Genomic DNA, 144,179 nt, shown 5'->3' with positions numbered 1-144,179 from the left:
AAGCAGCAGAGGATGGTCCAAGTGTGCGGGACCCCTATGCCCATGTGAGAGACCCCGATGAAACTCCTGCCTCCAGTCTGACCCAGTCCCAGGCCATCTGGGAAGTGAACCGCTGTTGGAAAATTCTGTCTCTTCCTGCCATTCTGCCTTTCAAGTAAATAAATCATTCTTTAAAAAAAAAAAAAAAAGGCAGCAAAAAAGGGGGGGAGTGTCAAATTAATGTTCCTGTGTCTTTAGAATTCTAACATGAGATTTAATGAGCTTTTCACAGGCTGGTTAAACAGGGGCAAGATTTTGTACCAAATTACAGCTGAAGCATCCCTTTCCTGGTCAAGAGGAACGGAAGTTGTGTGTCTGGCAGGGAAGATAAGCGTTTCCCGAAACACTTATATTTGAAAAGAAACTCAGACCCAAGGGCAAGCAGCCAGTTAAAATCTGGAAAGCGATGACAATGGAAAATCTTGCACTTCCTTTCAAAAGAAGCACCTGACTGTACAGTCCCGGTCCCAAACACTAACCCTTCCCCAGCTGTAGGTCCTCGGTCCTGTATCCCAGTGGTCACCGGAGCTGCTGTGCTTCCGGGGCAGGAATGCCAGGGACCTGAACAAGCACCCTCGGGGACCTGACACGAGGCTGAGCCACAGACTCCTTGTTCCCAGCATGAGGCTATCACAGTTGGAGGCAAGAAATAAACAAAAAGAAATAAATGAAAAGCAGCCTCTTGGACCCCCAAGGAAAGAAGAAGTGAGGGTTTCGTTCCCCAGCTCTGCGTGTGGCATCGCCAGGGCCCAACCGGACACTCCTTGCCGCAGCTCTTCCCACACTGCACTTGTCAGGGCCGGCAAGCCTCCCCTCCCGCCAGGATCAGGGGGTGTGAGGCCTCGTTTTGGGGAAGGGGAGCTATGCTGCCCATCACTCATTAGCAGGGGCACCCTCTGCCAGTAGGGTCTTCTGTCCTCTCCCTGCTCCAGTGCTAGTACCCAGCACTCAGCAACCACTGAAAGGTTGCTGAGTGAGGCTTCTGTCCTCAGAAAGCGGTTGTTGAATGAATGAGTGACCTCAGGACACTGTTTTCCAGGAAGATGTCGGAAACACACAGGAAAGCAATTAAGACATCATCAGACCACTCCAGCCCGAGGTGAGGGGTCCTCAGTGGGCCACATCCTTGAGGACCGAGCAGGCCCTCCTGGATCTGGTTTGGAGACTCAGGCTCAACCAAGGCTCACGGAGAGAGTCAGCAGAGGACGGCCAACCAGCGAAAGAGGCAGCGAGAACAGCGAACAGATGGAATCCTAGCTTGCAAAATGCCTTGTCTTTCAAACAAGGGAAGTGATATGGATTTATAAGCACTGTCTTAGATATAAAAATGCAACCAACATTAAGAGCTGATTTTTAAAATTAAGAAATAACTCATGCATCACAAAGTTCACCCTCTGAATGCAATTTGGTGATTTTCTGCGTGCTCACTGGGTTGTGCCACCCTCACCACTATGAAAACCCACATTTTTATCATCCCCAAAAGAAACCCTGTATACACCGTTGTCCGTGTTAAACGTCCCCCCACGCCCCGGGCCCTGGCAGCTCCTGCGGTGCTTTGCGGATCCGTTCACGGGTGGCATCTGGTTTGAAAGCAGCCAGAAATGCCTGACCTTTGACATCTGGCTTCGTGCATTTGGTGCCATGCTTTTGAGGCTCACCCTCGCTGTGACACTGATCGGGACAGTGTTCCATTTGACAACAGGGTAATATTCCACAGTACAGAAGTACTGTCTCCACTTTCTGGCTGTCATGCATAATGTTACTGTGCGTGCAAGTTTTTGAGTGGTTGTCTGGGTTTATGTCTCTTGGGTATGCACCCTAGGTGTGAAGTGGCTGCTCATATAATCGTAGGAAACTTTCACTGGGGAATATGGATAGAACTGGTTTCCATTCACCTTGGCTACAGAAGGCAAGATTCCGAAAAGGAACAAAACTTCAGGATCATAAAAAAAGGGGGCACCTTCAACAATAAGATAGCACTGTTGGCTCCTTTTCTCAAGAACTTTGCATTCATTAATCTTTATAACAAAAGCTTCCAAGTCCCCACCTTGCTGTGTGTGTGTGAGCTCTTCAAAATTGGGGTTTTTCAGAACCCACTGTTGGAATCATATTGTGGCACAGCAGGTAAAGCTACCATCCGTAATGCCAGCATCCTTTATGGGCGCGGGTTCGAGTCTTAGCTGCTACATTTTGAACCAGCTCCCTGCTAGTGGGAAAGTAGGTGGAGGACAGCCGTGTGTTTGGACATCTGACACCCGTGTGGGAGACCTGGAAGGAGCTTCTGGGTCCTAGCTTTGACTCTGCCTAGTCCGGACCATTGCAGCCACCTAGGGAGTGAACCCCAGAGCAAGATCTGTGTCTTCCTCCGTGATGCTTTCAAAGAAACTTATCTTTTTTTTTTTAAGTGTTATGTTTGTTGGTTTTCTTCTTTTTAAAGTTATTTTTACCATTGCTCACAAAGAAGGATGCATGCCCATGTGGGCCTCCGATCAGGGAGGGGAGGGTCAGATATGGAGGAGGGTGGTTAGGACACATTTTCCAGGATTTTCCCCCTCCTATGTCTGCAGGGGCCACTACTTGCTGTCAAACTACATCAGCATCCAGGGATGGGGACACCTCAATGTGGGGAGGAATGTTCCAGGCCGTGTTACGCAAGTGATTATGCTAGCTCTGAGACTTTATCAGCTTCCTTGCACCAGGTCTACTGGTTGACCAAGTTCACCTTAGAGCATCCACAGCCCCAGGAACATGCTGCAAAGCTTGGCCAGGAGAGTTGTCCAACCTGTTCTGCTTTCCACCCTCTGATAAGGCAGTTGATGTTCCCACTGGCCTAGATGAGTTGGTCTTCACGTCCCCCGTGTGCATCTGGGCATGCTGTCCACTGCACAGGCTTCAGTCCCAAGACATGCACTAAGTTTGGACCACACATCCTGTGACTTTCCCTGTGGCCGGGGTCTGAGTCCAATGGTCTAGTGTGGGAGTTCCCCAAGAAACCTTGCCTGGAATGACTTCATACTTGACCTTGTGCGCACAAGCCAGTGCAGGATCAAATGCAATCTATGACCCGCACCAGCCAATGCACACACTGCTGGATGCAGCTGCCTGGTCAGTTTTGTGCCAGCCCATGTTTTACATGAACCGACAGGTGCTACTCCCCAGTCCAGCCAGCCCACAGACCTGGTTGTAGGTGGCATAGCCTAGTTGGAGCAACCCACAATAACCCCCACCAGGCCTGCCCCCAGCACCTGCTGCCATCTAGTCTGATCCAGCTCAAATCTTATCTGGCTCTGGTGCTCACCAGTGACCTGGTCCTAGGGTATGCTGCCTGGGTTCTACTGCCTTGTTTAGCCTGCTTCTCCCACCTCCAGCCCTGGCTCTCAGCAATAGGTACAGCCCAGCTGGAGAGGGCCCACAGTTCTCCCCACCAGGCATGGTCCCAGTCCAGGATCTTGCACCTGTCGGGGAGTATTGTGGTCCCAGCATTTGCCAGCTGGTGCTGCAACTTGTCCTGGCTGGCCCGCACCCAGACCAGCCTGTTTTCGGTCCCCAGTGAGGCCAGGGGCAGTAGCCCAGCAAGGGAGACCCCTCACATCCTCCCCCAGGCCTGCTCCCAGCCCTGGGTCTTTGCATACTTGCAGGTGCTGCAGCCCAGTCTGAGATGGTCTTCACCACACACCCCACCAAGTTGGCATTCACCAGCAGGTGCTTCAAATAAATTAACATTAAAAAACATCAAAATCCAAACATTAGGTGGAGTAGGAAAAAAGTTTGCTTTTGAGTGGCATCATAGTGCCCTCTTGTGGCACAACGTAGTACCTGTGTGACCACTTTAAAAACGTGCTTCTCTAATACATCAAAACCTGTACTGATTGGAAGTACTCAAAGAATCCATCTCACTAGGAACCTAAATAGTTTGGTATACATACGTCATGTTGTGTTGGTGGAAATGACAACTATTTGTCACAGGACTATGCAATATAGTCATTAAGACCTAGCCACTCCACCAGCTGGGCGATCGCTCAGCCCTTCTCGCCCTCAAGGCACTCTCTTCCCCTCTGCTGGGTGATGCCATGTCGCCGTCCCCAGCGTGTCCGCTAGCCCTGGCGTCAGGCCGAAGCCCAGAGCCGAGGTGGAAGGCAGGCGGACCTGGGTCCATGTGGAGCTCTAAGGGCCGAGGCGAGAGTCTGGTTGCCAGGTGTTCTTCCGCGCCCCCAGGCTGCAGCTCGCACTTGCTGCCGTTCCAGGGCAATGCAGCTTTATAGGTGCGACGAGTGGGTTCTGCGCAAAGGGCGTTCACTTGGTCTCCATCAGAGCTGCTGTGATCATATGGAAGTTTCAAGACCCAGCAAAAACGAAAGAAGGAAGAAGGAAAATAAGTTCACTGAATTCTGAATTTGAGGACCGACGTATGTGCGGGCTGGAAAAGCTGGAGGGCTGCTGGCTAACGTGTCCGCCCCCTCCCCACGTTCTGCCCCCTGCCCCAGCTTTCCCAGGCACAGGAGCCCCCCCACGAAGAGCACCCGGTAAGGGCAGGTGGGTGTTTCTTTCAATGCTGCCAGAGCCCTTATACCATGTGCCCAGTGATGTAATCCTTAAGTAATATCTAACTGCCTCGGCCCCAACATGGAAGGCCCCTTCTCCCCTTTCCCAGGTGAGAAGACTGAGGCTTGAAGAGTGCCTTGGCGGGGGTCAGAGCCCTGAATCACCTCCAGGGGAGCTTCAGGGCATCCCACAGTTGATTAAACTGAGCCCACCTCTTGGTGCGTTGAACAGTTCTCCCCGCCTTTCCAGCTCCCCCATGCCGTGTGGAATGCCGGGGAACCACGGACCCTAGAGCCAAGCCCGCCTTCCGTCCGTGTGCACTGTGACACTCGCGGTCCGTCTGAAGGATGCATGGTCTTTTTATGCGTCTCTTTGATGTCCTTCTTTCTTATTTATTTTTAGTTGAAAGGCAGAGACATCTTGCATCCGCTGGTTCACACCCCAAATGCGCATTACAGTCTGGGCTGGGCCAGACCAACGAGGCCCAGAGAGCAAGCCAGAGCTCGCAGGTGCGTGTGGCCAGGAGGGGTGAAGTCCTCGGACCACTGCTGCCTCCCGCGTGCCCCTCCGTGGGAAGCTAGGCTAGAACCGGCGCTCTGCCACCGCGGGGAGGCATCTGAGCTGCTGTGCCAGGTGCCCAGCGCCGAGGCCCTCGGTCGGTGGTCCTCAGCTCTCTACCTGGCACCTCCCCTCAGTCTGTGTTTTACTTTTTACTTGAAGGGGAAGTGTTGGGACGCCATGCCTCATCACTCCCTCTCCTTCCCTTGCCCTGATATTCATTCATGAGAGAAGCAACCATTTCTCCTTAGAGCAAAAAAGTGTGGAAATGCTGGGGTCCGTGTGATGGGTGTGGAAGACAGGAAGGTGTGAAGAGTATAGTTCCTCGCGGGCAAGGTCACAAGGAACTTCCCGCTGTGTGGCAAGGCCCGGTGGATGTCTCTACAACACCTGAATGCAGCTCTGCCTCCCTTTGCATGGACACCGGACAACCCCGCTGAGTATTCTGTAATCTATTTAGGCATTGTCTGCCTCTGCGGAGTTACTGTTAAATATCAATAGGAACTTAGAAGCTAATGTTGCTGGTGCCGTTTTTAGCCAAAGAGCTATTATCGCTGTTAGGGCTGCATCCTGTGGCGATATGCTAACCAAGGGTGCTAACTCCCCTTCTGATCCTATGCTAATGAAGGGTGTTCTGTCTTCAGGTGTAGTGGAATCTATTCTTTCCTTCTTTCTTTGATCTTTTAGGCCCCTTCCTTCCTTGACTATCTCAAGACCAATTGTGGTAGGAATGTGCTACTGACTGATATGCATCATCTGTTGAAAACCTTTTCCTAGCCAGGCGCCAGGTGCCAGATGAACAGCAACCTAGCCTTAGGTGAAACAAATGGCAGAGTTATCTTTAGAAACACCCACTTGACCATGACGTAAAAAGTCTGAGCCAGAGTTTGACTGATTTTGTATAAATAAAGCGGACAGCTTTTGTGCGTGGTCCATAATGATGATGAAGAGTTACTAGTGGTCCGTCTCTTTCTTTGCGCCTCATCCATGCACCCTTCGCGAGTTCCGAACTCAGCTGGAGCTGGACTCCGGCATGGAAAAACAATCCGATGATTATTTTGTTCTCAAGTAGGCGCTCTGAGTGGGAAAAACAAACTCAAAAGTGGCAGCATTCCTAAAGTGAAATTATTTTTTAAAGATTTATTTGAAAGGGAGTTACAGAGGAATGGGAGGGAGGAGAAAGAAGGAGACAAAAGTATTCACTTCTTAAAAACTTAAAAGCTTAAGCCCAGCGTGGTAGCCTAGTGGCTAAAGTCCTTGCCTTGCAGGCACTGGGATCTCACATGGGCACCGGTTCTAATCCTGGCAGCCTTGCTTCCCATCCAGCTCCCTGCTTGTGGCCTGGGAAAGCAGTCAAGGACGGCCCAAAGCCTTGGGACCCTGCACCCGTGTGGGAGACCCGGAAGGGGCTCCTGGCTCCTGGCTTCGGATCAGCTCAGCTCTGGCAGTTGCAGCCACTTGAGGAGTGAGTCAGTGGATGGAAGAGCTCTGTCTTCTCTGTATATCTGACTTTCCAATAAAAATAAATAAGTCTTAAAAAACTTAAGAACTTGAAAAAAAAAAGAAACCTTTTGAAAAGCAAAACCTAGAGAAGCAGTATATTAAAAGAAAGTGAGACGTGGGGGGCTTTTCCTTTGCTCTGGTGGGGTTCACCCTCCCCTGCCTGTTTTCTTAGACTCCTGCCAAGCTGTTAGCACTCAGACTCTAAGGAGACAGAAGTGGACTGTCCCTCCCCTTCCTGGCCACACTGTAACGACCCTGCTCGTGTCCCCTGTGGCCACAGGGCCCAGCGCCCGTCCCAGGCGTGTCGGCGTCATCGGCTGGTCACCTCCTTAGGACTTGCCCCTGTTGCTTTCTTGGGGCTGTGAAGTTTGTGGAGAAGATTCAACAAGTCAGCAGTTTGGGCATATTTCCCTTTTGTCTGATTTTTCTTCCCGGAAAAGCTCCATGTCTGCAGGAAACAAGGAACTCTAGCCTGTTCCGGCTTACTTTGGCAGAAAGGAAGGCGGTTGCCAAGCAGAGGGAACGTTTTTGGGGTCGGAGAGAATTCCAAGCACACTGCACCTTCCCCGGGGAACGCAGAGGGCTGGGCACTAAAGCATGCAAGAGCGGGCTTAGAGTTGGGCACGCAGGGAGGCGGAGGAAGCATGTGACCTAACCCGGGGACACAGGTCCTCATCCCGGACTTACAGCTCCGTGTATGGCCTCGGGCACATCCAGGTCCATTCCAGCACGGCGTTCCGTGTGCCAAGCACTGTGCCAAAAGTACATAGGGAACCCATGTTTTGTAAACAGCCACACGCTCACTCAGATACCTCGTAACAATGTTTCAGGCAACAGCCTGTCATAGGTGTGATGGTGGTCCTATAAAATTATAACGAAGTTGCAGAAATTCTGTTGATTGTGATAACGGAGTGCAATTCATTACCCATGAGTCGGCGGGGGTGTTGGTGTTGCCAGCCCCGTACAAGGAGAGTACTGTGCCTCTGTACAGTGCTGGAGACGCAACGACTCTGCGACTGGTTTTACTGGACTGGACTGTGTATTCTTGGTGGAAGGGCTTTAAGGCGGTGCTCTGTAGACCACCTTAAGGTATGCTAGGGTACTCCGGCAGCCGTCTTATCTACTCCTCTCATGTTTACCTCACCTCTTGATTGTATCAAGTGGCCACATGGAGGTGACTGGCCAGGACCACCTGTGTGTGTGTGTGTCACTTTGTGATGTGCACACGATGCTGCGTCTCTTAGCATCCTGCATGGGCTGTGACTGCAGTCACACACTGGGTAAAGCCAAAAACCTGAGCACCGCTGATGGGAGCCCAGATGGGAGCAGGTGCACCAGAGGCTCGCTGGGGGCTGTGAAGTGACACTAGCCTGAGGTGAGGTGAAGGAGGAACCAGAGGAGGTTCATTTAAGAGAAGGCAGGAAGCTGGTGGTTGTATGCCAATTCTCCCTTCTCCCTGTAGAACAGACTCTAAGAATGAGAAAACCCAGGCGCAGGAGAAACAGCCATTGTTAGCAGGTCTGTGGGACAAACTGGCCCCAAAATAAATGGGATGAACCCACCAACACCATTTGTTCTACAGATCAGGATAGGCAACAGGGTCTACCAGGGACAGTAAGTCAGAGGGTCGGGTCCTCAGCTGGAAGTTTCCAAGGCTTGGCTGGAGTGGTCTGAAGATACACACACGAAGGGGACTGGAGCTGAGTGCTTATTTTTCAGGGCCTCAGTGGACCCCACTTCTGCAGCTTGGCTGTTTCTTAGGGCCATGGCAAAAGTAGGTGGCAGGACCCAGCTGCTTTCCAGGGGCCTCGGTGAACCAAAGCATTTAGGGACAGGCTCTTGGGCTGTTTTCTAGGGTTGTGGGTGGGAGCGTAGGTACTGCCACTCTTTGGCTCCCCTGAGCATCAGCTGGCTGTTGGATGCTCCCGCAGGCTGCAGGTGCATGAACAAGGCACCAAGTTCATTCTGGAGCATTGCTGGGGTCCCTTGGCTGCTCCTGGAAAGTGGGGTAAGTGAATGGGGCGATCTGGGTATTTCTGAGAAATATGAACTCTGTACATTTTTACACAGCTTTACTATGCACCTAAAATCATTTTGAAAAAATCAAGTCTCATAAAATTAAAAAACAAATACCCAGTAGCTTTCAGAATTCCCAATGCCAAGATCAATGAAACCAGGATATACGAGGCATGACCCAGACGTCAGGCTTTAGTGCGCCCCAGGTAATCCCAAAGTATAGTCGAAGCTGAGAATGTCTGCCTGAGGAGTGCCGCTCAACAGCCTTCGATCTCAATTAGACTCAGAGGAGAATCACCAATTAAATCCACATTAGAGTTAAATTGGAATTGCCCATTATAACCACCTGGGTCCTGTTAAAAGTCTGTAAATGACCACTTGCTTAAATTAGCATTTGTTGCAAGGCCATGCCCAAGCACTGGTGTTTTTTAAAGCTCTTTGGGGGCAGCTGTTTGATACAGTGGTGAGGATGCCACTTGGGGGCCCGGCACAGTAGCCTAGTCCTCGCCTTCCAAACACCGGGATCCAATACAGACACCGTTTCTAATCCTGGCAGCCCCGCTTCCCATCCAGCTCCCTGCTCGTGGCCTGGGAAAGCAGTCAAGGATGGCCCCAAAAGCCTTGGAACCCTGCACCCACATGGGAGACCAAGAAGAAGCTCCTGGCTCCTGTCTTTAGATCAGTTCAGCTCCATCCTTTGTGACCACCTGGGGAGTAAACCAATGGATGGAAGATCTTCCTCTCTGTATATCTAACTTTCCAATACAAATTTTTAAAAAGATGCCACTTGGGGGCCCGCCTTCCGAATCGCAGTGCCTGGGTTGGGTCCTGGTTCTGCTCTTGATTCCTGTAATGCACGTAGCAGCAGGCTATGGCGCAAGCGAAATGGTCTCTGCCACCCACACCCAGGGGACCCCAACTGAGCCCTGTGCTTCCGGCTTCAGCTTGGCCCAGCCCTGGCTGTTGCAGACAGCTGGCAGGTAAACCAGTCATTGGAAGACCTGTCTTTGTTTTTTACTCTTTATGCTTTTAAATGAAATAAATGTAAAACTTAAAAAAAAAAAAAAAAGCTTTTCAGCTCATTCTGATATAAAGGTGCAAAACCTAAGCTTCAGCTCTCTACTCTGTGCCCACAGCAAACACCGCAAATCATTTCCAGAACGCTTTCCCAATGAGCCCAGACATGTCCGTTGGACCCTTCTCTGCTCAGGCAAGCATCGGTAACTAATGAGAGTTACCAAAGTCCCCTTTGGGCACCAGAACTCAATCGAGCTCCGTACGTGGCTGACGTGGACCCAGGCACGCAGGGCCATCCCCTCCCGCCTCCACTGTTTCAGCAGGCAGGTGGAATCAGGGGAGGAGCCAAGATGAAAACCCAGGAGCTGCAGCGTGGAGCGCGGGCTTCCCAAGAGCCGTCTCAGCCAGTGCGCCACAGCTTCACTGCTCCTGCACTGGACTCCCCCATCCGCTGGATTTGGAAGCTCTGACCTTGTCCCTGGAGAACTCCCCAAGGCTGTGGTGGAATGACAGCTGGCCAGGCCATTGGACAAAGCTGTGTGTGTTCAAGCCATGCCTGTAACCTTCAAGCCTCAAAGACTTTCTGTAAACATTAACTCATCTATTTGCAAATGTCTGGTGATGTGCGCACGAATGACATCATGTTTACAAACCGCTCTCTGTTCCCGACAGGAAAGACAGCATGCCGTCCACATAAAAGGCACATTTCAAGGCCCCTGAAAACTCTCGCTGTGAGCCTTCCCCGCTTTGCTGTGAGTCGCCTTTAAGGCCAGGGCAGGCCACAGACCGTGGACAGGACTCAGATGTGGGCCGGTGGCAGGGAGACCAGCCCGGTAGCACTTCAGCTTTCCTCACTTTCTAGTTTTATTACTGCAAGCAACTTTCTCGATGTTTCCAGCTTGCTCTTCCTTCATAGGGCCTGTGGGAGTGTTTGGCTCGGGGGATAAATGGGACAATGCTGGCTGCAGTGACAGCAACAGCAGCTCTCCTAAGAAACTGGGAGCTGATCTGGGCAGAATATTTGCACTTAATGAAGATAAACTAGAGAGCATAGGAACCCAGAATGGGGTCAGCATTGTGGTCCAGCGGATGAAACCGCTGCCTGCAATTCCAGCTTCCCAAACAGACATCTGTTCCAATTCAGGCTGTTCCAGTACCGTTCCTGCTGCCTGTTAACGCTCGTGGGAAAGCAGCAGAGGATGGCTCAAACTCTTGGGCTCCTGAACCGGGGCGGGAGACCAGGAAGAAGCACCTGACTCCTGGCTTCTGACTGGAGCAGATCCAGTCATTGTGGCCATTTCCTTATATTCTCTATTTCCTTGCAACTGTACCTTTCAAATAAAAACATCAATGCATCTTTTTAAAAAAAATCCATAATGAATTCTTCCTTCAGCTAGCATGAGAATTGGAAGAATTTGGTTTTGTTTTTTAATTTATTTATTGGAAAGGCATATCAGATTTACAGAGAGAAGGAAAGACAGAAATATTGACTGATTGGGGCTGATCTGGGGAGCCGGGCTTCAGTCCCTCACTGTGTCCGGTCAGTCGCACAGACTGGCCCTGGTGCAAGATGCAAGGCAGCCACATGAAGGATTCCCTCGGAATCAGCCTGGAGACAGATCGCCACCAGACCCGACACACTCAAGGATGAAAAGAAGATAATAAACGGGTTCCTTTTTCTCCTGTGCATAGCTCCCCCCCCCTTTCTTATTGACTATGGATGCGACAGGAAGAAACTGAGTGTGTGGCTGTGCCTGTACCAGCCTCAGCCCACGCCGCAGGCTGGCTGGAGGGGCAACTAGAATGAAGCCGGGCGGATGAAGACAGGAACACTGCGTTTCATTATCAGCATGGCAGGTGCCAGATGGAGAGCCTTCCGTCGTGCTGTGTGCAAGTTAGAATACTTCAGACCTCTCTGGTCCGTTTTTGCAAGGTGTGTCGGACACCAGGTTGGGTCCCTTTGGGCCCTTGCATTGCCTACCACGTGAGGATACAGCATTCGCTTGTGCCACGTTGAAACACAGCAGGGCAACTCTGAGCAGACACCTGGTACTACCAGCACAGATCACACACCTATTCCAGTGGGTAGCTGGGACAGGCCGCCACAACCAGCACACTCATGTGGCTCTCATTGCGTGCTAGAAGATAATTCTCTAAAGGAAAGGGGAATTGTAGGTAGCCAAGACACTATGCCATGGTTGCTATAAAGGGACGTGGAAGGAATTCCACAGGGGGATATTTTGCATGTGGAATGGAGTCAGAGACAGAGAAAACAGAGACTGGAGTGACACAGTTTCTCCTGCCGGATGGCGTTGAAACTCGGCTGACAAAGGCACGTGGGTTCTGTGACAGTATGCAGCAAACCACAGCAGATGCTGACAGCAACTGCCTTCACCACACCGCCCACTGCTTTCCAGGCCCCGCCGGTTGCCTGGCCACACCGCCCACTGCTTTCCAGGCCCATCCCCTTGCCTGGCCACACTGCCCACTACTTTCCAGGCACGCCCCCTTGCCTGGCCAGCCTGGCAGTGCCTCTGTCTATGCAGATGCAAGGCGAGGTTACAGACCGAGCAGGGACTCGGAGTCAAGGCTCTCGGGCCAGGTTTACGCCTGAATTGATCATCTCGACTCCCTTCCCGATCAACACTACATTAGACCAGCCATTGTTTGAGCAGGGTGTGGTCAGCACGTGAGCAGGACTTGGGGTAAGGAGAACCGAGAGGACAGAAAACCCCAAGGAGGTTGGCTGTTTCATATGATGGGTCTATCAGACCATCAGGAAATAAAAACGATGGAATGAACATGGTGCCATTTTATCCTGATCATGTAAGAGAAGATACTTTCACTGTTTAGGGAGAGAGAGGGAAGGAGCTTTGCTTTATATGCCAGAATGAGAACAGTTTTATATACTCCCCTCCCCCCAAACCAGGAATTCTTCCTTAGGAACAAAGACACCATTAAAACCACACACACACACACACAGAGGCAGCCAGAGGGTGATGGCCCAGGCTGCCCAAGAGGGGCGAGTTGGAGAAGTCCCGTATGTTTGGGAGCTGGTGGTGGAGACCATGTGCCAGCCCACCCCTGGCCATTCCTGAAGGAAAAGGATGTGAGCAGCTTATAGGTGATAAATTAGCAAGGTGCGGTACAGTCATAAAGTGAGGTGTCACTTGGCAATGAAGAGGAATGAGGCACGGATGTGTGCGGTAACAAAATGAACCATGAGTACAGTATGTTAAGGTAAAGATGCCTCTCGTGGAACAACATGTGCAGTATGATTCCATTCGCATAGTGTCCAGAAGAGGCAAGTCTAGAAAGACAGGCCGTAGATCAGTGGCTGTGTAGGGCAGAACGTGTGTCCCGGTATAGGGAGTGATGGTTAGCAGGCATCACTTTAGGATGCTGAGAATGTTCTCAAATTCAGTTGTGACAACTGTGCCATTCTATTTTTCTTACAGATTTATTTTTATTTTTATTGGAAAGACAGATACATAGGAAGATCTTCAAGCCGCTGATTCATTCCCCAAGTGACTGCAATGGCCGGGCAGAGATGGGCTTAAAGTGCTGGCACATGGGGGTCTCTCCCGGAGCTGAGGGTGGGAGAAGCCCACCACCCTCCCCGCAGCACTTCTGTGGTCCCTGCAGGGACAGGCACCCCATGGGGTTCTCTCAGCAACTGCTCTGCAACAGTGACCCCGTGTGGCCGAGAGGAGTGAGGCGCACAGCGCCCGCAGGGTCGCCCTGTGCACTGAGAACAGCCCTGCACCTCAAGGCCAGGAATTTGAGCAGGTGCACTTCACGAGAGGCAATGAGCCTCCAGGCACTAAGAAAGCTGGGGCCTACAGCAACGCTATATTAGCGTTTTGTAGAATATTGGCGTTTTGAAGTGGTCGAACAGTTCCTACCGGCTAGACGCATCATTCTATAAACAAGTAAACTTAACTTGCACTTCAGAACATTCGCAAGTACATCATGCTGACGTGAGCAGGAGGGATGCAGCCCTGGGCTTCACACTCCGGGCGACTTGAACACAAGCTTTGCCCATTGTCTGCTTACAGTGCGTGGCATGCCAGATTGGTTTTGGAAAAGGACAACGTGGGGAGAGTGTGAGGACCCAATTTTGGCCTTTCAGATAGGAATACACTAGGTCATTTTCCCTAAGATATCTTTCAGCTCTGTTGCCAATAATCTTTACATGGAATTGCTTTCAAGTATGTCCTGGGGAAGTTATTCATACTACTCCCCGTGAATTCCTAACCAAAGTAATGCTTCGTTTTACTTCTAGCTGAGTGTCAAAGTATCAGCGTCTAGAATCATGTGTTAGTACATAGGAATATGAGTGAGTGAATTAGTTATAATTCATGTGACTTGCTATGTGGATCCTGCTCAGAGTCAGGCATTATCCTGGGCATGGATGACACGTTGAGGACTGAAGCAGAGACTGGAGCAAGGCAGCTCAGGGCAGCTCCACGATTCCTGGCAACCAGGAAAGCCACAAGCCAGGCTTGGAACACACGTTGTCTCAGACCCAAGAAGGAGCTGGATAGGAAACTGGATAGGAACTGGCTCCAGGTGCTCTGACATGGCCCTGTGGGTGTCTCAGGGAGGAGGCACCGCCCGTGCGGGAACACCCAGGCTTGAGTGTTGGCGCAGCAGCCCTGGCCCTGTGGGTGCCTCAGGTAGGATGCGTGGCCCGTGCAGGAACACCCAGGCTTGAGTGATGGCACAGCAGCTCTGGCCCTGCCTCCTGTGGGAGGTCTGGATGGAGTTTCCAGTTCCAGACTTTGACTTGTCCCAGAGCAAGCTGCTACGGGACTTTGAGGAATGAACCAGAGGTTGGGCCTTCTCTCTCTCTCTCTCTTAAATAAATAAAAATAAAACATCTGGATAAAATTCATTTTGAAATATTATTGGTTTCTTGCTTTACAGACTTACAAAGTTTATGATTTTCACTAAATACAAGATTATTTCAAAAGTTTATTGAAACTGGAACTAACAGGGCCTGGCGCGGTGGCGCAAGTGGTTAAAAGGTCCTCGCCTTGCACGCCCGGGATCCCATATGGGCGCCGGTTCTAATCCCGGCAGCCCCGCTTCCTTTCCAGCTCCCTGCCTGTGGCCCGGGAAAGCAGTCGAGGACGGCCCAAAGCTTTGGGACCCTGCACCCACATGGGAGACCCGGAAGAGGCTCCTGGCTTCGGACCGGCATAATATCGGCCGTTGAGCTCACTTGGGGAGTGAATCATCGGACGGAAGATCTTCCTCTCTGTCTCTCCTCTCTGTATATCCGCCTTTCCAATGAAAAAATAATAAAAATAAATCTTTAAAAAAAAAAAAAGAAAGTGGAACTAACAGGCAAGTTTTGCTTTGGTGCAAAAAATGTTTGAAATCTATGTGCAAATACATTTCTGTTTGTCTCCTACAGGTCGCACAGCCCTTGCTCTTTCTCCAAAATGAACCCTGCCTGATCGTCTTTCACCATTTTGTCACAAATCAATACTGTGTGCTCATTTAAGTTGCCACCTCCCCTGCTCTCTCCAGAACATTCTAGCTGACAGCGCTGCTGGAATACGCTATCTCCCGAACTGCAATTCCTACGACCCCAAAGAAAGTTCTCTAACAGTTGCTGAGCATAGATTTATAAACAGCTCCCCAAAAGATCGTATCAGTAAGTTACTGGAAACAGCCACGACATCTGAATAACTCAGACCTTGGCAAGGCTACATGATGGAGTCCTAGGCCATACTAAGAAATATGGAAGATTTCTATAAACTAATGGGCAGTGATTGCAAGAATTTATTATTACACAAAATAAATGAGACACAAACACTATGCCAAAGCATTAAAAATAGAGGGAAAAAAATATGTGTATGCCTTTTAGTAAAAATGGACCAGGTAAAGGCAGAGACTGAGGGAAACGTCTCCTCTGGGGCGGTGGGGGAGCCGAGCGGAAGTCAAGGATGGAGGGATGCTTTCTGAAATAGGCGTTTTACAGTGCTGGTTTTTGCACCAGGTAAAACTGACTCACCAGGATAATGTCATGAGAAGACAAAGGCAAAGCCCGGAAGTGGAATGCGAAGGAAAGAAGCCTCTGTCAAACTGCTGTTAAGATTTCTTTGCAAATGAACCTGCAGGGAAGCTGGCGCAGTGGCCTAGCAGCTAAGTCCTCATCTTCAACACCCTGGCCCCCACATGGGCACTGGTTCTAACCCTGACAGCCCCACTTCCCATCCAGCTCACTGCTTGTAGCTTGGGAAAACATCGAGAAGGGCTGTGGGTCTTAGAAGATGCCCATGGAAACTTCAGGATGTCTAAAATTTTCTTTCAAATGATCAGAAGAAAAAAAAAAAACTATGAGAGAAACAAAGCAAAGAGGCGAAATACGAACAGGTGCAGCTGAGAGATAAGCAGTAATCATTATAACCCTTTCAACTTTTCTAAGGTCAAAAATCTTTCACAATTTTCAGAATAAGGCAATCCAGTTTGCAATTTTTGAAAGCACATCTTTTGCAGTGTAATCAGAATCACACTTCTTGTGGCAGTAAACGTATATGCTACGTTACGTTTAGGGCTCAGCCAGGCACCTGCCGCAGCATTAGACCACTCGGGCTGCCCGCATCCTTCGCTCCGGTGCCAGGGTCTCTCGGACCATAAGGACCCCAAGGACTGGAGTCCCCGCCTGCTGCCTCTGAACACAGCTTTGATCCAGCCATCCTGCCCGGGCGCACCTGACGCTGGAGAAGCAGCAGCCCGTGGACCAAGTCACCCTTACGTAAGGTGCAGTCCTGCCAGCTAGCCTTCTCAGTGCTGCACTGCGTGCCTGCCCTGCTTCTCTGACCTCAACATTTTTATTCAGTTTTGAGTATCTTGAGGACAAATGATGAGTGTCCATTTCAAGATTTAAGAACTGGATACAGCTCCTCATTCGCTCACAGTATAACGGCAGGAGCCAGGAGGCAGGGAGCAGACAGTGGCCTGAGCAGGAATTGCCAGCGCAGCTACCTGCTGGGAAACCAAAGCTGCAGCCTCCTCTTGCCTTCTCTGTACGCGAAAGGCTAGCTGTTTACCGAGAGTCCATAAAACCGGAGTCCATCGCACTTTGAGCCCGATAGTTCCAGAGAAAGGGCTGTAAACACACGACGCCCCGGGAAGACTGGACCTAAAGAATCCGTTTGTGTTTACACAGCTGTCCTGCTGCTGCTTCTCAAATTTGTTTTTAAGGAAATATCCACTCCCTGTGGACCTCCTACAATGAACCCAAACCGGGCCTATTTGCCGATGATCATAGAGGGAAATCACCCATCTTCTTATAACTCAGAGAACAAAACTCTCTTGAAATGTCAGCCTTTTGTGCTGCTCAGCTTTCCTGGCCTTAGCTCTGCAAATATGCTGCCTTCTTCCCTGGTCCCCATCCCCTGCGAGGCGGCCAGCTCCCACGTGGATTCTGACTCAGGCTGACTCGGAGCCTGGAGCCCAGGCCTGGGGTGAGGTGGGGTGCTTCCTCCCGAGTCACCAGGCCCCTGGAGCCTGCATCCTGCGGATTTCCTCCGCCCTGCTGCCAAAGCACAGGAAACCAAGGTCAGAAGCAGCCGGTGGGCCGCCACAGCAGCCCAGGAACTCGGCCCAGCTGCGGCGGGGGCACTAGGAAGATCCTGACTTAGTAAGAATTCCTTGGCAAGAAAATTAGGAATTTACTGGAGGCAAGTAACTTCAGGAATGTTATTTATAAATAACATTATAAGCACATATTTTTTTTTCAGAGACAAGTTAAAAAAAAAACTTTCTTAGGCATGAAATTGATTCATTTTTAAAAGTTATCTGGGGGAGATTTCATTAGATATTTCCACTAATGAGATAACCAGACAAGGAAATAGCTCAACTCCCCTTTTGATAAATGTATCAAAGTTTGCCAGTCATATCTACTGCATTCACTACGGTCTGTCTGTCTGAACAGTTTTCCAAAGGACAGTTGGCTCTGCTCCTCCTGCTGAGTCCCCACGACTGCCTGCGACATGGCACCATCATCAGCAACCAGGTTGAGGGCTTCAGCAAGAAAGAATACTAGCCATGCCCGTTGTCGCTCCACGACCCTGTTCCTCAGCACGTGGCACCCATCTACGTGGCCCGCCTGTCCCTTCCACTAAAACCTGTGAGCACTGAAAGGAGCATTGTCGGCCACTACCAGCATGGACTCAAAATCTACACACTCCGCAAACCAGCTCCCCCCTTTTCCACTGTCATCACACTCCTTCACATCTTTTTTTTTTTTTTAAGATTTACTTATTTTTATTGCAAAAGCAGATTTACAGAGAGAAGGAGAGACAGAAAGATCTCCATTCACTGCTTCACTCCTCAAGTGGCCACGACAGCCGGAGCCGAGCCAATTCAAAACCAGGAATCAGGAGCTTCTTCCGGGTCTCCTACACAGGTGCAGGGTCCCAAGGCTTTGGGCCGTCCTTGACTGCTTTCCCAGGTCACAAGCAGGGAGCTGCATGGGAAGTGGGGCAGCTGGGGTATGAACCAGCACCCATATGGGATCCTGTTACACAAGGTGAGGATTTAGCTGCTGAGCCATCACGCTGGGCCCACCCTCGCGTTTTTGCATCCCTCTTAGTGAACTCGATTCCACATGCCCTCATCATGACCACTCTTTCTCGTATATAATACATTTACTAAGGGATAGAATCCACAGACTCCAATTGAATCTCCCAATTGGGTTTTGGGGGAGGGAGGCTTAAAGGCAGACATCTTTTCCTGATTTGTTTAACCACATTTCCTCCACCTGATGTTATATACAAATGTGTAGCAATCAGTGCAAAAATTGTTGTTATACTCCTCTGTTGCAGAGTGCCAGCTTCACGAGGGTGGGGACTGTTTGGTTCACTAATCCCTTTGGTGCTCTGAGAATAGTGTCTGGCACACGAACAGTACTCCAAAAATACTCAACCTCAAATTGTGCTTCTGAAAAGACACATTCATGTCATTGGAAAAGATACTAACACCCAGACGGTGTCAATGGCACCGGCATAAAGATGCACATCCACTAGGGGGCACCAGACATGCCTTTGGCACCCATCACAGTAGTTTCTAGATTGGTTTGGTTTAAATCAAAAAGTGACCCAAATGCCTCCTGCTTGTGGCCTGGGAAAGCAGTCAAGGACCGCCCAAAGCCTTGGGACCCTGCACATACCTGTGTGAGAGACCCAGAAAAAGCTCCAGGCTCCTGACTTCAGCCCTGCCATTGCGGCCACATGGGGAGTGAATCATCAGACAGAGAATCTTCCTCTCTGTGTCTCCTCCTTTCTATATATCTGACTTTCCAATAAAAATGAATAAATATATTTTTAAAGCAACACTTTAAATACCTAGTCAACATTTCTGATGAATATACTGTAAGTTGCCTAACTTAAATGCACTTAGTTCAACAATATTTTTAAATATTTACTCATTCGAATTTACCCGAAATGCAGAGCCAGAATGGATGGAGAAAGACAGAGGAAGAGAGGGAGAGAGAGAGAAGGTTTTCCATCCACTTTTTACTCCCCAATTGGCCACAAAGCCCAGGTGGGGTAAGCACTCCATCAGGTCTCTCGAGTGGATTGTGGCATCCAAACACTCGATTCGTCATCTGCGGCCCCCGAGGCGTACCAGCAGGAATCGGATTGGAGTCAGAGCAGCAGGGATCCACTAGCACTCCCACATGAGAAGCAGGCATCCCAGGCAAGTTTAACCCACTGTGTCATAGCACCCGGCATCAACGGTTCCAAAAGGACAATAACATCTAATGTCACCTTTTGGATCAACATCTTACGATTTTATAATACAGAGAAAAGTAAGCACGTGACTTTCCTGCCGATCTCTGTGCTACTTGGAGATAGATGATGGCTCCCATCTGTTGCCACCTGTCTGCTTGCAGTTGACACTGCGCTGAACACGTAACCTTGCCGAATGCTCACATTATTGGGCGGGGGGGCGGGGAGACACTGTTGTTCATTCCCATTTCACAGCTGAATAAACTGAGACTCAACAAAATAATATAAAGCAAGTTCCCAGGGATACCAGGAAAGGGATAAAAACAAGGCCAAGCGATCTTTAAACTCTCTCCCACGACTGCCTCCATCCTCTTCAATGTGCAGAGTGTGGCTCCCCTCTAGGACGCACTGCTGAAGCCCTAAGCACTGGACATCTCTGACTCTAAACCAACAATTCAGATGGGAAAGATCCTAGTTCTTAATACAAACTCATTGTTAAGTCTTTACCAAATCACCAGCACTTTTTCTTGTTTGCCCTTTCCCTACCAGTGAGGAAGCTTGCACGGCTGCCTAGTGTATATTCACGGAGCGCATGGTGGATGGGAACCTGAGCGGGGTCGGCTGTGTTGCTGTTTGTTGTCCGTGAGTTCATGGATGGCCTTGTCTGGTCTTCCGCACCTGCCAGTCCTACCTAAGCACTTTTTGCTCTCTCTGTGCTTGGTAAATCATGAGTACAATCAAGAACACTGGGTGAAAGCCAGGTGTGTAAAAAGTTTAAAAATGCAGAATATTTGAGCAAAGATCCCACGCTCCAGGATAAGCCTGCTGGAGGTTTTGCCTTTAATCCTCTCTCCACCGTGGGGATGAAATTTGGCGCACTCCGGTCCGGCTCCCACCCCAACTTCCTTCTCAAAACATGCTTTGGGCTTGGTTGGTGGTGTGTTCATCCAGAGGAAAATGACTTATTTTAAAAAACAGTAAAAACACCGCATTCCTTTGGCACAGGATGAAGATCAGCTCAGCTCTTCAGCCCTGGCTCATTGTCTATTGTTCTCCCAACACTAGACCACTACTTCCCACCGAGACTGTCAAGGCTGCCGTTAGTGCCAAGCCCGGCTGCTCATGAATATGAAGTGAAGCGCTCTGACCCAGAAAGTGGCAGGTAATTTGAAAGCAGGGAGTGAGGCGCGGGGACAGCAGGTAGAAGGAATAAGCCATCTTTGTGTTGATTCTTACTCGGAGTTTCTGCAGGTTCTCCCCGAGGCAGCATGGGCTCCCGGCAGTGTGGAAGCTGCCTGAGTTGCCTGCTGATTCCACTCGCACTCTGGAGTATAATTGTGAATGTTTTATTGTATTTCCCAAATGGACAAACTTCCTATGCGTCCAGCAATAAGCTCGCCAGCTACGTGTGGTATTTTGAAGGCATCTGTTTCTCAGGTGTCATGGTAAGTGTGACTGGGAAAACTCCGGGTTGTAAAAGGTGGAGTTGTTATTGAGAATTGCCATGTATCTAGTAAAAATCACAGTAATGGAAAGAAAGCTCTAGTCATCTTGGGGATGGCATTTGGAAGATTTATGGGGCAAGAGGCAGGAAACCCTTGAGGGTGAGGTCAGCAGCTACGTTTCTGATGAACTGCTTAGCAGTAGAGGAGATTCAACCTAATGAAACTTTGTGGACATTGATCTGTAAAAACACCACAGCCTCATGAACGCCGTGTGTCAGTCCGCGCTGTTTGGTCTCGTGATTTCTCTAGCTTGGAGGGGCGTTAGGACCTTGTGGAAAAGCAGAAACTTGGAAAGTTAGACAAAGTTGCTTCCCGCTCTAAGTTCCTGGGTCCGGAGAGCTTCGGGATGCTGCTGGATCTCTTTGAGCTTCAGCGTCCTCATTTGACAAAGATGATTCATGACATTTGCCTTCCTGGTAAATGAGAATTAAATACTGTCACGTCTATAGAGCACCAGGACAGTGAGAGACACAAAGCTAGTAGTGACTACTGAAATTACAAATATCTGTTACCAGGATTTGCTATATGATCATTAAATATTATTCCATTAAACCTCTAACAACGGAGGACTCTCTGGACAATTATTAGTGGTGATTACCCATGAATGTTTTCCTGCGGTGTGTTTGCTAAAAATACACAAAATGATAGTAAATCAGGATGGCATCTCAGAGGAAAAGATATTTCTCCTGATTGCATCATTTCTAAAAACAATGTATTGTGCATGGTGCCCTTCCTAGACAACCAGGACTATACAAGGAAATCCATAGCAATGGGTGTGTGGAGTTTGTGGCTTGCCAGTCTCTTTGGATATCTATTATACTAATTGCATAGCTATGTTGGAAATCAGTTTGCATTTAGCTGTTCCGGTAGAATAAATGAGTAAATTTGAACATATTGGTAGCCATGCTGTGGAAGTTTCCTGCATTGTAGGAGGCATTACAGATAAAGACGAAGCTTTTGGAGAAGGGTTTGGGCTAACGTAGCAAGCTCCATGAAGAGCCTTAGGCTTCTCGACTGTGTCCTTAACTCTCCTCGCACGTCCTAGGGAAAAATCCAGAACATAGCTGCAGGCACAGGTGTCTGCAGTATTTATAGTACAAACTTTTTGGTGTAGGGAGGGGCAAGTGGGAAATTTCCCCATCAATATTTTATGGTCCATATCTGCTCTAGCCGTAAATCGTGACTGTCAAGAAATCCATATTGTTTCCAGAGCTTTTGCCCTTTGCCTAAGACACCAACAAAGAGAAATAGAGTGTGATTTTTCTCACTTTGTTGGCTTGATACAGACAAAATGTTGCAAAATTTTAGCCCGAGACAGCATGAATGCATGAAGAAGTTGAACTCACTTTAAAGACATGTAGCATCGGACAGGTGCCGCGGCATAACAGACTAAGCCTCTGCCTGAGATGCATCTCATATGGGCCAAAGTTTGAGTCCCGGTTGCTCCACTTTCAGTTCTGCTCCCTTCGAGTGTGGCTAGGAAAGCAGCAAAGGATGATGGGCCAAGTGCCGGAGCCCCAGCACCAAAGAGAGTTCCTGGTTCCTGGCTTCGAGGCCATTGTAGAGAGAACCAGTAGATGGACAATTCTCTCTCACTCCTTCTCTCTCAATCACTGCAACTGTGCCTTTTAAACAAAAATAGGCAACTTTTTTTTTTTTAAGAAAAAGATGTATTTTCAGAAAAGCCTCTCATTCCCAGAGGACAGTGAATGGAGCGACTGGCAAACCACTAACTCTACCGAGCAGTTTTGCTTTGGTCTTCGCAAGGAAGCCAGTGGGAAATGCAGGTTTTGCTGCCCAGGGTGGCGTAATGTGTCTACACCCTTTGCTCCTCTTTGATTGGCTGCTGGCGATCACCAATCACAGTCAATGTAGCTTACAGGGACCAATCACTCTGTATCAAGCAACATTATCAAAATGGTACATATTGGAGCCTAGCAACCCAGCGAATTGAGTTCTCAAGCTGTTTTATGGGGAAGGACTGTCTAGTTCACACAGGTAGCCGGTGCAGAGCCAGGCCTGACCCCAGTGGGCGTGACCACTTGGGCTCACTGTCCTCCGGTTATGGGCATGCGTGTAAACCAGCGCTCTGTGGCTGACCTCTCATCTCCGCCTCCTTACAGATGCTCGTAGTGGCAGTGATTCTTCTTGTGTTGGAGAACAAAAACAGCTGTAAGTGTTGCCAGAGTGAAAACTGCAGCAAGAAATACATGGTAAGCACACCAGTACTGTGGGGCTGGCAGAGCGGGATCCAGTTTGCTGTCCAACTGCCCCCTGAAAGATGGAAATATAGACCCTGTCGTTCCCTGCCAGTGATCCCATCAGCTCGGAAGCCGAGGTCACTCCAAAAACTGGCTTCCATCTTGCTTACCTCTTTACTCTGCTAATATTCTTCCAGAAATTCTGACCGATAAAGAACATAAAATTTAGAAACTGCTTTTTCCTCACTGGTGTTCCATGAGTCTGTTTTTTCCCTCATCAATTTTATTAAAGACTAGCTGACATATAATAAATGACAACCGCTAAAAGTGTACGATTGTATGAGTTTCGACCGTTGAATCCACCAGCACAGTCAAGATGCAGAACATTTCCATAACTCTGATTTGTTTATTTATTTAGAGAGACAGACAAGATACCGAGCTCCCATCCGCTAGTTCAGTCCTCAGATACCCCCAGTGTCTGGGGACGGGCCAGCCCGGAGCTCAGTCTAGGTTTCCCAGATAGGTAGCAGGACCCAATGACTTCAGCTGCTTTCGCTTCGCAAGATGAGCTTTAGCAGGGAGTTGGAGCGAGGAGCAGGACTGAGCCATGCACCCAGGCACTCTGATGGGGGCGGCAACATTCCGAGCAGCATCCTAACCACTAGGACAAACACCCAGCACACCAGGATGGACTACGGACAGTCTTGTTGCCATTACATGGAAGTGTGTCTTCTACTTGAAAGGAACCTCACAGTGTTTGTCTTTGCCATGTGGCTTCTTCCACTCGGTATCATGATTTTTTTTCTAGACTTAGTTATGTTATTGGGTATTTGCAAGGTGCATTTCTTTTTTAATTAAAGCTTTAAAATTACTCAATCTAAAACTACAGAAACTAACAGCTGAGTTTGCTAAGTCTGTGCTCAGCAAGCACGCCTGGCTTCCCATACTGCTACCACTCTGCTCTCCCTCCTGCAGATCCTCCTCCCACCGACAAAGCTGCTGCTAGTCTTTCCATATCTACCCACTGAATGAAGCCATCATTACTCTGTGATGTACTAACCAGGAGGACCTTAACCACAAGGTCTAGTGGGTCTAGTCCTACATGTTAGCTGCCCACTGCAAGCAGCTGGGAAGAGTCATGGCTGAGTCACACCTCTAGAGTCCATGCGTCAGCCGGGCTGAGGTGCCAACCGGATGCAGACATGTCAGTATCCCCAGGAGTCCCTTCATGCTTAGCAAAGTGGCATGACCAGCTTGCCTTGACTGATGCCACCGGGAAATTAAATTAGTTGCTTAATCCTGTATACCTGCTAGAAAATGATAGGAAAATTGAAACACACTAAAGTGTATGTGTTCGCACGCGTGTGTATGCCTAACCAATTGACTCAGAAATCCCCTAATAGCTACTTATTTAATACCTGTGAAGGCCTTTCAAAACTGCCCAGGTGAAGCAATGGATTAAGGTATATTTGTAACTACAGTATTCAAGGAGTTTCTCGGAAAGGAATATATTTCCCCCTAAGCATATGATAAAACTGAATGCAATCGTCTTGCCTTAACTCGCATCTCCAGCATTGAGTGAGATGGCTGACATCTCAATGAATCTTGCTTTTTCAGAGGAGATTCTAGAGTCGAGTTCCCAGCTGATTTGTTACCTGTAGCCAAAAGGGAAGAACTGAGTTTACCAGGCATAACAGCAACATTTGCACATAAGCAGAAAAGGGAGCACTGCTCGCGCCCGGGGAACTGTTCCCATCAAAACATGTCGCGATGACTCAGCTTTCAATAGAAAGGAGACATACCATTTTTTAATGCAAAACTTCTCAATGATTAAATATCTATTTCTAATTATAAAAGGTTGGCAATTAAGTCTCATTAAAATCAAATAAAACACATGTTGCTGGACAAATGAGAATCTGCCCCAGTTTATAACTTCTGAAACTCCAGAATTACAACTGAGGTTTTCCAAGATTCACTTCCTGGTTGATGTCTGTGGTGTGAATACATTCCTCCAAATTGGGCTCTGAATGTAATCCTCTTTGTGGTAGGATCACGAGGTGCACCCTTAGGAGTGTGGCAGAAGCGCAAGAGACCCTCCCTCCTGAGATGAAGTCCCCTTTTAGGAAGCACCAAGGCATTTCCTAACACCTACTGACACATGGCATGCCCTGACTGGACACCGAATCTGTTGACACGTGGGTCCTGAACTTCCCAGCCCCGAAGACTGTGAACAATAAAACCATGTTATTTATAAATTAGCCACTCTATTTTTGTTAACAGTAACAGGAACAGATCAAGGCGCTCTTTTTCCATGTCATCTTTTGCCAAATTATTAGGTGATTATACCTGGAAAACAAATATTGACTAGATAAAGGCACTTAAAATAATAGGTAATATTTTTATTATACGTTAACTTTTGAATCAGCCTGTTATGCAGGCACTATTATCACCTGCAGTTTACAGAAAATGAAACCATGACTCAGAGAGATTCATATTCTTCATCATTTTGAAGCCTACCCCAGGAACACAATGGAATCCACTTGCCAGATTACAATTTGTGGGTTATGTGCAGGGGAGAGCTTTCAAAAGCTCATGAAAATACATTCTGAGAAAACTAGGCATGGATTTCAAAAGCTTTTTGGTGCCAAAACAAATTTGTCATTTATAAATTTCTCAATTATAAATAAGTTATATTTTCTATGAAATTTCTCAAGCTTTCTTGTCTGTATGCATACAGTGTGCTTGCCAAGTTCGCCAAATGAAGAATTCTTCATGATCTTCCCAGTGACCAATTTAAGAGTCTGCTTGATAAACAAGGATCTCAATATTTTCAAAACATCCTTGTTCCTTTTTCAGACTTGGTGTGCAGCAGTAATCTACTGTTTATATCACACCACGGACCACCAGCATGAGAGCAGTTCTGCAGAGGCTCATCCTGGCCATGTCACTGGGGGTCTGGGGCAGGGCAAGTTCTGGTGATTCAGGCACTTTTGGTGCAGAAAGCAAAGTGTGCCAAGAATAATGGGAGTAGATCAAAGGGCACAGGAGTTCCCCTGGAGGGACTCTGCCCACCTACCAAATTCACATCTGAGCAATTAGAGGAAGAACAGCAGCTATGGGATGCAGCACATTGTAAACAGTCCATGAGTCAGAGGGAGACAGGAAAATGGGAATGAAAGCAAATGGGAAACACAAGCTCTTCCGAGCCATGACGTTAGCATGCAGGGAAGAGAGAATTGTTGAGAGCGGTACTTGGTAAACAGAACATGGCACGCCCTCAAAGCATTGCCTCACCAATGATTATTAATGGCATCTTGCCACAAAAGAGAGCTTGAAGGGCATCCTTAACCCTTTCCAGTAACAAATAAATCTTAAAAAAAAAAAAATAGCAGGTCTCTCATAACTATGTACAAGTTAGTGGGCCATAGTCTCTCTTTACTACATTTCTGTGAGAGGTAATCATTATTTTGATATCAACATTCTAGAAAAAAGGGAAAAACAATAACCAATGACCTAGTTGCTTTTATGTGATGCCAAACAAAATGTCACTCCAAAGCTTATTTTTTGAGACCAGATAGGTTTGGATTAAATGTTCTATTTGATGGTACATACAATAGGCACGGATAACTGGAGAACAGTACCTACTAGGTCATTTGTCCGTAAGATCTCCTCATTTCATTCTGAGTTATTTCTTCTGCATTTCATTTAGGCACTGCTGTCAATCATCTTCTCTGCCCTTGGAATTGCCTCCTCGGGATATTGCCTGGTCATATCTGCTTTGGGTCTTGTCCAGGGCCCATACTGCCGCACCATTGATGGTTGGGAGTATGCCTTTGAAAGCACCAGAGGACGGTAAGGAATAATGCTTCAGACCAATTCGCTCAGCGGGTGGGAGTCCCTGGCCCTAGGCTTAAGGTAGCTTTTCATTATCTCTGTGGGGCTCCAGGTAGCCCCCCTAAGTACACAATTTTCCCATTGGTTTCCTAATACCCAGATCAATTTGTCCCTGCAAATATTTTGCCTGGACAATTTTTTCCTCCATTTTTTTAATGCTATATCTATTGAATGTTTTGAAGTTGTCATAATGATGTTCAAAACAAAGTTTTTTTTATATATATATTGTAGATTAGGGCTTTCTAGTTAATATGGTCCGACAACTGTTGGAGCTTATCAGGAAGCAGGCTGCAGGGTGGGTCCCAGCAATTGTCTTTTTTCACGGCCAGACAAGACCTGTGCTCTGTTACAAGCCTGTGCAAGGCTGGGCTGGGAGGAGCCTCTGGTGGTCCCATTAGGGGATGCACAGCAAAGATACCAACACAGCACTACAAGCGGGCCAGGGTAGCAGGGAACTGTAGTGTGAGATGCAAGAATGTGACGAGGCGCAGGCATTTGTGAAAACAGCCAGGTGCTTACAGGTTCTTAGCTTGTGCTAAAGAAGGGTCTAGAGAGCCGTCCTTGCTCAAGATACTGCTAACTTAGTCAACCTGGCTTCCGGGGTGCCTCACACTGGGCTTTCTGGGCCTCCAGCGCTTGTAGAGGCAGCCCAGCCAGTAGCAGGGCCCAGAAGGAGATGCAGAAGAGGCCCACTGACTTGCTCCTTGCTCTACGGTATGCTCAGAACACAAAGGAAGTAAGCTTAGGGAAGATCTGTACCAGTCCCTGCAAATAACATTTTGTTCCCAGTACCTCGGTTAGTAGCTCTGTTGTGGAAAGCCCACATCTACCTGAGGTGTTAAGTTGTGTTTATCAATTATTCTTGTGAGCGTGTATCCATCACTTCCTATTAAGCACCTGCTACCTCGGTCCTGGGCTAGGTGCTGAAGAATCAGAGATGTGTAACACAAATTCCCTGTCCTTGAGCAATGCATGTGGACATGACAGAAAGTTCTACTGAGATGCTTATCTTGTGGGGATGTTACTTTTGGAGCACAGATCTTCGCTGCTTGGTGGTTCTGGACTTAAGTTCCCTCTTTCCTAATTGTAAGCTGTTTGACCTCGGACAAACACATGGATGTTTCTGGGAATAATGAGCATCTCTACCTCCCAGAATGGAGAACATACTGGAAGTATTACACCAACTAGATGGAATGAATCTTCGCAGCACCCCTGTTTGGTCATTAGCGTTATCACCCTACACACTCCCTTATACAACAGGACATTCTTCACCTGTCAGCTGACCAGAGGTGAGGGATCGGTGAGCATCCTGAGCCAGTTTCCCTCCACAAATATCTGTTGATCTTTAAAAAGCCTTAGAGGTGGCCACTCGCGGATGTCTATACCGCACTCAGAGCTGATAAGGATGTGTGAATACAAGTCGAATGGTACCTGGTGAGGTAGACCTATGGGAGACCTGTGGTTAAAGATGCGGGAGAATGGAGCGAGGCTGTATCAAGTTCCTTACTACTCTGCTGATGAACCGAAGAATACACAGGACCATCGCCTGGGAGAGCAAGAGAAACCGAGCCCAGTTGTTTCTGAGTCGGGGTGATGCGTACAGGGCTGGCACCTGCTCGCTTTGCTTGCCTAGTGGCCGAGGCCAAGTCCAGTGAGAAACTGCAAGAAACACCACTTCTGTGTTGTCCTTCATGGACCCAGAAGCACCAAACATGCTCTTCGGACAGTCACAGTGACCTTGTGGAAAGGCACTTTCATCCCAGTATGCAGGACAGGCTCTGGAGGCAGAAGCAGTTCAAGTCTCTCGCTCAAGACCCTCTGGACCCTGGGGGTTCTGACTCTAGACTTCAGGACCTTTACAACTCGACCACGAATCGGTCAGACTGATTCAGTGTGGCTTGAAGACTGTCTGGGAGGTGACTTACTCCCCACACTCCTGTGCAGAACTAGGCTGCTCGAGATGTTCCATCTGTCATACTCTCATCATCGAATCCGCCTCTTCTTCTCAGTGGTGGACCGTGAGGTTCTAAGCAGAGGTTCTCAGGATGTGGCCCAGAGAATGGCAGCAGTGTCACCTGGGAAGTTGGGATTGCCAAGGCTGGAGCCTCACCTGGGTTCCCTGAACTGAAAGTTCTCGGGTGAAGCCTTGCAAACCGCCCCAGAGTTAGACAACAGCTGCTCGGAGGGCTTTGGGATAGAGTCAAGGAATTTCTGGAGGAATTTCTCTTTGTTATTTTGCCGTGTGTGTGTGTGTGTGTGTGTGTGTGTGTGTGTGTGTGTGTGTTTCTGTACTAGCTCAGCTTCACTTCTGGTAGTCATGTCCCACTCTGGAATCCTGGAGAATGACCTCTCTGTGCCTCTTTAGCTTTTGTCACATGCTGCCTTTCATTGCTATGAAACTCCTGAATGGGAATCTTGCCTCCCAATTGAATTGGACTTGTCTCAAAGGCAGGTACAACATTTACACTGAATTAACTACCTAGCTCAGTGCTATCAATATAGTATCTGTTATTGTATATTGTTTAATAAATATATTAAACACAAGTTGATATTATATTATTAAATGATTACTAAGTATTAAATAAATTACTATAAAATAAATGGTTAAATCACCGTTAAGTGTATTATTGCTATAAATTAACTAAATAGTTACATATTAATGTGATTGAAATATATATTAAACACAGTTAATATTACCATATATTTTAAACATACGCTAAATTCCTGAACATAAAAATACGTATAAACTTGCTTGAAACAAGTATATTGACTTGGCCATGGGTCTTTTTTTTTTTTTTTTTTGAAGCTTCTTTTTCAAACTTACTTATTTTTTACTGATTTCAAAGGCAGAGAGAGACAGAAAAGGCGAGATCTTCTGATTCACTCCTCAGAAGCACGCACTAGCTTCGGCTGGGCCAGGCCAGAGCCAAGAGGCAGATCTCCCACATGGGTGTCAGGATGCACGTATATCAGCCATCACCTGCTGCGTTGCTTCCAGGATCCACACTAACAGAACCAGAGCCAGGCCTCAAACCCAGGCCCACTGGTATCACACCCCTGTACCCGACGTCCCTTTGTCACGGAGCTCAGACGTCTAGCCCTTTCTTGTGGGTCTCTTGAGCCATTTCCCTTCTCTCTTTCAGCTTCCTTATAGATCCCAGCGTGTGGATAGAGTGCCTGGAACCTGTACATGTGGTGGAATGGAACATCATTTTATTTTCCATCCTTATAGCCCTCAGTGGGCTGCAAGTGATCATCTGCCTCATCAGAGTGGTCATGCAGCTCTCTAAGATGCTGTGCAGCACTTACTCAGTCATCATTCAGGTAACAGAGCCCCGCTGGCACCTGGGCCTTCTCCACCTGAGCCGCAAAGCCCAGGATTCCATGGGTCTTGTTGGAAAGTCTCTAGGATGCCAGTCTCCCAACCCTACCGCCACTTCTGCTGCCCTCACTTGTATTCCGGTGCTGATAGCTCAGTTTCTTACCTCATGTTCCTATGTGTCTGTTGGCTTGCCTTAAGGACTGAGTCTACTCGATGACAGTAAAATCTACAACCCATGTTGAAAAGTAAAGATAGCTGTCTAGTGTTCCTTGGAGATATATTCCCCCAAACAGAGAAGCTTTACAATTTATTAAAAATTTTCCTGTCCGTAAGATAATCTAAGACTCAGAACCTTATCTCATTGAATTTCTCTTTTTGAATGTTGTTGCCTTGTGTAAATAAAACTTCTTTGGGCTAAATGTGTTAGTGAGTGCTTTTCAACAAGAGAGTTATGAGAGAGTTTCAGAAAGCTAATGCGTAAATCAAAGTAAAACATACACTTTTTTATTAGAAAAATTGAAATTCATGGATAGCTTCTTCATAATATACGTGTACTAAGAACTTTTGAAAGATGTTTCATGTCTTTATTTTGTTGAAAATACTTCTATTTCATTTGCTAAAAGCACATAATCTTCGTTTAATTATTGTTGAATTTGGTAAACCTATTTAACCAGTCCAGAGTGAAGAGAAATTATGAATGACACATCTTCTGATGTATCTACAGTACACAGTGTACGATGCCTTTCTGAGCAGCTTTAAATAGGTATTTTCTTGCTTTATATTGTTCTGACTAGGAAATACAAATGTAAGTCGTTAGATTATTATCAACCCAAACACATTTATCACTTAACTTATGGTGCTTTTCCTTTTTTCTACAGCCTAGAATTATCTAAATAAAGACAATTGTGTCTGCGATCAAGATATGGACATCAATCCAAGTCATACCCACTGCAGAGGCTCAAGGGAAATATTTGCATGATCGCTGTTTTTTGCATTTCATGTTTTTTATTCCCATTTGTGAACTTTACAGTCCTCGGTGCATGGGACAATGGTGCCACCCTTCCATTTAGAACTTTTTTCAAAGCAACATGTGTTAGAAGGCTTGGAAATACTTACATCCTTCAGGCAAAGAAATCTGTTTCCAAGAATCTATTCTATGGAAAGAAATAAGATTACAAGAGAACACTCAATGCAAATGTGTATTTTATAATAGTGTTTAACATTCTAGAAAATGAACAGTATCTGAAATTTTGAAAAATTTGGCAGAATGAAGTAAATTAACTTGTAAAATCATGCAGTCATTATAAATAATATTTTCAAGGTTATGAGGAATAGTACATCAAAAGCAGGTTACAAATGTATGTTTTTAGTACACACATGACTACTTATAATGAATAAATCACTAAATAATAAAAATTTAGGATAAAATCAAGGCAGAAATACACTGAAACATCAATTGTTGTTGGAATCTTGATTGACTTTCTTCCTACTTTTCTATGTTTTCCAAGTTTTCTTTTTTGAATATGTCTACTATAAATATTTAAGATGACACATTTATAATTCAAAAATTTACCATTTTCCCAATCTTGAATTTAATACTCTTTCCACATTTCCCGATGTTGAGTATGGGCAAACATCATGGATCTGTCCTCTGGTCAATGTTTAACACAGAAAGAAGTGAGACAGATAAGCCACTTGAATTGCTAGAATAAAGTAAATGTCATTTAAACACTAAGCATCTTCCAGTCCTGTTTGTGAAATTCCGTCTAGGCAGTTTAACACCACAGGAAAGGCGAGTCTGTGTGTGGTAGGATCCTGCCCTGCCCTTTCTGGAGACAGTCAGCCTCCCATTTCTCAGCGTGGTGTCGGTAATCTTGAGAAGGTATCAATGGGTTTTTCCTAGCTTTGTAAATTGAACGCCCACCTTATTCATTTCAGTCTTTCTTAAGCATTTCAGTGCCTTGCATTTTTCTTTTTTATCTATTTATTTGAAAATCAGAGTTCTAGAGAGTCCAGGAAAAAGAGAGAGATCTCCAATCTTCTGGGCCAGCTCGAAGCCAGGAGCTTCTGGCTCTGGACCATTTTCCACTGCTTTCCTAGGCACATTAGCAGGGAGCAGGATCAGAAGGGGAGCGGCCAGGATCCGACAGAGGATCCCAAAGGGGGTGTTGGCATCAAAGGCAACAGCTTGATGCATTACATCACAATGCCAGCCAGGGTCTTCTGTCACGTATTCTGCATACTTTGAAATATTTGATTTTCCATATTATTTTATTACATTTTCTGGTGTTAATTATGATTCTTTTTTGATCCATGAAATTTAAATGCGCTTTTTAAAAATCCCCTAACATATTTTTTTATTCCTTTCTAATTTGTGTTGTGATCATAGAAAATGGTCTTTATAGTTATGAGATCTTGAAAATTGTTAATGCTTGTTTTATAGTTAGTTTTTGGAAATGTTTTATGTGCTTTAAAAGCATGTGTTTTCTCCAAGTATTAGGTACAGGAGTGTGTTATGTTCATTAGGGAAAATTATGAACTTTGCTATTCAGATACTCAGTGTTTTTGCTTTGGGGTTGTTTGCTTGGTCTAGGCTGCTGCTAGGATTAAACAAGCAGTATGCACACATAGATGCATTAATATGCACACTAATTTGTGTGCGAATATGCTTCTATTATTATTTTGTTTATATATCAGAAAAGTCTTTGGCACATGTATATTAAAAATAGCCTTCAGCATAGTGGTATGAAGATGGATTCTAGTCAGGTTGCTCAGGTTAAATCCAGCTGTGTAACCTTGGTCAAGTTCAATTTTAACCTCTCTGTCCCAATAGGGTTAAGTGGGTTAGTACATGCAAAGCCTGCAGAACTGGGAGGATGTGAGTCGGGACCCAGCTGCTATGGAGTCAGAGGGCCACATAGCAACAAAAGGCGGTGGAGGAAGGTCTTGGGGTCAAAAGGCAGCCTAGGGCCAGAGGATCAGCCAGGGAAGGTGATGAAATAAGTGGTTGGGTCGGCTAGGCAAGGCAAAGAGCACCGGAGGCCAGCACTTCCCCACTGCCTCTCGTCAGGATTAAGCCTGCAAAGACTCAGAGACTTAACACCCAGGTTTCCAAAATCCCAGCCTATGCCTTCCCACCTCCGCTCCCCTAGCGAGCCCTAAGGAAGAGGAACAACTCAGGTTGCCTTAGGAAACACACAGAAATTCCCACCAGCTCTTGCTGCCTCCTGATCAGTGAGATGAAGTTGGGGATCAAGGGTGAGACTTCACTGCTGGGGGAACGGGGATAACTGGCGGGAAACTGACAAGGGGCCACAGTTCCGCGTGTTGTTACCAGCAAAGCTGGGCGGATTTCTTCCTCAGCTTAGTATAGAAAGTAAGAGCCAGGAATCAGTTGCAGGCACAGAAGTTTTACTTGCAGAGCGACCAGGTGAATGGGAAAGAAGGAACGGTTCCGCGAGGGAGCTGGAAGATGGAGCGCCTCTTCAAAGGAGAGATACTGAGGTTTTCAGAATCTCAGAGCTTTTAGCATTCCTTGACTCCTTGTCTGGGTGGGAACCTGTGAGAGATTCCTCACTGCTGATCTCTCTACCAATTAGAAAATGACTGAGCAGTTCCCGTACTGCCCACTTGAAAGTGTGGTTTCCTGGGTAAGGTTTTAGTGGGCGTGGATGGTCTTAGGTGTGATGTTAGATGGGCAGGGTGAGATGCACAAACCAGGCCACAAGCTTCTTTTTACTGAAGAAAGCAGTGGATGAGGTGCCTGGCCAGTGTCTGGTCAGTGTCTTAATACAGAAAACACAGAAAATACAAAAACACAGATGCTTTTCTGTATTAAGAAAACATTGACACACACACCTAATTGTTGGCTGTCCAAAATCACAGTAAACTTGCAGTAGAGTTATTTTTTTAAATATGCAGGACCATAAACATGATGAGATTTGGAGAGGAGATAATCATAGTAAAATTCGAAAAGCTCTCTTAGCAAGCAGTGGCTAATAACTGGCTCCAGTGCGTTGCCCAGGTGGGACACAAGGGCAGTTCTGGCTCATGCCTTCTGCCTGGCCCACTGCCAGGTTGTTGGGGTGTAACCAGCAGACACAATATCTCTCTCCCTTCTTGTTTCTCTCTCTCCCTTCCTCCCTAGCTCCCTCTGTCTCCCTTCGTCACCTTTGCTTTTCATACAGTTGAATATAAATATTATTTTTTTAACACAGGAAGCTGCAAACCACCATAGTGAAAGGTAACGGACAGAGCCAACTCAATAACCTGAAAACCCTGAGCTGAAAGAGTCCCAAGTCCACAGCGCCCAATCCCTCTGAGCTGACAATAAAGGAGGACCCTAGAACCAGGAGAGACTTGAGAGTCCCTGCACCCCTTCTTCTCTGAGAAGTGGCAGACTTGAGAAAGTTCATTTGCCATAGAGGACAACATTGAAGGTTTCTAGGTTTTGGAAAACTAGATTCACGAAAGGTGCAGGTGTTAGAAGCTGATCAGATGAAGCAACTGGGTGTCCCTGGAGGTGAAGGTCCCCTTAAGCCGCTCATATCTCAGAATGCTGGAGCACCCCCAGGCAGAACTGCAGCTTTCCAGCTGAGACTCATAGGAATGCATAGCGATTGATTGCAGTTGCTGAATACTGCTCCCAGCCTGGAGCCTCGCCTCCCCAAGCCACCATGTCCTAAAGTTTGGAAGCTGTGATTACATTATCATGAAACGGACTTTACCCAGTGTGGTCAAGTTATGGCTAAGGAAGTGGGGAGAGTGTCCTGGGTTACCCAAGGCGATTGTAAGTGAGGCAAGCGTGATTAGATCTGGGGAGAGAAGATGGGAGGACAAAGGCAGGAGTCAGAGATGTGACACTTCTGGCTTTGAAGCTGGTGGAAGGCACACATACCAAGGACTGTAGCTAGCTTTGGGAAGCTAAAAGGGGGAGGAAAGATTCATGAGCATCCCTAGAAGAAATATGGGCCTGCCCACACCTGTACTCCTTTAGAAATGTAGAAAAATGTGTGCTGGGGCCCGGCACAGTGGCCTAACAGCTAAAGCCTCACTTTGAACGTCCCGGGATCCCATATGGGCGCTGGTTCTAATCCCGGCAGCTCCACTTTCCATCCAGCTCCCTGCCTGTGGCCTGTGAAAGCAGTCGAGGATGGCCCAAAGCCTTGGGACCCTGCACCTACCTGTGTGAGAGACCCAGAAAAAGCTCCAGGTTCCTGGCTTTGGATGGGCACAGCACCGGCCATTGCGGTCACTTGGGGAGTGAACCATCAGATGGAAGATCTTCCTCTCTGTCTCTCCTCTCTGTATATCTGACTTTGCAATAAAAATAAGTAAATCTTAAAAAAAAAAAAGAAAGAAATTTGTGATGTTGTAGATCACTAGATTCATGGTGATTCATCACAGATGCCATAAAAAAAAGAAACTAAAATATTGACACTTGGGTTCCCTCAGGAAGTGGTTCACCCAATTTATACAACAGTGAAGTTCAGAGTTCATTGGCCCCACCTCACTCAGTTCCCAACCAGCCTTTTCCTCCATACATATTCATGAGCAGCCAGACAAGGTGCCAGAACTCTAACAGAAGTCTTTCAAGAAGAATATAAAATAAAAAACAGCTTTCAAAACTCTGTGTGATGAGAAAAGTCTTAAAGGCAAGAGAATCTAAACCGTAGTGAATCTAGAGAAATGAGCAGACAGTCTGTTTCTGAAATGAGCTGAGAAAGCTGTGGAAGAAAGGACATTCATGGAACAGCAACTGAAAAAATGATCAGGAATCTTATTAGATGTAACATTAGGATCTTATTAATACTAAGAGCATAAATGGAAAAGTCAACAGAAGATTTCAACAATGAAATGAATCACCTAGTGGCTACAGCCAAAAGAGATTAAAAAAAAAAATGAAACAAAATCTAAGAAAACTAAGGAACCAGTCAGTCCAGGTAACACAACCTCAAATAACAGAAATTTCTGGAACAGAAACAGCGGAGAATTAGAGGATGTGAATCATTGCTTCACCACTGTGGGGTGAAAGGAGTTAGTTGATAAGCTGATAAGTTAGTTGATAAGCTAGTTGATAAGCTTCCAGAAAACCAAAGAACAGATCACGTAGAAGGTGTGTGGTATCAGGTTGGCTTCCGGCTTCTGAAAAGCTATCCTGAACAGAGTGTAGACCACGCCTTTAAGCTCTGAAGGAGGTTATTTCCATGACGTGGACACTTTCTGATGAGCAGATGCTCAGAAGACCCCCTTACCCAGAAGCCGCTGAATGGAGGATATGTTCCACTAACATGAGACAATTGTTATTCCTCCAGAAGGAGAAAGAAATGGGGTTCAGAAAGCAGGAAATCAAACACTGGAGAGAGGGGAGGGAATACCCCAGAAAGGGAAACACTCGGGCATGGACTTGCAGCCAGCAGGCCAGGTGAGTGCAGTGACTCAAGACACACGTGCCAAGGGCAGACCTTATCAAGAGCCCTGAGCTCTTGCACCATCTTTACAAGCTTTGAACAGGCTTCTTGGGAGAGAGTCTGCGGGTGTGTTCTGCCATGATCACGCGCCACTGCTTTCCTCTCTGTGCTGTCTGGAGCAGCTAAGGATGCTGGTGTCGCTCATGTCCTCTCTGCCTATGCCTGACAGGGGCAGGTGGACCCTTGGAGCTTGAGAGTAGGGTAGATGGGGATGGGTATTTGGCAGGGTGATTGGGACACTCCCAATCTATATCAGATGCAAGACCCAGCTCCTCTTCTGACTCCAGCTTCCCGCTCAAGCTGCCCTCTGGAAGGCAGTTGGTGATGGCTTGAGCTTTTCAATCTCTACCAAATATATAGAAATCTGGTTTGAGTTACTAACTCTTGGCTTTGGCTTGGCCTGGCCCTGGCTGTTACAAGCATTTACAGAACCAGCAGATAATGTGTATATATGTAAGTGTCAATCTATTAGTCTTTCCACTATGTGTCTTTCTGCTTTACAAATCAAAGCAAATAAATATCAAAAACAGAGAAGACACAGTAGCTTAATGTTGCCTGGCAAATTCTTGCTGGACACTGGTACCAGGCCTGCTTGAAACAGCTGAAACTTGACCTGACATAGGTGAACCCTGGGCTTAGCAGGGGTCACCCCTGACTTTCTGAACCCGCTGGTTACTGGCGCTAGACTATGAGCTGCAGACAATCCACCTTATTTTGCCCCAGAAACCTTCATCAAACAGTAGCACTGTTTCCTTTTGCTCACACACGTAGGTTTATACCGCCTCCCCCCCACCCCCCATTCTCTGTTTCTTCAGAAATAAGCAGCACATTAATTAGGTTTGAAAATACTGGTGGTAAAAAAAAGGATACAGATGATAACAATTTACATTCCAGGCGATGATTCATGTTCACCAAGGTGGGGGCCAGCCTCATTCCATCAGTGCTTGGATGTTTAGCTATCACTTTGCGAAGTGTCTTGAGACACTCTAGCATCTGGATAGCCTCAAGCCCAACAGCCCAGAAACTGGCAAGAATACAAGATCTTGGGACCTCCTGCACTTTCTCCACAATTTGAAAGCATCCTTGTGTAACTCAGATCTGGTCCTATATGTCCCTTTGTCTGTCCTAAAATGTTTGCGTACCTGTGAGAACCCTCGTTGTGGTAGTTTGTAATCTATTATCTAGGCCCTAATGACGGTGAAGTTTGGCACTTCCATTTTTAAAATTAATTTATTTATTTGAAAGGCAGTTACAGAGCCCGAGAGATCTTCATCCACTAGTTCACTCCACAAATAGCCACAAACCAGGAACTGGGCGCTTCATCCAGTCATTTAGGTCATCTTCCACTGCTTTCCCAGCTGCATTAGCAAAGACCCGGATTGCAAGTGGAGCAGCTGGGACTCAAACCTGTGCCCTTACAGGATGTTGGCATCACATACTGTAGTTTAACACACTTTGCTACAACATGGTCCCATCAGTGACTCTAACCATGTTGGAAGGAACCACTTTGTTTCTCCAGACAAACTGGGGATCCTGACATTCTTAAGAACATTACATCTAACTCCTGAGCGCCCTGTTCTACTTGTCTTCAGCAGGATTCTGGATCTCTATTTTCCAGTACCATACCTTGTATGGATAAAACAGAAGCGTCCATGGCAGTTGAACGTATTTGGGCTTGTTTGCACAGGTTGCTTAGGTCTTCTTTGTAGACCGAAGACATTAACCCTTGTTGAACGAGCAGTATTGAGTGTCCACATGAAGCTCTTCTTAAAGAGCCTAGAAAAATGGACCATAGGGGTAACAGCCCATGGATTCAACCTCCTGTTCAGATGCTTGTACCCCTTTTCCCCTTATCCAAATACCTGGGCTCACTGCCCAGCTGCTGAGAACAGCTCCTAGACCCTGGGAGGCACTGGGAATGGTTCAAGTACTTGAACTCCTGCCAGCTCTGTAGGTGAACTACACTGGGTTTCCTGGCCTTGGCTCTGGCCTCAGCCCAGTTCAAACAATTGTGGACATCAAAGGGAGTAAACCAACACACAGGAGCTCTGTGTCTGTCTTACTTTGTCTCTGTCTCTTTCACAAATGCACAAGGCTTTTTTGAAAAAAGGTGATCCTAGAAATGAGGAGCCTGAAAAATTAACCCCATGGAAGCTTTATCCCAGGGGCAGGGTGGGACCCACATACTCCTACAGCTCGGGGGGTTCACCCCTTTCCTCACTCACGCCCCTACTCCCTCGCTGTCTTTCTGTGGTCCTGTCCCCCATAAACTGCTTGTGGCCACAGCCTTGTCTCAGAGACTGCTCTTTCAAAGGATCCAAGCTCAACACATCCCCAGGAGAGGCATGCACTGATTCTGTGTGCCTGCCGTGGGATGTGATGGGAAGGACACAACAGGATTAACTGCGCACTTTTTCCCCCTGAGGAATGTGGGTTTTCTAAGTGGGGTTCTTAAAGACTGTGCAAGTGTGGGCTCCACCTCCCAAGGCTGTGGCCTCAGGAGTTAACCACTGTCATGCTAGTCCACCCACAATCTCTTACAATTTATTAAAAGTCACTAGTTACATGGTCTTACCAATATAGGCTCCAGTGGCTTCTATGATGGATATGCCTACGTCTCGTAGGTTTGTAGAGATGATTATTAATTTAGATTTAAAGATGATACTTTGTCCTACAAACCCCATTCTCTGATGGGCCCAACTGACTGACAGTTTATCCAGTTTTTCTTGTAAGAATGGGCATGATAATGTCAAACTCTTTATGTGTAGCAGCTAAAATTGGATCTCTTAAGACTCAGGACTGTTTAGGCACCTTGAGTTTGCCCTGTTAGACTCTGGCTGCTCCAAGTGTGGTACATGGACCTGCACCCTTGGCATCCCTTGACAGCCAGTGCAGAAATGCAAAATTTCAGACCCCACCCAGAGCTACCAGAATCCAAATTAGCATTTTCAAAGAAACCCAGAGGGTTGGCATCATGGCACAGAGGGTTAAGCCATCATCTGACATGCCAGCAGCCCATGTGGGCACCGGTTGCAGAGCCAGCTGCTCTACGTCCAATCCAGCTTCCTGCTGAGGCCCTTAGCAAGTCAGCAGAAAATAGCCCAAGTGTTTGGATTCCTGAACCCACACAGGAGACCAGGATGGAGTTCCGGGTTCCTGGCTTCAGCCTGTTACAGCAATTTTGGGATTGAACCAGCAAAGAGAATCTCCATTCTCTCCCCCACTTTCTTTCTCTGTAACTGACATTTAGATAAATAGAAATAAATCTTTTAAAATATTTCAAACACTAAAAAAATAAAAAGTTCCCCAGATGACTGCGCATTAACATTGGAGAAGTGTTGTCTTTATCAACTAAGCGGGAATCTTGAATAAATCATATGCCATCCTGGAGTCTGGACATAGGAAGTGAGAGCCAAGCTGGAGACATACATTTCTGTTTTGTTTGAAACAGGTTTCCTAAGCCACATCGTGGACTTTAGTGTTTGTGTACTCCAACTAACCCACTCAGTTACTCGGACGGATGTCACTGTCTTTTGCATGGACAGAGAGCAAATGTGATGAAACACTTTAGCTGATCTCAGAAAGAGGGATTTAGGAGAGTCTTAGAGGGTCACCCCTTGTGTAAGGGGGCGTTGGGAGATGTTTAAGCAAGCCAGGCTTTGCTCAGAGTGGAATGCAGGGAGGGCGAGAGAGTGGATTCTACCACTCAGTACCGTAATGAACAGAATCTAAAGGCAAGAGAAACGAGGCAAAGCTAAAGCTGTAATTAGCGGAGAGGTGGCAGTCGATTAGAGCAGTGAGTTAGAGTATGCCTGGTCGGTTTTGAAGTCGGGATAATTAGATGAAACTAAATTTGTTCTGAGGATGCCTCTGTCCATGAATCATCACGGGACAAATCGCAACCTTAGAACTTACACCACCCTAAAGCTGAACTGAGTCTGACCCAATCAGAGCGGCTGCTCCTGCCCATTGCAGGATCCAGCTTCAAACCATGTCCAAATCAGACAACCCCAGAGCCAATCGAGCATTTTTGCACCTTATTTTCATTTTCTGTACTTAGTTTTTGCTTTCCATCTGTAAATGCTGTTCAGCGCCATTGCACACCAAAGCCCCCTGAATCTGTTCTGAGGTCTAAGCAATTCAGGAACGACTCTTTGCTCAATGAAACTCTGCTGAAATTATTTTATCTGAAGCGTTTCTTTTATTTATTTATTTTTTTAACCAGGACAGTAAATTTGCAGTCCATCATGGTCACACGGTGGGGCTCTCTGATGTTGATGCTCTGAGAATTGATGCCCAAGATAATACCAGCTGGCTCTTGGTTAGCAGCGGCTGCTGTTTTCCTGTCTCAGGATCTTCCCATCGGTCTCTTCTGTACTTACTTTTGTAGGCCTCTAGTCCCTCCTGAAGACAACCCATTAATGTGATGTATGTATCTTGCAATGTATGTATCTTTAACACGTGAAGGGCCCAGGGCTCTAGCCCAAGTGGGCCTAGCTGCCTCAGTTACTAGCTATTCTATTTAAATTCTTTCCATCTGGTTGATAGTTTTTTTATTGAGCTGCTTTGCCTACAAAGGCAATTGTAGGGCTTTGAGACCTGGGTTTAAATACTGACAATAGTAGTTTTAGCAAGCTCTTGAAGACCTCCTAGTCTTAGTTTCTTCACCTATGAAAACTGTTTAAAAACCTCCATTTCAGGGTTGATGACACAATTAAAGCCAACATTTAGGAAGTGGCTAGCAAAGAGCTAACATGCAATATACAATGGTTATTTGTGAAATATTAGAAAGAACAGAAATTGACCTCACAGTTTCTGATTTTTCTCATATAGTTTTCAAACTCCTCACCCTTCTACATCGCAGAGATCGCATAGTTCTGCCTTGTTGGGAGACACCATTAAAGCCGTCTATTCCAAGCAAAATTTAGTATTTGTTGATAACACAGCAATACACACATTTAAACACTGAAGCCAATTAGTAAGATAGTTGGGGGCACAATGGTTTAATTGGCTAATCCTCTGCCTGTAAGCACCAGCATTCCATACGGACTCAGGTATGTCCCCGCTGCTCTTCTCCCATCCAGTCCCTGCTTATGACGTAGGAAAGCAGACAAGGATGGCCCAAAGCCTTGGGATCCTGTACCCACATGGGAGACCCAGAGGAGGGTCCGGACTCCTGGCTTCAGCTGGGCTCAGCTTCAGCTGTTGTGGCTATCTTGGGAGTGAATTAGCAGATGGAACTTCTTCCTTTCCGTCTCTCTTCCTCTCTGTATATTCTACCTTCTGACAAAAATAAATGAATCTTTTTTTAAAAAATCCTTATTAAAAAAAAAAACAGTTCTAGGGGGTGGGGCAGAGTGAAGAAAAGATTATCTAGGGAGCTATTTTTCATTTACAAGGTATTTGAGATGTCCGACAACTTTTTACAAACACAAGATGTTATTCTCATTAGGGTCAGATGTGTGTTCTTATGTGCTGCATTTGTTTCTTTCTTACTCTTATTTACAGTCCTGGAATGGAAAAACCAGAAAGGGATCCAGATTTTCATCTAAGGTGTTGGTACTCACACTTGGAGGCCAAATTCAACAAAGCTTGGCTAAGTAAATTGCCTTATGTTCTCAGACTATGAAGCAATAGTGACCAACTTCAAATACCACTAGATCAAAGGATGGTTTCCTGGGAGCTGTGCAGGAATGAAAGCAAGGCATGGCACACACTGTTCTTAGTGTGACAGACACAAAATAAGCAATTCCCAATAAAAATGTGCTTGCCTTTGTCCAAGTAGAAAGAAAGAAGACTACCTTTTACATTATTCGTAGAAGAGCAAAGAAGAAATTTTACCAAAACCATTCTCATGTGCTGGCAGGAATAAACCAACTTTCTTGGAATGCCTACTCTATGTCAGATGAAAAGCTAGATCCACAAAGGAGCCCAGAACTTACAGGTAAGGGAATACCGCAGTTCAGAATGAGCGTTCAAGTTGCCCCAAATCATATTACTGCTGTCTTGTAGAGGCAAACCACAAACTAGTGGGGAAGTCTGTTTGATTTGAATATGCTGCGCTTCTTTACACCTGCTGGGTAGCTATTGCAAAATATGTATCAACTGAAGGATACTCTGTTCCCCGTGGTCCAGGGCAAAGGTAATGCTGCCGGGAGGATGAGGAAGGACAGGTGAGGTTCTTACCTGCTCAGAGCCCCCCTCCGTGATTCTTCCACCAGTCTTTCCAAGCTCATTAAGGAGGCAAAGCTGCGTCTAAGGCCTCTCGGTTGTGGCCCGTTCTGTCTGAGCAGAGTCATCTCCCCAGCTCTTCCAGCTGCTTCCCAGGACATAGAGATGTGAATCCCTCCCTCTTGGCTCTCCTCCGGGTGGCCTCTCCCCTTGCCGAGTCCCTCCAGCCCTAGCTTTTCTGAACCCCTTCCGACACCTGTCAGCGACACGAGACTCCACCCACACAGCGGGACGTGGACCCACGTCCTCTGAACGCTCACCAAGTGATTGACAAAATCAACCTCTAAGTTTTGGCTTGTGTAGAACCTGGCAACTGTTGTTTAAAAAGAAGAATTATAGACAAATTATTTTGACTGCACATAAAAAAAACCCTGCAATTTTTAAAATCAAGTAACATGTAAACACATTTCCTTGCAGAAAATTTTAAAAAGATTTTTTTTCCTCTCCCTCTTATGGTGATATTTAATTCATTACATATACTTTCAGGCATTTTCTCAAGTGCATATAGGTATCTACATATACACATAGGGAAAACACGTTTTGATTTTGTGTGTTTTAAGAAAGAAACCAGGCCTGAGCACTTGGCACAGTGGTTAAGACGCTGATCTTCAAGATCAGAGTCCCTGAATTTGAGACCTGGCTGTCCTTCTGACTCCAGCATCCTGTCTGTCACTTGCATGGAGACAGCAGCATGGATCGAATCCAGGTCCCGACCATTGCAGGCCTCTGGGGAGTGTACCAACGGATGCGAGATCTCTGTGTCTTTCTTTTTATCTCTCCATCTCCTTTCTGTCAAACAAAAAATTTAGAAATGTTACAGTGCATTGATAATAGGAAAAGCTATGTTGCAACTAAATAAGAAGGAGTAGATATTTACATATGAACTTACAAAGGTCCCTATGACAGGTGGTTGAGGAATAGAAGAGAGCCCAAGAATTTCATACACTGTATGATTGGCTGCGTTAGTATCATCAACTGTGTGTTTCTAAACCTTTATCAGGCTGCGAATCTAACAGTATTCTAACAGTCATCAATTCCTAACAGTTGCTAGTAATAAGCATCCCGGAATATGCAAATGCACAGAGCAGACTAGCAGCTTACACAAACTCCTGCTACTTTCCTTATTTATATGAAGTGCCAAAGCACTTCATTTATCTGTTCAAAAAATATTTAGTTTTTATTTAATATTCTTCAGAGATATCAAGTAGTCGCTCCTCCATAGACATTATAATCTACTGAGGTGAAGGAAAATCACAGAAACATTCCAACAACAACGCGAAGCAGGGTGGGTAATTTGCCAGACTCACATAGCTGGTGGGTCCAGGAGGGGGCGCTGTGGGCACGCTGGAGTAGCCTGGGAAGGCTTCGCTGAGGAAGTGAGCTTCAAAATGAGCCTTGAAGAATGGGGACAGTTTGGAAAAGCCAGGAGAGGAACTCTCGGGGCTGGGAAAGGAGTGTCAACAAGCTGGGGTGAAAGCAGATGGGGGGTGTGGGGTGAGCCTGAGAGAAAGCATGAGTCATATTCAAGAGTGTTCTTGGACTGATATTGCAACTGTGGTGCAGAATGTGTGTTCTAGATGCTGATCACCCTGCTACCTCCATCTGCAAAGGAAAGTGATTATGTGGAGTGGAGGAACAGTATACTCACAGGTGGAACATGGATGGAAACCCGCAGTGGGGGCCCAATGATAAGGACTTCCCACTTTCACATAGACATTGCAGCTTCAAGACTTACTGGACCGATTAAGACTTGTACAAGTATAGCTAACACATGTTTAAAGTTTTGTTGTGAAGATAAAGTCAACAAGAACATCTCTGGCTTTTTGCGGTGATGGGAGCTAAATTTTAGGAATGAGATCTTGCTATCTGGACTCTGAACACTGGATGGCGATCTTGAGTCCAACCCACAATCCAGTAAATAATGCGTTTAGTCGCTAGATGGAGGTCAAACACAGTAAGCTTTGTTTTAGCCACTGCCCTTTCAGGGTGGGGAAAAAATAGGAAATGAGAGGCCTATTGTTCCTTACAAGGTACGTTCTGTTGCAAGGTACATGATATTGCTCGTGTTTAGGTTTTAAGTTGAAGCTATTGGAATCATTAGCTTACTTTATAGAGAAAATGGGCGAGTTTTACTAATACACTTCCAACTTACAACGGAATATGCAGCTTTTATATTCTGATTGTATTCTTTATAAAACAAGATATTATTATATATAATATTATAATATATATTATATTCTTTATAAAACAAGATTGTATTCTTTATAAAACAAGGTGGGGTGACAGCACTAGATAAATTATGGAGTTTATAAAGTTAATGGACAAAGATATGCCTTCTGCCAAAGAAACATAGTCAGATCGTTTATTCGTTTTGCATGATTGAGCACACTTTCTATGGGGATCTTCTCTGTGTCAGACATATTCATAAACACTTGAGCAATTCCAAAATAGCTAAAACTCCTTGCCATCGGAGCCCATGGTTCAGGGCACTGTAGGGACAGGCAATTAGTATATTAAGTTGATTTGTAAGATGCTGCCAAGTGAGGAGTGGTACAAATTGATGAAAAAGGTAGAAGCCATGGGGCTTAAGGAACCTGTAAACGTGTCTGGGTGAAGGTGGAAGGGCTCGGTGAGTCACGTATTACAGGGCCGTCAGGACAGGTGCTGGTGGCAGGGGAACATCTGAGCAAAGACTTTTTTTTTTTTTTCTTAATTGATTACATTGCATTATGTGACACAGTTTTATAGGTACTGGGATTCCTCCCACTCCTCCCCAAACCCTCCCCCCCTCCCCATGGTGGATTCCTCCACCTTGTTGCGTTACCACAGTTCAAGTTCAGTTGAGATTCTTTCATTGCAAGCATCTACCAAGTATAGAGTCCAGCATCTTATTGTCCAGATAAGTTCAACGGTTTCTTGGGGAGACCATCTCTGGTCTGAAGGGAGAGCCGGCAGAGTATCATCCCGATCAATTAAAAGCCCCAACATAACATCAGCAACAATTTACAACATTATGGAATTAGTTGATATGGTACCAATATGTTAAAAGAGGAAAAAAAAATGCAAGTTCTGAACCACATTCTGTGACTTCTACATTGACATTTCAATTTTAGCTTATATACAACTGGGTTCTGTACACCTTAAAATGGCTATAGATTACTATTCAGCTGTCTCATGTCTATTTTAATTTTAGTATTTAGCAGTTTATAGTGTTGAAGCACGACTTTTGCTGAACCTGGCTTTTAAAAGCTGAAAAAAAAAATGCCAAACAATGGGCCTAATGGAAACAAACTCACACTGTCCCTCAGCACAACCCATCGTGACCCACTGCCTGCTGGCTTGTGCACATCTCATAGTCAGGGAGAAGTCTCAGTGACTGGATTAAGCCAAAGTTAAAATGCCTTCTATTAGTATAACTGAAGTTTTATGTTGTTAGTGACAAGACATATTTGCACGTACATGAAAAGATGCAAGTATAAAAATGTTAACTGCAATGTTGTTACTGTATCAAAAACACAGAAGTCATTCACGTGTCTGTCAGAACACAAATGGTTAAATAAACCAAAGTGCAACAGTTAAAAAAACTAGACGCATAATAAATACCACAAAAAGGGGCTAAAGATTTCTCTATCATAAAAGTTTAGAACCAAATATCACATGCAGTGGATCTGCTTATTAAAACAAAACATGAAACATAACTATGTGTTTTAATTGCACTAGTTCGAATGTATTGTGTGAAAGAGTTTGGGAACAGGCTTGCATTTACACCCAGCTGAGCACAATGGCTGCTTTCTTGGTGGGGAAACTGGGGTGATAGTAGGGTCCCATTAGACTGTGTTCTTAAATCAGCTCTCCAACAATAAATGCACACAGGATCTGATTTATGTGCCAATTGTAAACATCTCCACTGTTTCAATTTGATGCTCTCAGTGGTTTGTCAGGTGGCCTCTTGGGCTGCTATGAGCTGGCTTCCGTATATAGCATTCGGCTACTCTCACCAGCAGGAGAAAGCTGTTTACACCGCAGCTGAGGAAAGCGGATGGGGTTGTTCCCCACACAGGAAATGAGAGAACTGCACCACACTCAAGGCAGGAAGTACAGTACCAGCTCCAGTCCATCCCTGGCTGGCTCCATCCTGACACTTCCTCCATGTCCTTCCAGTCTGTCCTTCTTAGGAGGACAGGGAGGAGAGTAGGATGTCCCCAACTGTAAGTTACCTTAAGGTGTGTGTGTTCAGCACGTGTGACGTGCACGTGTGTGGTGTGTCCCTATTTATTTGTGCTTGAGATGGTATGTGGGTATGGTATGTGTGTGTTTAAAAAATACTTGCATTTATAAATAAAAATCTGTTTGTTTGTGTCACATTGGCAAACAACTTCGATCTTTCTGAGTGTCACATATCCTGTGAGCTCTGTCTCTTCCTGCCTCTTTTGACTTCTCACACACTTTTTTTTCTTTCTCACCGCAGGAATGATAAACACCACTCCCTCTAAAGTTAAACTTTGGAATCAGTCAGAATGTTCTTTTGTCTTCATCTGTCTCTATTTTTCTGGAAACTTCAAAATGAAGATGTTGATGTTTCTGTTTTTTTTTTTTTTAACAAAATTTAATGCCTTTCTCTGGTTTTGTTTCTGCTTGTGTATTTATGTGCGAAAACTGAAAGCACATCTTTAAATACAGAATGAATATGCAACCAGTTATCTGAATTAATCTTTTTTAAAAAAACAAAGAATGGCTCTTGAAAGGAAGAGTTTAAGTACAGCTCAAAAAGTGCTTTTATATGAAGAGTCTCATGACTCAACTAACTTCACCAACTAACTAAACCAAGCAGAAGGAAGCGATGATGAGAACATTTTGTATATAATATATACTGTATATTGTATATAATATCTACAGCTCCATGGGCAGAGGTCGAATCAGAGCCACCAGAGACCAAGGTGCAAAGGTGTGGCTAACTCACACCTTGATGAGAAATCCCAGCAGAGGAAAACGATTGGCTCACGTACTGTGCCCTGAAAAAATGAGAAGAAACTACCAAATCAATGTAGTCAGTTTCCCATGTCCTGGCTTCTTGCTCTCAGAATTCAAGAATTCTAGAGTTTAGAAATGATTGCTAGAGATTATGTCGGTGAAAAAGCTGGAGGGAAGTCCAGCACAGTGAGGAGAGATGTGTTTACACGAAGGAATTTTTTGATTACATGCTGTATCTTCCCTCATCTTCTAGCCAAAAGTCAAGAAAATTGCAACTTTTCCATCCACCTGAAATAGATGAGCTAGGATGCCTATAAGTCCTCCTAAGCACCTGCCTGTAACATTTCCAGAAGTCACATGGTCTTTCCTTAGCTTACATGACATCTCCATAAACCTGTAAACCAACTCCTCTTTGCTTCTTGCTCTCTGTGTCTGTTGGAGACCATTCCCTTGGGAAGGACCCAGAAATGAATTGACATGCCAGAGAGGAGAGCGCGTCACCGTTCTGGACTACGCATCAGACTTCAGAGCTTGCCCCTGGCGACTCTTGTACGAGTTCCCAGTACGAAAGAGAGAAGGAACAGGAATTCAATGTTTGCTTTCAATAGGATTCTAGCCAAATGCACAAGGACAAAATGCACAACAAGACCTTCTGGATTCAACTGTTACTTATGAAAAAGAAAAAAATTTTAAAGAGAACGTGAGCGCAGAATCTGGGAAGGAGAGATTGCCATGGAGGGCAAAGAAGCCCTGTTCCTGACATCCACCAGACGCCTTCCCATTTCTGGCATCCACCAGAGCCTCCAAGGTTCTGATCTGGGTCATCTCAAAATCATCCCTGTGTCAGAATTGTTAGAGCCACCAATTGTAGTAGACTTGAAATTGAAAGCAGGGTTCGAGGGAATGCTATGCCTACGGTTCTTGGCCTGGCATAGAAGGAAGGGGCTGAGTGAGGGATCTGCCATTTGCGAGCGAAACATATCCCAGAGGGCCCAATAACCAGACCTTAGTACAAACCCCCACCACGGGGAAGGGCAAGGAAACAGAAGGCTTAAAAGGGCAAAGAAGGTAAAAAGACAGAAAAAGGATTTCGTTCCTAAATTTTGTGTTTTTCTAGATGTTATCTCAAGGTCACTAAAGGAAGTTTTCAGAAAAAAAAAAGCAACTAAAAATTCTAAAGGATTTAAATTCCTTCAAGTGAACGGTACAATGGCTTAACTGGTTAATCCTCTGCTTGCAAGTGCCGGGCTCCCATGTGGACATGGGTTCGTGTCCCAGATGCTCCACTCCCCATTCAGCTCCCTTCTTGTGGCCCTGGGAAAGCAGAGAGGATGGCTCATGTATTTGGGACACTGCACCCGCGTGGGAGACCCGGAAGGGGCTCCTGGCTCTTGGCTTTAGATTGGTTCCACTCTGGCCATCGCAGCCATTTGGGGAGCAAATCAGCAGATGGAAGATTGTTCTCGCTCTGTCCCTCCTTCTCTCTGTGACTTTGCCTTTCCAACAAAAATAAAGAAGTCTTTTTTAAAATAACAAAAAACAGATTCCTTCAGGCAAAAAAAAAAAAAAACACTGTGTTTCCTAAATCAATAGTGATCTGCCTTTCAAATATGTTTTTGTTTCATTTTGGCTGCCAATGAATATGAATAAGATATTGGCTCAATACTTAAGAGGACAGATGACTCATGATTCAAAACAAATAACAACTGAACGCAATTTTCTGTCTTATATTTTCTAGAATCTCCAACTTCATCAAATGCTTAGAATTATCTTTAAAAAAACAAATCCTTGGGCCCAGCTCAATAGCCCAAAGTCCTCGCCTTAAAACCACTGGGATACCATATGGGTGCCGGTTTGCCAGAGGCCAGCTCCAGCCGAGTTTGGAGCTCGAGAAGGGTGTGTGGAGTTGGCGATAAGGAAAGACACGGATACTGTCACTTGGTGCCCTCCCTAACAGCTCAAAAAGCTGTCCTTTTTCATTTTCCCAGCCACATCACATGCTTCTGCATAAACATTCAATTGTTCTATTTTTACTTCAAGACTAAGAGGGCGTGCACAGACTTTTGGTCATTCTGTCTGTGCTTCAGGGCTAAGCATGAACCCTTAAAGATAATTCTGCAAAATACTGCATTCATATTCTTCAAAGCAAGCCATTGTTCATTCTTCAACAGTAGCCATGGAGCAACAGCCGGGACTCCAAGGCCAAGGCACATGCAATTACCTGCTAATCAGTAGTACATTTCTATTTCTATGTTTTACCCATCATTTAATGGGAAAATATGTCACAAGGAAAAAAATTAAGATCCAAGGCAAAAAATTTAAATATTAGATCCCGCTACAACTACAGACTCTACAACCACATAAACAATCAAACAATAATTAAAAGTATATTTTTTAAAAATAAAAGCATCCTTTATTCCTCTAGGCAAAAATCATAAAAATGGCTAAAACAGCTACATTTACATGTATACATCTACATTTATGCTCCAAAGAAATTGCAAATACAGGCTAGCCTTTAGGGGCATGGTAACTGCGTTTATCGCCATAGCAGTTTCAGCCCATACTCCCATCATTTTCATTAATATTTAGGATGTTTATCAAGCTCTTTCCCAGAAGATGTGCTGCATGTCTGGGCCAGATTCTGAGGCAATAGTTAGGCACACAATAAGGTGTTCAGAAATGGCATGGGCTTAATTGTGCTCCTGCCAAAACCATCTCACGGGGACAAACAACAATGTCCCCAATAGATCATAGAATTGTTAGCAGGGAGGTTGAGTGTCCATGCCAAAGGGGATGAGATTGTGTCAAGGTGGTTGGAGAGACATGTGCCAGGTCTTGCCAAACAGCTGGAAGCCCTGCCTTCAGACCAGAGATGGTCTCCCCAAGAAACTGTTGAATTTATCTGGACAATAAGATGCTGGACTCTATGCATGGTACATGCTTGCAATGAAAGAAGCATGACTGAATTTTTGAACTGTAATACTGTAATAAAGTGGAGTAATCCTCCATAGGGGGAGGGAACAGGGAGGAGTTGGGGGAACCTCAGAGCATATGAAATGATGTCATAAAATGAAATGCAATTTAAAAATTCCATATCAAGAAAAAAAATTAAAAATAAGTAAAAATGAAGCCTCAAAACACTATTTGATCTGTGCTCACAGAGTGAAAACAAATGAGTACACCACTCCAACTTGGCCTGGCAACTGCACTGGGAAAAAAAAAAATCCCCAAGGCTTTTAGGTTGAACTGTGGGGCTAATGATCTTTTTCAGAAATGGATACAGTTCCAGATGAGAGACCAGTGGACTATTGAAAGGAGCTGAAGAAATGGTCCAGGAAGTTCTTCTTACAAGTTGAGTTCGCTTCCAGTTCAGTACACCAAGAGCGAGCAAAGCTGTGAAATAAGAATGTGTTCTCCAGAAGCCCCCTCCCCAGGTACACACTTTGTCCTTCAGGGTTGCCTTTCCTCCCCTCTCTGCACCTGTCTGACATCCGAGTGTGTATCCAGTGCTGGGTTAACTCTCGCCACTTCAGGTGCTACAGTGGGAGTACAAGGCAGCGTGTACATGAGGAACAAGACACTGGACCACGAAAACGAGGTGATGAACCACATGGATGGGCATTTCCAGAGCATCCCCAGTGTATAGAATGCCGTTCAGCACGTTCTGCTCAGCAAAACAAACAAGAAGCAGAGTTTTTAAATAAAAACACCCATGGCAGATTTCTAAGGTGGGATTCAGGATCCACGTGCAGCCGGTGGTCTTGAAACCAATGAGAAGAAAAACCAGAGAAAGAAGTAGTATTGTCTGTCACCCATGCCCAAGCCGACGCTGGGAAAAGTTCTGACGTTAAATGACTGTCAGTAATCCCGAGCTGTGGGGAGAGCCTTGGCCTGTGTGCCATCACCTTGGTCCCTGGATGGAGGTTTATGCCCGGAGGTGCCCTTTAGCCAACGCTGCCTCTGAAGGAACCCAACATTTGCTACAGCTACTGGTCTCTCGTTCCTTCAGCGGGAGGATCTGCAAGGGGCACCAGAAAGACCACAGAAACAAGTCATTTGGGGAGTGATGTACATCAACAAAAGAGCCAAGTTCAGCAAGGAAAGGTGTGTGAAGCTAAGGGACCGCAAAGAGATGTTGATGATTGGCACCAAGGCCCCTTCTCTTTCCGTCAAGGGGATTTGCAAGTCAGCAGTCTGTTCTGATTAGTCAGGAAAGACGTTGCACAAAGTCTGAGTGCTGCTGTGTGCCAGGCATGCATGCTGTGCTGAAAGCAAGGGTTCTGGCGAGCTGGAGACTGGGACTGGGGCGGATTGGTGAATGGTGGAGAACTGTCGCAGTCTCTGCAAGTGGCAGCTGCAGGATTATGACCAGCGAGAAGAAGGGACCAAAACAATGCCACTAAAGGAGTACAGAATTAACACTTGATAGGACTTAGGCAAACAGCTTTGGGGACAGGCAGAAGGTACATGTGTGGCACAAATTAGAAAGCTCTGACCTGAAGAACTTGAGACTTTGTCATCTTTCACAGCCTAAATGAGTTTCACTGCAATAAACACACATTGAGTAATGCATTAGATATTTAATGGTTAACATTTCTTCAGTGGTAGAATCATTGTAAGATCTTGACCAAATAACCCTGGGAACATAATAGCCAGTGGTAAGCGTAAGTTGACCTCATTCTGTGGGGAAACTTCATGCTTGCAGGGCTCATATTTTGTAGAATGTTCCAGAATCTGCATTGATCTGATAGTTTTTGCATATCTGGAGCCATGTCAAACAGTTCTGATAAGAACACTAACCCAAATGATGCTGTGCCCACGCCATCCCGCACATCAAGAGCATATGTTGGCCCTGGGCCCCATGTTGGTGAGGCTGTTTGACAATTTCAGATGATTTGTGCAATTGTTTTTTGCTCTAAAAGCATCCCTTTCTCAGAGCGTTCCTTGAGCTGAAAATCCAGAACCGGAACTGTTTCAAACTCTGAAACTTTTTCAGCACCAGCATCTTGCCACAGGTAGAAAATTCTACACTATAAAATTATATTTTATGCATGAAATTATTAAAAACAGAACATAAAGCTACTTTCAGTCTATGTGTACAAGGTGTATATTAAGTATAAATGAATTTTGTTTTAGATTTGAGACATCTCATTACAAATATGTGGATATTCCAAGAACTCTAAATCACCTTGTGATCCCAAACATTTGTAATAAAATATATTCATCCTGTAATAAGTAATCTAGGAAGTATTTTTAAGCATATTTTATTCTGCAATAGTTTTATTCTCTCATAATTTTAAAAAACAGACATTGATGATGTTTGTCAGTCATTTTTTTATAAAGGGAGTTATAAAGTGCTAACTTTCTGTTCTCTTATTTTATTTTAAAATAAAAATCGTGGGACTAGGTATAATCTGGCTTTCTGGTGTCTTTTTATTATTTTTTGCCATGTTTTCAATTTGATGTTATTTGTGTTAGTCTCAATAAATTATGTCTGAATTATGTCCCCTCACCCTACCAACTACACTGCCTTATAATATCTTTTTAAAAAACATTTTTATTTATGTATTCATTTAAAAGTCAGAGTTACAGAGAAACCTTCTACTCACTGGTTCACTCCCCAGATGGCGTCCATGGGCGGGGCTGGGCCAAACGCAGGAGTAAGGAGATTCTTCCAGGTCTCCCACATGGCTGGTAGGAATCCAAACACTTGGACCGTCTTCCACGGCTTTCCCAGGCCATTCGCAGGATCCAGACTGGAAGTGAAGCAGTCAGGACATGCACTGGCACCCACATGGAATTCTGGTATAGCAGGCAGCAGCTTGCCCTGCTATACCACAACACTGGCCCTTATAATTGCTTTTGTGACAACTTTGGATTCATAATTTCTCTAGTTCCTTGTGAGTATTTTTTAATTTTTTAAGATTTTCACTCTCGGTCTCCAAGTCAGTATAATCTATTTACATAAGGAATATTTCCTTTATTTCTTCTCCCTAATCTCCTATGTAAACATCAATGTTTATAGGATCAAATCTGCTTGCATGTGAAACCTTAGAAATGCAATCCAACACTTGGCGTCAGTTCAATCCATCTTTCACATTGGTTGTCTGAATTCCAGATGCATCATGTTTATAGTCTTTAGTGCACAGTTTCTATTGTAGAGGCAAATTAAATGAGCGTGCATGCCTTGATTTGCAGAGCCTTCTTTCTTTAATGAACAAACTCGTCCCCCTTAAACTTTATTTTTGTCATAAGACTTTTTATCAGGCTTTCATTGTGGGTAATTTTACATAATACGATGGACATAGTAATGCAAGGGACCCTTCTTAACTCCAACTCTGACCTTGACCTTGCAACAATTCTATCTCTTTTCAAGCAGAAGCGTAGGCCCAGGGTTATCACTGAGTTTATAATTCATGGTAAAGTATTTAAAAACTGAGACAAGGAAAGATCTACAAATCTGGCTGTAATTTTTACAGCAATACTTAACATTGTCAAATGTAACAGTCCAGTTCAGCAAATGTGTCTGGAACCACTCTGAGACTTGCTGTTGTTAGGGAATGAAAGACAGGACCTTCTGAGGGCAGCTGGTAGAGGGTCTGGCCTCCCCTGCCTCCCTAAGCAGCCTGCCTTGAGAATGAGTCGATTTATGCCACAGAGCCTCGTCACATGCACACTGGACTCCAGTCCTTCTCTCTGCACCCACAGCAGGTGCCCTTTCCTGGCCCTCTGCCCACTTGGAGGCACAATTTAATTTCCCAAACATTGAGGCAGCCACCAGGCATTACATTATGCAACTCTCCCAGGTGCAGCCAGCTGGTCACCACTTGTTCCCTAAATCTAGGGCCTCCCTGGGTGCCAGAGCTTCAGGTACAAGCTTACCAGAGCTTTAGACATCATTGCCACACTAAATGGCAGAGAGAAGATTCTCCAGAGAGCAAGCAACTGTATCCGGGAATAGAAGAGCATTGCAGTGAAATAAGCATGCCACGGCAAACAAGAAGCAAATGCCAAAAAATGGCAAAGTTGAGGCAGATTACATAAATGATTTTTAAATAATAATAATCCTTGTCCACAAAGATGAATAACACAGGTGGCGCCAGTCAAACATTTGGTGGAAGTACGTTCAGGGCAAGGCTGTGGTTCTGGCAGGTTTCTATAACAATCACCATCAAGTAACCACGTGTGACACTACTTCCTTTACTAACTTGGAGCTTTGTGCATTTCTTTGTGCTAGGGCTGACAAGGGGGCAGCTTTTGATTCTGATGACTTTTACACTGTTTGTTCATATTTAAAATCTTTTTCAGACTGCTGGCCACACTCTCTGACATCCCAGTGAAGTGCCCTAAAGTCATTTGTAGAATTTGTTCCTTGGATGCCAAATTAATCTTCTTAAATAACAGTGGCCTGGGCTTTCATCCTGAACCAAGCAGGAGATGATGCAACCTTCCTTCGGGCTGCCTTCCAGCGTCTCCAGGGGGGCTTGAGAACCTGAACCTTTCCAGTCAGCCCGGCTCGGATTTCACCATCTCGTCATTTGTCTCCCACCTTCTCACCTCAACGAGCTGGCATTTTTTTCATCTCTCTTTGCAGGTCCAAACATGGAACCCACACCATTGCTTTTGATATTCTTAAGCAACCACAAAACCAAGCCGTTCTGAGTCACGAACTGTGAGTGAATGTAGGGGAGGAAGTGAGGATTTTCTTTTTGGCACTGCTGCTCACCGAGAACACTTGCCATCAGATGCCTCCTGTGACACGGAATGGGCACCAGAGGACCCTGTCCTTCGTGGCCTGTCCATCACACTCCTTGGAGGACTTCCGGCACTTCTACCCTGTACTCTCACTCTCCGGGCTTGCTTTTTCATATTCTTCCTGCAATCTCTCCCAAGATTTCTGCTATCCTCAAATTATCCTGGGCCCACCCCTAGTCTTCACCCTCCAATTCTTTCTGGGAAACTTGGAGAACAACTTTCTCTCTCTCTCTCCTGCCATGACGGGCCAGGTCCAGTGGCTTCATCTCTCAAACTCATGGTAACTTATGGAGTCAGTTTTCCAAGTATGAGGTTCAGTGCCTAGAAGAGATGTCATTTATGTCCCATCCTTGGCAGAGGCAACCTTGGCTGCAGGTGCCTGGGGGGAGCTCCTCTGTCCATCCCCAGGCCCCGAAATCCTGGTTCACAGCTGTGAAGTTTCCAGATTTGCTTCCTTTGGCGGAATGACAATACTTCATGTCATCAATATCCCTAGTTAGAATTCCTTGCATTAGAACCTCTGGGATTTGTAAGGCTGAGTGTTCTCCGTTATGACGCTGGCAAGGTGCTGGCCAAAGATGTTCTGGCGGAGTGAGATATTTCCTCTGTGATTTTCTCACACTGAAGTATCCTAGGACTTACCTTTCCACGCCTTCAACTATACTCAAAAGAGAGGGAAAAATACCTTGAGGGGTTAGTGCTTTGCAACGGGGTAGAAGACTTTCTTCTACTCTCCTAAAGGTGGTTTTTAAAAAGAGTAGAATTACAGAATAAGTTTGTTTTGGTGTAAAAAATATAAAACTCACATGTAGTATTATTTATTTATTTGTTTATTCATGTATTATTTACCATCGCTGGTTCATTCCCCAAATAACCACAATAACTAGAGTTGAGCTGATCCAAAGCCAGGAACCAACGTGCAGGGTCGCAAGGACTTGCACCATCCTCTGCTTCTTTCCCAGGCCACAAACAGGGAGCTGGATTGCAAGTGGAGCAGCCAGGACAGGGCTTATATGTGAGACTGGTGCTTGAAGGTGGAGAATTAGCCTGGTGAGCCACAGAGATGTCACCTCCCCCACTATGTAGTTTTAAAACAAGATTCCATGAATCTTATTATTTTTTTTTTTATTACAAAGTCAGACATACAGAGAAGAGGAGAGACAGAGACGGGAAGATCTTCCATCTGATGATTCACTCCCCAAGTGACCGCAATGGCCGGTGCTGTACTGATCCGGAGCCAGGAGCCAGGAGCTTCTTTCCGGGTCTCCCACATGGGTGCAGGGTCCCAGGCTTTGGGCAATCCTCTACTGCTTTCCCAGGCCACAAGCAGGAAGCTGAATGGGAAGTGCAGCTGCCAGGACTAGAGCCGGCGCCCATATGAGATCCCGGTGCGTTCAAGGTGAGTACTTTAGCCGCTAGGCCACGCCGCCGGGCCCAAATTCCATGAATCTTTTGAAAACCTTTTGTATTAGAATTAGAAAGTTACAGCAAGTTAATCTTTTTAAAAGGTGATCTTTAAAAATTAATGACAGGGCCTGGCGCGGTGGTCTAGCCACTGAAGTCCTCACCTTGAACACACTGGGATTCCATATGGGAGTCAGTTCGTATCCTGGCTGCCCCACTTCCCATCCAGCTCCCTGCTTGTGGCCTGGCAAAGCAGTAGAGGACGGCCCAAAGCCTTGGGACCCCGCACCTGTGTGGCTTCGGATCCGCACAGCACTGGCCATTAAGGTCCCTTGGGGAGTGAATCATTGGACGGAAGGTCTTCCTCTCTCTCCTCCTCTCTGTATATCTGACTTTGCAATAAATAAATCTTTAAAAAAAAAGTAAATGAAGGATTTATGCATTTGAAAATGTTAGTGAGGGTCATGGTAGAGACAGAGAGATCTTTTACCCATTAATTCATTTCCAGCAGTCATAATCTCAGGGCCAAGTTTTGTCTGGGACTCCCACAGGGATGCAGGGGACAAAACACATGGGCATCCCTTGCTGCTTTCCTGGGACGTTAGCCTTGAGCTTGAGTAGAAGTGGATCGAGGGACACAAATCAACACCTATATGAGATGCTGACTTTCCAAGCACTGACTTTACCCACTAAGACCAAGGGCTGGACCAAATGACTGATACCGTTTACAAGCCATGTCATGGAGTTTCAACTCCTTGTTCAAGATTTAGTGCTATGTTGAGCAGATCTTTGTCATCTTCCCCCTGGTTTATATCAAACTATAAAAACATGTCTATTTCTTTGCTGTGTTAGTGAGCACATGGAAGAAAACCTATGAACTAGTCATCAATTAATGTGCTCATGTTTAAATAAATCCAGTGTTTATATAAGGACACTCGATGCACTGTACGTTTATGTTATGCGATATAACATTCATTTATTCAAAGACTACTATTTTGAGATGAACAAGATACTCTGATTTAATTTATTTTTTTTACAAACTTAGGAAAGTGTTTATTATCTGATGGAACACACCCTAGTTAAATGTAATTTCCAGATGTATGTAATATATACATGAGAAGTTTGAGCAAACAATTCATGGAAGATAAGACACAAATGTGTTTTAAATCTGTAAAAATATTCAGCCTTGCCCTTTTCTGACCATTGTGGGAATTTAGAAAATGGAACACTGAAAAAGAATGTTTGCTCTTAGAAAAATCTTCCATCTCCCTAGAATGTGTGAGGAAGACGTGAAATATAACCTGCCAGGATCATAACTGGTAACTCATAGACAACAGACTCGAATCAGCATTAGACAATAGTTAAACTACAAAGACATATAGGGGGAATCAAGAGCAATCCTGACAACCTCTTAACAGGAAGTCATATGCACAGAGCAGGGGGGACTCCAGAGCAGAGCAGGGGGACAGGAGGAGGCTTGTATCCCAACCCTGAGGACTCCTGGATCCTCACCAAGGACTATCAGTACGAGCACCAAGGACTACAACCCAACTGCCAAGGAGACCACAGGGAATTGGAGTGCCTTCGGAGGCCAAGAACTCTGAGGTCATCCACTTCCGCTTGGATCTACCACATGGGATGGAAGAAGTCCAAATCCTTCCTTGTAGGATCCAAGGGTGTAGGAACAATAGCCAAGAGTCCTGAGCAGTCTTCAGAAACAGAAGAACAGTAAACTTCCTTCGAGACTAGGGAGGGGAGCTCTCTCTGGTCCTCGCTTGGTTCCAACTTTGGGTGCCCACCCTCTCTGGCACATGGAAGAATCAGGATCGCTCCGGAAACCCCTCAAAACAAACAAACAAACAAACAAACAATCTAGAATAGATAGACAGAGAACAACAAGGGAAGCTTAGAATCAGACAGGAAAAGGTCAACATGGAGTCACTTATACCTTACTACGTGGGACACAAAGATTAGTTACTCCTCACTAGGGTATTGAAGATTTCTCTGCACACCCCTCCTAAAACTGGTCTGTGCCTAAAGTGTTGACATATGTCTTGTTAGAGTTATAAACCAGTCTAGACTACCCGAAAAAAAGCCAGGTTCAGCAAAATTATGCTTCAATGCTATAAAATGCTAAATGCTATAATGAAAATAGACACGAGATAGCTGAATAGTAGTTTATGGCCATTTTAAGGTGTATAGAACCCGGTTGTATGTAAACTAAAATTGAAATGTCAATGAAGAAGTCACAGGATGTGGTTCAGAACTTGCATTTTTTTTAAACATATTGGTTACTCAATACTATGTCAATCAATTCCATAGCGTTATAAATTGTTACTGATGTTATGTTGGGGCTTTTAATTGATCGGGATGATACTCTGCCGGCTCTTCCTTCAGACCAGAGAGGGTCTCCCCAAGAAGCTGTTGAACTTATCTGGACAGTAAAATGCTGGACTCTATACTTGGTATATGTTTGCAAAGAAAGAATCTCAACTGAACTTGGACTGTGGTAATGCAACAAGGTGGAGGAATCCACCATGGGGGGAGGGTTTGGGGACAGGTGGGGGGAATCCCAGCACCTATAAAACTGTGTCACATAATGCGATGTAATTAATAATAATAATAAAAGAATATTTGCTCTTAAGTTTCTAAAAAAATAACCAGAGTTGATAATAATGAGATATATTTAAAAAACAAAACTAAGATATTTTTTGAAATGTATATTTTGGCAAGCATTTTTAATTTTAAAAAATTTTCAAAATTTTAAAACAACAGTATCTGTAACAGTGGAGTGACACTGGTGCATTGCTTACACTTGAGTGAGTTAATCTCAGAGAAATTAGCAACAATCCCAATAAAGATTTTCATCTGTTATTTTATGGTAGTGGGAAATTGAAAACAAGAAATGACTTACTATAAATTTGCTACATTTGTTATCTAAAGCGTTACCTTAGCTTAAAACTATGGGTTAAAATGAGTAGAAAAACAGTTGTTGTACCATATTGAGTCAGAAAAAGCAGTTTGTTAAAAAAGTGTCAGGAACATATATAAAATACATAAAATAGGAGAGAGATTGAATAGAAATGACTGAAATCTCAATAGAGGCGCTCACAAGTATGAACTACAAGTGAGGCTTCCTCTCACACTTTTCTGTTCCTTCCAAGGTTGTAGAAGGCTTTAAATACTTTTAAAAACAGGAAATTCAGAGCACACCTTTAGCCTAGTAGTTCAACCGCAGATGAAGCCGCCTTGTGTACATCAGAGCACCTGTGCCATTCCCAGCCGCATCTCCCGTTTCCAACTCTGTCCCTCGGATGCAAGATCTGGTCAAGTCCCAGCCAGCAGGCACCTGCAGAGTGAACTAGTGGAGGAGAGATCGGACAGATCTCTCTCTGTCTCATGTTCTCTCCCTCTCTTTCTCTCTAACTCTTCCTTAGAAGCTGCCAAGTGTGGCAATTTCAAAGATGTGGCTGATAAAAATAGACTAACTACCACCCAGAATAATCTTTAATTCATTCATTCACCCATGTATGGGAACATAATCCCAGACTTTGACTTATACATGTGTGAAGTGTGACTTACTAAATGGAGTCGGAGGGCGGGGGATGATCCGTATGCCTTCTGCCCCGGGGCACGGTCAAGGCTGAGGGTGCAGCAGTGGGCTGTGTGCCCTCGAGCACTACCGAGGTGCTTCTGCTCTGGCAATGAGAGCACAGGACCAGTCTGGAATGTCACGAACAACTAAAGAACAAAAGGAACATGAGCCTGAATTTCAAAATCTTTTCACCAACATAAATTTTTTTTTTTTTTAATTCAGATTTACAGAGAGAAGAGACAGAAAGATCTTCCGTCTGCTGATTTACTCCCCAATTGGCCACAAAGCCTGGAGCTGACTGATCCTAAGCCAGGAGCCAGGAACTGCTTCTGGGTCTCCCAAAGAGCAAAGGATCCCAAGACTTTGGCCCATCCTCTACTATTTTCCCAGGCCTCAAGCTGGGAGCTGGATGGGAAGTGGGGCAGCCAGGATACAAACTGACACCCTTATGAGATTCCGGCCCGTGCTAGGTGAGGACTTTAGCCACTAGGCTACCGCATTCGGCCTTAAACTTATCTTTTTAATTCAATTTTCCAGGAACATTTTGAAGTATCTTGTGTATGCTTTCAAATTTTTAGCTTCAACTATATACTGACAAAGAAAACTTTGTTCCACAAAATGATTCCCTGAGTAGAGTGATAAATAGAAAAGAATCCATCTAAATTTGATTTATTTCTTTGGGAGACAAAAAAAAGAGAAAGCTACCCTCTGCTGCTTTCCTCCCCAAATGCCCAGCGTGGTTAGGACCGTCTCCAGACTGAAGCTGGGAGCCTGGAAGTCCACCTGCTTCTCACACACTTGCACTGTCACCATCGCCTCCCAGAATCCACATCAGCAGGAAGCCGGAGTCAGGAGTCAGAGCTGGGAACCGAACCTAGGCACTGGGATTTGGGATATAGTTGCCTTTTTAAAAAGCTTTATAGTTTATATAATAAGAGAAGATTTCATGTTTTTCATGATACAGATTTAGAAGTACCAGAGGTCCTCCCTTCTTCCCTATCGCACCCTACTTATTTTTCTTTCAAATGATTACGATGGTATATCCATTCATGATGTCTTTATGTAGCAGGTGTCTTAAATACTAACTAGGCTAAATGCTCGCTCCTGAGGGCTGACGCTGTGGCATAGCTTGTTACACCACCGCCCATGACGTGGGCATCCCATTGGGGTTCTGGTTCTCATCCCAGCTGTTCCAGTTCTGATCCAGCTCCCTGCCAACGTGCCTTGGAAAAATAATGGAAGATGACTCAAGTGCTTGGGCTCCTGCATCCACATGGGACACATCGATGAAGCCCCTGGTTCCTGGCTTCAGCCTTGCCCAGGCTTGGCTGTTGGGCCCACTCAGGGACTAGTGGAAGAAAGAGCTCTCTCTCTCTCTCTCTCTCTCTCTCTCTCTCTGCAACCATGGCTTTCAAATAAATGAGTAAAAGGTGATTGCTGGCTTTAAAAATGGAGGAGATGGTCAAAAGCTAAGCAATGTGGGTGGGTCTAAGAAGCTGGGAGAGATAACAAACATCAGAATCTCCAACAAGAGAAGCACCTCGGGGCTGCTTCAGCATTAGCCCATTGCAGCGCACACGAAATCTCTGCTCCATAGAACTATGTGATAATAAATCTGCATTGTTTAGGCCACTTGGTGGATGGCAGTTCATCACAGAAAGAATAGAAAATCAATAGATGTGAGGATTAACTGAAATAAAATGTATCAAGTTCTTAACACCGTGCCTGACACAAAGTGGTCATGTAGTCAAAGTTAATGACACTTATTGCAGTTAATGTTCATTCATTTTTCCCAATATTTACTAAGCAGTGTGTCCAACACTACACTAAATGCTTGAGGTTCAATACGAAACAACACCTAGCCAGACTGAGGAAGTGGTCACAAAAGTAGATCATTTTAATAATGAAGTATGCATAAAATCTATTTTTTCCCTCTCTGTGTTTTATGATTCTTTGACAACGCTAAGGGACAGACAAAAAAGTGTCCCTCAGCCGGCATCTCTACCAAGACTATAGTTGGTTCCTGGAGAGAGGAATACAGTCTTGAGTCTACCCTGTAATCTCTTTTTCTTACACTCAACGCATCCAACAATACTTCCTACAGCCAGGCACTGGACAACACAGACAACCTTAGACTCCCACACCCAAACCCATGGGAATAATTCAAATCAGCCGATCCTGAATTGTTCACCTTGCCCAGCCCTGTCTGCCATGGAGGCTTGTGGCTGGATTTCTCCCCTTGTCCCTGCCTCTTGACCAATTCCGGTGCCTCCCCATGTGGCTCTGTGTGGCAGGCCCTGTATCTTGTTCTCAGGGTAAATGTAAGTCTCACCAAGCTTTCCTCTCCCTGGCCCTGGTGGCTCCATGGCATCATTCAATCACCTTTCATAAGCCAAAACCCAATGTTAAGAGATAGGTAGAGTATATTATCCTATCATGGCACCGATGCCATCGGAAATAGGATCATGGATGTGATAGGAACATGATGATTCACATAAAATTAATTCCGTAAAATTAATTCTAATGAATATTAGTTACTCTAAATCTTTTTTTTAACTTAGTCTTATTATTGTGGGTTGTATTTATTAATAAATCGCATGCTTGGGTCTCTGCATCACTCAAGGTAGCGAGATAGTAAGGAGTGACTAATTGGAATTCTGATACCCTTATAGAGCCCCTCTGCCATGGTATTGGATACTTTAAAATCATCAATCCTCCCAGTAGACTCTGGGCTTCCTCTTGTCCCTTGCCTGTGACCCCCTTTCGTGTCACGAACTGATAAACAGGAGCCTGAGCCCCTAGAGGGAAGCCAAGGGGCATGGAGTGACTGTGACCTAGCTGAGTGACCTTCCCGAAATATCACAGACCTCCTGGTTGAGGATGTTTTAGGCAGGTTCACACTGTGCTAAGCCAAGCCAATGTGCTCATTTTCAAAACTCCCTGTGTGACCACACTCACCAACCAAATTCCAGAGTTACACAACTTACTGTGTGTGAGAAAGCAAGCAGGCTGATGGTCCAACTGCCCAAGGGCAGACAGGATCTCCTTCTGGCACAGAGTGACCGGCAGTGGTGGCTTGTCTCTTAATAATTTTGTTGGCACGGCGTAGAAGAGGCAGTGACCTTGGACCAACAAGAAAACAAGACAGAGCATAAGCATGATTGGGGAGGAAAGAGTGTGTCTTGCCAGGCAGAAATAAACTGAAGCAATATCCTGTATAGGAGGCTACTTCTTTGAATTTAGCCTCAGAATCTTGATTGCTAAGTACAGATAAGATTCATCCAACCCAGAAAACTTGAACACAACAACAAACTGTGGGAGCTGACTAAGCTTGCTTTATGTAACTCTGTTCAGGTTACTAGCCAGTTTGCTCATTCCCTAAAAGGATAAAAGTGTATTACTGCAAGAAAACTTTCAGAACCTTACATAGGTATTTTTTTTCCATAATGCACATTTCCCATAAATTTTTTGAAGCCCCCTTGTCTCCATTAATCTCAAACTTTTTCAAAAACAAGAGATCTGTTTATCTGAGAGAGAGAAAATGTGAAGGGTCCTCCATCGCTCCCCAGTGGTTACAGTGGCCAAAACCAGAAGCCAGGAGCCGGTTGTGCCCTTCCACACGAATGTCAGGGATCCCAGCACGCGGACCATCCTCCACCACTCCTCCCAGGCCAGCTGCAGGGAGCTGGATCAGGAGTGGAACATTGGATCACAACCCAGTGACCACACGGGGTAGCAGCATTGCTGGTGGCAGCTCCATGGACTATGCCACAATACAGACTGTTTTCGAGCCCAAATACACATTTCTTTTAGGTATCCACATGTATCAAAGGTTCCCCTTGGGGTTCTGCAGGAAAAGTCTGATGGACACAGCCAACAGGCAGGCAGTTTGTCCGTCTACATAGCTAACTTCATCCTGCGGTGTTTCCCAGTGCCCCTTTCACAACCCAGTCCATGTTGTTGCAATGCATTTCTCGAAAATTGGCAGAGGAGAAGGCACAGGAGCGGGATGGGGCACCCTTCCCTCCCGCCTCGGTGCATCACACCCAGGACCCCCGCAGTGGCGGTTGCGGGGATGGAAGGTGTGGGAGTGACCCAGCAGTGCTGGCACAGGAGATGTTGTAGAACTAGACTCTGTTGGTGGATGTGTAGTGTGTCCCCTTCCTGCTCCCACTCTCTGTCTCCACCAGTCTCTCCCTCTTTCTATAATTCTGCTTTATCTTAAAAGACTTATTGTTTTTTATTGGAAAGTCAGGTTTACAGAGAGGAGAGGCATAGAGATCTTCTGACCACGGGTTCACTCCCCAAGGGGCTGCAGTGGCCAGAGCTGAGCCAATCGAAAGCGGGAGCCAGGAGCCAGGAGCTCTTCTGGGTCTCCCACGCAGGTGCAGGATCCCAAGGCTTTGAGCCATCCTTGACTGCTTTCCCAGACTACAGGCAGGGAGCTGGAAGGAAAGTGAGCAGCCAGGATAGGAATCAGCACCGATATGGGATCCCGGCGCACGCAAGACGAAAACTTTAGCCACTAGGCTATTGCACCAGGCTCTGTAACTGCTTTTCAAACAAATAAATAAATCTAGAGAGAGAGAGAGAGAAACCCATTCTGGGACAATGACCTACTGAAAGATGCTCATCTGTGCAGAGTACTTAGGGGAAAGTGACTTCTGAGCATCTGTTTTCCAAAGCCAGCAAGTGGGATCTGGCTCAGATTTGAGCCTCACTTCAATCCTTGCAGGCCTATGAGGGTGCAGTTATTCAAGGAGAAAGGGCCGGCCCCTTGCAGAATCTTGGGCTCTCAACTCAGTTTTCGGAATCAGGATACTCGGTACTAGCTGGACGTGTGAGCTCCTTCGTGATGTGCCTTGTCATTCCATTCACTTGGCATGACCTTCGAGCTCGCTGAGGTGACGTGTCCTGCCCAAGGCCATGTGATAGCATCAGATTTGGACCATCATCCTGGCCCTTCCCAGAAAACATTCTTCTCCCTCCTGACCTGCTTCTCTCCGCTGCTCTTCACCACCGATGGGATCTGTGTCCTTTCGCATCTCCCTATTTGCCTTTGCTCCCAAGGACAATGAAGAGGTTAGATGCCTCCCCTGATGGATGCGGAGAGCCCCACACAGTGCCCGTACACAGGAGGGCTCCTTCAGAAATGCTTACTAAATGCACGGACTGCTCGGACACTGCAGGCTCTCCTCCTGCACCGATCTAGTACAACAAAAAAGCTTCAGCAAATGCATAGCATTTTGCGGTGTTCTAGAGAAAATAGAATCATATTAACATCAAATGTCAACTGTTTCATCAGGACTTTATTCAAATTTTAAAAAGTCACTTTATTTCGGCATAGGCATTATGACTGAAGACAAAACTTTTCCCTCGAAGTCTCTCACGCTAAAATCCACGTCTACTTCAAAGATGGAAATTCCGGGCTAATCAACAAAGACATTGCTTTGTCTTCTGAGACTAACTAGTTCTTACCTTCCAAGGCTGGTTGACAGATGACTGCTTTGTCTGATGATTAAAACCAAGTTGTTAATGCCTGGTTATTTCCAGTCATGAATGATCTGATAAAGTCTCCATACAGATATAGCCAGAGTTCACAAAATAGACAAACCCTTTCAAATGAAATTCTTATTTTGGGTTGCCTAAATTTGGCATGCTAAACGGCATGTTTTATCTCTTAAGCTGTAATTTAAGTTTTTGTCCGGCTTCTACAAGTAGTCAGGTGCTGCCAGTTTTGCAGAATCTTTCTTCTGGTTTACTAGACATGCCTTTTACAGGACACCGTCCTGCATGATTAGACAAATAATTGGAGCGTGTAAAGAAGTCCTGTACCCCTGGAATTTACACAATGAGTGAAAGAAGTTCCAGAGACACACCACACGGGTGCTCCAACAATCACTGTTGACTTTATTTGTACTCAGAGAATCCTGGCGACTGCCAGCTGGTTTTTTTCTCCTGGGTTTACCAGAACTGAGCTGAATTGGAAACTGTTATTTGCTTTAACGAAACAATTTACTCTTGTGCAACATGAAATTGTGTCAATCAAGCAAATAAGAGAAGAAAGCCTTCCTTATAAATTTGCCTGCTTCTGATTTTACCTCATTGCTTCTCAAGCTCCGAGAGAGGGGGGACAATGAAGCTTTTGATGTTTGGCATTTTTTTGTTTTTATGTAATGCCCGAGCCCGGGCGGAAGAGAAACATTATTATATTGGAATTATTGAAACATCATGGAACTACGCCACTGACACCGGGGACAAAAAACTTATCTCTGTGGACACGTAAGTTGCTTTTTTGTTGTTTATGCATCAACTTTATACATTTCCTTTTTATTTGATGTGTTATATGTTGAAACTCGAGCCGCTGTGCTGCTGTGTGTTCTGCGGTGTTGATCGTTTGCAAAGCTGCCCTCCCCGTGACCCTGTGCTGCCTCGGAACGGTGTGCATCTCCTGCGAGCTGCCCTGCTGCCCTGGTGCCCTGGGCGGCACTGCCTCCTCTCCCATCAGCATTCTCTATTCCTGTCTGCTCATGCAGAGATTGTTTTTGTTCAAGCAACGACTACGTAAAATGTTATGCTTATTACACCGTTTTCTGTGAGAGTACAATATTTTTCAATCAGTCGAAGCATCATTGGCAGACATAAAGTATCAGCTGAATAAATCTGATGCTAATAGTTGCTGGATGACGCTGGATGGCTAGTCGTGCTAACTTCTCATCACTCCAGAGCTGCTGATCTGTAAAATACAGACTGTTAGCGTGCCTCGTAGGTTCCCTTACAGGGTGGACATGCTAAAGCCCTTGGCTGGGAGAGCATCAAAACCGCACACAAATGTTACTAAGCTGGCCCCCAAACTCCGCATAACTGAAATATTTTTATGCTGCAGTTGAAACCGCCCTATTTCAAGTAACATTCACCAGACAGAAAACAAAAAAACAAAAATATTGTGTTCTTCAAGATTTTCATTATGGAAGCGTATCTCTATTGAGATCATTACTTCTAATAATGTTAATTAAACATTTACTGCCAAATGGCAATTTCATTTTTACAACCAGCAGTCACCACATTAATGAGCATTTTTCAACAGTGAGTTCAATACCCATCAGCTGCTAAGACGCTACTTTAAAAGCTAAATAAACATGTCAAATTTCACACATACTGACTCTGGTTGAAGGCTAATTACCACTCTTTTTTTTTAAAAAAATGATTTATTTATTTTTATTGAAAAGGCAGATATGCAGAGAGAAGGAGAGACAGAGAGAAAGATCTTTTGTCTGCTGGCTTACTCTCCAAATAGTCGCAATGGCTAGAGCTGAGCGGATCCAAAGCCAGGAGCTTCCTCTGCGTGTCCCACGTAGGTGTAGGGTCCCAAGAACTCAGACCATCCTCTGCTGCTTTCTCAGGCCACAAGCAGGGAGCTGAATCAGAAGTGGAACAGCCAGGATAGAAAGCAGCACCCATATGGGATGCAGTGATTGAAGGTGGAGGATTAGCCCGTTGAGCCACACACAAGTACATTCTTTTAAATAGTTGAAATTTTCTACAGAAAGAAAGGAAATGCATGTGCTAATAATGCCTAATAAGCTATTAATTTGACAATGCACAGTGAGAAAAGTTTCTGACATAAAGGTAAAAATAAATTTGAGATTTGCATTTATCCAACCAGGTTTTTTGAGTATTATCGCCTTAGAAATATGATACATTGGTGTAGCTTCGCAGAGGCATTATTTTGTACTGTTTCAATATTTTCTTTATTAAATGTAAATTATATATGGTTTTATTTCCAAGGAAAAAGTCAGACATATCAAAGGCTAGGAAAAGAGTTCGTTTCTCTGATATTAGCACAATAGATGGAATAGAATAGGTTCTGTTAAGAGGTAAGTATAAGGTCTTATTCGGGGCTGGATATGAGTGACCTAGGACCACAAGACTTTCCATGAGACCTGTGAAGTCTTCTAACATTGCCAATTTCTAGTTCAAATTCACATATTTCACGAAGGCACGTTTTCCTTTGTCCTCACACAGTAAATATTCAATGGTTTGAAGGGAAAAGATGGGCTTTAGCTTCCGGGGGCTGTCCCTGTCACAGGGTTCAGATGACTCTTTTAAACCACGATCGACTATAAAAGGGTGTGCTGCCAAAGCTGCTGATTAATTTTAAGAAGGATTATTTTTTTTAATACATGAGGAATTTTATAGAAGAGCAAGGGATTGCACAAGATTACGCCAGATGACTAAAATGAAATAGACCTTTCACCCAAATCCAACTGACCTGGTGGAGATGAGCAGTTCTGTCCAGAAATCCTAGGAGAGGTTTTCTCCCGAAAGCTTTTTAGGATTTTTAGGGGCAGTGTGTTCTGAGGCCCAATAACATCAACACAATGAAGTAGAAAATGATTTCCTTCTATTATATTCACACCTGCCATTTACTTGGGTCGGTGTCTAAACTGTCACTTCAGTAAGTGAATGAATAAAGACTCTATGATATAGTTCCTGATCCTGTTATTTATATTTAAATAAGAATCAAGACACACATGTAAAAATAATGAGTGAACGTAAATAGTATATTCTAGACCCATAACATTAAAAAAGTAAATGTTTATTGAATTAATAACAGGAAAAAATAATAATATTCTTATCTTGATGTTACCTGCTTTTGTGTATAGTACCCCTTAGGAAGCTGGAAATAAGGGTGAAATTATTTAAGCACAAGAATAACCATCATAAGACCTTTTTGCACTTAACATGTTCTCACCAACAGTACTGACTTTCTTAAAATATAGTTCTTGCAATTCTTTTAAAGAGATTTTGAAAAATATTTATTTATTTGTATTGGAAAGGCAGATCAGATTTACAGAGGTCAAGTGGCTATGACTGTTGAAGTTTCTAGAGACTAACGTGTACTTTCCAACTAGTTAAACTGATGTTTCATTCCACTGCTTCTCCTAAATTAGGTTTTGTTTTGCTTATATAGAATCCCTAGATACTGGAGGCATCCCAGCAAAAGGTCCTCCCAATGAACTACTTAACAATCCTTCAAAAATCATTTATATTTTTAAATAATTCTAAAAGTGGTACAAACATTAGCTAAAATTACCTGCAAATTTCACTCACAATGATTCATTCCTTGATGTTATCAAGTTAAAAACTAGTAAGCCATAACCAGAATGGTACAAACACATCCTACGAGAGAATCTAGTCTGTGTGAAGGACCTAACTGAAGGCTAGTGCGGTTTCTACCTTCCAGCTCCACACGTTGCTATCACTGTTTCTATCTCTCCTGAAAACACAGGCAAAAGAAAGTTGACCGTCAGGTTCCACGTTCCAGCTGTGCTCCCGAGGGCCTATAATGCCTTCCAGTTGTGTGACACGCACCTTGGCTGAGTCTCCCACCAACCTCTTTCCTGTTTTTCTGGTGGTTCCTGCTTGTGGTAGCAGGCATTTAAAGTGGGCTTTTAAAAGACATCCTGCTCCAAAGCTCCAGACACTGGGGACAGGCTGCTTCCACTCCCACAGTGTCCCGTTTGGGAGCCCTAAGACCTGTGTTGGCCCGCTCTAAAAGCAGGGAGGCCTGTAGTGACAGGACATGTCAAGGAGGGCACAGGGGGATTTCAGCCAATGTTGCTCATTCCAGCATGAGACGGGTTCTTAAATCAAAGTCGGGAGTGGCCAGGAGCTGTGAGAGGCCACTACCAGCCAACAATAAGAGGGAGTTTCAGACTTACCTCTGTGAACTGAAATATGCCAATACCCTGAATGAACGAGGAAGTGGGTTTTTCCACAGAGCTTCAGACGAGCATTCAGCCCAATAACCCCTGGATTTCAACACCTTGGTGCTCCAAGGGGAGGACACAGCCAGGCCAGGCCAGACTCCTGACTCATACAAATGCCAGCTTATAAATGGGTAGGCCCTTTTTTATGCCACAGTGTGGTCATTCGTTACACAGGAACAGAAAATAGTATGTTATGTCTTGGTTAGCGATGGCAAAAATCCAGGAAACTTTTCACCTACAATACTGAAGTTTTAGTAACCATGCCCCAGCATGAGACCAGACCATTTGAGTGGATTTTGACTTCATGGGAGGGGGCAACGTTATTATACTCTTATGAGGCAACATAAAATAATTAAGTTCCCTGCCACAGAAAAAACCCTCCTTTAGATATCAAACTTCCAGAAATGATTGGTGTCTGCTTTTTAAAAACACGAGTGGAGCCGGAAGGAAGGAATTATGACTATTGGGAGGGAAACATATCTGCTAAGGCAGCAAGGAGGAGCCCGTTTTAATCGACAACAGGAAGGACCACAATTAAATGTGAGTTCTTTGTTTGGTTCAAAGAACAACTAGAATAGATTCTTGTGAATAAACATCTGACTGGCAACCTTCCTGCAAGCTTCCAGAAATTGACCCTTTGTCCCCAAACTGTGCTCTTGAAATTATATAGACATGTCAGAATGATCTTTTTTGAGCTCCAATGAAGACAGATCATAAACAGACAGACCTCCCCAAAATATCACACTACGTGAATTAGTTCCTAATTTGGTGGTTGAGATAAAATAAAACACAAGACAGAAAAGCCAGTTTGTCCACTGGGATATATGCAGAAGAAATCCCAACTGTGAGACATCCTGGATCTATTAGGACTTCGGGTTGTTTTGTTATTTTCATTCAAGTCTTTTACTTACTTTTAAAATGGATGTATTTGAAAGACAGAAACAGATGGCTATCTGATTCACTCCTTAAATGTCCACCCCAGCTGGGGCTGGACCAGGCTAAAACTGGGAGCCGTGGATTCCAGCGAGTGTCTCCTGGGGCTGGTGGGAAGTCAAGCCCTTGAGCCATCACCACTCTGCCAGGGGGTGCAGAGAGCTGCAGTCAGAGGCACAGCCAGGACGCAAACCAGGGACTCCCACAGGCTGTGCAGTCACCCATCCCACAGGGTGACCTAAACACCTTGACAAATGCCCTCCCAACACCAGATTAGAGGTCATTGTCATCCCTCATCCCATCAAGTCTTTGTGTAGAAAAAAATGAGTAGGAAAACCTAGGTCACTGTCCCTCTATTTTAGGAAATGAGTAATACAAAAGGATTTCAATGCAATGAAGGCATCTTGATAAAGCCTGCTATAATTCATGGAAATGGGATATGATGTATTTCTAAAGGCTGTCTAGTCACATTCAAAAAATACAATGCACTCTGCAAATGAAGTCTGAAGCCATTTCAAGCTATTTTTAAGTTGGTCTATGTGAGATGTGTTACCAACGGGGCATGGTAGAGCACTGAGTAGCATATCTCTAAATACATCAGTCTGCTCTCCTACAAGCAGGGATGTGTCCAGACCTTGAGGGAAACCATCCTAGGGCTTAGTCAAGCCTTTGACACTTCCAGACCTGGGTTCTTGGGGTGTGCCCACAGCAGACTCACATCTTGGACAACTTTGCAGCCCCCCTGTGTGCCTGGCTGACACTGCGCACTGCTTGAGCCTCTGCACCATCATGGACTAGAAATCTGTGCTTTTAACTCAGTCGTCTTCAGTAATTTAGCAGTTATTTTTGCTCTTGTGAAGGCACACATTAATCAAAATGCCTCCTACCCACAGCAATGTTGTGGATTTAGGGGCAGAGTTCATCCCTGTGTCTTCCTTTTTCCATGATTTCCATTTTCTTGGTGTGTCCCTGAGCTTTGCACGGTAGCCTAGCATGGTAGCCCAGCAACTAAAGTCCTCACCTTGCATGCTTCTGCATCCCATACAGCTGCCAGTTCATATCCCGGCAGCCCCACTTCCTATTCAGTTCTCTGCTTGTGGCCTGGGAGAGCAATCAAGATTGACCCCAAACCCGGGGAACCTGCACCCGTGTGGGAGACCCAGAAGAAGCTCCTGGTTCCTGATTTCAGATCAGCCTAGATCCTGGTGCTGTGGTCACTTGAGGAGTGAATCAATAAACGAAGATCTTCCTCTCTGTCTCTCCTCCTCTCTGTATATCTGCCTTTCCAGTGAAAATGAAATAAATCTTTTAAAAAAATTATTTTGTTTGTTCCAATAAAATAGGAAATGGCAATAAACAAAGTGAAGGTGACATCCAATAGGAGAAATGGGGGAACATCCTTGGTTTAGTTCCTCTCCATAAAGTGTTTTAAAAAGTCACTGATTTTTCCAACTTGCACCTTGGCCTTCTCACGAGGAGGTAGGACAAGAGAACACCACCGTGTTCATTTTTCAGTGAACAATCCTGTCTCCCTTGGAAATGCTGGGGTTTATCCAACCCAGGAAAAATGACATCATAGCACAATGGTGGTGACTGTGAGCTGTGTCTCTTATCCCTCTAGGGAGTGGAGGCTCCAAATTATTTCCAACACCCGTTGGAGATCATTTCCATCCCTCCTATTTCCAACACCCGTTCTCTCAGCTCAACCACAGCCTCTAGTGCTGCTCTTAGCTGTCCCCGTCCTGGTCTCAGCACGCAGGTTTCACTTCACCTCAGCCATTGCTGGCAGAGATCTGGCCGCTGCCAGGAGGTCACCTGGAAACACAACTCTACACCCATCTGAATCGTGGTGTCTAGGGATCATTCTGCCTTGGGAACTGGCAAATCTCTTCCCCTTAGAGCTGCCCTGGTGCAGGTTACTTACAAGTCAGGGCAATCACATGCCTGTACTGGGACACATATTAGGCATGTGGGTTAGGAAGGACAGATGTCTGAAGCCTAGCCCAGATCCGTGGACTGGACCCCAGGAATCTGTGTTTCTTCCACTGCTTCCATAGACTCCTCTGCTCATGAAACCTGAAGAAACATCAGATACAGTTTCTAAATTCTGCAGCATTGATAGCACAGAGCTCCCAGACAAGCCCTGTTCTTGTTTTTGAAGAGACGAAAAACAAATACATCTCACTCCTTCCGATGAGCTCACAGTTGGGGCACTACTACAAACTGTATTCCTTCGCCAGGTTGCCCAGCCCCAAGAGGGCTCAGTGAAAGAGTGCTCAGATGAGAGCAGGTGACACAAACACATACACACAAAAATAGCTAAAAATCCCAAATCATTATCCAGAGTGTGAGCTATTCTTACTCAAAATGAAGGCACCTTAGGTATGCAGAAGCTTGCTGAAGCCCAGAACATAGACAGGCCTGCCTGAAGGACTGCCTGGCATTGCCCAAAATTAGATTGCACTGAGCTGCCTGGAGCCGTCAGTGAAAGTCAATAGCAAGAATCAAAGTTCAAACACTGAATTCGCTTTTTTTTTTCTTTTTTAACTGATTAATGTTGATTTTGCTGATACTTTTTTGGAAAGTTTGAAACAAGTATTAATTAGTAGAAACCAAATTAAACATTAAATGCTAGGTACAATAGTCAGAATTCTAAACACACAGGGGTAATTTAAATCCAAAGGTAATTGTTAAAATCCACACAGGGGCTGGCATTGTTGGCTAGCTGGGAAAGTTGTTCCCTGCAGTGCTGGCATTCCATATGGTTACTGGTTTGAGTTACAGTTCCTCCACTGACTCAGACTCAGCTCCCTGCTAATGCACATGGGTAAGCAGCAAAAGATGCCCAAGGCCTTGAGAATTTAACCATTGAAGCCTTCGTGCCAGGGCCCTATCTCTGCGTTTTCATATGGAAATCTTGAATAAAACATTCTAGTAAGATGCACCATACGTTTTATGTTGCCTTCACAAAAGGTTTTCCCTTTCACACACCTGCTAAGGAACACCAATTAATTTCATTAAACTAGCTATAATTGGGCCTAGCACAATGGTTCAATTGGCTAATCCTCCCATTGCAAGCACTGGCATCCCATATGGGTGCTGGTTCATATCCTGGCTGCTCCACTTTCCATCCAGCTCCCTGACTGTGGTCTGGGAATGCAACAGAGGATGATCCCAAGCCTAGGCACTCTGTACTCACGTGGGAGAAGGCGAAGAAATTCCTGGCTCCTAGCTTTGGATTGCTCAGCTCTGGCCGTCGGGGGAGAGAACCAGCGGATGGAAGCTCTTTCTCTCTATAGATCTGCCTTTCCAATAAGACTAAAATAAATCTTTTTAAAAATACACAAATATGAGAACTCTGAGATAAGCATACTAGATAGGCACCTGAAGCCTTCACAGGTGACTTTAGAACACATATTAATTAATTAAGTTAACTAATTCAATTAAAATAAAAATGGCTAAATGCCACTTCCTTTCTGAAGACATTTCCTGTGATGAGGTCATCTATTTCCCTTTAACGATAACGTTAGTGCCAGAAATCACGACTCCTGATAAACCTGTCTTCTCTCCCTTTGCAGGGAGCACTTCAGTAAGTATCTTCAAAATGGTCCGACGAGAATTGGGAGAATCTACAAAAAGGCTCTTTATCTTCAGTACACAGATGAAGGCTTCACAACTGTCGTGGAGAAACCAGCCTGGCTAGGGTTATTAGGCCCTATTATCAAAGCTGAAATTGGTGATAAGGTTTTTGTACACTTAAAAAACTTTGCCTCAAGGCCTTACACTTTTCATTCACATGGGATGACATACTACAAGGACCATGAAGGTAAGCTCAGCTCATAGGACAGCTGGGTGGACAGGTGCCTGTCCTTCAGCTCTGAACTGAAGAGTGGCTATTTTGGTCAGCATTGTAACCCTCCATTTTTCTTGGTTGTGTGTATGCGTGTGTGTGTGTGTGTGTGTACCTGTGTATGTGTGGAGTGTGAAGGTGGTAGAGTTTCCAGGTGCACTTGATGACAGTCAGCCAGAGCCAGTTTCCAAATGAGAGACAGATATACACAATCAAGCCGAGAACAGAGACTACAGTCCCGCCTAACTCTGGAAAACTCTCATTCCAACTAAGGCAGCATGAGGAGTCTCACGCACTCAGTTGAGCGGCACATGGGGCTGGCGGACTCCAGAGTCCCACGTAAGGCACAACTGACCACAAGGGTCATCGGGATGGAGAACTCAAAAGCCTTGACATCGGTACCAGGATAAAGACAAGCTTCAGTGCTGCGCTGTATCCTCCGAGCTAGGTGATGAAAGCAAAAGAGTTGCATGCCGTTTACAGCTGTAAACAAAGACTTTGAAAGGAATAAACTGAAGTCTGAGTCAAATCCAGCCTTGCCTTCTACTGGCCAAGTGATGTTAGAAAAGTTACATAAGTTCTCTGTGCTTCGGTTTCCTGTGACAGCATGTAGTAATAACTCAATGAAAATCAGCTGCTACCATAAATGAGCATGCTTAGGTTGCGACATAGTTCATTGAGGTTATAAAGATTAATCCTGAAAATTAATATGACTTTAGTTTTGATTAATTACTAATCTCCTCTTAAAAGAGGAGTTATTTTAGAACGTAATTTTTTTTTTTTAAGATTTATTTATTTATTGGAAAGTCAGATATACAGAGAGGAGGAGAGACAGACAGGAAGATCTTCTGTCTGATGATTGACTCCCCAAGTGAGCACAACTGCCGATGCTATGCCGATCCAAAGCCAGAATCTAGGAACTTCTTCCGGGCATCCCACGCGGGTGCAGGGTCCCAAGGCTTTGGGCCACCCTCGACTGCTTTCCCAGGCCACAAGCAGGCAGCTGGATGAGAAGTGGAGCTGCCGGGATTAGAACGGGCGCCCATATGAGATTCCAGCGCATTCAAGGCGAGGATTTTAGCTGCTAGGCCACGCTGCCGGGTCCGGTAAATTTTTGTTTTAATATATCTTTTTAAGATTTTTATGCTATGGGCAGAACAATACATTATTGGCATAAATGGCTAACTGGTGTCTTGGTGCAGTTTTTTTTCTTCGTTCATTTTGATTTTTGCTTTTAACAATGTAATGGTTTATTTGGCAGTTAGCTTTCATTTTTAAGTGTGATAATAGTAATATGGTTTTGTTCAAATGAGAAAAAATAAAAGAGCTCTATGTTCAGAGATGCGTACTGAAGTATTTATGAAGAAAATACAACGCCTGCAATTTTCTTGAAAATTATGCAATGGAGGAGGGACATTAGGTGGAGCAAATCTGCGTAGGGCGGTTCAATTCCCAGCTATGCCTCCTGTGCCCAGCTTCTCCAGGCTGCACGTCCTTGGCAGTGGGAGTGGGGGCTCCAGCTCTGGCCCTGCCTCGGGCCTGTGGCCCCTGACTGCTTCGGGCACTGGGGAAATGAACCCAGGACTGGGAGTGCTCGCTTGTCTCTCCAATAAATAGGCAATTTCAAATGATATAAAATAGTTAGGTAGTATTTGGAGTAACTATGAGTACAAATAAGATGGGCTGTGAGTTGATCATGTCAAATCTAAGTTCATGGGCATCCGGAAGTTTGTGACATTATTTTTGCATGCATTTGGAAATTTACAAAATCACGAATGCAAGATGTTTCATTTCTGCCGTTACTTCCCAGACAGAAATGTGATGCCAGGTAAGAAGTTGCAAACAATGGGAAGCACAGTTATTTTGGACATAAATTCCACACCTTGAGTCCGAGCGATAAGTCGTTCTTCTTTTGTCATGATGTTCCTCCTGTATCCTCACCAATCCCTTGAAGACGCACTCAAGTATAAAAGAGCAGCATAACTTGCGAGGTTTCTAGACGGCCTCACGAGAGCCACTGACCTGTGTGTGCTCTCCCAGAGGCCATCACTGCGCCTTCGAGGGCTACACGTTAAGGTTGAATAGACGTTTGCTGAAGCAATGGATCAATCCTCTCATCGGAGCTCAAATATATTCACTTTGTAACTTTACCTTCCTAGGGGCCATCTACCCTGATAATACCACAGATTTTCAGAAAGCAGATGACAAAGTACTTCCGGGACAGCAGTATACTTACATATTAAGTGCCAGTGAAGAGCAAAGGCCTGGTGAGGGAGATGGTGATTGCGTGACTCGGATTTACCATTCCCACATCGATGCTCCGAAAGATATTGCCTCTGGACTCATCGGGCCTTTGATACTCTGTAAAAAAGGTATATTTTCCCATTTATTTGCTAGCATTATTTGACAGCTTAGTTCTTGAAGGCAGGTGAAGTCACCTATGTTGGAGCTGGATGAAGCGAGAGGTAACAAGCCTATCAAAAAGGAGGGAAGGAGCAGGGCAGGCCAAGCTGCCACAGGGAGGCTGTCCTGGGGATGGGTTTGCCGAATCTGACTTGAGAAGGTGGTGTGGGGAATTATGGCTTTGGCAAATGGGACTTCACCGTAGCCCTTTGTAGTACAGATCTGTGGTTCTCTGTACAATTTTGATAAATATCGTATCAGAATGTTGATTTCCAATGTCATGGAAAAGACATCAGAGCACAGACACTTGAACGACAGTGCTTATATGAGCAACAATCAGTTACTCGCCAAGATGTTTTCAGCTTGTGGTTATAGGCATCGGAAGACACACTATGTCAGTGGGCAGATGGCACTTAGGATTCACGTGGCCAGGGAACACCCAGTGTAGATTGTTGAACATGGTCCTGCACCCACAGAACAGCAGGGAGTGACCGGTGCAGATTTGTGGTTTATTGGGGAAATATTACACATTTTCAGAAACTCTCACAGATCACCCAGAAATACAAGTCAAAATGCGTTAAAATTTTAGTTCTATTGAAATCATTCATTTTCACTTCAGATTCTCTGGATAAGGAAACAGAAAAAGAAAGAAACATTGACCAAGAATTTGTGGTGATGTTTTCTGTGGTGGATGAAAATCTCAGCTGGTACTTAGAAGACAACATCAAAGCCTACTGCTCTGAACCGGAGAAAGTAGACAGAGACGACGAAGAGTTCCAGGAGAGTAACAGGATGTACTGTAAGCTCGCAGCACTCACGCTCACTTCGGTCCTCTTGCTTCACTTGTGTCTGCTAAGCCTATTCTCTCACATGAATGCGTGGTGTATCTTCTAGCCTGGTGTGTAGTAACAAATATGAAACAGGTGACTTGATACTCTGCTATCCAAACACTAAACTTGGTAAAGCTTACTAAACCAAACTTGTTCCCAAACTGATAAGGAGAAAACATCAGTTCCGACATAATGCGTATGTGTGTTTACATGTATATATTTACTTATCCTCCAAGCCATTTTAAAAATGACTTAAGGCGACCTAAAATTACTAAACTAAATTTATACATCTATTATAAAATATTGAGCTATTTCTGTTGTTATATTCGTCATCATCTATTAAGAAAATTGTTGGGACCACCAGCTCCAGATGCTGTTATCTCATTTGCATACTTCACGGGGCCCCTCCAGTTCCTCACCTGATGCCAATTCTTTTCTGCATTTCAGTTTATCTTGTCTAGAAATGCCTTTTTACTGCCTAGTTTTTTTTCTTAACTCTCAAATACTGAACGTAGTAAAATAACTTATTCCTCAGCATATGCATGAAATAATAAATAGCTTTACATCCAATTGCATCAATACAAATAACTTTGTTTAGCATATTTAAAATAAGCTTAAACAGCAAACAAAAAGAATCATCCTACCGAAGCCAAAAAAGTAAACTACTCAGTAAAGGAATCATTTGGTATCTGTTTGTTACAATTTTTGTCTTCCAGTGGCAACTCACAACACAAAACCTTCCCTATTTTTAATTATAAAAGAAATTCTCACTGTAAAATTGAAAAAGTTTTGACATTGAATGAGAAAAAAAATGACAACATCCTTACTACCACTACCAAATTCATTGGTTGCTAAGCAACTTTGTCTTTTGAAAACCACTTGGTGTATCAGCATACATGTGTATTTAGAAACACACACAACCAACCTGTGCGATTTATAACAAATACAGCAAATGCATTTATCTGCTGCTGTGGTGTTGGCAAGAATCCCCAGGTTGAATCCAGCTCCAAGCTGAGAGTGCTGTGCTTGGTTAGAAACATCTGATAGAGGGTATATTGGTGTGTGAGCCAGCTATCTGCCATCTCAGACTGAGTGTCTTTGTGTAGCAGTAACTATCATGATCCCAGGCACCAACCTGGACTATTCACAAACTCTGCTCTTGACCTACAGCTGTGAATGGGCACAGTTTCGGAAGTCTCCCGGGACTCTCCATGTGTGCGGAAGACAGAGTGAAGTGGTACCTCTTTGGTATGGGTAATGAAATCGATGTGCACGCAGCTTTCTTTCATGGGCAAACGTTAACTAGCAAGAACTATCACATCGATACAATCAACCTCTTTCCTGCTACTCTGTTTGATGCTCTCATGGTGGCCCAGAGCCCTGGAGAATGGATGCTTACCTGTCAGAATCTAAACCATCTGCAAGGTAGGCCATTTTGACCTGATATCATTTGACAGCTGGAATGAGGCCTGTGTCATTCACACTACTAGTGGGGTTGTGATTGAGAATTGCAAACTAACGCTGAATTGTCTTCAGAGTAACCTGAGCTTTGAATTGGTATCTTAGTTTTACTCCTACAATGGCATGTATCTTAAAGTAATATTAAGGCAAAAAAAACTATACTATTTTTCATGTATTGAAATATGACGATACATTGGTTTGTATAAAATAACTAGTTCTGAAAGCAGAGTTCCTCCTTGGTAGTGTTGTATGTAGTTTTTCAGTTTTGCAAAAATCCAAATAATGATAGAACATTTGCATATTATGACGAAAAAGTCGTCTGGTTTTTTCATGTTTCTTCAAGATACAACCAAATTTGTTCATTGGACCTGGCTAGTCCTCAGTTTAACTTGATAAATCCCTCCCTTTACTTTGTAAAGATTTATTTATTTATTTGAAAGAATTACAAAGAGAGAGGAAGAGACACAGAGAGGTCTTCCATCTACTGGTTCACTCCCCAAATGGCCACCACAGCCTGCGCTGTATCAGGCTAAAGCTGGAAGCTTCTTCTGTATCTACCTCATGGGTAGCAGGGATGCAGGCACTGGAGCCATTGTCAGCTGCTGTTCCCATGAGGGACGCAGGCACTGGGGCCATCGTCAGCTGCTGTTCCCATGAGGGACGCAGGCACGAGGGCCATCGTCAGCTGCTGTTCCCATGAGGGACGCAGGCACTGGGGCCGTCGTCAGCTGCTGTTCCCACAAGGGATGCAGGCACTGGGGCCCTCCTCAGCTGCTGTTCCCACAAGGGATGCAGGCACTGGGGCCCTCCTCAGCTGCTGTTCCCACAAGGGATGCAGGCACTGGGGCCCTCCTCAGCTGCTGTTCCCATGAGAGATGCAGGCACAAGAGCCCTCCTCAGCTGCTGTTCCGAGGTGATCAGCAAAGAGATGCATCAGAAGTGGAGCAACTGGGACATGAACCTGAACCCACATGGAATGCTGACATTACAGGCTGTGGCTTGACCTGCTATGTCACAATGGATTTCCTAACTCTTTTTAATGCAAACTGATAAAAACACAGTTGTTCTTTGAAATTATTCGTTTGTTATGTTGATCTATTGAAGAAATCAAGTTTGTGCTAGATCTCTGGGTGTGCTACTCTGACCTGCAGATGCCACTGCATTTATCACATACAATGGCATTCAAAAACTCATGAAAAATGAAATCAAATGATTGGTTTATTTGAATATAAGAGATTTCAAAATCCATTCATAGCTTTTCAAAAGATTTACTCATTTTTACTTGAAAGTCAGAGTTAAAAAGAGAGGGAGAGGTCCTGGTGCAATAGCATGGCAGTTAAAGGTCCTTGCCTTGAACGTGCTGGGATCCCATACGGGTGCCGGCTCTAATCCCAGCAGCCCTGCTTCTTATCCAGCTCCCTGCTTGTGGCCTGGGAAAGCAGTAGAGGACGGCCCAAAGCCTTGGGATCCTGCATCCGCGTGGGAGATCTGGAAGAGGTTTCAGGCTCCTGGCTTCGGATTGACTCAGCTCCAGCCATTTGCGGCTGCTTGGGGAGTGAAACATCAGAAGGAAGATCTTCCTCCCTGTGTCTCCCCCTCTGTATATTCACCTTTACAATAAAAATAAATAAATCTTTAAAAAGAGAGAGAGAGGGAGAGAGAATCTTTAAATCCACTGGTTCACTCCCCGAATGACCGGATGGCCAGAGATGTGTTGGTCTAAAGCCAGAGGCCAGGAGCTTCTTCCAGGTCTCTCACTCGGATGTAGGGGTCCAAGAACTTGTGCCATCCTTCACTGCTTTCCCAGGGCATATGCAGAGAGTTGAATAAAAAAAGCAGAGCAGCTGGGACTTGAACTGGTACCCATATCGGATGCTGTCACCACAGTCAGAAGCTTAGCAACCACACCACTGCATGGCCCCAATGCATTTTGTTTGTTTTTGTTTGTTTGTTTTAAAGATTTATTTATTTTTATTGCAAAGTCAGATATACAGAGAGGAGGAGAGACAGAGAGGAAGATCTTCCGTCTGATGATTCACTCCTCAAGCGGCCGCAACGGCTGGAGCTGAGCCAATCTGAAGCCAGGAGCCAGGAACTCCTCCAGGTCTCCCACATGGGTGCAGGGTCCCAAAGCTTTGAGCCATCTTTGACTGCTTTCCCAGGCCACAAACAGGGAGCTGGATGGGAAGCAGGGCTGCCGGGATTAGAACCAGCGGCCATATGGGATCCCAGCGCATTCAAGGTGAGGACTTGAACCTCTACACTATCGTGCCGCCCCCCTCCCATGCGTTTTTTAATAGTATTTATTTACCATGAAATGCTTAAAAGTGGTCATTTGTTTAATTAAGTCACAAAGCTAAAAGCAGAGATAGTGTTTCTACTCAGAAGTCCACAAAGGTTGAGGCTGAGTCTGGCTGGAGCTTGGAGCCAGGAATTCAGTCTAAGCCTGCTGCTTGGGTAGCAAAGAACCAAGAACGTGTCCCACCACCGTCTTCCTCCCAAGGCACACGTGGGCAGGAAGCTGGAGGGGGTGGGAAGCCAGGACTCAAATCCAGGCCCTGAGTGTGAGAGGAAAGATGAGCCAGATGCCAACTTAACTGCAAGGTCAAGTGCTCTCCTCTTTACGAGATTCTGAATCCGCATCGAATGACCTGGATCACAGAAGGTCCAGAGCGGCAGGTGCACATTCTGCACGTAAGGCCAACAGTATGTGCTCATTCTAGGCTCCTCATCAGTCCTAATCAATTCTGTAAAATGTGTCACTGCCCATTTTGGCTTATCTACAAATTTGACATTTTTCTCTCATGAAAAGTGCCCCCAAGTGACATCCCATAGAAAGTGGCACATGTCGCAAGCACATGATCTTCATATCTTGTCCAATCCATTTGTATATAAACGTGTGTCCTTTATAAAATTTGAATTTCCCCATCAGTAATTCATTTGTAAACAACTGTCCTGGGTAATAAGAGTGTTTCTGTCATAGCTACTTTTATTTTTTGTCGGGGAAATAGAAGAGGGACATGCTGGGTGCATTAATCAATGCCTCCTTGCGTGTGCTTCCAGCTGGTCTGCAGGCCTTTTTCCAGGTCCAGGACTGTAAAAAGTCTCCAGCAGAGGATGACATACTGGAGAAACAAGTTAGACATTACTACATCGCTGCCGAGGAAATCATCTGGAATTACGCTCCCTCCGGTGTAGACATGTTCACCAATGAGTCGTTGACAGCACCTGGCAGGTAAATCACAGAGAATACCATTATTTCAGTCATGCGCCCCACCCCACCCAAAATGCTGTTTCAATATTTACTGGAGTGCTTGATGCAACAGATTGAGTTGAGAACAATAACATTGGGTCTATGAAAAAAGGGGGTCAAATATTATCAAATGTTCAACTAATTCATAAGAACACAACATACTAGGAAGGACTGATTCATTAGCTTTCCTTTTTTTTTTCTCAAATATAATAATCAACATCACTGAGTGCATGCACAAGGTAACACAACCATCAGCACCATCCACTTCCAGGATCCTGTCATCACCCACAGTTGACCTTGTACTCTTGTAACCATAGCGTCCAGTTCTATTCTCCCACACTCGTGTAACGTCAACGCTACCCTCTGTCTCTATACATTTGCAAATTTTCAACAGTTCATCCAAGTGGGATATTTGTCCTTCTGTGTGTAGTTTATTACAGTTAGCGTGTCTTCAAGGTTTGTCCATCTAGTAGTGTATATGAGAATTTTTACTTTAACATGGAATAACAATCAGTTGTATACACTGCATTCTGCTTATCCACCTGTTAGTGAACATTTGGGTTGTTTCACTTTTTTCTTACTGTGTCATGCTGCCACGAATATTGGTGTATTAATATCTGTAGCTGCACCATTTTTATCTGCACACCAGGTGTGCTCAGAATTCCAACTTCTCCATCTCCTCTTGATAGTTAGCATCTTTTTTGTTTCCCACGTAAAATAGCCCTATCAATGGATAGGAAGCGATATGATAGTTTTGATTTGCATTGCCTTAATGACTCATCTGAGCATCTTTTCATATGCCTATTGATCATCTATTTTTTTCATAGAATTTTCTATTTTTACCCTTTGCTAATTTTTAAATTGGGTTTTCAATATTATATTGTTAGGAGTTGTATGAGCTCTTTGTATAGTCTGGGTTATTCAGATTTATTTATTTTTATTTGAAAAGCAGATTTTACAGAGAGAGGAGAGACAGAGAGGTCTACTCCTTGTTCATTCCCCAAATGGCCTCGCTGGCCAGAGCTGAACTGATCCGAAGCCGGGAGCCAGGAGTCTTTGTGCAGGGATCTCACATGGACAGGAGTCAGCCGCGGCTCCCTCCCAGGCCATCAGCAGGAAGCTGGGTCGGAAGTGAAGCAGCCAGGCTACTTGGGCCCGTGGGGGATACTGGCACAAGCAAGCAATGAGCCTTCTAATTCATCGCACTAGCCCGATATTTTCTAGATTTTAACTTCTTTTTTTTTTTTTTCAACAGTTTAATTCCTAATCAAATATTTGCAAATGTTTTCTTCTGTAGGTTATCTTTTTGTTTTCTTGGAAATTTTGATGCACAAAGCTACTCTTTCTTTATTTCCATTTGCATGAACTCTATTGTAAAAACAACAGATCTTATGCAGAGTGTTAGACGATACATAAAATTACATGAAAAGTAAAAACTCTCAGGAATTCCATAATCTAAAAATCAGCCCTAATATGATTTTCACAAGTATCCTTCCAGAAAATTCACTTTGCATGTATGGATGATATTTATACTTTTTTGATGGGAGATTTTATTATTTATTTATTTATTTATTTTAAAATTATTTTATCTGATAATCTTTACATAGTTGATTAGGGCACAAAGGGTCAAGGGCTACAGAAAAGTGGGTAAGACCATTGTTTCCACATTATTATTTGTTTGTTTGGTTTTGTTTTTTTTTTTTTCTGTATCTGGGGTAAGGGGGGAGATAAAGGGAGAAGTCCCACCCAGCCCAGGTCCCCAGTGTGGGGCATGCTCCAAGGGTCCTGCTCAAGTGGTTTTGATAGTTCAACAGTTCTGAATTGCTGCCAAACAAAGCTCCTCTGTTGTTTTTGTTGTTGTTGTTGTTAAATTTTTATTTTGAATTTTTGAATTTTATGGTGCGCACAAAGCTGCTCGTTGCACAAGCCTGCATGAGGGCTGGGAAGGTGTCACTGGCCCAAGTTAGCAGGCTGCATCACCAGCTTGGTGCTGCAAAGGGAGAACTGTCTCATGAGCTTCCCTTGGCAGCAAGGTGGAACACCTGTGAAACTTCTGTGGCCTGGGCAGGATTTTGCAGAGAGAAGTACTGGGCCGTTTCCAAGGTGTGCTTCCAAGCATCTGCTTATGGTCTGTTATCCTTAAGCCCTGCTCACACACATGGGCTAACTTCCTTGCTAACACCTCTGCACCTTAACCTTCCTAAGTATGAGTAGCCTAGAGCTGCCTATTTCTGTGTAAGAAACTGGTATGGACAACCATGAAGTGTGGGCACTATATACCATGCAGCAGATGCAGTGCTAAGCGCTGCTGACACTTTTGCTTGAATTAGTACTCCGCGGGAATACCTGCCTCGTGTCTACATCAATCCCAGCATCAATCCTGTCGTGTTTTGGCAGCGCCTCAGAGGTGTTTTTCGAACAAGGACCTGCAAGAATCGGAGGCTCTTATAAAAAGCTGGTTTATCGCGAGTACACAGATGCCTCTTTCGCTAACCGCAAGGAGAGAGGCCCCGAGGACGAACACCTCGGCCTTCTGGGTGAGTCTGCAGAGCAGGTACAGGAATGCATGCGTGTCACACTCTCCCCACAACTTCAGAAAGAACGCAAGCGTCCGTCGCTGCAGGGTAGATTAAACATCAAGCAATGTGGCTGACGGTGACTTTCCCAATGGTAAATCTTCAACATCAAAAGCCATGGGGACTTCAAACGATTATGTTTGTTTGTTGTTGTTCAAAGAGGTCAGGGGACACTGTGTGCACAGGTGACTTGATTTAAATAGGTAATTAGGTTGTTGACATCTGCTCTCGACAAAAGTCACAATGCCTTAGAAATAAGAGGCTCATTTCAGATGAGGCAGGCTGGATCTGTGCCAAGGGCCCTGGTGGGCTGCCTGGGACAGAGCTCCAAGACGGGGGTCTGTACAGATGCCCCGGGTGCACAGCTCGGTCACGGGCAAGGTCTGGATTCAGGCTGCCTTCACTCCGCATCTCCCAGCCCTGGGACTTTCCAGTTACTCCCTCACCTGTCCACACAAAAGAAGAATGGTTCTTATGTCACTAAACCGTGATAAGGATTAGATTTGTTCATTCATCCAAACGTTCCGAAGAACAGACAGGAAGTCCTCTGCAAGTACAGGTTTGTGTATTCATGAGTCGTATACGCCTCCCGACTCTGTGTTTTTATTCAAATCATTGGTTTTTGTAAAAAGATTACGTTGATTTTGGGGATGCAAAATCCAAAAGCATTACCAATTGAGCTTACCTGCTGTGGACAGTGAGCGTTTGCATGACCCTCTGACTGAGGACTAAGCACACATGCCTGGCCAACTCAAGCCTAGAGCGGAGACAGCGGAGAACGCTTATAGTTTTTCATAGATGTCTACAACTTATTAGAGACAAAAAAACTTAAAAATGATAATCGGCCTCATTGTCTTCAAATTGGGCCAGAAAGTCCTTCTTACCTTCTAACCTTGCCATGTCAGATTAGTAACAGTCTTACCAGTACTATTATTTTAAATATTTATTTATTTGAAAGGCAGAATTACAGAGAGGGAGGAGACAAAGAAAGAGCTTCTGTCCCCTGGTTCATTCCCAAAATGGCCATAACGGTCACAGCTGGGCGAGGCGGAAGCCAGGAGCTTATTTTTGATCTGCCATGCTACTGCAAGGGCCCAAGCACTTGAATCATCTTCTACTGCTTTCCCAGGTACATTAAAAAAGGAGCTGAGGGCCCAGCACGGTAGCCTAGTGGCTAAAGTCCTTGCCTTGAATGCTCTGGGATCCCATGTGGGCACCTGATCTAATCCTGACACCCTTGCTTCCCGTCCAGCTCCCCGTTAGTAACCTGGGAAAGCAGTTGAGGACAAGCCAAAGCTTTGGGACCCTGCACTCGCATGGGAGACTCGGAAGAGGCTCCAGGCTCCTGGCTTTGGATTGGTGCAGCACCAGCCATTGCGGCTCACTTGGGGAGTGAATCATCGGATGGAAGATCTTCCTCTCTTTCTCTCCTCCTCTGTGTATATCTGACTTTGCAATAAAAAATAAATTAATCTTTAAAAAAAGGAGCTGAATTGGAAGTGGAGCAGCTGAGGCACGAACCAACACGCATGTGGAATGCCAGGATCACTGCCAGCGGCTTTACCTCAAACACTGACCCCCAAAACAGATTTATTAAAAATCAACATTTGCAGCAGCCACAAATGATGTTCCCGGTGGTGCTTGCTAAAGGACATTGACTAAAAGAAATAACCGTCTTGTACACTGTGTGCTGTATAAACAAGGAAAAGAATTCTTTTTGTCCGTAGGTCCTGTTATTTGGGCAGAGGTTGGAGACATCATCAAGGTCACCTTCAAAAACAAAGGACCATTTCCCCTGAGTATTCAGCCAACCGGGCTGAGGTTCAGTAAGGACAACGAGGGCACATACTATGCTTCCCATTCCAATCCAAGTGGCGGTGAGTACGGGCCTCTGTCATCCGGCACCGTGTTGAATAACCCTGGTACTGCTTGCTTGCTTGCTTGCTTGCTTGCAGAGTCCTGCAAAAACAGAAGGTAGCAACTTCTGAACAAGCTGCCCAGGTACTGTTTTCAGGCATCATGCCCCAAAATAAATGCCCCTTCTTTGCCATTCCCGACAGCTTTGTGAAAATCTGTCCTGCCCTAATTAGATGATCATTTAGGATGCTAAGAGTGATTTAGTGGCGTTATAACAGGTATCCATTTCTGGGATACTATTTGGCTGGTTTTCAACTTTAAAAATGTTCTGGTAATGGTAAGAAGGCTGCCCAACACAGCAGCACACGTGGAATCTATCCACACTCACAAGGACTGAGGAAGGGGGCTACCATCCTACACTCAACCCTGTCGGCATCGCGGCTTGGAGAGCCACGTTACAAAGTACACTTGACCTGTCCAATGTGACTTTCTTACAGGTGGGCCTCCTTCAGCCTCTCATGTGGCACCCACAGAAAGCTTCACCTATGAATGGAGTGTCCCCAGAGAAGTAGGGCCCACTCATGCAGATCCGGTGTGCCTGTCCAAGATGTATTACTCTGCCGTGCACCCCACCAAAGATATATTCACTGGGCTCATTGGACCCATGAAGATATGCAAGAAAGGAAGTTTGCATGAGAATGGCAAACAGGTGAGGCCGATCCTGGAGCCTGAACATACATTCATTGCCGGTGTCTGTGAATTATAATTATCACAGAGAAGTTTCTGGGTTTTGAGACTGTGAAGATTCTACATCCAATGCTTATTATAAATGTTTTTTTCAAGTAAGATCTTTACCGGGCCAAGATTTTCTGCCAGATATGACTGTTTCAAGATGGACTGGAAACAAAATTTCTCCATGAGATTCAAGGCCTTGATTGATTAAAATTGAATTTTGAATTTTAACACACACACATTTTAAAAATAATTTATTCAGTGAACACTGATTCAGTGAACACTGAAGGAGATATTACTTAAAATACTCTCCAGCAATATAAAATGAATCTTTGATCTAGCAACACACAACCCAATCATTGCTGTTAGTTCTATTTAAGCAAAAACCTTTAAAAGGGAAAAGATTTCTTTTTAAATGTCTTATTTATAGTCCTATGTAGAATGACCACAACTAATAATTACACTCCTTAATATCATCAAATATTTAAAGATCACATTTCCCCAGTTGCCTTATAATTGTTTTACAACTTTTATTTCAAGCAGTATTCAAATGATCACACCCCTTGTGATCCACTAATGTTGCTTGACATTATTTGCTGATATTAACATCATCAATATAAGTAATTGTACTAGCATCATTAATATAAGTAATTGTACTAGCATCATTACATAGAGAAGATTTTGAATAAAAATATTGTGAATAAATTTAAATAGTAAGAGATAATCTGCTTCTTACAGACATAAAAGAAGTGGCCTGTGAATTATGTTTGACTCTGCCGAGGTGTTAGGCCTGGCAGTTAAGATGCTGCTCAGTTCAACCAGTGTTGAAGTTTAGTATCAAAAAGGGAAATGTCAAGCTGATTTATTCCTTTCATGGAACCATTTAAAACATGAATTAAATTCTATCTTTAATACTAGGCTATCTTTAAGTAAAAGTCTCTATTACTAGTTTTATTTTCTCTTCAGTGAAAAAAAAATTTTTTTTTTTAGAAAACTATCTATTTGAGAGGAATTTAGAAAGAGAATGTGTGCACCCAACTTAGTGTTCAGTGACCGTGCAATTGCTCTTTTTGCATAACACGTTCAGAATGGTGGTAACGTTCATTACTGCGTTTCTAGGAAAGTCCTTTTATCACTGATACTGGGCTGCTCTGCACATGTGGCAGGCTCATTTAAAATCCTAAGATAGACAGTATTGGGTCTTCTGGGGTTTGGTCCCGATGCTCCTTGTTCCTGATTAGTTGGAGCTGGAGATGAGCGTATGTTCAGGTCAGGCAGTGGATACCTGTCAGGTCAGGAGAGGTTTGCTCTTGAGGGTCCTGTTTCAAAGGGAATTCAATCCAAGTCTCACTCATGCTTGAAAAGTACCCATCAAGTGCCTCCCAGGATCTGCAGCAGCAGGAAGCTGGAGTTAAGAGCAAAGTCAGGCATAAATCCAGACATTTTGCTATGGGACATGAGCAGCTTCCCACACATCTGCCCTGCAGTGAAACTTCTGAATCTGAGTGCTCTAATTTTTGTCCTTTATCGTGATGAATACTTTCTTTTCAAGATTATGTCTCCCTTCTATAATTTCTGTGTTCCTAAAATTATCCCCATGTGTGTATTTCTCATCCTGAAACCTTTCCTCTGACTGAACAACTGTCTTTGAACTGCCTTCACCACTGATCCAGCTCTCTGCCTGTTGGAGGTTTTAAACTTGACCAAGTTTTCCATCTGAAAAAATGCTCTCCAGGAAGATGAAGCAACAGTATGGAGCGTGCCCCTTGGAGAGCGTGTCTTGCTCTCAGGGCTCTGTGCTTTGACTCCCTGTTCTGAATGACGGATTCATAGCACAGACCAGCCAGACTCTCTGCTTCCTTGCTTTTCACCAGGAGTTGAGAAGCAGAGTACGAGTGTCGGTCCAGCTGGATGGAGATTGTGGGAATCCCTCTATCAACTTCCTGGCAGGATATTTCTTCACTTAGGCTCTCAAATTTCTTTCACTTGCTCTGAAAATCTTTGAGTTTTCCCGAAACTGGTCATCATCCTCCGTCATTCCCAACAGACACTCAAATTTCCTCCCTATTTTAACTACTTATGGTTTTGATTGGTATGGGGAATCTGCAATAGAAGACAGGAAGAAAAGAATCAGATCTTTCAGGTTCCGCAAGAGGCTTCAGACGAACATATATAACCTTAAAGCTATTCAACTGATACTGTGGAAGCTTCAGTGGGTCAACAGGAATATTTCAACGTGGCTGAGCCCATGTTGAAAGAGGAAAATGGAGTTTTCTTTGCATCCCTTTCCTTCCCCTGTGTGTATATAAACAGTATTTTGTCCATCAACATCTTCTACTTTATTTATTCTGTCTCCACTTCATTGTTCTTGATTTGCAGAAAGATGTGGACAAGGAGTTCTATTTGTTTCCCACAGTGTTTGATGAGAATGAGAGTTTACTCCTGGATGATAACATTAGAATGTTTACAAGTGCACCTGACCAGGTGGATAAGGATGATCCTGACTTCCAGGAATCTAATAAGATGCACTGTAAGTACTACACCACTCGCATATCTATCTATTTCAGTATTACACAATAGTGTTTTCAATTAAACCAAAATGCAAATGGTTTTGCTCACTGGTTAATTTCCAATAAATGATTTAAGAACAATAATGCTCTGAGGGAAATATCACAAGTTATTTAATGTGTTGATCACTTATGCTTACCTGGGAGTAGACATACAAAGTATGTTAGATCAGTGCTTCTTAAAGTGTGGCCTAGCATCCTATGGAAACTTCTGAGAAATGCAACTTCTTGGGTCCCAACCCTGAATTAGAAATGAGGTGTTTTAGAACCTATGCTTAACAGACTCACTGGCTGATTCTGATACAGGCTGAAGCTGGAGAGCTACTGGATTCCATGCTCTTCTAATCCATAGCTCAATGACAGGCGCATCTGATGGCTTAATGTGTACAGATATGACCTCTGTATTCAAGTGATGCTCAGCTTTAAATGCACATTAGGATCACATGGAAGCTCAAAAAACTACCAATGCCCAGGACAGTCCCCAGAGATTTTTGTGTCACTGGATCTAGCATCAGATTTCTTAGTTTCCAATTTAGTAATAAAAAGTTGTTAAGAGTTTAGACAGTGAGCTGATTGTTCAGAAGACCCACACAATTAGTGGACAAGATAAAAATTATCGTAGCTAATATAAAGAAAGCTGCATAATTCTATTACAAATAGATATTTTTTCAGGTAGACTGATACTAACCACACTATTCCTAATCTGTAACATATTGTTTTTGATGCTGCATTTTTGCATTTGGTAATCGCCAAAAGTATTACCCAGTGGGGGCAGGTGTGAAGTAACTGTTAAAGCTGACTGATATGCCCATATCCGACACTGAATTACCTGGATCCAAAATCTGCCTCCACTCCTGACTCTGGCTTTCTGCTAATGGGCACCCTGACAAGCAACAGATGACTCAAATAGCTGGGCTAGCTGGGTCCTTGTCGATCAGGTGGGAGACCCAGATTGAGCTCTTGGTTCCTGGCTTTGCCCTCACCCAGCCCCGGCTATTGCAGACATTTGAAGAGTGAACCAAAAGATATGAGATCTATCTTATCTAATCCACCCTTCCTTCCTTCCTTCCTTCCTTCCTTCCTTCCTTCCTTCCTTCCCACTTTTGCTTCCTTCCTTGCCTGTTTATTTGCTTGCTTTATTTTCCTGTTTTCCTTTCTTCTATCCTTCTGCTCTCTTTGTTTTCTTTTTCCTCTTTTAAAAAGATGTATTTATTTAAAAAAAAATTACAGAGAAACCTTCCATCTACTGGTTCACTCTCCACCTGCTGCAATGGCCAGGGATGAACCAAGCCAAAGCCAGGAGCCTGGGACTACACGGGGTCTCCAGCATGGGCTACAGGGGCCCAAGCACGTGAACCATCTTACACTGTTTCCCCTAGGCGGGTCAGCAGTGAGCTGGAGCAAAAGCAAAGCAGCTGGAACTTGAACTGGTGATCACATGGAATGCCAGTGTTGCAGTCAGTGGCTTAAGCCACTGTGCTACATGGGTCCCAAGGAAGTCAAGACACTCCCTTTCCTGAATAAATAAAAATCTGATTAAAAAAATATCATTCATTGAAAATATCAGCGACAAAAAAAATTCTGAATACACAATTGTACTCAAAAGTTCATGGAAAATGGAATTAAAAATGTTTATTTAGCTACAAAAAAAAATGGAATCCATGATATACAAGGAGTATTCAAATAGTTCGTGGACAATGGCTATTATGCAAAAGCTATGCATGAATACCAATTGTGTTTTTGTACCACGATACATATTTTAATTGTATTTTCCAGGAACTTTTTACAGTACTCTCACACACTTTCGCATTATTCAAGTTAAACTGGAGACATTTTTATTTAGAACAGGAACACACTGCAGGCCTATAATGCTCCAAAGAAACCCCTATTATGGAAAACTGGCTACTCAGGAATCTGACCAAAGAACTGACACTAGAGTCTCTCGACACTAGAGTCGCACCCTTACAGCAGCAAATACCAGGCTGAGGCCCAGGATGCTGGAGACGATGAGTCAGCTCTGCTTGTTTTCAGCCTGGTGTTGGAGATGGACAGGGTTTGTAGCAAAACTCTCAGCAGGCAGGCAGGCACACATGCACGCACACACACACACACACACACTCAACAGAGCTGACTCTGGACAGTCCAGAAAACTGCCCTGGAGTAGGATCTCAAGCCCTTTCCAATGCTATTTCCCCTTCTTCCAGCCATCAACGGATTTATGTATGGGAACCAGCCCGGTCTCAGTATGTGCCAGGGAGACTCAGTCTTGTGGTACTTGTTCAGTGCTGGAAACGAGGCCGACGTACACGGGATATACTTTTCAGGAAACACCTACGTGTCAAGAGGAGAAAGGAGAGACACCGCAAACCTCTTCCCCCAGACAAGTGTCAGGCTGTTCATGAGGCCTGATTCCGAAGGTACAGTTTTAACACCAAGTCTCCAGGAACCAATAGGGATACCCTTTTAATTATGGTTCTTTTAAAAGCAACCGGAAAATCAGACTACAGGGGAAATGACTCCCATTTAAACTACATCTAAAACTTTGAATCATATCTCCATAGCCTGGCCGTGTTGCTGGTTTGTTAGTGGCTTACAATTGAATCATTCTATACTGGAACTATTGCTATGCAAATTCAGAAACACCTACAGGTCTAGCTCCGAATGAATAAAAATAAATTACAAAAAAATTAATCAGAATGTAAAAATAATCTGATTTATTTCAGTTTTTATCTGGTTCATGTGCCATTAAGGCTTTAGATTCAATGTCATCATTTCCTTCATTTGACAATGTAGATACAACAATGAATAAGAGATGGTTCAATGGACAAAAAGTGTCTCATGGAACTGAAATGCTAATGTAATGAGAAAGACACAAAAAAGAACATTCATGTAAATGTCAATTGCTTATTAGTACATGAAGAAAAACAGGAAAGGGGAAAGGAACGGGGACCATAAGGGGAAGGGTCAAGATTCTCTCAGTAGAACAACGGGGTGGCCCCATGGGTTGAGCTGCTCCTTGGGGGACCCATTGGGCTATGCTGCTCCCAACCGAGGTGTCCTGGTAAGCAGCAGACAGTGGCTCAAGGGCCTGGGCCCCTGCCACTCGCAGAGAGACCTAGCTCCTGGTTCAGACTTGACGGAAGCCTGGCTGTTGTGGCAGCCGTGCAGGGAATAGGCAGGTGGAACAGCTCTTTCCTTCCCTTCCTGCTTGTCTCTGTGGCTCTGCCTGACCTTGGTGTTGACTGTGAGAGGCTGGGAGAGGGTGTGTAGGTGCCGGCCGAGGAGCACAGAGGGTACAGAGTGATCCGGTTTCTTTTTATCACCCCAGGAACTTTCGATGTTGAGTGCCTCACCACCGATCATTACACAGGCGGCATGAAGCAAAAATACACTGTGGATCAATGCAGGCGGCTGTCCGAGGGCCCGGTCGTCTACCGGGGACAAAGGAGCTACCACATTGCAGCAGTGGAAGTGGAATGGGATTATTCCCCAAGCAGGAAATGGGAAAAGGAGCTGCATCATTTACAAGAGCAAAAGTAATTCCCCAGACTCTATTTCCCAGGTTTTTTTTTTTCACTTGTAAGTTTCTCTTTCAGAGAAGAAAAGAATTATGCTAAATCTTAAAAACAAACAAACAAAAAAACAAGTGGAGCATTAGACAATGAGAAAACAACAAAACACTTCGTAAGACCGGAAGCTCATTCCTCTCTTCTCAATATTCCATAGATCTCACTGATGCTTTGGAAGCAGCCATGTGTATTTCCTTTATGACTGTCTCATGCTCATGTGCTCATTTCTTGCCATTTGTTTTCAAACTTAACCAAAAGTAATGCCTACATTCAGGCCTGAGATATTATTTCCCTTGCTAACTACTTGCTGCTTTTTCTAACATTTTCTCCAGAAATTTTATTATTAGTTTAACAATGAGCCATTTCACATTCTTAATGTCAGTTACGCACAAAAGAGTATTTTCAATATTTGACAGCGGTGTAGCAAGTATGGTCTGTGCCCTCCAAGAACTTACAAAAAAATGTTCAAAATCACCAGGAGCATGTGTGCCATGGAAGAGGAACACGTCGATTAAGTTGAAACAAACTGAAGCAGTACCACCTGCTGTACCACCTGCTGCTTGTGGTCAGCCCCTTCCTGCTTTTCCAGGCATTTTCTTTGTCCCCTCACATCTGTCAATCCATGATTGGAGGGATGCGGATGTGCAGGTGTTGAAATCTGGGGCACACAGCACAATGGTGACCTGCAGCGAGGCAGTGGTTAGCAGGGTAGTTGGAGTGTGCCTGGGAAGTTGGCGTGTAGTGTAAAGGATAAAAGGTTATTTCCGTAATTGGGATAAAATGGTTGAAAGGCTGCCGGCCGTGTCAGGAGTCAGTGACAACTTTAGAAAAAGGAAATGATTGAAATAATGCATCATTTCCATTCCCACAGACCAGAAATAATGCAGGAAGACAAGATGACAACATCAGCAAGCTCCAGTCTCACAAAAATTTTGTGGCTATTAAGAAACCTGAGAGGTGGTGATTGGTTATCTTCCAGGGGTGAAGAAGATAGGCAATGGCCAGATGAAGGTCATCTGAGCTGGCATCAGTCAGGGCCAGGACTCGGGTGATGCCACTCGGGTGGTCAGGTGTCTGTTTTTAAAAACTCGTACTTTTCTCTTACCAGGATAGGAAATAACCATAATTGCTTCCATAAAATCTTATCAATATTCAAAGTTGAAAGGGGAAACATCCACTTTTAAGACCAAGACTAACCTTAACTTTTTTTTTTTTTTGTCTTAAAGTGTTTCCAATGTATTTTTAGATAAAGAAGAGTTTTACATAGGCTCCAAGTACAGGAAAGTCGTGTATCGTGAGTACACAGACAGCACATTCACAGTGCCAGTGGCGAGAAAAGCCGAAGAGGAACACCTCGGCATTCTAGGTGGGTTGCCAGCTGCTACATTTGGATGTGGGTCAGGCCCGCCCTGCCGTGCGCCATCACATCCACCCACATCCATGAGTTTCATTTTCTCACTTCCAATTTCAAACTAATTTAAATGAAAGGTGATATTCAATTTTTAAAATGACAAGCCTTTATTTACTAATGAACATAGATGAGAAAATGTTATTTCCTCCAGAAATCGCACAGTATAGAGTATTTGGATGATGTTGCATATATTTTGTGTTTAGCAAATTGATGCCTCTATAAGTTTGTCAGGTTCCTAGAAACTACTTTTAAATAAAATTAGTATCCAGATGTGTCTCATTAGCTCACCCCATCAAAACACAATAGCTGTTTACTTTTACAATAAGATGAAGATGGTTGCTTACAAGAAATATAGACAAGGAAATCAGAAAAGAAAAGGTGCTATTATGCACATGGCAGGGGAATCACTTTAAGACAATGTCCAAGAACTGGACTAACTTGGGTTATGGGAAATCTCTTGAAAATCATCAAGTGCAATGGACATTGTGCCCTGCGCCATACCCACCCCTTTTCACACAGTCTTCAGACTCTCAGAGTTCCCAAGGACTTGCTTATCCTCAGCTCTCGGAGCGTCCAGGGGAAACGACACTGTTGTTGCATCACACAAATGCTATTGGGGGCGAAACAGAAAAAGACACAGGGGATGAAAATGAGAAAGGGTAGCCCCACCCTTTCTCATACAACACTGTGCCGCCTTCATGCTGAGGAATGTCTGGAGGGCCCAGTGGCAAGCAGCGGGCAGGCACTGCAACAGCCCAAGACTTCCCTCAGAATTTCTGAGAGTGGCTGTACACCAGGGTCTCTAGCTTTAGCCATTTCTATCATTGTTATTCCAATTTTTCCCAAACCAGGTCTAATCCAAAAGTATTACAGCATAAGGTTACAAGGAAGAAGATTCCTGACTGATGCTGAGAAAGCCACTTGTTACCCCGTTAGAACTTCCAATACGACAGGTTAAGTAACCCACTCTTCCTTTTCATTTTTACCAGGTCCACAGCTTCATGCAGATGTTGGAGACGAAGTTAAAATTATCTTCAAAAACATGGCCACGAGGCCCTATTCAATACATGCCCATGGGGTGAAAACTCAGAGTCCCACGGTGACTCCAACATTGCCAGGTACTCATGGGAGGGGATGCCACTGAAAACTTTGGAGTTCTGTTTCGTTTGCCATAGAGATAGCCTTCCAAAGCGTGTTGACTTGAAAAAGTTGCTGTTGGTAAGAGGTGATACAGAAAGGTCAAGGTGTGTGTGTGTGTGTGTGTATGTGCCAAGTGTATGTACAATGCTCGTACCAAAATATTCCACAGGCATGGTAAATGGAAAAACCCTAAAGGCAGCAGACATCAACACATACTCAAGTGTGAGTCACAGAGCTGCCCCTCCCCTCCAGCTAGAACAACCATCACATGGTATCTGCTGCATGGCATGTGGCTCAGTGTTTCCACCGTGCCTCCCACAGATGGGATCCGAAGGGCAAGACGCTGCTATCTGGAGTTCTAATTCTCCTTTCACTGTCTAGTCTTGTATATGGCACAACCTAGGAGTTCAGCAAATGTTCCTTTAAGTAACATTCAGGAAAATATGAAATTCATTATAAATATAAATGTGTGCTTTCCTTTCATGAAAGTTGTATTTTTCTTCCATCAGATCTAACTTTGGCTCCTATGAAAAGACCATTTTGCAGTCATTTAGCAGTTCCTAAATGAAATGAGAAAAAATAGACTTACAAAACCAGGGGACTAGAAAACAAAATAAAAACCTCTTCCTTCATGGCCCTCACCTTCTCCCTAAAGAGATAAATGTACAAATAGCAACTAATAAAAATTGCTATGAGAAAGATTCAGTGTGGCAACAGATAGTATTTGCGGAGGTATTTTAGGCAGAGTGGTCAGGACCTCCGTAAGGTGCTATTGGGGTAGACATCTCAATGATGAGAAGTCATGAAACTCAGATGAGCCAGTGAAGGAATTCCAGGTCCCACGTGGGAGCATTTGTCTCACTTGATGTGCCTGAGGAGCAGCAAGAAGCCCAGAGGTGAGAACAAACAAGGGACAGATGAACCCCAAGGAGAGCAGAGCTGGATGGAAGCATCTCAGAGGCCAGGGTCTCAATGCCCATGTGAGGTGATGATTTGATATGGGCTTTTTTGGTAAAGGGCTGCTCAGGCTGACATGTGGATGAGTGATGGTAGGGGTCAACTGGTGGAGCTGGGGGAAGGACACGGGCCAGGCCAGACAACAGACAGATAGCAGGATGACAAGGAGCTAGCCACTAGAGAAAATCACTTAGTGTTATGAAGAAAAGAAAAGTATACTGGGAAAACATACTTCAGGCTATGAGAAGATGAGCTGTGCACTGTCTTCAAATGAGATTGGAATTGCCGTGGCTTCACAACAAGATAGAAACACGCTTGGCTGATTAATCCATCGTTGGCAAAACTGACTTAAAAGCTTTATAATTTACCTTAAAACTAACTTCCTAAAAATAATTTTGAGTGCCACGAGTCTTAAAAGCTGATTACCCAGCCACTTCCAGGTCCTTGGTCATTGGCTCTCATAATTCAGGTATGTCAAACATAAGCCAGATATAACCAACTACATTACCACTCTGTTAATTCAGGTGAAACTCGCACATACATATGGCAAATCCCAGATAGATCTGGAGCTGGAAAGGAGGATTTGGCTTGCATTCCCTGGGCCTACTATTCAACTGTGGATCGAGTTAAGGTAAACTTTAAATCACTTGTGTTTTGAGACAATTCCCAAAAATAGATACACAATTGGAGGAAGATGAGGTTAGAGCTTTCCTGTGGTGTAATTCTGATCTAACATTCCAAAAAAACCTTTCTCTGCTATCTAGTTTTGCTTCTTTTCAGAGATACAGTTACAACTCCCACAGGATTAACACTTACAGAAATTAAAGATCAATGCTCTTATTTCCCTTTGGGGTCCGTGACTTAAGAGTTCCATTGTTTCAGAATGAAAAAACTCATCTTGGCAGTCATCCACAATCCACCTAGTTTTTATTTGACGCGATAGTTCAAAGTCAAGTAACACTCAACAGGCACAGATTCAAAGACATACCTCAACTGATTTGCAGATGTCTGGTCCACGACTGTCCTGAGCCAGCGCTGTCTGCGGACATCGTCACCAGCATTCTCACAGGCACTTAGCACCAGTAGCTCTTAAAGGACCCTGAACTCTGTCAAGATCTAATCTGCCTTTTATTGATGTCAATCCCAGTGAAACCTCATAGATTTAACAGCCTGCAGTGCTCTTCCTCCTCTGTGCCTGTTAGCATTCTAGGTGTCCCCATTTTAGTAGTTTCTTCCATTTCTTCTATTCCTCTGTTTTCCCTCCTAGACTTGGGCCTTAGGCTTTGTCTGACTCACCTCTGGATGTTGAACAGTGCTTAACTCATGCTAATAGGTGAATGGAGTAAACAAACCAACGGTGTCCATCTGGGGTTCTTTGACATTGCTGTCCATTAGCCCAGAACATCTTTTTCCCTCTGCACACATCTCTGTTACCTCAGTATCACCAGTGTGACCTACCTGTTATTCCTACGGCTCTAACTCAGTTGCTTCCAATAAGTGTACTAAGTGTGGGCAGCACCACATTGGGCAAGTCAACTTTAGTCTGCCCCTCCACCATCGCCTGGGCCATGGGTGGCAGGGTTGCAGGTCTCTTTAGTCTGCCCCTCCACCATCGCCTGGGCCATGCGTGGCAAGGTTGCGGGTCTCTGAGCCACACCGCAGGGCTGACTGGGCTTTGTGCTTGATTTCAGGATCTCTACAGTGGATTGATTGGCCCACTGATTGTTTGTCGGAAACACTACCTAGAAGTATTCAATCCCATAAAGAAAGTGGAATTTAGCCTTCTGTTTTTAGTCTTTGATGAGAATGAATCTTGGTACTTAGATGACAACATCAAAACTTACTCTGAACACCCTGAGAAAGTAGACAAAGATGATGAGGAATTTATAGAAAGCAATAAAATGCATGGTATGATGATTATTCTGAAATCATTCCTACCCTTTTCCACCTTTTTCTTCTCTCAAGTAAAATCGCTTTGGAGATTATTCATTGCTTCATTCTAAAGGCAATCACTTCTGCCTCGCAACCAAGGTTAAGGCTTTCCACATAACATGAGTAGAAAAACAGAGTGTGACAGCATTAACATAATAGCATTCATTTTCTTCCACTAACAACGGCATAAGCTCTATCACATTTTTTGAAGTCCTTCAACTAACCTATCAAGCTGTTGGTTTAAAATGTCCTGAGAGGTTAACACAACATTGTGTGCTTTCCCAGCCATTAATGGAAGAATGTTTGGAAATCTACATGGCCTCACCATGCGTACGGGTGATGAAGTCAACTGGTACCTGATGGGGATGGGCAATGAAATAGACTTGCACACTGTACATTTTCACGGCCACAGCTTCCGATACAAGGTGAGAACTCTATGTGGTGCTTTTTCTTGTTCTTACTATATTTGGAAATATTCTACAACAAAGATAATATTTCCCCAGAGAACCATGAAAAAAAAAATTGAAGACTGGAGCGCAAGGCAATTCCAACTGACAAAGCAGTCAGTTACATCTTGTGTTCATCCTCAGATTTGCAGTTTTTATGGCATTTGCATGAAATTCTGAAACACACTCCTGAGTAAAAGCATCCGAGCTGAACTACTGGCAGAGAAACAGTGTTCATGTAGTGACTGAAAAGCAGAGCCCAGACCAGGGGGCATCAGACCAGGGGGTATTTACTGTGATCTTTGCCTGCTGTGACATGCTGTATTTCTCAGATGGCCTGAAGTGAGCAAGATCACCAGCCAGGTTTCTAGTACTCAACTGCCTCTAGATCCCAATCCTACTTGCTTCCTTTCCTAGTGTTGATCTCACCAGGAACCAGTGGCCCTTTTTTTCTTACCTTTAAATAGATGTAGAAAATGGAGAAGCTACTGCAAAGCACATTGCAGAAGGTTCATTTTATTATCTCTGCACCTTGCTTCGCCTAGATACAAGGGTAGTACTTCGAAAAGTTTGTTGAGAAATTAATTAAAAGATGTTTATTGGCTGCATGAAAAAAAAAAATCTGAAACTCATGCATCTTTCCCTAATACATGCTTTCCGTGAACTTTCTGCAACTTTCCTTTACTTTCTTAGATTTTCAATTTCTTAAATAAGATTTATTTATTTTTTTAATTCTGAAAGAGTTACAGATAGGAAGAGAAAGATAAAGGTCTTTTCTCTGGTGATTTACTCCCCAGATGGTCATGATGGCCAAAGCCAGGAGCTGTCAGCTGCATTTGGCCTTCCCACGTGCTGGCAGAAGCCCGAACACTTGGGCCATCAGTTGCTGATCTCTCCAGACCATTCACAGGGAATAGGATTGGAAGTGGAGCAGCTGGCACAAGAACCCATACCTACATGGATGTCAGCGGCACAGGCAGTGGCTTTACCCACTGTGCCATAAAACCTCCTGGACTTTGAATTTTATCCCTGCAGAAATGTGCCAACTCCTGTGTCCAGTTAGGACTGTCCTTGAACTGTCCCTGTTCTGTGGCTTCTCCTTTGGCAACCTTTTCGGCTCCCCTGTCACTCTCCCTGTCCGCAGGTTTCAGGCTGGGATAGGCTTAGCAGTGAGGTTAGGGATCACAGCTCACTTCCTTGCAGTAGCACACAAGTTCTCCCACGAAGAACCAAATCAGAGTAGAGGTGTTGTAGCTGAAGTGGTCTTGGTGGGTTTTCCTTCCTCCCTGCTTTCTAGGCCATGGTCATCATACTGTATCTCAAACAGCAATGGTGCAGGGATTCATTTTAGAACTCATTTATCAATTTCTCTAGTAATCCTGTGCTGATGAAGGAAATTTTATGTGAGTTAACTTCCATAAATAGTAATAAATATTTGTTCTTTTTTTCTAATGAAGCATAGAGGCATGTACAGTTCTGATGTCTTTGACATTTTCCCGGGAACATACCAAACTGTAGAAATGCTTCCAGAAACACCTGGAATCTGGTTACTCCACTGCCATGTGACTGACCACATCCATGCTGGAATGGAAACTACCTACACGGTCCTACCAAATACAGGTGAATACCCACGTGGTAATCCTAGAGGTCGAAGGTCATGAATATAACTATTACGCAGTACTTTGCCTAAATACTTGCCCCAGTAAGGAACATTTGTGAATTTGTTGTTCTGATTTCTCCCTTCTATAAGTACAACCAGGAAATTTTTACTGCGAAATGATGTAGGACAGTACTCATTTCCTGACAGTCAGTGCTTAAAACAGCACCAGTGGGCTCTAAGTTAACACAAGTGGATACCAATACAGAGCAGTGTAATTCTACCCAAAGCACTTAGGAGGTAGTCATGATGCCTGCTGGTCCAAAACCAAGCACAGCTTACAAAAGACACATTTAGGATTTAATGTCTTTCGTAAAACATGACTGTTTTTTTCTGAATAGTATTTCATTACTTAGGACAAGCCAGAGGTCCTTCAAATAATCAATACAGTCACAGCGAATCCATCAGGGCAGTGTTGTTCTGTGCATCCGGGGGAACGGGAGGCATCACTGACCACTGATTGTGAAAGACCCAGCAAAGCCATTTGGACTCCCTGCTCCCCAACCACTGCGACTCCCTCCACACCCACTCAAGCACACACTTGCAGGAAAACAAACAGCCTGTGTGTGACTACAAGTCAACAATATGTGTGAAGAGTGAAATGGGACTGTAGGCTTTGGTCATTCTGGGTTCTTTTAAGTTCAGAATTATTGGAATTGAAAATGACAGTCCCCATAGGGGAAAAAGGAAACAAACTCCTTTGCCTTATCCTCAAAATAGGCAAAAAAAAAAGAAAGCATATAAATTGACTACATGGACTATAATTTGGATTTTTGTCCTTTGTTTTCTCATGACCAAGTTCACTGTTGGCAAGACCATGGCAGAGATGATGCTATTTTTCTCAAACAGCCACAACGCACTAAGCTACTATTTTTTTTTTCAGTATTACTTGGGTTAAAGTGATTTCTGAAAGATTTCAAGTTCTATTTTTCCTCTTCAAAATGAAGAAAGACTTTGTAGGGAAGAAATTCCTTTTTCTTTCACGAAGTAGTAGTATTATGAGATATTCTCAAATATGAAAGAAAATCATAAAGAATGATTAAGCAAGCTAACATTTTAAAATGAGACTGCATTTAAAACATCATGTATTAATTTGACTATTATTTTCCATAATACAGTTTTGTAGGTGTAACGATTGCCCCTTTTCCCTCCCTGCGGGCCCATCCCGCCATAAGCTTACCTCTGCTGTTTCAGTGTTTCATGGCATTGCAGGTATAAGCAAGTAGCATCACACTGCCAAGCTTAGCTCTTTCATTCAGCAGTAGATATTTACTACAACGTACTTAATCCTATAATATATACTATCTTAAATAATGGTCTTAATATTTCTTTTTCTATAGAGACCAAGTCTGGCTGAAAGACAAGGTGATAAGTGGGAGAAAAAAAAAAAAGAAAAGAAAAACAATGGTTTATGACAATATATGTGAAAGTGTTGAATAGAATGCTTACTTTGGATGGCTATATCTTTTCTAAAAAAAAAATTTTTTTTAATCTGACACTGTACATTTGTGGGGGAAATGTTTTGCAGATGAAAGACAAACAGATTGTTAGGATATGTGGCTGGCACTTGCATAGGAGGTAGCAGAGCTGATTCACAGGGACCACTCAATGCTATAAGAGCTTTACAAAACTGCTTTCCAACAAGAAAGACATGAAGTCACATGCTGGCCTGGATGGTTCCTAGAGATCATCGAAGGCTCACTGGGATGCCCCTGCCCACTCCCATCCCATCCATCTCGGCCGCACCGGGCAAACATCACTCCTAATGAACCAGTGGGCCAATGGGAGCAAAGTGTAGAGGAAGAAAATTTTAAAAATCAAGTAGAAAGTTGCATGCCTGAGATGTGGAGAACGCTGGAAAAAGACGGTCAAAAGAACGGGACATGGAACTGGAGAAAAATGGATTTGAAAAACAATTCCTAACCTTAAATCCTGATGAAATGGACTGTTACCAATCAGGGAAAAACTCAAAGTGTGGCAGACAACTGTTGGGAAGAATTGTTTGGCCTTAACTGAATCTTCAGGGTACTAACAGTAAGCTGAAGTCGGACTGGAAGTTCTCTAATGAGGCTTTAAAAAGGAAGACAAGTACGAACACCATGATATGTGGGTATTTCTTTATTTTCACAATTTTACTCTTTAAAGAGCAAGAAAATATATTAACAAAAACTAGAAACAAGGCTTTGGCTAAAAACGCATGCATTCAACAAACCATGCTGAGGCAGAAAAGAGGTTTGCCTTGTCAATTTCTTCATTTGATTCAGAGAGAAACAGCATGAGTTCCAAGAGTCAACAAGAAAATAAGGATTGAAATCGTCTTAACGTGGCAAAACATTAACATCTTTCCAAAAAAAATTTTTTTTATTAACTACTCCAGTAGAGAAATCTGGGAAGACCAAGAAGATGATTTTGTATCCTTGTAAAATGTTTCCTTAAAATGTCCCTAGGATGGAAAATGATTGTCATTTCTCCAACAACAACGAGTTATTGCTGTTTCTTGGAATAAAAGCCACCTTTTAAAATGCATGGCATTTTTGAAGAATTCTTATATCTTGAAGCCTTTTGTTTGCTTGCTTAACAGAATAGGCAATTAAATGAATTCAGGTTATAAATTAGCAAACTGCTGGTTGCCACTACAATCTGAGGCTTACCTTAGCCTGGAAACATCTGTAAACATATATTTATATGACACAAAAAATTATTTGCTTCTGTTTTTACCTGGCATTCAGAATATAAAAACTCGAGTCTCATACAGGACTGTGTTCCTTTCCGCACGAGACCTTCAAGTCAGTGAGTTTTTCCGACTGCAGTAAAGAAGATAGGGCAAGAAAAACGCTGCAGCGCCATCTTCTGGGAGAACACTCAAGAAGTCCCGCAGTTCCAGTTCCACAGCAACAACGGACAACGTTTCTATCGGTGGGAAAGAAGATAGAACGGAGCTTGTCTTTCACCCAGTGTCCCTCTTAATCGCTCAACCAATTAGAAGTTAGTTTGGGTGTAAAAAAAAAAAAAAGAGATGGGCTCTTAAATCCCAAACCACTTTATGGTCTTCGGCAATACCTTAATGTATCCTTTCTAGAAACCTTTGCTTTTTATATTAGCCCCATTCCATCTGGATTTGCTATCTCATTGCTCAATTCCTACACTGTTTATCTTTCAACAGATTTGTAGCATCCCCTCTAGCTACCTGAGCACTCTGTCAAGGTTAGGAGCACACTGCAGCCACTTTTCACAATGTCTCCTAGGACAAGAAGCACCATTAGCCTTTTCCTAAATGAACTCCTCTCAGATTTTCATGTTATTGATAAGCACAAATCTATTTTCATCCACAGGTCTTTTTTTTTTTAAATAAAAAGCAATAGAAGGTGCTCAAGTGAGCAATTGCAATTTTAGGGAACACATCAAATGTTTTATAAGAACTATGTAATTTTATGATGTGTTGCTTCTTCATGGACACATGCTGTCCTCTCCAAGGAAGAGAAGGGTGATGCTTAAAAACATTTTTCTGTCCATTCACAGTCTCAGACCTATCCTCACTGCCGTGCCACTCCCTGCGTGAACGTGGCATAACTACCACTTCCTCCGTGTTCAAAGTTTACGCAGGGGAATGACCTGTGGCTAAAACATAAATGACGTATGGGCAAGAAGCCTAGCTCCAGAACCAGGCACACTTCGAAAAGGATTCTGACTTCTGCCCACTGCCTGTGAGTGAGTGTAAGAAAGCTTAGGATCCTCTTCTAGAATCATCTGCTAGCTTGTAGGTTTCTAAGAGATCTGAAGTACAACAGCACATACTAGAACCTTAGTAAGCAGTAATTAAGAACTGATGTGAAAAACATGAATTATCCAGGTTTCTCCCACCAAATCAGTTTAACTCCTAAATGTGGAGCCTTTGAGTAATATCCTTGATGCTAAAAACTGAGTTGGGCATGGGGTGTGGCGAGTGTTGAATAGTTAACGTAGCCAACACAAATTCCATCACTGCCCAGGTCGCCTCTGCTCTGATCGTTGAAAAGCTGCTCTCATTCTAACATCAAGGAAAGGGCAATACCTCAAATCCACTGAGTGCTTTAAAATGTGGTAGAGTATTTTCATGTGTAATTTCTCATGTAATTCCTTCTGGAGTCCTGTGAGATTCCTTTAATTAATTCAAGACCATTCCAAAGAGAATATGACACACCAGTGGGTGCTATCTGACTAATAGTTGGGAAAAGTGAGGTTAAAAAAGGATTAATTTGCTTTACTCTACTCACCAGCCACTCAAACCTACAAGTTGTCCAGAAATAACCTATCTAAGTACAAACCTACTTGGTTAAGATATACTCAGGTTGTCTAAAAAAAACTAACTATTGAAATAGATTTTTGTAGATGGTGGGATTTTAGGTGACCTTTAAACCTTAACTTTGGAACTTACTAAAAATATTAGAATGTTTTTAAAGGCACAGTTCATTATTGCAAAAATAACAAATATTTCCTCAAAATAAATAAGACATCCAGCAAACCCAGTTTCAATGGCTTTGCATTACTGCAGTGGTCTTGAGTAGTATAATTTCCTCCAGAGGACCTCAGGTGACATCTGGGGTTCTCATTACTGGGGTGGTGCCACTGTAATCCAGTACGCAGAGGCCGAGAATGCTGTTCAACAACCAAGAACAGACAGGGGAACCCCCACACACAGGGACAATTTTCTGCCCCCAAAAACGTCAAGGTTGGGAAGCACTGCACTAAGACATTTAAGTGCCTGAACAGACTACGTAAATCCTTAAACTCCTTCTCCAACCTCACTCTCTTGCCATTTGCGTAACATTGTACTCTAGTGTTAGTCCTGAACTTCTCGTTGGTCTCATCCGTTTCATTGAAGGCTGACTTCCTCCAGGGCACTCAGCCAAGTGGCAAACCTGGAACAGAGTTCCCATTCTCCAGACTCCAGCTCTGGGCTCTTCAACATACTTCAGCAGCCAACAGAAAGACTCCCTGGAGCTGTACCCCAAGTACTTCAGATGTCTGCTACCAATTGCTCCATACTCACAGGGTGCTTTCTGCGCGGGAACCACACAGCTGGCAAGGAGCATGCAATATGGAAGATGTCTAAAGCACATGCCACCTCTCGAGGAGTTACAGCCCTTAGTAAAGGTCAATGGCACACACCAGGTGGTGCCACTGCCCCACCCACACAGATCTACACACAGGTGACAGCGAAAAATGGGACCTTTGGAGGTAGATTATCAGTAAATTCAGGAGGCAGGGGATGTGGACCAGGAAAGGAGGGAGAGTCCTTTGCTGAGATGCAAGGATGCAGGATATCAACATAAACCATTGATGACAAGGTATCTGACACCTAATGCCAGTGGGGCAAAGCAACTAAACACCTGACACTTCCACCTTCTGAGAACCAAAAAGAAGCTAAACAGATGAGGCAAAGAGTTACCAGGCATCATCCCCACCTCTTCCCAGCCACATTTAACTTTAAGTGGAGGTCTTCAGAAAAGAAGACTCCATGGCCGATGGCTCTGCTTAACAGTTAAAAAAAAATTGGTTATCTCCACTGAAAAACACAATCTCAACACTGTCAAATGCAAGTGTGCTATGAGCAATGGAATCAAGGCCATCACACATTTTACAAGTTATATTAACACATAATTGCACAAAAACTGGTAACCACATATTTCGTAAGACGTATAAATGACTACTGATAGATTATAAATATTCAAATAACCATGAGTACTGCGCAATTGAGAGACACTCAAACCTTTAAGGAATGTGTCACTCCTCAATGTTTGCTTACATGACACAAATCTCAATTTCTTACATAAAGGAAGTTAAGTACCCACACTATTAGTGAAAAAATATAATTATCTTGATGACTGCTCAGATTTATAAAAATATATTGAAGTTGGGAGCTCCCGTGGTAATCTGTCAAGGGCTTGAAAAGCTGAACTGGAAAGAACATAAGCTCTGTGACAAGGCATCCGAATGAGAACTCTGCTGGGGAAGGGGCACATGATTGCTGACGTAAACTCTCAAGATGCTTCTAAAAACCCTTTCCACTTCATGGAGAATCATGTGGAAGAAAGGGCAATATCAAGGTTTCTTTACATTTAGAACTCTTAAATCTATAATCAGACGAAAGAGCTGTCACCTTTTAATGACGACAGATGAAGCTGGTATTTCTCGCCACCATATTTTATTCTCTGACAAAGTTCAGGCAGCAGTTTCTTCCACCACAAGGTCTATCTTAGGAAAAAATGAATACATTTTAGTTTTTCACAGTCAGATTTCCAATGAGAATAAAATTGGAAGGCAAAGGGCAAAAACAATCATTTTGCTTAAGGCTCTCGATTTTGTTACAACAAAAGTTGTGTCAGCAGCCAGTCTTCTGCTTAAATCGCAACATAGAAGGTCTCTAGCTTCAAAATCCAATCATATTTATGCTGCACATAGGTACATGGCTGTTTTTAAGATGCTGCATGGGGCCCAGCACGGCAGCCTAACAGCTAACGTCCTCACCTTGCACACAGTGGGATCCCATATGGGAGCCAGTTCTGATCCTGGCAGCCCCGCTTCCCATCCAGCTCCCTGCCTGTGGCCTGGGAAAGCAGTCGAGGACAGCCCAAAGCCTTGGGACCCTGCACCCGTGTAGGAGACCCGGAAGAGGCTCTGGGCTCCTGGCTTTAGACTCACTGGCTCAGCTCCAGCCATTGCAGCCGCTTGAGGAGTAAATCAATGGATCTAAGTCTTCTTCTCTATCTCTCTTCTTCTCTGTATATCTGACTTTCCAATAAAAAAGTAAAATAATTCTTAAAAAAAAAAAAGACACAGCATGGAAACGTCCTGCAATAATCTCTCACATGAAAAAATGTAGGCGAGGGGAAGAAAGCACTAAAAACTCTGCTAACTTCTAAATTAAAGACAATAAATCACATAAAATATTTTCCCATCATACATGATGCTTCCCAGGTGCTAACTGATCGCCTGCCTCGCCTCCACACAAAGGCCTTGCTAAATGACAGCATCGCCATCCCTCACTGTTTGAAAAGCAGGTAACAGTCTCCAGAACACCGCGTACCTGAAACTCCCACGTTCAGTAGACCCACTCAGCCCTGTGAGGTTGGTCTAAGCATAAACCGCCCCCATGTCACAGCTCAATCAAGACCTTCACATCTCATCATCACTGGTCAAGCCCGGAACATCACATGAAAGGCATACCCGGTTCTCTTCTTTCAGTTCGTGATTAGCATACGGGATGACAGCCTCCGGGCATCTCTCCAACAGGGTGTCGATGCACTGCTCATGCTCCTTCAGGCGGGTACGACACAGGACGTGGACGCTGAGGCCCGCGACCGTGTCCTCCGACAGTGGCTCCAGGAACGGAAGAACGGAAGCTATGTCAAATGAAGGACTACAAATAAGGGACTGTGGACAGAAAAGCGAAATGTTATGGAATGGTGCACCCAGAAAATTAAAACACAACAGAGTACAATTTTTAAGAACATAAAACATGACAGAATTCAATTAAAAACAAACAATACTGTCTAAAAGACATCATTTAAAACACATACATATGTTACTTAATCTGAGAGGACCAAAGCATAAATCGTGAAACCTATTTCTGATATCTGTTAAGTGTATTTTTAATAGAAGGTAAGCATTATTAAAATAACATAACTTTATTTATGTTGCATGCACTGCATATTAAAAAAAATGAGAATTCATTAGGATTCTGTCCTAAGGAAATAATCAACATTGTGGCCCAATAATTCTGAGAAATTAGATACAATCTAAAAATTCAATAATAGGAATGAATAAATAAATTACAGTACATATATATTATGGAATATTATTATTGTTAAAATAATAAAATTGTTTTCAAAGACCAGTGAATGAGAAAATGTTCAGGATGAAATTAAGTGTAAAAGCTTTCAATACAAAATTATATCCAAAGCATGATCAGTTTTGCAAAATTCACATATAGAAATATCCTCAGAAAAGCATCACCATATGAAACAGATTAATTCCCTAAAAGGGAAAATAGAACCCACTGTTTTGTTTTCTTCTTATACTCTGTACTTCTTCAGTGTTTTCTAATGACCATCCATCACATATTTAACCAAAAATTAAATTTCAGGGCCAATGCTGTGGCATAGAGGGTTAAGTCTCTCCAGCATTTCATATGAGCGCTATGGGTGCTGGTTTCAGTCTCAGCTGCTCCACTTCTGATCTAGCTTCGTGGGAAATGTGCCTGGGATAGTGGAAGATGGCCCTAGTCCCGGGACCCTGCCACTCTGTTGGGAGACTCAGATGAAGCTATGGCCGTTTGCTTTGTCCTGACCTAGCCCTGGCTGTTGCAGCCATGTGAGCAGTAAACTAGCATGGAACATAGTCTGTGTCTCTCTTTCCGTAACTCTGCCTCTCAAATAAATAAATAAATACTTTTTATTAAGTTTCATGTTTTTTAAAAAATGAACCAACCAATTAAAATTGGATAATCTGTATTTATATCTTTTGGCACAAGTTGAATGACAAGGGAGTAAATATTATTTCAATATTCGAACTTTATTAATATTTAACAATTAAACAATATATCCTACTTCTACTTTTTTTTTTTAAAGATTTATTTATTTTTATTGGAAAGGCAGATTTGCAGAGAAAAGGAGAGACAGTGACAAAGGATTTCTATCTGCTGATTCATTCCCCAGGTAGCTACAATAGCTAGAGCTGAGCAGATCCAGAGCCAGGAGCCAGGAGCCTCTCCTGGGTCTCCCACACAGGTATAGGATCCCAAGGCTTTAGGGCATTTTCTACTGCTTTCCCAGGCCAGAGGCAGGGAGTTGGATGGGAAGTGGAGCAGCTGGGTATGAATTGGTACCTATATGAGATCCTGGTAATTGCAAGGTGAAGATTTAGCCACTGAGCCATCACACTAGGACCTATACCCTATTTTCTATCTATGATCAAAAAAAAAAAAATCTTCTTCCCCTCTTTCCTGGATGAAGATGAGGTAATCACATCCTGATTTTTTTTCTCCCCATGTCTTCTTGTTACAGCACCTTCCCAGATTCACAAGAGGAAATGGAACATGAAGTATTTATTCACAATCAGCATGACTTTTTTATTCAAAAATTTACTAAGGAGTTATTAGCAGAATAAGGTTAGTGTCTTTTCCTTCCCAAGTTTAATGTCATTCATCTGAAACATTTTTGACAATGTGATGGCAAAGATGAAGTACGGTGTCTATCTCCCACTCGTACCACCTCCTAACACACAAGAAAACACATTGTTTATACATCATAATCTTGACGAATCAGGATAATGGGTAAATCAGTAGAAGCAGGTCTAACTCACAGATTTCTTTCTGAACCCAGACAACACAATGTTGTTCTAAGGGTGGCCGGCACGGAGCTAGGGCAGGACCCCAGGGCAGTACTCTGTCATCCCAAATAGTGGCTTTCTGACTCACAGATGGCGTCTAGATTGCTTTTAATTATTGCACAAATAATACCACTGCGGTGATTAAGGACACCAGGTAGGGAGTCATGCCTGACCTATGGGGACAGGAGAGTCGCATGATGAATGTCCCCAAGTTGCAAAGTAAGACACAATGAAATGGCTTTGTTTCTTGGTGACAATGTTTTTTTCTTAATGACTAGTATTAATCAGTTCACAGGCAATCTAGAAAGAGCTTTATTTACAAGAAACATTTAGAAAGGTCTACAAAGACCATTTTTATCCTTTGAGTCCCACGTAGAATACAGCTTTTTGAGATACTTTAAAATAAGTTTTAAAAGATCAATGAATTACACTTTTGGAAACTTTTTCAGGTATAACTCAATAGAACTTTTTCTAATTGTGATGGTAAAGATGAGCATGTCAATTGTGGTGGGGCAAGGCCCTGTCTGTCTTGCCCACTGCCTACCACATACACAGTGTGTGCCAATGAAATGTTTGTGAAAGGAATGAATGTGGGCTGTTGCCAGAAGTCATTGCATCAAAAGGGTCCTAGAGACAGAACAGATACCATGAGGTTTATCTGAAGAGTTCTGAAGAACTAAGTAACTGCTTCTCTGCACACTAGGAGCAAGCACTCTGGCTTCTCGAGCAGCCTTCCCTAACCCCATCCCCAATTTGACATTGTGGCCTGGTAAGAAAACCACATCAGTTTCTAGAAGTGTAAGTCAAATTCTGCAAACTCTGAAGTCTAAAAAAGCCAAATGAAAAATGCATGAACGCAGTTGGGTATTAACAAATGCTCGGCACTGCAGCCCAGAAGCGTAACACAGACGGGACAGCATTAACACCGTCCAGGGAGGGGCACCACGAGCCAGCTGCACTCTCAGGTCTCCCAAGCAACTGAGGGAGGATCTTGGGGAATCAGCTGTCCTGGATTTTTCAAGAGTACCTTGAAATTCAGAATTCTTAACTTTTTCATGTGAAAACAGCTAAATTGGACAGACCAAAACCATGCATGGATAGGAGTCAAAGCTGGTACTAAAGCCACTGACTTCACTCACAGATCTAGCCCATCCCACTCCACCTAATGCATGGATGGAAACACCCAGTCCATGGGCACGTGAGGCCTGCAGAATCATTTGGTCTGGCCCTGCCAAGGCAACTATAGGTGGAACTGAACGTTCCATAAACTTAACCTGCAGGGTCATTTTTAGGTTGATAATCCTGTATGGCTCACAAATAATGCTATAAATATCCAAGATTCCCACACCTGACCTAGCCAAATGTGGACTCTACTAATTTCCATTTCCATGATCAGAATTCTTGCAGAATTTGGCTACTTCACATCTTCTTGTAACACAGGTAGGGTTAGAGTTCTAAAATGTACAAAAAGTTACTAAAAAATTACTAAAAAAATCACATCAACAAAAACATCACTGAACAGGTGCCACACAGTGTTCTCACAAAATGTTCTCAGACACATCCTGGAAATGAGGACAACAGGCACGCGCCTTGGAGAAGGGCAGCCATCTGTGATGAAGCCAGTCTCTCGGGCCAGGTGCCGCACCCACTGGCAGTTCTGCGTCAGGTGGGAGCTCCCAAAATAGACTCCAGATGAACAGGACACCTGAGGTCTTACCACATTCAAACCTTACACTGAACCCTCACATGTAGTCACAAGAATAGAGGCGTTTCATTTACCTGTAATTTTGAAAGGTCTTCTGCATAGTTTTTATCATCCAAAGACTCGGATGATATTAAGATGTGAACCCATGGGTATATTAAGCCATAATGTCTACAAGCATTTATCTAGAACATAAAAGAAATCGATCACAAACAAAGCATCAGAGCCAGCAAAACGCTTTCTTCATTAACTCCACACTAGGGAGGCAATCACCCATGTCCCGCCATGTTGTGAATTATGAGAGCACCTCCCCGGAACCGCAAGGTTCGGAATGTATTCCCTTTGGAAACGCTTCGGCCTTAATGCTGCTACACCTGATCATCTCTACCATGTACTTCCTGAAATTTTACAATTTCAAATATTCCAAAGAAAGCACTTTTTAGCAAAAAGAGCAAAATTGCTTGGAAGCCAATTTTTCCCCAAAGGAGTTAACATGAAAACTAATTTTAACTGGTATTATTTTCTTTGGGAGGCAAAATATCTTCCAGAGGTTCTCAAGACAACCTTCATGAATTTCCCCTTATTCTAGAAGTTAGCAAGAAATGTTGAGTGACAAATGCCGAGTCAGACACGAGAGCCCACAGGGCTGGAGCAGGTTGGACAGTAGAAAGGGTACAGGTGTCGCAGCTGCCTTGAACGCGACAGGTCAGCTTCTTGCACGCAGCTCATGGGCAATGGGGCCCAGTAGGGTGTCAGCTTCCCAGAAGCCTTCTGCAGGCCCTTCCCCAGGCGGGAAGTGTGCATGCATCCCTGCTCTCATATCCTACTTAACGCACGTCTGCTGAAGACGTGGGGATGGAGGGACATTTTGGGGAAAGCACCTCCCCACATGTTGTGCCTGCTAAGGTACATACTGCAAGCAAGCCATTTAAAATGTCGGCAACCTGAGTCACAGACAACTTTTTAAGTGTAATTTTTTTTAACTCCTGCTTAAATAAGATATCTGGTAAGAGAAAACTGCAGGGAGGGAGAGTCATTAAAAATAGACATAATGCATGGGCTTAGGGTAGTAACTGCACAGTCTTACCAGATCCTCTGACGTTCGCAAGGGTGTAGTGTCGGGGGGCTGCCTCTGAGACAGCCTCCAGATGTACTGTGATGTGAGCTTGAAAAGTAGTTCTGGAAGTGCCACGTCGGGGACACATGCCACCAGCTGAGCTTCCCAAAAGTCTACCAAGAGCTGAGGGATGGTATCTCCTCCCTTAGCACAGAGCACCTGGAAAACAGTGAGACAGCCCCTGCAACCCAGATCCACACAGTAGAAATACTAAGCTACAGATAGGCTCAACTTCACACCACCAGGTCAGCCAGCAGTTAATAACGTAGCATTAGCATCAAGGCCGTGGTACCAGACATTTGAGAAACCAACAGATTAGAGTGACACGCACTATGGTACAGTGGGTTAAAACACTGCTTGGGACACCCATATACCACACTGCAGCACTGGGCTCAAGTCTTGCCTTTGCTTCTGACCCAGTTCCCCATGTCTGAGGGGCAGCAGACGCTGGCCTGGAGTATCTGGCTTCCTACCACCCACATGGGAGACCCAGATGCAGTCCCCGGCTCCTGCCTATGAACCGGCAGATGCAAAATCTCTCTTTCTCTGTCACTCCACCTTTCAAATCAATCAACCAATCTTTAAAACACACAAAACCAGATCCTATGCTACATGAAGTTTCTTCAGATACATCCTTTTAGTTTGTACTTTTAGAAATTACCTGATTATGTGTAAATCTGCTTTTGTCAGCAAACGAATAAATGAAAACTTACTCTGTTGCCCTGTGTTCACCGATCTTATCAGGCCAGCCAGAAAAATGACATTTTCTGTACAACAAACCTTAAAGAAAGAATCCGCTTCTTCCACCCCAATTTTGTTGTTCTTTTGCAGGGCAAGCATGGAAGCCACCAGCAATCCGGGCTGAGTCTCCTTCAAGTGAGCCGCAAACTCGGTTGGAACACCCTGGCCCTTCCTGTGTTGAAGCAACAGGCGTGGTTCCAAAATGAAGCCACATACCAACTTCATCTTCAGATAAAAAAGAAATTCAAAAACAACATGGATAGTTCTTTCATCAGATCCATCTTGGAGATACATGCCAGTGTATTCATGACTCATGGTTATTAACAATTAAACACAATTTCCCCCTTAGCAACAAAATTAATTTTTACCCTAAGAAGGCTATTTTTAACTCTTTTATATTAGTTATTAATATTTATGTACCAGGATATCACATGTTAGAGAGACTTTCATATTTAGGTTTACTTGTTTTGAAAATAAACTTTCTCAAAATCACAAAAAGAAATTTCATTTCTTTAGAATTGTACTCAAATTAGAAGACATGGTGATGTGGACTTGCTTTCCTCATCCTAAGATAGCATTTCATTTGCATGGTGATAAGGCACCTGTTGTCTTAGAAACCAAAGTCAGGGTGTGGGAACAGTCAGGCCAGACAGGCCACAGAAGTGACGTTACAGGAGCTGAGGCTCGGAGGTCAGGCTGCCTGTTCAGTCTGGCTCTCCCAATCGTCTACACTGTGATCTGAACAAGTTACTTAACCTGTGTGTGTCCTAGTTCTCTCAACTGTAATGGCTGTAACAGAACATATCTGATAACATAACGGTAAGAATTAAACAAGCTGACATAAACAAAGGGCTTGGAATGGACTGGGACACAGCCAGTGCTCAATTAAGATTATCCCGAACATTTTCCCTACATGGTTAGCATCTTTGGTTAAGCCCCTAAACAACCTCTTTTCCGAAGGGAATAACTTCTCTTCCTTTGATATAACACTCAAATGTTCAGACCTCCTTAAAACCATCTGGGATTTCCCCTTGGAGTGCTTTCTGCAACTACTAGAACTCCAAGGCTCACTTGATAAAAATCCCCTTGCTGTACTTAAGTACATATCGCTCTGCTCTGTTTTCAGTGCACATGCTGTATCCCTTATGGCAGGTAAAATGTCTGTCTGGGTTAGCGTCTCCCTGTTCTTCTGTCCTAAGCACAGTGCTCTGAACACAACGACACTAAACAGTAGGGTCTCTGCCTGCCCACTGTCTTACTTCTTTTTCTTTTTTTTTTTTAATTAATTTATTTATTTTTTAAACATCTTCTCAGTTGACAGCTGCGTTTCTTTTTTTTTTTTAAAGATTTATTTTTATTATTTTTTATTGGAAAGGCGGATATACAGAAAGGAGATACAGAGAGGAAGATCTTCCATCCGATGATTCACTCCCCAAGTGAGCCGCAACGGTCGCCTCTTCCGGGTCTCCACGCAGGCGCAGGGTCCCAAAGCTTTGGGCCGTCCTCGACTGCTTTCCCAGGCCACAGGCAGGGAGCTGGAAGGGAAGCGGGGCTGCCGGGATTAGAACCGGCGCCCATATGGGATCCCGGGCGTGCAAGGCGAGGACTTAATCACTTGCGCCACCGCGCCGGGCCCTGTCTTACTTCTTTTTCACACGCTGGATTCAAAGTCCCACTAAGAATCACCACCCTTCTAATCTGAGTCTATTTTGCATTATGAGCTAGAAAAAGCCAGAAGAAAGCTGTATTTCTCAAGCTATTGCATCTTATTTGAGTCTTCTGTGGGGCCTGGCAAATAACCTAGTGGCTAAATCTTCACATTGCATCTGCCAGGATCCCATATGGTCGCTGGTTCTAACCCTGGCTGCTCCACTTCCCATCCAGCTCTCTGCTTGTGGCCTGGGAAAGCAGTAGAGGATGGCCCAAACCTTGGGATCCTGCACCCGCATGGGAGACCCCGAGGATGCTCTGGGCTCCTGGTTTTGGATCTGCTCAGTTCTGGCTGTTGCAGCCCCTAGGGAAGTAAACCAGTGGGCGGAAGATCTTCCTCTCTGTCTCTCCTTTTCTCTGTTTATCTTCCTTTCTAATAAAAAAAAAAAAATCTTAAAAAAATCAGGCAGGCACCATACCTCTGAATGGCTTTTCATTTCATTTCTGTACGTGTCAAGATCTCCCATTTTCAATGCCACTGCTGCCTTGGTCAGTGTCACTAAGACAGATGAAAACCCAGAAGTATCCATCTTCCTCAGGTAGCTCATGGCAGTTACAGGATTAATATTCTTCATAGAAGGACTACAAAGAATATGGGGCAGCTGCTTTGGTTCAGTCACATAAAACATCTTAACCACTTTCGCTGCAAATTCCTTTGGTAAGCGTGAACAAGGAATAAAAGGGCAGTCAGTTAGTAGAAAGCAACATAAGATTATACTTGCATATTTATATTTAATGAAAAGAGTTGATGCTGATAGATGAGAGCCCAAGCATGACCCAGAGTGATTTCTTTCTTGTTGTATAATGAAGAAAGAGCAGTAAAAACACGCATCTCATTATGGTCAATGTTTCTAATTTCAAAAAGAATATATAAGAACAAAAGGATGTCATTAAATTAAACTTAAAAGTTCACCATAGACACTACAATAAGAGGTCAGTAATGTAGCATATCAGACTAAGCCCCTGCCTGTGGTCCCAGCCCCCAATATGGACACTGGTTTGTGTACCAGCTGCTCCATTTCCAATCCAGCTCCCTGCTTATGAGTTGGGAAAGCAGTGGAGCAGGGCTTAGGTCCTTGGGCCCCTACACTCAGGTGAGAAACCCAGAGGCATCTCCTGGCTCCTGGCTTTGAATTGGCTCAACTGCAGCCATTGTGGCCAATTGAGGAGTGAATCAGAAGATGGAAGCTCAATCTCTCTCTGTTTCTCCTTCTCTCTATGACCTTGCCTTTCAAATAAAAATAAATCTTGAAAAAAAATTACATGCAGTTCAAAATATAGACTTTGAAATAATTCATATGAGAAAATCTCATTTGTCTTAAAATCTTAAAACATGTGGAATCACAACTTCCAACTCAGAATATTTGCATTCAGCTATGTTTAAAATAAATAAGGGACTTAAAATATCTCATAATAATGTGCTATGGCCACTGTGCAGGGGTTGGAAAGCAAAGCTTTGGACACTTCGAGAATAGGGCAGCTGGGGTTGTGGGGAAGGAATACAGATGAGAAGTACGAAGGCTAGGTCCACGGTCATTCTTTTAAGGCCATTCTGTTGTTACTGTGTGGGTCACTCAATTTCAGTGGGCCACAGCTCCTGTGTATATAAGTGGTCCACACATTCTCTTCCTAGCTATAATCCCATAACGATTAATAAGAAAAGGTTCCATTATACTTTTACAAAAACAATGATCAAAAAAGAAAACTATTTGGAATTTGACTTGTAAATGGTATTACATAAAGGATTGAAATACAAAGTTAGATATATTAGACATAACAAAACAGGAAACTATTCACTTCACTTAATTCTTCATCCAGGTTTTCATAAAGCGAATGATTAATAAAAAAGATTAATCCCCTCTCATATTTCTGTGATTCACTGTCTCCTGTCCAATCCACACGTGCCAAAACTTCAGCCATAGACAAACCCGACATCTTATAGTATGGTAAGGCAAGGTGGGAATGCTGGGTGTCAAGCCTGAAAAGAAAAAAAAAAAAGAAAGAGAAAAACCCTCAAATCCACAGTAATTAAGTGTAGATCTCTAACTCACGTAATACTAAAACAATGCTTTCCTGAAGACAAAAATCTTAAACATGCTTTTCTACTGCCAAACAAACTCTTTACGTTCTTTTACCAAGTCATCATTCTAATTAATGCAGTTTCGTTTGACTTGCTTATAATGAAAGTACAAAGTCAGAAATTCATTAAGTGTTTTTAATATTCATAAGGTAGCACTAAAATAACTGTTTGATAGGTTGAAAAAACTTTCAACTTATAATATTCATATGAATCCAGCAAGTATCTGAAACATTCATAGACAAAAAATGTGTAAGTATAATTCTCAAAAATAAAAATCATTATTCGTCCTAGAGTCCCTTGCTTGCATCATAAAAGCACTGACCACCAAGACTCAATCATAAAGAGTCCAATCAGGACATCTTTTATCTTGGGGATTTTCGCTGGTCAAGGCCTATGTCCCTCAAATCAGAAAAAAAAGTTAAATTTCTAAGTGAAGTAGTAAGAGACTCAGAACGTGAGATTTATTGCTTGTCTGACAAACTTGGGACTCCTTAAAATAAGGGAATGGATCACACTTATCTCTTATCTCTAAGCCAAGAAGACCGTCCCTAATTTCATTCATTCATTGGACACATGTGATAAACATGAATGAAAGAACCACCTCCCTTCACGCTTTCCTCCAATGGGGAACGCTGACAAGCACACACAGCATTGCAGATGGCTTGTACAGCAATGTCCAAAGGGTGTCACCTGCTGTAACAGTCTCCCAGGTGTCCACAACTTTCTTTAAATGCTTCTAAGAGTTCTTCCTTCTCTTCCGGTTCCAGCTGACTGGCATCCATCAGGGCTGCCCTCACCAACAGATGAGCCTCACTGAGAAGGTGGATGCAGCTCTGGGTTTTTATAGTCTTGTAGGTATTACTATACTCTACCTGGAACAAAGGATACACAAGCAGCAAAGGTCACTCACAAAATCACGCCCAAAAGTTCCCCTGTTCCCAAGAGCATCTATATAGCTTCCTAATGAAAGTTAATATCTGGAAATAGTAAATCCTGAAAGTCAATAAATGCGTGGCTAGTTTATTCAGGGACTTGGCAAGAGTTTTTTTTTTTTTTTTTTCCTCCACAATCTATGAGTCAAACAGTACAGTGTTAAACTACTAACTAATATGGTGTTACTATGAACTTAGCAATGATTTCACCCTCTTTTTTAATAAAGGTAATAAATATATTTGAAATGGCCAACTTGAAAACCAGAGTTCTGTGATGTAACTCCCCCATATTCACACTGAGTAATCCTCTTTAAATGGGTGCTTTTAGGTGGTCCATTTTCAGCCCTTGTGGCCACTTTAGGAGTGAACAAGCAGATGGAACATCTCTTTCTGTCTCTTTCTCCTCTCTCTCATCACATTGCTTTCAAATAAATAAAATGAAGCTTAAAACCTGGTGAAGTTTAAGCTGTACTCTATCTACTTCTGTTACTGACAGTGAACTCATAAACAGCAGTCCAACCACTCTGCTGAAATAAAAAACTTTCAATTAAGCAAAACCAAAAAACAAGGATAAAGATGACATAACTATCCGCCTTACAATGCCAGGGACAAATCAGACAACCCCTTGACCTGATGGCCAAACCCTAGTACCTCCAGTTTGGGGCAGACATCATTTGTTTTCAAAGGTAATACCATTATAAAACACATATACACACACACTATTGGGGCAGGCATTGTGGCACAGCATATTAAGCCACCGCTTGTTATACCAGCATCACATAGTAAGAACCAGGTTCTAGTCACAGCTTCCAGACCTGCTTATTGTTAACATTCCTAGGAGGCAGCAGATGATGGCTCAAGTGTGTGCACCCATGCCACCCACGCCAGACCCAGATGGGTGGGTCCTGGTGTGGGCCTGGCCCAGCTCTGGGGCTTTTGCAGGCATTATGAAAGTCATCTGGGGCATGGAAGATTTCTCTGTCTCTTTCACTCTGCCATCCAAGTAGGTAAACAAACAACATCACCAAGGTAATATTCTGGCTGAGAATCCATAAGTTGAATCAGCTCATGAAAAAAAATTCAGACGACGGCGCTGTGGTACAGCGGGTTAAGCCACCACCAACCGTGTGTGTGTGTGTGCGTGCACATCTCTCCCTGTCACTCTTCAAGTAAATAAAATAAAACTTAAAAAAAAAAAGAAAAATCAAATTCAAAATAAGTAATACTTTCTCCAAAAAGACAACACAAAGAGATTATTATAGCTTTTTAAAAAATCATAATCACAAAATCAAAGACTGTACAGCCATTCCAGCTTCGAGAAAGTTAAAGAGACAAAGTAAATGAATATGCTTCTTACTGTCCTTGACTGGATCCTGAACTAGAAGCCACTGTTGGGCCAAGAAATAAAAGTTGGTGTGAACTGTATACTAGATGTTATGTCAATGTAAAATTTACTGAAGCAGATGATGCAGTATGGCTGTGCAGAGAATATGTAGATTCTTAGAAAACGTTAGAAATATTTGGGGTGCAAAGTCACCACATTCACTATATTTTTTGCAACAGATCAGGAAAAAAAATGTGTGTGTGTGTGTGTGTGTTTGTGTGTGTGTGTGCAGAAAGCACAAGAGTCCAGAAAATAAAGATACTAACGGAGTGAATACAATGTTTTTTTTTTTGTACCATTCTTCTTTTTAAGTATAATTTTTTTAAAAATATTTATTTTTATTGGAAAGGTAGCTATACAGAGAGGAGAGAGAGAGGAAGATCTTCTCATCCACAGAGTGTCTCCCCAAGTAGCTGCAATGGCCAGAGCTGAGCTGATCCAAAGCCAGGAGCCAGAGCCTCTTCCAGGTCTCCCACACACGGTTGCAGGTCCCAAGGCCTTGGATTGTGCTCGACTGCTTTCCCAGGCCACGAGCAGGGAGCTGGATGGGAAGTGAGGCCACTGGGACACGAAGCAGTGCCCATATGGGATCCCGGCATGTGCAAGGTCAGGACTTTAGCCACTAGACTACTGCGCTGGGCCCAGGTTTTTGAACATTATAAAGAGGCTTTTTTTCTAGTGTGCCAGGTGTCATATTTCAAAGGAATAATAGTAAGATTGAGATAAATGCTCTTATATTTCTTATAGCTCTGTGTCATAGTCCTCTTTGTTAGCATTCTTTCTAAGTCAAGATCAAGGACAACTTGTGTTTACATTGGCTCATCAATCCCTTTAAGATGGGATTATGAATAAAGGAATTCTATTTTTCTACTGGCACCACAAATGTCAGAAACTGTGAAAAAACATTAACACTTCGCTGTCCAAGGTTAGAAGCTGGCCAGCCGTAGCATCCTGAATATAAGACAGTTAGAATTCATGTCTAGTCACAATTTCACTCATATTTCTACAAACAAAAATCAGAAGTCTAAAACGAGTACCATTTCTCTGTAGAGCTGCACTGGCGAGACGGTATTCACGATGTACAGACTCCACCCCGCCTCAGCCACGGGAGGCACTTTCATCTTAGCACTGGTATCTTTCCTAGAACTAAAACAAAAGATAAGAACCCGAAAAAGGTAAGGCGTATTACTCACGAATGGCAGCTTTAAATGGCTAATGGTATCACATTCATAAGTATAATATCACTTTTATGTAAAATGTTCTTGCAAGATTAGCCATACAGTTGATTTTTATGAAATCTTAGTTCACAACATGATAGAGGCCGACAAATTTTGATGTTCTCTAACTATCATAGATTGATGAACCAATACATTCAGTTTACAAATGCTCTCAAATGAGCTATAAGTTCAAAAACCAGGCAGGAACCTTAAAAGATTCACTGTGAAAGTCCCTGGGACCAGGCTCCCCACTGTATGTGGCCTTCACAGCCCAGCGCACCCTGGGTCACAAATCTAAGCAGAGTATAACACGCAAAGACACCAGGGGCTGCGGGAAAAACGCAGAAAACCCAGGAAACTATTAAGTGTGAGCAAAACACTCCCTTTTGCTTTTACCACGATAGGAATTTTCCTTGGGGTACAATCTTACAATTTTTAGTCAAATGGATGTTCAAATCAAAATGTCCTTAATATGTATTTTAAAATCTGATATTTTACAAATGTTAATTACACAAGATTACAAATTTTGTTTTTTCTCTTGACAGAAAGTTTTTAAGATCAAATCTCAGAGCAGCTTGTGTTGTGTCCACATCGGACCCCGAGTTCAACTCAAGCTCCAATTGCTGGGTGAGGAACACGCAATTCCTAAAAGCAAACACCTATGACAAACAGCAAAACCTTGCTGAACCTGAAATGCACTAGACACATCTCTCTTGGAGTTTAAACTAACACGATGGGTTGTGCCTTTGTCTTCAATTAAGCAGAAAAGCATCTCTTTCAGACTTAAGCAAAATACCACTGATTCTTACTGAAGCTATTTTAGAATTTTCTTCTAAATCCTAAACTCAATAGTAAGCAACACTAAAGAGATCCTTCCAGTACTTTCTTCCCTGTCTCTAGGAAACAAAAAAAAAAAAAAATTGAAAAACCACATGATCATTACAGATTTTGATCAAACAAAAAGCAGATAAGCAGATAAAATAAGACATATAGGAAATATACCAGCTGCAATTCATTCCAGAAATTGGCACAACGTTTAGAGCAAGGAGATGCTTACAGAAACCTCCTGGTGGACTCTCTTCTCTGTGGAATAGGCTCAGGGTCCGCCTTGGTCAAAAGCACAATGTGGTTTTTAAAGTGACAGAGAGCTTTCAGGCCTATGAACAGCTGTATTCTTAAAGCACAGACATCCATACTGACAGGAGGGCAAGCCTAGCAAAGGAAAAAGGAAAAAAAATCACAAATTTAACCAAGGGACAAAGACACATCAAAATAAAGCCTGTTTATTTGATCAAATCCCTTTCGCTTCCTCTTTTCCAACTGCCTCCCCTCCCCACCAAGAGCGATCCAAAGCCCTGTTCTCAACAGGGTCCGGAAGTTCTCCACAGTGACGTAACCATCTATCTTAGTCACTCAAGTTCAACACCTGTTGACTGAACGTACCCAGAGAAGGATGCTCTTGCGGCTGTTCCACAGAGTGACTCAAGAAGACCTCTCCCAAGGAGCAGGACCGAGCCAGCAGCCCATCACCAGTAAGAGTGGGCTGGCTCCAGGGTATGCCCAGTAAGGTAACTAGGACAAGTCAGTCATAATGCAATGGCATCGCACTGCATGTGGAATACATGGAATGGAAATGCTTGTGTGTTCATGGCCCCTGACTGCCAGTCCCCTAGGTGTCAATAGTGCCTGGCATGGCTGACAGGTGGGTATTGAAAGAGTCCCTGCACCTGGGAGGCACACCAACAAACAGAGTGGAAAAAGAAAAGATTACAGCACTCCTGGGAACTCACAAAGTGATGCTGCCAGGCCCCTGCCCTCTCCTTCCACTAACACTATTTTGATTGTGAGGTCATTTTTCACTGTTCCTTACTACAAAGTGTTTACAGAAACAGTTTGGTGCTGGGGTCCGTGCAGTAGGTGTGGATGGCATGAAGGTGTGAAGAGAACAGCTCCCCTGCTCGGCAGGGCCCGGGGCCCGAGGGAGCTTCCAGCTGTTTGGCAGGGCCCGGCGGATTTCTCTCTGACCACCCTGACACTGTTTCACCCCCTGGCTGCATGGACACTCAAGCACCCCACTAAGAATTCTGTATTCGATTGAGGCATTGTTGTTTGCCCTGTGAGACAGTTTTTGCAGGTTTTTACAACTGATGTGAACTTGAGAGTTAATGTCACTGATAATGCCTTGGTGAGTGGGCCTTTGACAATTTACACACAGGAGCACAAATAAGCCCATGCCATTTCTGGACACCTTATTGTGTGTTAACTATTGCCTCAGAACCTGGCCCAGACATACAGCATGTCCTCTGGGAAGGGGCTTGATATATATGTCTTAAATACTAACGCAAGGGATGGGAGTGAGAGCTGAAACTGCTATGGCAATAAATATAGTTATTGTTATCTCAAAGGCTAGCCTGCCTTTGCAATTTTTTGGAGCCTAGAAAATGTAATTGTTTTAGCTGCTTTTATAATTTTTAGCTAGAGGAATTAAGGATGTTTTATTAACAAAAAATGCTTTTGATTGTTGCTTTATTGTTTATGGGGTTGTAGGAGTCTATAGTTGTAGGTAGATTTAACATTTGAAGTCTCTGTTTTAGATTTTAGGTTTTTTCCCTTGTAACTTATTTTCCCATTAAATGGTGGGTAAATTGTAGAAGTAGAAATGTGGTAGGAAAGTACTACTGATTAGCAGGTAATCGCATGTGCCTTGGCCTTGGAGTCCTGGCTGTTGCTCCATGGCTACTGTTGAAGAATAAACAATAGCTTGCTTTGAAGAATGTGAATGCAGTATTTTGCAAAATTATCTTTAGGGGCACCTGCTTAGTTTTGAAGTGCAGACAGAGTGACCAAATATCTGTACATGCCCCCTTAATTTTGAAAAGAAAAAAATAGAATAGTTGCTTGTGCAGAAGCTTGAGAGGTGTTTCAAGTAAATAAAAAGGACAGCTTTTCCTGAGCTGTGGTGAGAATGCACCAAGTGTCTGTGTCTGTGTCTTTCTTTATCGCCGACTCCACGCACCCTTCCTGAGCTCCAAACTCGGCCGGAGCTGGACTCCGGCACTTTGGTCCACGCTTTCATTTCTAATTAAGGTGGTCTTGGTTAATGCGGATAAGCCAGAATCTCAGAAGAAAGGACCAGATTCCGGGGCTGTGAAACCTTCAGTCTTCACAAACCTTGAGTCAGCAGCTGGGCCAAGGGACTGTGGGCTGCCTCGGGGCATCCAGGAGCTCAGAAAGAGGAAGCATGCTCACTACTGCCCGCCTTTCCCACTTCCGTGGGCTCAGGTGCCACCTGCCAGCCCCTCTGCCTCCCTCCCCTTAGTTTCTTCTTTGCCGCTCCCCTCTGGTTTTAGAGGTTTGAAAAGAGATGGCATTATTTTTTCCCCAAATTTAGATTTCAACCTATTCTGTGCTCCAAGGTGCACCTTCACCTTTGTCTTTCCAAGGTTAAAAATTCAGGAATGGAGGGAGGAGAGAAGAACAAAATATGGTGAGCACCTTCACATTTTCACCAGGGAAATAACCCTATTTTTAAAATAATTTTGTGAAAGTGTTGTGCAACTTATACGTAGGAAGGAATAGGAAATCTGTGACTCCTTAGAAAGAGACTGTAGGCAGAAAGAAAACTAGCCAGGAGTCACTGCAGTCAGAGACCCTGCTCTCCCAAACATACTACTGCTTCTCCAAAAAAGGCAACCCCTTAGGTCCTATGGCGCAGGCTTATTAACACAACTCCAACAACTGAGCACTTATTTTTCTGGGGAAAAAAAAAATTCCAAGTTCCAGATATTCATAAACCAACCTTTGAAATACAGGTTACTATAATTTGGGAGTTTCCTGCAGCATATAACTTTATAGTAAATATTCATTCAACTAGCTTATACTTCAGAGATAAAACAGCATAGATGGGGCCCGGCGTCGTGGCCTAGCAGCTAAAGTCCTCGCCTTGAATGCACTGGGATCCCATATGGACGCTGGTTCTAATCCTGGCAGCTCCACTTCCCATCCAGCTCCCTGCCTGTGGCCCGGGAAAGCAGTCGAGGACGGCCCAAAGCCTTGGGACCCTGCACCCGTGTGGGAGACCCAGAAGAGATTCCTGGTTCCTGGCTTCAGATCGGCACAGCACCTACTGTTGCGCCCACTTGGGGAGTGAATCATCGGACAGAAGATCTTCCTCTCTGCCTCTCCTCCTCTCTGTATATCCACTTTGTCATAAAAATAAAATAAATCTTTAAAAAAAACCAGGATAGATGAATATTATGCAAATGACCAGTGTATTCTTCAGCTCAGGATTCAAGGGCAAATGATTCAGAATTACATCATGAAAGCTGTCTACACTTATTTTATGGTCAAGAGCTTTAAAACACTAAGTACATTAAAAAAAAACAAAACACTAAGTACATTATCTCTCAGTAGAATGTGGTTATTGATCCACCAAAGCCATTAGTCTTAGACTGATTACAGAAAGTGAGTGCAGGTTTAGAAAACGACAAAAGAAATAGGCGTACCTAGCGACTATATAAATATACTTTCAATGCACCGCATTCCATTGTTGCATTCTTGAGTATACGATTTCCATACTGTTTTTGTTAATAGCTCTGCACAACTGCCATCAATATTTTCATTAACAAAAAGCAGTATATCACCATCACAAATTGCTTTCTCTGAAGCTACACTGTACATCTTGACCAAGCTATGCACTGGGCCGATTTTGAATGAAAGGTTTTCAAAGCAATCTTAAGCCTTTTCAACTAAACTATGAGTCACAAAATGCTTACTACTAAATTCGAATATGCTGATTGAATAAACAAATCAACATTAAGGCTTTCAGTCCCAGCCAAGCTTAGGCCCAACGGCACACCCGCAGGCCCTCCCTCTCCGTGCGTGACGGTGGCGTTTCACTGGCACATCAGCTGGCTCTCACCTTCAGGGTGGTGTCCATGTACGGGTCCTCCTCCCGGGCCACCGCGGCACTGCATCGCACCGTGAAACACTGCAGGTTGTTGCTAGGGAACAGGAGGGAGTCTGCTGAGGGGCGTGGAGGCTGATGAGCAAGATCCCGTCACACAGAGCGTTTCATCAGCGATCAGCGCAAGCGCAGGGGAGGGAGAAGACCCAAACATCTGTCAAACGCTTATGATCTAGACTGCTTCTCGATGAGGACAGTGACTCAAAATCCCTATGGAGGGCCCGGCAGCGTGGCCTAGTGGCTAAAGTCCTCGCCTTGAACGCACCAGGATCCCATATGGGCACCAGTTCTAATCCTGGCAGCTCCGCTTCCCATCCAGCTCCCTGCTTGTGGCCCGGGAAAGCAGTCGAGGACGGCCCAAAGCTTTGGGACCCTGCACCCGCGTGGGAGACCCGGAAGAGATTCCTGGTTCCTGGCTTCGAATCGGTGCAGCACCAGCCGTTGTGCTCACTTGGGGAGTGAATCATCGGACGGAAGATCTTCCTGTCTATACATCTGCCTTTCCAATAAAAAATAAATAAATATTATTTTAAAATATCCCTATGGAGTGTTTTCAAAATGATGTAACTGATCCTCCTCAGCCCCGCTAAGACAGCAGCTCAAAAAGTTGAAACTACAGGTGCCTTTTTCTATAAGGCCCCGTGTTTGATTCTGATGCCCACTCCTAGTTAAGAACCAGGGCTCCGGAGCAATGATTTCAAACACAGACAAAAAGAAGGCCAGCAGGATCTACCCAGCGGACATATGAGTGACTGTCAAAGCAAGATTAGAACCTGCTTCCTGACTATTCCACCTGACCCATCTCAGGATGAAATTCTGCCTGGATTATGTGGAGAAGCACATCTCAATTAGGAGACACAAATCAGTGAGAGAACTGAAAATGAGAGAGCGTCTGAAAGAATTTCCAGACACACCTAACCCAGCAGCTGGTTTAGGATGGGAACAGAGCGGGAGGCTCTGGCGCGATCCAAGGCCCCTCTGGACAGCAGGGACTGTGACAGAAAAGGCTCCCGGGTCCTCACACTCCCGTCTTGTCATTCCTGGGCTGCTCTGCACAGGAGGACACAAGGGAACAAGGGACACCTGGTTGTCATGGGCTGCTATCTAAGTCAACAATCCACTACTGGCATTAAGAACCAGTATAGTTAACCCAGGAGTTGTGAATGTTTCTTAAAACTGAATCAGAATGTGGAAGGCTGAAATCTTTGAAATTTAAAAAAAAAAAAAAAGAGGAAAGAACGACAGCAAAGCTAACAGAGACACACTACAGCAGATGCAAGGCTCCGCCAAGATGCGATGTGGCATTCTATTACGGAGTAAGGAAGTGGTGGCTCAGCCCTTGGTGCCACCACACTGGCTCCACAATCTCACAGAGTCTGTGTCTTTGCTGGTAATCAACAGTCTCCTCTTACATTCGCGTGGGAGAAAGCAGATGGTGAGCCTTGGTCACAGCTGCCTGATCAGAGGGTCTAGGCTCAGAAAACAGGAAATCAAACTAGACGCATTGGTGAGATGAAAGAAAACGAGATCAACTGCACTTCAGATCTCAGTCTATACGCCAGAAGACACATGTTGCTAAGCAGCCACACGACTTTGGTTATCATAAAAGCTCCCGGTGAATGTTTTCCCATCTGTGCTAATGCAGGGGAGGGGAGAAGAGTGGAGAGATGGAATCAGATCAGTTTACCAGCCAGTCAAAGCACTGTTTCTGTACAATTATGAAATCGCTCAATTCATACTGAAATAAGACAGTGAGAAAAAAAGAAAATGTTGAGGAAACCTAAAGAGATCTAAAGAGATGTCCCGATCGGCACCAGTAACGTTTCATTGGAATTCCTTAAGAAAACCTTCTTTTAGAAGGAATCGGACTTTCTCACAAGGATCCCCTCTCGGTGTAATAAAACAGAACAAAGACAACACCAGAGTCTCACATCCCCTAGGTCACCGCGAAGGCAGCGATGGGCACCAAAAGACAGAGTGACAAAGGACAGCTGTGACCCAGGGAGTTAGGACCATCTGTCTGCTCAGGGGACACGTAAAAACTGACTCAAAGGCAAGGCCGACGGGTGACTCTGTCACGGTACCTTGTGATGACGTGCAGGAACTGCGGTGTGAGCACGGCCTGCTGAGCCCTCTCCGGGTACTGGTAGATGGACATCAACTCAACAGACTTGACAATCATGTAGAGGTAGCCCGCGTGAGGTAGCGAGAAGAAGCAGAAGAGACTCAGCAACTCCTTTTCCTGAGACGAGGTTTTTCCATCTGATGTAAGAGAACCTGCACGCAAAAATCGTAGGAATGGCTATGAGCAAAGCGGTACCTCAAGGGGAGTGCATCAGACTGCGTGGGGGGGGGGGGGTAAGCAGAGTTGCTAAAGGGAAGTTACTTTTTACAGAACAGTATCAGTACCAGAGGAGTGATGTGATTAGAATAGCACCGATTTGCAAGCCCTGAAACTTAACAGATCTAGTTAACAATCGTAAGTGGCTGTTAACGTCCCCAAAAGGGTCACCCAGATCCACATGCTTCCCAACAGAGCTCAATGTATTTACGGGTATTCAAAATTAACAGAAAATACCTAACTCCAACTCTAGACCAGCACTGTCATCGTAAATATAATGAGAGCTATATCTATAAAGTTTTCTAGTAATCTCACTTAAAAAATAAGACAGCTTGGGCCTGGCACAGTAGCCTAGTACCTAAACTCATCGCCTTGGAAGCACTGGGATCCCACAGGGGCTCCAGTTCATAATCCCAGCTGCTCCAGTTCCCATCCAGCTCCCTGCTTGTGGTTTGGGAAAGCAGTAGTGGACTGCCCAAAGCCTTGGAACCTGCACCTGAATAAGAGACCCGGAAGAAGCTCCTGGCTCCTGACTCTGGATCAGCTCAGCTCTGGCTGTTGCTGCCCCTTGGGGAGTGAACCAGCAGATGGAAGATCTTTCTCCCTGTCTTTCCTTCTCTCTGTAAATCTGCTTTTCCAATAAAAATAAACAAATCTTTAAAAAAAAATAAATAGCTAAACTCTAAAACTGTTTAGCTCAACAGATCCAAAACATTACCAACAAGCAAAAAAAAAAAAAATAATGAATGAATATTCTGTATGTTTTTACTAAGTCTTCTGAAATCCAATGTGTATTAGATTTTTACAGAATGTCTACACTGAGATACGCAAGTCTTATTTAAAGTGTTCAATAACAGGTTACAGCTAGGCTACCATACAGGTCAGAAGGGAGTTACAGCTAAGTACCAGCTCTCAGGAAGTACAGTAAATACAGGAGCATGCCAATAAGAAACCAATTTTTTGTCAAATAAACTCCAAGGAAAACAGAAAAAAGAAGAAGGGAGAAGCTACTTGAGGAGGCTTCAGAAGGTCTATGGAAAAATGGACAAAAACTATGCAAAGAGTTCAAAAACAATTTTTAAAGACTTATTTCTATGGGAAAATCAGATTTACAGAGAGAAAGAGAGACACAAAGATCTTTCATCCACTGGTTTACTCCCCAACCAGCTGCAACAGCTGAAACTGAGCTGATCCAAAGCCAGGAGCCAGGAGCGTCTTCCAGGTCTCCTACACGGGTGTAGGGTCTCAAGGCCTTGGGCCGTGCTCGTCTGCCTTCCTAAAGCACAGGCAGGGAGCTGGATGGGAAGTGGAGAAACCAGGATTAGAACCAGCGTCCATATGGGATCCCAGCACATGCAATGCCAGGACTTTAGCCACAAGGCTACTGTGCTAGGCCCAGTTCAAAACTTTTGTGTACCAAAATAAATGTTTCTTCTACAGTTCCATGAAGTTTTTAAAGAACCTTGCAGATTAAGAAACTCAAAAGACACAGCAACCAGTTACAGTAAATGAACTTCTTTAAAATGTGAGTTAAACAAATGAATTGCAAAAAAAAAAAAAAAATTTAGACAGTGAAATCTGGATACTGACTAGACATCTGATAAGATCAAGGAAAATTTTTTAAAATGTAAAAGGTATTTTTGGTTTAGATAAAACAACCTTTCTTTTTTTAGAAATACATGTTAAACTAGTTGTAGATGAAATAGTATAAACTCTGAGATTTGCACCAAAATAGCCTCATATGATTGGGAATGATCATGAGCAATTCTGTCTCTCTTTCTCTTTTTATAATTCTACCTTTCAGATAAAATATCTTTAAAAAATTTTTTAAAAAAAAAGGACCTGAGTCCACCCCTGGGTCCTCCATTTCCAATCCAGCTCCCTGCTAACGCACCTGGGAAAGCGTTTAAAGATGACCTAAGCCACACAGAATAGGAAAAACCTCCAGGCTCCCAGCTTTGGCATCATACAGGCCCAAACGGCAGGAAAGTGGGCCAACGGATCTCTGTCTTTCCCTCTTTCTCTGTAACTCCCCCTTAGAAAAATGTAAGAAAATAATCAAATTGAGGGCTAGTCCAGTGGTGCAGTGGACTGATTCTCCACCTGTGGCACTAGCATCCTAATGAGTGCCAGTTCATGTCCCCCCTGCTCCATTTCTTATCCAGCTCCCCAACAGTGGCCTGGGAGGGCAGCGGAGGACGGCCCAAAGCCTTGGGACCTTATACCCGTATTGGAGACCTGAAGAAAGCTCCTAGATCCTCACTTCAAACTGGCACGGCTCTGGCCATGGCGGCCATTTCAGGAGTGAATCAGCAGATGGAGGAACTCTCTCTCCATCTCTCCCTCTCTGTCCATAATTACAACTTTCAAGTAAAATAAATCTTTCTAAAAATAATAAAATCAGTAAAAAGTACTCCTCTAATTGACCTTTTTCAAGGATACTCATTAGTATCAGAAGTCTAAATCCATGCTTTCCACCACTGAGCCAAAGCCAAATGTCTGGGTTTTTCTTTCTCATATTCCCCTGCACACACCTGTGCTCCAGCCAAACACAATTGCTTGCTAATCCCCAAACACACATGACAACCTTACTCCCTGCATATGTGCTTCTCTCATGCAAAACTGAATGAAAAATACATGTTCTAAAACTTCTGCTCATCTGTAACACAGCTCCCATCTCTTCATTGGTGTATTCAGTATTCAGGCACCTACCCAGGGTGTGGCTCTTGGGAAACAGCAACAGCACACAGGACAAGCTAACTACTTTTATGGAGCTTTTGTTCTAGTGATGGGGACTAAAATAAATACGTGAACCATAGAGTGTGTTGATAAGTGAAATTTTACACTTGAGAACAAGAAAGCCCTCTTGGGTGATGCTACTTTATTTTTTTAAGATTTATTTATTTTAATGAAAAGGCAGATTTACACAGAAGGAGAGACAGAAAAATCTTCATCTGCTGGTTCATTCCCCAAGTGGCCACAAAGGCTGGAGCTGAGCCAATCTTAAGTCAGGAGCCAGAGCTTCTTCCAGGTCTCTCGCATGGGTGCAGGGTCCTAAGGCTTTGGGCTGTTCTCAACTGACTTCCTAGTCCACAAGCAGGGATTTGGATGGGAAGTGGGGCAGCTGGGACACAGATCAGAGCCCCTATGGGATCCCAGTGCTTGCAATGTGAGGACGTTAGCCACTAGATCCAAGTGAGGTTACTTTTAAAAATATTTGTTTATTTCTTGGAAAGGCAGAAAGAGAGAGAGAGAGATCTTCCATCCACCAGTTGACTCCCCAGATACCTTTATTAACAGTCAAGGTATGTCAGCAAGTTCCAGAAGGACATCAGGAATTCCATCCAGGTCTCCCATGTGGCTAGCAGGAACCCAAGAACTTGGTCCATCACTTGCTGCCTCCCAGGTGCCTCAGGAGGAACTTACACTGGAGGTATGGAGTAGCCAAACTTGAACCTGGCACTCTGATTTGGGACACGGATGTGTGCCACAGCCCCCACCTGACGGTACATTTGAGCTGTGAACTAAATCACCTAAATGCACAAGTCAGGCGAGATGCGAGGGAAGCGTATTCTAAGCCTACAAAAGGCAAATAATGTATCACACACTAACGTACTTTCAAAGTACATTTGGCTTATCTGAGAAAGAGAGGAAGGCCACTAGGGATGGGAAAGAATAAACTGGAATGAGCTCAGGGTTAAGGCTATGTAGACCCTGGGAATGGGTCTGAGAACTTGATTCCAAGTGCAATGAGTGGTTTACCAGATGAAGAGCTGGTGCTCCTCGCATGGCTGCTGGTCCTATCGGCCATCTAACTTTGCTGACATCCCCTCCTTGCTCTCTGACACCTGGCCTTGCTTTTCTCAGTTCCTCAAACATGACATGTTTCCCCTCACCACAGCGGTTTTGCTATTTCCTCCACCTCTTTGCTTCCCCTCCACCAACTCCTAACCCCAAGCCAACCCCATACCCCCTTCATATCCTCTTCCTTAGAAAGCTTACTCTGACTCCAGAATAAGCTTTCCCTGTTGTGTTATTGACTCTCACACAGCATTCGTCTCAATGCATAAGTGTGTCTCGGCTATTATTCAGGTCCTGACTGCCTTCCGTCATTCAGACATTTAGCTCTACAAGTGCAAGGACTTTGCCAATCAACTTCTGCTCACTGTTGGCTCCCTAGTATTCAGTGCAATGCTCAGCACAATAGGTAATCAATAAATTCTTACTGAAATGATAAAAGCAATTAAAACAACTAATCAAAATAGTATTTATACTTAATATTTATATGATTGCCCGGGGTCCTCTATGGGTGTCAATTTGTGTCCCAGGTGTTCCACTTCCCAATCAGCTCTCAGTTAATGGTCTAGGAAAAGGAGTGAGGATGGCCCAAGTCCTTGGGCCTCTACACCCACATGGGAGACCCAGAGGAAGCTTCTGGCTCCTGGCTTCCGCATGACCCAGTGCTGGCTATTGTGGCCATCTGCTTGATGAACCAGTGGATGGAAGCTTTCTGTCTCTCCGTCTCTGTGTATGTAACTTTGTCAAACAAATAAATGTTTTAAAAAGTCTCTTCTTCTAGAAGATATCGAAAATTGTTCAACAGGACAGACCTGCGTGTGATTGGTCATTTTCAGTTTTAGTCCCCAATTAGACTCCGATGGAGCTTTAAAGTAAATGCGTGTGCTCAGGCCCCACCAGGGACCAGCGACGTCCCAGTCTCCAGCACGCAGAACCTCGGCACTACTGTTTTTAAAGCAATCACATAAGCACGTGCAGCAGCGGTGTGGATCACTGCTCCGGATGAACCTCCACTCCAAGCACGCGTCCCGCCTGGCTCACAAGGCCGTCAACTAACCAGCCAGCACTGAGCGTAAGCTTCCGCCCTCCCTGGACTCAGGTTTTCCTTTCTGGGCCCGGAGACCATTTCAGAAAGGGAAATCGGTTTTGTTTGTCACATGCTCTCCGAGGTTTTACTTCTCCTGGACAACAGCACTTCTCTTTTGGGGCTTCTGAGGCTCACTATGAGATCTGCTCAGAAACACGGAGGAGACACCGTGGAAGAAGCAGAGCCGCGATCCACGCTGGTCCTCCTTCCCAGCCCCGAGCCTCCCCAGCGCCTGCGCGGCGGCCCGCCACACTCACCTGTTCGGTAAACCGGGAGCAACTGAAGGGAATGCAACTTAATGTCGTCAGAAAAGGCACAGAGGGAAATATCAGGAGCAAAACGTCTGTAGGTTTAAAAAGGAGAAGGACAGATGTGATGTCCACGTACCGTAGGCTCATCTATGTCAAATACTGGTGGATACAAAGCTTTCTGATACCTATAAAACAGATGCTGAACGTGGGAATATTTCACTTTGTCCTCAGATAATCCTGTGGACTCCAGTGTGACAGATATCCCCGACTGTTCACTTTTTTCACCAAGCAGCTCCATGGGCTTCTGGCACACGACAAAGTCATCTGACTCGAGCTGAGCTGTGTCGTCCTTGATACCTTGAAAAATTTCCAGAGTTTAACAAATGTAAAACTACCATTTGCTTGAAGGAAGATTTCCCAATGTTCTCCCAGGGGTGAAATACAATTGCAGTACTTTTATTTATGTATACATATATACTTATTATATACATTTATAAGGTACTGTGGGTTTCTTAGCACATGAACATTTATCTACCACAATTGCTAAAGTACAACAGGAAAGATAGCTCCCATCCACATGCAAGGAAATTGAAATTCACAGACGGTATCACTAACACAAGATCCTCCCACTGGAAAGTGTGAGAACAAATAATAACAGCTCCTCTCCTGACAGTGACTGATTCATAACTGCTACTGAGAAATATACGTAGACACAAACTTATAGGCTTCAAAATAAGATATGAAGGGCAAGCTCATTAACCCACATGGAACAGGAATAGCTAAACACATAAATAAGGCGTCGGGACACCGTCCACACTAGAGCTCTCAGTGAAGGTCATTTGTAAGAAGTTAAGTTTATATTTACCTTGTTCAGTCTGCTCCACTGGACTCTTGGTCCCCTCCGCATGGTGGTTAGCTCTCTCTCCAGTTTTGGGGTCTGGCTCCAGTTTTAGGATTAGGACTTCTAAGTCTGACATGACAGCAACATATCCAACACAGAAAGAAATTTCAACAGGACACATCCTATCTATGTGCACAATTAAGGAACGCTCAAAGTCCAACATCGAGAATTCCTCATTAATGGTCTGATGCTTCAAACTAAATAAGACTAATTTATTTGTGCAGCCAACAAGAAGGTCCCCTTTGACGGGGCAACAGGAAATGCACAAGGGAGCTTCCGAGAGCGGCATCTCCACTATGGACATCTGGTCTCGCAAGGTCTCCAGGAAGGGCACCTCCACGTGGTGCCCCACCATTCGGATGCACACTCGAGAGTTTTCCGTCCTCTTACTCCTCCAGTTGATATAAGCACGCAGAAACGTCTCTTTGTTCTTCTCTTCAATGGTTACCAAATAGTCACCTGAGGGGGAAGGAAGATTGTAATTGGAATTTGCAATGAAAGCAGGACCACTTATGAATCCGAATACACAGGCTGCATTCGAGGCTGAATAGAATAAAAATCTAAAACATTGAAATCTTAGGTGCATTTTGGGGGAAGGTTTTTTTTTTTTTTTCTATTTTTATTGGAAAGTCAGATATACAGAGAGAAGGAGAGACAGAGAGAAAGATCTTCTGTCTGTTAATTCACTCCCCAAGCGGCTGTAACAGCCAGAGCCAAGCCGATCTGAAGCAAGGAGCCAGGACCATCCCCCTACCCGGGTCTCCCACACGGGTGCAGGTCCCAAGACCCTGGGCCGACCTCGACTTCTGTCCCAGGCCACAAGCAGAGAGCTAGATGGGAAGCAGGGCTGCCAGGACCAGAACCAGTGCCCATATGGGCTGCAGGCACATGCAAGGCGAGGACCCCAGCCTCTAGGCCACCTTGATGGGCCACATTTTTAACTGACATGAAGCATTGAGGTTCTGAAATAAAGTTCTTCCCATTTTGTGGTCTTAACCTATCAGCTATTCATATCAATGCATGGAAATTCTATATCTTATTCCTTATTTTTATTGTTAGAAATCTAGAGGCCTAATAAAATTCTACTGACATGGTAGTACAGTGTCTCAATTTTCACTTTTTTTTTTTCAAAAGATTTATTTATTTTTATTGGAAAGTCAGATATACAGAGGGGAGGAGAGACAGATCTTCCATCTGCTGATTCACTCCCCAAGTGGCAAGGGCTGGAGCTGCATCCATCCAAAGCCAGCAGCCAGGAGCCTCTTCCAGGTCCTTCATGCAGGGTCCTAAGGCTTTGGGCCGTCCTCAACTGACTTCCTAGTCCACAAGCAGGGAGCTAGTTGGGAAGTGGGGCAGCTAGGACACAGATCAGCACCCCTATGGGATCCCAGCTCATGCAAGAAGAGGACTTTAGCCACTAGGCTAACGCTGGGCCCTCAATTTGCACTTTAACCTCTATCCTTTCCACAAGTGAAGCTCTGAAAAAACATCAAAAGCACGCATTTGTTGCGAGAAGTTCAAAGAGCAAAGCAGTAAAGAGGTGCAAAATTAAAGTGCAACCATCGGCCTGCAGTCCTTTCCCTGAGGCCAAGGAAGGGCCTTCAACACGGCTGTCACACAAGTGGCAAATGTAGGTAAGAGTGGTAGAGTGGTATTCTCTTTATCTTACTAACCAAAACAGAAACACACTACATGCTTACAGGCCTGCAGCTTCAGGAAATTACCAACAAATCTTTCCCTCCAAGTCGGCACGTAATTACCTGTCTTTTCCAATATCTGCGAATCCGCTGTATACACCTGCGCTCTGCAAATCCCCGGGGATGCACACATACAACTACTTCCAGCCTTCGGCCATTTGCTACAGAGTGGTGACCAGTCCTATGCCTGTACATGCGCTTAGTCAAGAGTTTATTTTGATGCATACAAAGCTGAGAACACTGGCATCAATGTGTGTTTGGTTCTATTTTTTCACTTCTTTAAAAGGCAAACAGAGAGACCGTCCAGAAGCTAGTTCACATCCCAGATCACAACAGCTGTGGCTGGCGAGGCTTAAGCCAAGAACCAGGACTTCAGAAGGTCCCCCTGCGAGTGACAGGGACCCAAGTATCATAGCCATCCCCTGCTGTTGCTCATGCCACAGACGAGCAGGGAGCAGGAATTCACAGTGGATGCAGGACTTGGTCTCATCACTCAGATACGGCATGTGGTTGTTCTAAGAGGCATCTTCACCACCATACCAAATAGCTACCCCCCAGCAGGTGCATTTTAAACGCCAGAGAAGGGCCCAGCGCAACTGCATAGTGGCTAATGGTCTTGCCTTGAACGTACCTGTATCCCATGTGGGCGCCAGTTCTAATCCCCGCAGCCCTGCTTCCCATCCAGCTCCCTGTTTGGAGCCTGGAAAAGCAGTCGAGGATGGCCCAAAGCCTTGAGACCCTACACCCATGCGGGAGACCTGGAAGAAGCTCCTGGCTCCTGGCTTCAGATTGGCTCAGCTCCAGCCATTGCAGCCACTTGGGGAGTGAATCAGCAGACAGAAGATCTTCCTCTGTCTATCCTCCTCTCTGTATATCTGCCTTTCCAATAAAAACAAAATCTTAAAAAAATAGTAAAAGCGGGCCCGGCGGCGTGGCCTAGCAGCTTAAGTCCTCGCCTTAAACGCCCCGGGATCCCATATGGGCGCCAGTTCTAATCCCGGCGGCCCGGCTTCCCTTCCAGCTCCCTGATTGTGGCCTGGGAAAGCAGTCGAGGACGGCCCAAAGCTTTGGGACCCTGACCCGCGTGAGAGACCTGGAAGAGGTTCCTGGTTCCTGGCTTCAGATCAGTGCAGCACCAGCAGTTGTGCTCACTTGGGGAGTGAATCATCGGACAGAAGATCTTCCTCTCTGTCTCTCCTCTTCTCTGTATATCTGACTTTGTAATAAAAATGAAAAATCTTTAAAATAATAGTAAAAGAGTAAACATGACAGAAGCTGCCAAATTGCTCTCATGCAGGAACAGAAGCGCACACGGCCGGCAGCATGTGGCTCTTTCTCGCACGTCCTCACAAACGCTCCCTCCAGGCGATGGCAAACAGTCCCTGGACCACGTACAAAGCTGATCATCCTAGGAAACTGTCGAACTTACTGGACAGGAAGAGGCTGGACTCTGCACGGTGCATGCTCACAATGAAGGAATCATGACGGGATTTGAACTGTACTACTGCAACAATGTGGAGGAATCCACCACGGGATGGGGGAATCCCAGAGCCTATGAAACTGTCATAAAATGAAATAAAAAAATATACTGATCATCTTTTCCAATGTTTATCAAAAATAGTTTTTCTTCTGCAAATAGTCCATTTTTTAATCAAGGTGCTGATGTGTTGTTAGCATTAAGGAATCAAAACTTTCTGGATTAAACGAATGTTAACCAAAAGTTGGACAAGAATAAAGCTGTTTGACTTTGCTTTGACATGTTTTGCCATAAAATTATTTTTTTTTTTAAAAAAGGATTTGTTTTATTGTTGGAAAGTCAGACTTACAGAGAAAAGGGGAGACAGAGAAAAAGATCTTCAGTCCGATGATTCACTCCCCAAGTGGCCGCAACAGTCAGAGCTGAGCTGATATGAAGCCAGAAGCCAGGAGCTTCTTCTGGGTTTCCTATGTGGATGCAGGATCCCAAGGCCTTGGACCGACCTCAACTGCTTTCCTCGGCTCCAAGCAGGGAGCTGGATGGGAAGTGGAGCAGCCAGGACATGAACCAGTGTCCATAGAGGATCCTGGTGCATGCAAGGTGAGGACTTAAGCCACTATGCAGTTGCGCCAGGCCCACCATAAAATTCTTCTGTAATCAGTACTATCTGTTTCTCGGTTGTTCTGTTCTCCTACCTTGTTTATACCTTCTACCATGGCCTTAAATTACATTAATACACTCCCACAGGGTCTGTTGTTTTGGCAGCGTTTTATTTAAATTTCTTGTCTTTATGGGCAAGGAAGTGGGACATGTTGTGGCAATAACTTCAGCTATTCCAAATGTAGAAACTTACTGCCCCAGTGCCCCAGTCCGTCAGCCTCCGGCCAACGAGCTGCCGCTGGCCTGCTGCTCTTACAGTGACTTTTCACATCCACATGCGGCAAGCGTGCCATTCTATCTGCTTTCTGCAGACACCCACGAGGCTCCCCAGGGCTCCTCTGCTCTCCTCCACCACGATGCAGGTGGCAAAAAGAGGCAAGCTTTTCCCCGTCGCCTGTTCCTCGGATGCCACGGAATGAAGCCTGCACCTGCTCTTCCTCTGCAGACCTTGGTAGAACCCCCAAAAACTCAAGCTATCTTACAGGTGCCATAAGAGTTCATTTTGTTCCAAAGATGCAGTCAAATTTTCTTTTTATTTTGGCGAAAGAAACACAAGGTAGGGCCTGCCTTGCAGCACAGCGGGCCAAGCTATCATCTGCAGTGCTGGCATTCCATTCGGGAGCCAGTTGAGTTCCAGCTGCTCCACTTCTGATCCAGCTCCCTGCTAATGCCCTGGGAAGAGCAGCAGAAGACGGCCCAAGTGTCTGGCTGCCTCCTACCCGTGCGGGAGATCCTTGGGTGTGACCTACTTCTTGGCCCTGACCCAGCCCTGGCTGTTGCAGCTATTCGGGAAGTAAACCATAGGAGGAAAGATCAATTCCTCTGACTTCAAATAAATAAATAAATCTTTTTAAAATATAGACAACATCAAGTTTACTGCTTGCACTGTTTTCAAGTCTGTTGGCCCAGTGGTACGAGTGTGTTGTCACTCTTCTGGCTTTTCCCTTCACATATAAAACCTACATTAGGTTTCCCTTACTGATGATGCTATTCAAAATTGTTACCCATTTCCTCTTCAATGCCCCCAAACTCTATAAAAGGAGAATGGCCTGAAGCTAATTTAGAGATTTTTAAAAATAAACTTTGAAGCGATTTCTGCTTGGGTGAGATCGAAAAGCATTTACAATACACACCAGTGTCTGTTCTAAGATCCTCTGTGGTTCCGACGTGCACAGCTTTGCCACAGAGGATGCCAGGGGGCAGTGAGGGAAGGAACTCCCCTCTGCCCCCGTCCCAGCTGCTGTGATCAGCGGAAAGCTGAGGAGAGGAAGACAAAGTCATCTGAAGTCTGCAAGAGCCAGCGGGCAGCCTGACTCACACCCAGTTATGGGGAAATCAGCAGGAGCTGTGCCCAGGGTGGAAATTGAAGCTGTGCACTAAGAGTTACCCTTCTGCTATAAGGCCCATGACGCTAATTCCAGCCCATAGGGTTCCTGGTTTTGCTTTAAGCAGCCAATTACACTATAAAAACATCTTTGTTCTTCAAAGCCTCACTCACGAGTTTGTCATACAACTCACGACTTACGCTCCCATAGCCAGCGGGGCTCAGAGTCAGTGATCCTTGCTTCTGCTTGCACATCAGACTCACCCCAACGCTGATCCCACCCCAGAGAAGCAAACCCCCACCTTGGAGGGGTGGCCTGGGCAACTGTATGCTTTTAAGCTCCCTGGGTAATTCTCATGCGTTTATAGTGACCAAAGATCAGAGAGAAACCACCACTCAAGCTAGCAGGAAGACTAGAAGTTTCACATCCTACCTGCCGCTTCGGCTTGCAGGGTAAGTGACCATTTGGAAGAATGCAGGCATGCCACCTTGTCCCTGAACCCGCCACTTACACAAATGCTGAAGTTGAAACTGCTCAGTGTGCCACATGACAGAACCTGTACAAGCGAAAACTCCCAAGCCCCAAAGGGGGGCAGTATTGGAGAAAACCACCAACATTGGCCAAGACTCGACAGAAATAGATTTCAGAAGAAATACCCAAGCCAAGGGAAATCACAGAGCTTATGAGTGATTTTCAAACACCCGTTAATGTAATCAGTCAAAAAGGGAAAAACATGGACAGTGTATCAAACTGGTCCGAAAGCTGAGTGTTTGCTGAGAGGCAGTTTTTATTTTATTAAAATAATGACCATAAGCACAAGTACGGCTTTTCATTTTTAAAATATACATCTTACACACACACATCTTCACCAAATCAAAAAATCAAATGTTATGTGTGGTAACCCCACAGTTTTTTACCATACCCACAAAAGTGTGATGTCTAGACATCACTGATTTAATGAATCAACTTACTTTGAACCCAATCAACAGATTCAAAGGATTCCCAGGGCAGCAGCTGCCCAACAGGGATGATGGAGACCCATCCGATGCTGCAGCTGCCCCTCTCCAGCACGGCCAGCACCAGCACAGCCAGGGCCGCGCTCCACCATCGGCACTGCGCTCCACACCCCCCTGGGAAGGGAAGGACCACAGCTGACAGGTGGCTAGGAGAATCCTAGGAGGGAATCTGAAAGAGCGTCGGCTGTGAAATGCTAGATTCCGCTGAAGCAGGGAAACACTCACACAGCATTCCTTTGGTTTTGCTCCACATTTCGGATGGAAATGTGTTAACCGTGGGTGGGTGGGTCTAGAGCCGTCTCAGGCGGGGAGGACGAGGGCAAGAAGGATCAAGATCAACTCCCACGCATTTCAACATCAGCATACAAATGTGGGCTTTCCAAAGAACAGCCAGGAGAGGGAAAGCTGTTAAAGGTCTGAGCTGGGGTAACTCCTGAAGTGGGCGCACCTCGAGGCTTCCGGTATTATTCTCCCTGCTCCCACTTTCCCACGGGTCTGAAAATTTCTGCAGTAAAGGGTGTGGGCACGTGGGGTGCACGGGGCGCAATCAGAACACAAGAGGCAAGGCAGCAGTCAAGTGTCCCCGCCACCCCCGCCCCGCCCCTCAGAAGTAACCCCACTTTTGCGGTTGCCACGACAACCGCACAGCTCGGACACCTTTGGTCCCAAGCACCACCAGTTCCAGGAAGCCCCAGGTCTCTTCACTCAGAGCCGCCGCACTTGGGAGATGCCCCCCGGGGGCCCGCTGCGACTCACCTGGCTCGCTGTAGGCCAGGCGCAGCACCCGGCCGAGCGTCGAGAAGACGCACCGCGGCTGGCACAGCTCCTGGCCGGCCACCGCGAACGCCTCCACCTTGCAGCCCGCCGCCACGAAGAGCGCATCGCGACCCCCGCCGCAGAAGCGCTCCGGCTCCAGCTTGCAGGGCACCACCTGCTGCGACCCGAACGGGTGCAGATTGTACAGCTGCACCATCCCGGCGCCGGCTGCGGGCTGGCCCGGTCTGCCCCGGTGTGCCCGGCCCGCGGTCATCCAGAGCCCCCGAGCCGGCCACCCGAGGCAGGGCCGCTTCCGGGAGCCAGCGGGCCGCGCCGAGTCATGTGAGGGCCCTCGGGCTCCGCTTCTTAAAGAGGCCGCAGCGAGGCCGGGTGAGGGCGGAGCGCGAGGTCCCGCCCCTGGGCAGGTCTCTGGGGGTCGGTGCTCGGCTCGGGTCCGCGCTGGGCATTTGTCTCCTGTGGGGTCCGCTGTCCTTCCCACGTTGCTGCTGCTGATGACCAGGTTCTGGAGTGCGCTGTAACGACCGGAATCGCCCCGCTCTTTTGGACCATCTTGTTTTCATTTCAGGAGCGTGACCCTTGTTCCCACAGCAACCTGGAGATTCCGGAGCTGGGGACTCCACAAACAGGGAATGGCACAACCCGGGACGAAACACACACCAGCGTTGTTCAGAAATCCTGTAGACTCTAGAACGGCTTAGTTCAAAAAGGCGACGCCCTGAACGCGCTTGGCAGGAAGACACTTGCTGAATTAAAGAGCCTGTGGGTGTGGGTACTGTAGGCACTGAACAAAAAGGTTGAGCCCCAGGGTCTAAAAGAATGCCAAGGGCAACTCCCTGGTTCTCATCTATTGCTCCTACGGCTGCCCAGTGTATGGCCTTGCCCTGACCTCTCAGCAAGAAACTCCTGCTCACAGCTCCACCCTCCCACCGCACCTCCCACCGCCCACTTTCTGAAACAGTTTCACAACAGAAAGCAGGTTGCTAGAGATTGGATTGGATTCAGGGGATATGTGAGTTCACTTCTACGGGAATACAATACCTGCTGGTTTGCTTGAGAGCTGGGGCTGGTGATAGTCTGAGCTGGGTATGACCATGGAACTCACTGATGCTTATGAGAATGGAGGTTGGGACAAGACTGGCCTGGCCCAGGCTGCAGCACCCACACGTGCACCCACCTACCAGCACACACAGAGGTTGAGATTCAGGGGGTGGGCTATGCCAGGTAAAGGCCTGGCCCCGCTGTCACGGGTAAGATCCAGGTCTGGGAGTGGGCCCCATGGGGGAATTTGGAGAACTCCTCTGCTAGGCTACAAGCATGAGAGTCAGGGCTGGGTGTTGCTCAGGCCAGGCAGGACTGCTCCACTTGTTGGCAGGTCTGTGGGCTGGTTCCAGGGGCAGACTGGGCCAGGTCAGGCCAAACTACAGAACACTGGCATGCACAGGAACTTGAACAGGGTGCAGGCCATGCCAAGCTAGGCTATCACATACATCGGTTTGCATGAGAGCCAGGGAT

At 44.5% G+C, this 144,179-nt stretch overlaps 3 protein-coding genes across 5 annotated transcripts; 2 read left to right on the top strand and 1 right to left on the bottom strand.

Moving 5' to 3' along the window:
- The first annotated feature begins 20,691 nt into the window (after positions 1 to 20,691).
- Positions 20,692 to 41,691, top strand: TM4SF18 (transmembrane 4 L six family member 18). The gene is made up of 5 exons (XM_040974897.1): positions 20,692 to 20,869; positions 23,053 to 23,142; positions 26,840 to 26,982; positions 30,168 to 30,348; positions 41,650 to 41,691. The coding sequence occupies exons 1-5, from the start codon at positions 20,693 to 20,695 to the stop codon at positions 41,689 to 41,691; spliced, it is 633 nt and encodes a 210-aa protein (XP_040830831.1). The 5' UTR covers position 20,692.
- A 24,983-nt stretch (positions 41,692 to 66,674) lies between these two features.
- Positions 66,675 to 103,497, top strand: LOC121152634 (ceruloplasmin). Its single transcript, XM_040974768.1, has 19 exons — positions 66,675 to 67,054; positions 75,057 to 75,304; positions 77,488 to 77,700; positions 78,351 to 78,530; positions 79,732 to 79,986; positions 83,086 to 83,257; positions 85,673 to 85,812; positions 87,579 to 87,728; positions 88,206 to 88,417; positions 90,820 to 90,970; positions 93,212 to 93,424; positions 94,336 to 94,543; positions 95,803 to 95,942; positions 96,977 to 97,105; positions 98,609 to 98,715; positions 99,776 to 99,992; positions 100,302 to 100,441; positions 101,920 to 102,082; positions 103,460 to 103,497. Exons 1-19 carry the CDS (start codon positions 66,909 to 66,911, stop codon positions 103,474 to 103,476), a joined length of 3,201 nt encoding a protein of 1,066 aa, XP_040830702.1. The 5' UTR covers positions 66,675 to 66,908; the 3' UTR covers positions 103,477 to 103,497.
- A 725-nt stretch (positions 103,498 to 104,222) lies between these two features.
- On the bottom strand, positions 104,223 to 142,970 carry HPS3 (HPS3 biogenesis of lysosomal organelles complex 2 subunit 1). Of its 3 annotated transcripts, XM_040974769.1 has the most exons (17): positions 142,647 to 142,967; positions 135,680 to 136,174; positions 135,000 to 135,171; positions 134,821 to 134,906; positions 129,422 to 129,614; positions 127,293 to 127,374; positions 123,429 to 123,583; positions 122,192 to 122,300; positions 119,529 to 119,710; positions 118,556 to 118,736; positions 117,178 to 117,411; positions 115,088 to 115,273; positions 114,278 to 114,466; positions 113,268 to 113,375; positions 109,326 to 109,532; positions 108,259 to 108,349; positions 104,223 to 105,029 (listed from the first exon to the last, which is right to left on the bottom strand). In XM_040974769.1, the coding sequence occupies exons 1-17, from the start codon at positions 142,918 to 142,920 to the stop codon at positions 104,902 to 104,904; spliced, it is 3,072 nt and encodes a 1,023-aa protein (XP_040830703.1). In that variant the 5' UTR covers positions 142,921 to 142,967; the 3' UTR covers positions 104,223 to 104,901. The 3 variants fall into 3 exon arrangements, with proteins under 3 accessions (XP_040830703.1, XP_040830705.1, XP_040830704.1); XM_040974771.1 differs by lacking the exon at positions 135,680 to 136,174; XM_040974770.1 differs by lacking the exon at positions 104,223 to 105,029 and having other exon boundaries at positions 108,310 to 108,353; positions 142,647 to 142,970.
- Positions 142,971 to 144,179: the final 1,209 nt, after the last annotated feature.

Source organism: Ochotona curzoniae, unplaced genomic scaffold (genome assembly GCF_017591425.1).
Source record: "Ochotona curzoniae isolate NIBS_2020 unplaced genomic scaffold, NIBS_Ocur_1.0 contig_2599, whole genome shotgun sequence".
Taxonomy (NCBI): domain Eukaryota; kingdom Metazoa; phylum Chordata; class Mammalia; order Lagomorpha; family Ochotonidae; genus Ochotona; species Ochotona curzoniae.
This window is presented reverse-complemented; position numbering and strand designations above follow the sequence as displayed.

Coding starts and splice junctions, on each gene's coding strand:
- LOC121152634 (XM_040974768.1), top strand. CDS start 66,909: ATGAAGCTTTTGATGTTTGGCATTTTTTTGTTTTTATGTAATGCCCGA. Junction 87,729..88,205: donor CCATTCCAATCCAAGTGGCG/GTGAGTACGGGC, acceptor ACTTTCTTACAG/GTGGGCCTCCTTCAGCCTCT. Junction 94,544..95,802: donor CATCATTTACAAGAGCAAAA/GTAATTCCCCAG, acceptor TTTGTCTTAAAG/TGTTTCCAATGTATTTTTAG.
- HPS3 (XM_040974769.1), bottom strand. CDS start 142,920: ATGACCGCGGGCCGGGCACACCGGGGCAGACCGGGCCAGCCCGCAGCC. Junction 118,737..119,528: donor CTGGGAGACTGTTACAGCAG/GTGACACCCTTT, acceptor TTTTCTTTTCAG/GCTTGACACCCAGCATTCCC. Junction 117,412..118,555: donor TGGATGAAGAATTAAGTGAA/GTGAATAGTTTC, acceptor CGCTTACCAAAG/GAATTTGCAGCGAAAGTGGT.
- TM4SF18 (XM_040974897.1), top strand. CDS start 20,693: ATGGGCTCCCGGCAGTGTGGAAGCTGCCTGAGTTGCCTGCTGATTCCA. Junction 23,143..26,839: donor ACTGCAGCAAGAAATACATG/GTAAGCACACCA, acceptor CATTTCATTTAG/GCACTGCTGTCAATCATCTT. Junction 26,983..30,167: donor TTTGAAAGCACCAGAGGACG/GTAAGGAATAAT, acceptor TCTCTCTTTCAG/CTTCCTTATAGATCCCAGCG.